Source organism: Lutjanus erythropterus, chromosome 9, assembly GCF_056507025.1.
Source record: "Lutjanus erythropterus isolate fLutEry1 chromosome 9, fLutEry1.hap2, whole genome shotgun sequence".
Taxonomy (NCBI): domain Eukaryota; kingdom Metazoa; phylum Chordata; class Actinopteri; order Lutjaniformes; family Lutjanidae; genus Lutjanus; species Lutjanus erythropterus.
Window position 1 is genome coordinate 38218471 of NC_139325.1, and position 125073 is coordinate 38343543.

General features: G+C 39.2%; 5 protein-coding genes across 5 annotated transcripts; 1 reads left to right on the forward strand and 4 right to left on the reverse strand.

Moving 5' to 3' along the window:
* Positions 1-208: 208 nt before the first annotated feature.
* On the reverse strand, positions 209-2285 carry LOC146322134 (uncharacterized). Its single transcript, XM_084727682.1, has 3 exons — positions 2097-2285; positions 851-1023; positions 209-748 (listed from the first exon to the last, which is right to left on the reverse strand). The coding sequence occupies exons 1-3, from the start codon at positions 2283-2285 to the stop codon at positions 244-246; spliced, it is 867 nt and encodes a 288-aa protein (XP_084583808.1). The 3' UTR covers positions 209-243.
* A 3764-nt stretch (positions 2286-6049) lies between these two features.
* LOC146322135 (uncharacterized) lies at positions 6050-7785 on the reverse strand. The gene is made up of 2 exons (XM_084727683.1): positions 7540-7785; positions 6050-6772 (listed from the first exon to the last, which is right to left on the reverse strand). Exons 1-2 carry the CDS (start codon positions 7783-7785, stop codon positions 6221-6223), a joined length of 798 nt encoding a protein of 265 aa, XP_084583809.1. The 3' UTR covers positions 6050-6220.
* Positions 7786-16710: 8925 nt separating this feature from the next.
* LOC146322136 (G-protein coupled receptor 4-like) lies at positions 16711-19772 on the reverse strand. The gene is made up of 3 exons (XM_084725778.1): positions 19584-19772; positions 17999-18186; positions 16711-17903 (listed from the first exon to the last, which is right to left on the reverse strand). The coding sequence occupies exons 1-3, from the start codon at positions 19770-19772 to the stop codon at positions 17399-17401; spliced, it is 882 nt and encodes a 293-aa protein (XP_084581904.1). The 3' UTR covers positions 16711-17398.
* Positions 19773-27108: 7336 nt separating this feature from the next.
* Positions 27109-37161, forward strand: herpud2 (HERPUD family member 2). Its single transcript, XM_084727537.1, has 8 exons — positions 27109-27410; positions 30012-30089; positions 31023-31130; positions 31838-31998; positions 32610-32735; positions 33094-33429; positions 34450-34561; positions 36280-37161. The coding sequence occupies exons 1-8, from the start codon at positions 27264-27266 to the stop codon at positions 36457-36459; spliced, it is 1248 nt and encodes a 415-aa protein (XP_084583663.1). The 5' UTR covers positions 27109-27263; the 3' UTR covers positions 36460-37161.
* Positions 37162-44827: 7666 nt separating this feature from the next.
* On the reverse strand, positions 44828-63704 carry tbx20 (T-box transcription factor 20). Its single transcript, XM_084727538.1, has 8 exons — positions 63299-63704; positions 62012-62249; positions 60839-61003; positions 58985-59093; positions 55336-55494; positions 53328-53404; positions 49800-49912; positions 44828-49003 (listed from the first exon to the last, which is right to left on the reverse strand). Exons 1-8 carry the CDS (start codon positions 63426-63428, stop codon positions 48675-48677), a joined length of 1320 nt encoding a protein of 439 aa, XP_084583664.1. The 5' UTR covers positions 63429-63704; the 3' UTR covers positions 44828-48674.
* Positions 63705-125073: the final 61369 nt, after the last annotated feature.

The following is a 125073-nucleotide window of genomic DNA, read 5'->3' on the forward strand; positions in this document are numbered from 1 at the left end:
AACATTCCCACTTTTGTCCACAGGAGTCTCCAAAATCAACAAAATATGAAAGTTCCTTGTAATATCTTTAAAAATAAAAAATAATCTGGTTTGTTTTTAATTGATTAAGCTAACTTACAGCTGAAAATATATCATTGATGGCAGGTTATCTTCTCTCTGTCCTCCCTGTTTATCTACATCTCTTCTTCTTTTTTACCTCTTTCCTCTCCTACATGATGCTGACTGTGTAAATGTTGCCATCATTCATACTGGTGAACTGCTGATATCACTGCTGTCCATTCTGCAACGACACACAGAGGACAAAAACTTGTCTATGGTCCCTTTCTTCATGAAAACATACAGAGTCAAGTCTGCAAGAGGACTCAGCCTAAGAAACATAACAGACAGGATCCAGAGGGTGATGTTATTTATGGTTCTTGCTGTCAGGAGACAAATGGTGATGGGCAGGAACAGCAGCATGTAAATAAACAACAACAGAACCAAAATTCCCACAATTCGTTGTTTTTCATCAGAGGGGACACGGCTGGCAGACAGGGCTTTGAGGGTCCCACCCAGGAAGAATATGAACAGTGGGAAGGGAAGGAGGAGGAAGACGCTAAAGATGGTTCTGTGGTAGTAAATATCAACCTGGAAATATAAAATCAGGAGAAAGAGAAGAGCCAGGATCCAGACAACGACACAAACCACCACAGAGTTCTTGATGTTTCGTCTGGAACTGTTCAACAGTGGGCAGGCGATGATCAAATACCTGTAATACAAGATATAATCTATGAGGAGCTTTATTATTATTATATAGTAATGTAATGGTCAGACATGGAAAGAGCTACTGGACAGAAAAACATGTAGATACCTTTCCAGGGCGACGCACACCATGAAGCAAACACTGGCCACCAGACTCCAGTTGTAAAAAAAATGCACAATTACAGAAACAAACCAAATCAGAACAATGGGGCAGCAGAGCCAGATGAGGTTGGAAATGAGAAGGTTGATGACGAAGATCGGACCAACATGATCATTTCTTACCTGCAAAGAAACGTTGGTAAAAGTAAACAAGTCATATATATATATATATATATATGTATATATACAGGGGTGGAAGTAATTAATTGCAAATACTCAAATTACTGTAATTTAGTAGTTTTTGGGGGTAATTGTACTTTTATGAGCAGATTTTCAAGTCTGTACTTTTACTTGTACTTAAGTATTCATTATGCCATGTAATCTACTTGGTTACTTTTAAAATCATAGTTGAGTACTGAATACAATTTGAATTAATATCCAGACATTTTATCTGTATTTTTGTCGCCAATAAATTGATTTGATAGCAAAAAAGCCAATGAAAACCAGGACATATGGACAAAAAACAAAACAAAACAAAAAAAAAAGTATGTTAATGACTGATCTTTAATTGATTTTTAATTAAGAATTTAACCAAAAAAATGTATTCATGGATATTTAATCAATAGTCGTGACAGTAACTGTACCTCATCTAGCTTTGTTTTGTCTGCTGGAGACATTTGCTGAATAAGGAAATAAAAACTTGAAATGAGAGAAAAAAATACAAAAAAAAAAACAGCCAATCAAAATGACTGAAAAAAACACTTGTTTTATATCAAATCAATTATTTAATATTATTTGATTGTCAGTATTTTAACTATTGGTAAAACAAAACAGAAAATTTAGAGCCCTGGTCTGGAGAGATGATAGTAACATCATCATTTAAAAATAACTAATACTCTGAGTAGTTTTTTTGGCAAATACTTTGTAAGTATTTTTCTAACACTAGTACTTTTACTTGTAATTGAGTAATATTTTAGCAATGTAATAGTACTTATATATATACATATACATATAAGTGTGTGTATGTTATGTTCAGAGTTTTGGATTAAATCAGCTTTAAAATCCAGCCTGCCTGTCACTTAGCATTTTATTATTATTAACACAATTAATAATAAACTATATTCTTAACATTAACACTTCGTCAAGACAATCCAGATCAAGATCCTTGACTGACAGACAGACAGACAGACAGACAGACAGACAGACAGACAGACTGACAGACAGTAAATTATAAATCTTAGACTTAATGTACATACCAGGCGATAAAGACTGCAGATGGCCAAGAGCGTCAAAGGAAGACTGACACAAATGATTATACATGTTGCCACAAACTGGATGAATCGAGAGTTACTGACGCTGTAGTACGTGCTGTCATGATAGTCAATATAGTCGTCATAGTTGCTGCAATTATACAGTGTGAAGTTGTCGATGCTGAAATCTTCCATTCTTCAGAGTGAAACCTGTTGTTTGAGAGATCTGTTTACAGAAAGGGAGCAAATTTTATAAAATCTACCAAACATTGTTCACTGATGTCATTAAAGTGTCATTGAGTACAAGTTCACACAAACACAGTATACTTACAGTATAGTATACCAACAATTATATCAAACCAAAAACTTTTGTCTTTTCAGTTACTGTCACTGTAAACATGGAAAATTTGAGAAAACTCAAACTTTCAAGGAAACTTACTGCAGTAGATTTAGTTTAGAGCTCAACTCAAACTCTAAGTTTTGAAAAACTTTCAACAACTACTAATCTTCTTTGAATCTTTTACATTTAGAAACCTCCCAAAAAATCATATTTCAAACAAAACTGAATAATGGTTACTATTCTATTTTTTTTTTTTTTATTTAAAACCATTTAATTTTCAGGCACCTCAAAAATAACAAACATGATTCACTGTGACCAATTTTTTGATTTTTTTTCTTTTAGTTTCTCTGTCAACTAAAAATCACTGGCTGGAAAAAGTTGATTTATTTTATTTTAAAACTGTCACGGCCCAGGCCGTGTCACAGGTTTGTTTTTTCCTTGTCCTGTTTTCCCCCCTCCCCCCGTCTGTGTCTGTGCTGCGGGCGTGGCAACTCCCTCACCCTCCTGGTTCCCTGATGGCATTCATTTGTCTCACCTGTGCCCTGCTGCTCACCTGTCTTCCACCCAGCAATCAACCCTGCAATACTTAACACCAGCTCTCCTCTCTAGTCCTCGCCAGATCGTTGTGTCTCTGTAACGGTAGTCACACTCCAGGCCTATCTCCTGAATTGAGATTCACCTTATGTTTGCTAATAGTTTTCGTGTATACTTACCCTGTTTCTCTGCTGCTTCAGGATCACTCACTGCCTGCCTGCCAGCCAGCCAGCCAGCCAAGTTTTCTGCTGGACTAACCCTTCCAACTCTGTCAGCCCCCTTGCCATCCGCCAGCCCCCCTCAGCCTCCTACCCCCGGATCCCCCCCCCCCTTGCTGCCTCACGCACCTTTAATAAATCCCTTTTTCACTCAGTTTTTGAGTCTGTGGTTGCATTTGGGTTCCTCGTGTGGATTGTAACAAAAACTTGTTTGAGTTGAAGCTCAAAATTCAAATCTATTGCAGTAAGTTGAAACCTTAAGTTGTTTCAGCTGTTACCTTGTATAAATATGTATGCATATTCATTTCTATGACTGCAGTTCTCTTAATCTCTGCAAAAAAAGAAATGTCACAAGATTTACCTTTAAAAGCTGCAGGCAGAATGAGTTCCTTAAACCAGTGTCTGATGTTTTTTCCTCTTCATCTAAAGAGTTTTCAGTGAATGAAGTAATAACAGTCAGGAAGTGCCTGATAATCTGCACATCCTCTTCTATAGAAGTGAGAAAAACATGGTCAGATCTGAACATGCCTTCCAAGAAAGTGAAACCAAACCAGATTGTTGTTCAGTGACGACAGAAACCCTTATATGAATGTTCACATCAAACTTGTTGTTTTGATGAATTTTTCTACAGAGTTTGTTCTGAAAATCAACAGGTGTGTTGAAGACTGACATTATCAGTGGTGGAATGTAACTATATTTACTCAAGTTCTGTACTTGAAGACAAATTCAAGGCACTTGAACTTTACTTGAGTGTTTCCATTTCATGCAGATTTATACTAGACAAATATTATACTTTTATTTCCACTACATTTGTCTGACAGCTTTAGTTACTGTACAGATTACAGTTTTGCATCCCCTTCCTGTCCAGTGAAAGCCGCGTCCAAATGTGTCTATCTTGAATGTTTGTGATAAACTGAAGCATGAAGTAGATGCAGTAGTGTAGCGTGTGGTTTCAGTCAGGGCCTTAAGTAACTAACTGAACACCCCACCCCCCAACCACACACACACAGACACACACAGACATCCACCCACCCACCCACCCACCCACACACACACACACACACACACACACACGCATAAAGTGGTCATATGTGCGCTGATAGAGCCAAATCAGTCACTACTGCATAAACACCATCAAGACAGTCGATCTTTAAAAGCCACAGCACAGACACACACCACAGTGTTTTATAGCAGCCATTGCAGCATCACCATCAGATCTTCATTCATGTCACTCAGCAACCAGATTGCACACACACACAACAAATGGCACAAAAACATTCGTCCACATTAATATAACAGTGTTCACCAGTTACCGGCACAAGTGTGATGACCAAACATTTGGAAAGAAAAAACTAAACTGAAAGATGGTTCACTGGTGTTTATGTTCATATGGACAACAGGACTTTCTCAACCAGCAGAGATTTGATTGAACCTTTGTTTGTCAGGTTTTGATTGAGAGAGTTAGTCAAAGACAGACATTCACATTTTTGTTAAGAAACAGGTTTTTAATTGAATTTCCAGACAACAATCTCATATACATTTATAAATGTCCAAATAAAACTTATGTTAAAGCTACTACAGGGAGTTTTTAACTGGTTATGAAACAGTCTCAACTTATTACTGATGCCTTCATATGACCTATAAATGCAAACAAGACCATCTATGAGAAGATTATATTTTCCTAAACTCTGCCACTGGAACCAATCAGATAAACTGAGTCTGTTCATATTTTCCCAGGCAAAAGTTACAGTGAATAATATGCTGTAAGGAAATCCAGCATGTCGATCACTGGAACACCAGTAAAATAAAACTTGTGTTAAAGCTACTACAGGAAGTTCTTAACTGGTTATGAAACAGTTTCAGTTTTTTACTGATGTCTCTATATGACCTATATAAGCAAACAAGGCCGTCTGCGAGGTTGTACTTTCCTATGTGGTTATTTTTTTCAGTCTGCCACCAGGACTGATTCTCCTTCAATCAGATAAACTGAGTCTGTGTTCACATTTCCCCAGGCACAACTTACAGTGAGAAGTATGTTGTAAGTTGGCCAGTTAGTTAAAAAAGAAGGAGGAGGAGATTTTTATTCAGTTCAATTAATTTTTGACATTATATTTTGTGGTTATGACAGTGGAAATACTACTGCTTTTGTCCACAGGGGCCTCTGAAATCAACAACATAGAAAAGTTCTTGGAGTAGCCTTAAGTAAAATTAAAAAGTTTCTTATTCGTACAAAAATAATGAAAAAGTAAAACAACCAAAGTTTTTGGATAGATATACAATAGTTAATATGGGAAAAAAATAAACAATTAATTAAAATGTTTATGAGAGATAAAAGATAAGAAGACTAAAGACTTTGCTTTTCTGTGTTAAACATGAATTTAAAGCTACTACAAGGAGTTTCAACGAATTATGAAACAGTCTCATTTTAACACTGATGCCTCTATATGATTGACGTCTGTTAACGAGACCACCTGCAAGAAAATCATCTGTTTCTATATAATTATTCTTAATGTCTGTCATTGGAACCTCTGTGAATCAGATGAAATAAGCCTATGTTTACATTTTCCAAAACAAAGTTGCAGTGAGTATAAGTTAGATGATTTTTATTTAGATAATGTTATTTCAGATGTTATTTTATGGTTATGACAGTGAAAACATTCCCACTTTTGTCCACAGGGGTCTCCAAAATCAACAAAACATGAAGGTTCCTTGTAATACCTTTAAATATAAAAAATAATCTGGTTTCTTTTGTGATTAAACAATAATGATAACAGGCTTACAGCTAACTTACAGCTTAAAAAAAAAACTACATGTTTTATTTTTATTATTTTATTTATATTTGTTGAAGCCATCACACTGAACCAGGTTACCAAATTATTTCCCAGCAACCACTGCTCCCTCAGTGCTGTTTCATTAGACATCATGTCAGTAGATGGCAGGTTATCTTCTCTCTGTCCTCCCTGTTTATCTACATCTCTTCTTCTTTTTTATCTCCTTCCTCTCCTACATGATGCTGACTGTGTAAATGTTGCCATCGTTCATACTGGTGAACTGCTGATATCACTGCTGTCCATTCTGCAACAACACACAGAGGACAAAAACTTGTCTATGGTCCCTTTCTTCATGAAAACATACAGAGTCAAGTCTGCAAGAGGACTCAGCCTAAGAAACATGACAGACAGGATCCAGAGGGTATCGTTATTTATGGTTCTTGCTGTCAGGTGATAAATGGTGATGGGCAGGAACAGCAGCATGTAAATAAACAACAACAGAACCAGAATTCCCACAATTCGTTGTTTTTCATCAGAGGGGACACGGCTGGCAGACAGGGCTTTGAGGGTCCCACCCAGGAAGAACATGAACAGTGGGAAGGGAAGGAGGAGGAAGACGCTAAAGATGGTTCTGTGGTAGTAAATATCAACCTGGAAATATAAAATCAGGAGAAAGAGAAGAGCCAGGATCCAGACAACGACACAAACCACCACAGAGTTCTTGATGTTTCGTCTGGAGCTGTTCAACAGTGGGTAGGCGATGATCAAATACCTGTAATACAAGATATAATCTATGAGGAGCTTTGTTATTATTATATAGTAATGTAATGGTTAGACATGGAAAGAGCTACTGGACAGAAAAACATGTAGAAACCTTTCCAGGGCGACGCACACCATGAAGCAAACGTTGGTCATCAGACTCCAGTGGTAAATAAAAAGTACAATTAGAGAAACAGACCAAATCACAGATCGTGCCATCAGAACTATCAGGCAGCAGAGCCGGATGAGGTTGGAAATGAGAAGGTTGATGACATAGATCGGACCAACATGATCATTTCTTACCTGCAGAAAAACATTCGTAAAAGTAAACAAGCAGCTGTAAACATGTCCTGAACAAATATCACATTTTGTTCTGAACTGCAGTCAGAGTCATCTGTGTGTATATATAAAATATCAGATCTGACACACTGGCCAATCACTGCAGTAATAAGACTAGGGACAACATTTACTGCAGATTTTGCAGCAGTTTTTCAGACACAGATATGAAACATTGTGGCCCAAACACATGTGCTCTATTGAACAGATACACAAGAGAGTACAATGAAGTGAAGTTTCAGTTTAAATCAGCTTTAAAATGTGTTGCTCTTTCACTAATTCTGTTCCTGATGCACTTACACATTGTAGTGTGATATATACCTGCATTACAGCCTGCCTGTCAGTTAGAATTTTATTAACATTATTGATAACAAACTATAGTCATAACATTGACGCTTTGTCAAGCCCAGACAGACAGACAGACAGACAGACAGACAGGCAGACAGACAGACAGATAGTGAATGAATAAATCTTAGACTTAATGTACATACCAGACGACAAAGATTGCAGATGGCCAAGAGCGTGAAAGGAAGGGCGATACACATGATTACACATGTCGCCACAAACGGGATGAATCGAATGATGATGTTGTTGTAGTACATGCTGTCATGATAGTCGTCATAGTTGCTGCCATTATAGTTGATAGAGTCGACATACATTCTGCCATGATAGTTGATAGAGTCGACATACTTCCTGTAATCATACAATGTGAAGCTGTCGATGCTGAAATCTTCCATTCTTCAGAATGAAACCTGTTGTTTGAGAGATCTGTTTACAGAAAGGGAGCAAGTTTTATAAAATCACTGATGTCATTAAAGCTCAAAGTACAACTTACAGTACAGTATACCAACAATTATATCAAATCACAAAATGACGTCTTTTCAATTACATGTCACTGTAAAAATGGAAAAGTTGAGAAAACTCAAACTTTCAAGGAAACTTACTGCAATAGATTTAGTTTAGAGTTCAGAGTTTTGAGCCCAAGAAAAAAGTTTTAACAACCACTAATCTTCTGTTGTGATATTTTACTTCTCTTCTTCAGGTAAACTTGAATCTTTTTGTTTGAGAAACATCCCAAAAAATTATATTTCAAAACAATTGGAGCCCTATTGACATGAAACTGATTAATGGTTAATATTCCAATATTTTCAATTTAAATCTATTTAATTTTCAAGCACCCAAATAATGACAAATATGATTCACTGTGACCAATCTTCTAAATATTTTTGTTTTAGTTTCTATGTGAACTAAAGATTATAGGTTGGTAAAAGTTTATTTAGTTTATTTTAAAACTTGTTAGAGTTGAGGTTCAAAACTCAAAAATCTATTGTAGTGAGTTGAAATCTTGAGTTTTCTCAACTGTTTTTTATCTTGTATAAATATGTATGCATATTCATTTCTATGACTGCAGTTCTCTTCATTTCTACACAGAAAAAAAGAAATGTCACAAAATTTACCTTTAAAAGCCACAAGATGACTGAGTTCCTTAAACCAGTGTCTGATGGTTTGACCTCTTCATCTAAAGAGTCTTCAGGAAATGAAGTTATAATATTCAGAAGGTGACTGATAATCTGCACATCTTCCTCTACGGAAGTGAGAAAAAAGTAGTGCCAGCGTGTTGTTTAATAACCATAGAAACTCTTATATGAATGTTCACATCAAACTTGTTCATGTTTTGATGACTTTTTCTACAGAGTTTGTTCTGAAAATCAACAGGTGTGTTGAAGACTGACATTATCAGTGGTGGAATGTAACTATATTTACTCAAGTTCTGTACTTGAAGACAAATTCAAGGCACTTGTACTTTACTTGAGTATTTCCATTTCATGCAGATTTATACTTCTGTTCCATCTCAGAGGCAAATATTGTACTTTTATTTCCACTACATTTGTCTGACAGCTTTAGTTACCAGTTACTGTACAGATTACAGTTTTGCATCCCCTTCCTGTCCAGTGAAAGCCGCGTCCAAATGTGTCTATCTTGAATATTTGTGATAAACTGAAGCATGAAGTAGATGCAGTAGTGTAGCGTGTGGTTTCAGTCAGGGCCTTCAGTAACTAACTGAACACCCACACCCCCCAACCACACACACACACACACACACACACACACACACACACACACACACACACACACGCATAAAGTGGTCATATGTGTGCTGATAGAGCCAAATCAGCCACTACTGCATAAACACCATCAAGACCGTTGATCTTTAAAAGCCACAGCACAGACACACACCACAGTGTTTTATAGCAGCCATTGCAGCATCACCATCAGATCTTCATTCATGTCACTCAGCAACCAGATTGCACACACACACAACAAATGGCACAAAAACATTCGTCCACATTAATATAACAGTGTTCACCAGTTACCGGCACAAGTGTGATGACCAAACATTTGGAAAGAAAAAACTAAACTGAAAGATGGTTCACTGGTGTTTATGTTCATATGGACAACAGGACTTTCTCAACCAGCAGAGATTTGATTGAACCTTTGTTTGTCAGGTTTTAATTGAGAGAGTTAGTCAAAGACAGACATTCACATTTTTGTTGAGAAACAGATTTTTAATTTAATTTCCAGAAAACAATCTCATATACATTTATAAATGTCCAAATAAAACTTATGTTAAAGCTACTACAGGAAGTTTTTAACTGGTTATGAAACAGTCTCCACTTATTACTGATGCCTTCATATGACCTATAAAAGCAAACAAGACCATCTATGAGAAGATTATATTTTCCTAAACTCTGCCACTGAACTCTGCCACTAAACTCTGCCACTGGAGCCAACTTAAATCAGATAAACTGAGTCTGTGTTCACGTTTTTCCACAGGGGCAACAAAATAGAAAAGTTTCTTGGAGTAGCTTTAAGAAAAGTTAAGAAGCTTCTTACTTGCACAAAAATAATGAAAAAGCAAAACAAGTGCAATTTTTCAATAGACCCACAATAGCTAATACAGAAAAAAGTAAACAACTAAGTTGAAATGTTTATGAGAGATAACAGATAAGATGTCCTGAAGACTTTGCGTTTCCTGTGTTAAACATAAATTTAAAGCTACTGCAAGGAGTATATAATACATTACATTTTTCAAGGCGAAGTTGCAGTAAGTAGAAGTTAGATTATCTTTATTTAGATAATGTTATTTTAGATGTTATTTTATGGTTATGACAATGAAATCATTCATACTTTTGTCCACAGGAGTCTCCAAAATCAGCAAAAGATGAAAGTTTGTATCTTTAAAAATAAAAAAAATAATCTGGTTTGTTTTGTGATTAAACAATAATGATATTAGGCTTACAGCTAACTTACAGCTAAAAAACCCAATATATTTTATTTTTAATATTTTATTTATATTTGTTGAAGCCATCACACTGAACCTGAACCAGGTTACCAAATTATTTCCCAGCAACCACTGCTCCCTCAGTGCTGTTTCATTAGACATCATGTCAGTAGATGGCAGGTTATCTTCTCCCTGTCCTTCCTGTTTATCTAAATCTCTTCTTCTTTTTTATCTCCTTCCTCTCCTACATGATGCTGACTGTGTAAATGTTGCCATCGTTCATACTGGTGAACTGCTGATATCACTGCTGTCCATTCTGCAACAACACACAGAGGACAAAAGCTTGTCTGTGGTCCCTTTCTTCATGAAAACATACAGAGTCAAGTCTGCAAGAGGACTCAGCCTAAGAAACATTTCAAACAGGATCCCGAGGGTGTTGTTATTTATGGATTCTGCTGTCAGGTGATAAATGGTGATGGGCAGGAACAGCAGCATGTAAATAAACAGCAACAGAACCAGAATTCCCACAATTCGTTGTCTTTCATCAGAGGGGACATGACTGGCAGACAGGGCTTTGAGGGTCCCACCCAAGAAGAATATGAACAGTGGGAAGGGAAGGAGGAAGAAGACACCAAAGATGGTTAAATGGTGCTGAATATCAACCCGGAAATATAAAATTAGAACAAAGACAAGAGCCAGGATCCAGACAACGACATAGACCCCTACAGAGATCTTGATGTTCTGTCTTGAACTGTTCAACAGTGGGTAGGCGATGATCAAATACCTGTAATACAAGATATAATCTATGAGGAGCTTTATTATTATTATATAGTAATGTAATGGTCAGGCATAGAGAGAACTACTGGATAGACAAACATGTAGATACCTTTCCAGGGCGACGCACACCATGAAGCAAACGTTGGCCACCAGACTCCAGTTGTAAATGAGATGCACAATTACAGGAACAAACCAAATCACAGATTGTGGCATCAGAAGTATCACGCAGCAGAGCCAGATGAGGTTGGAAATGAGAAGGTTGATGACGAAGATCGGACCAACATGATCATTTCTTACCTGCAGGAAAACATTGGTAAAAGTAAACAAGCAGCTGTAAACACTTTACACTTTCAGACACAGATACAACACATCGTGGCCCAAAGACATGTGCTCTGTTAAACATATACACATGATACAGATACAGATACAACGAAGTGAAGTTAATGGGTTAGTGAGATATGATGACCTCTGAATATATAGAATGAAAGACTGAATATATGGAATGAAACTTGAATATATGGAATGAAATAAACAAACTAAACAAACTAATATCTGCTGACTTTAACTCAGTCTATTACTCTGGCTTCAACACTCCACACTGATCAGCTACAGCAACCTCAAAAGGTCAAAACTGGCTTTAAATACAAGGTGGAGACATTTGAGAGGCAGCATATATGCACAGCACATATGTTTTTATTTTTCTGTTTTATTTAGGATTTTCTTATGGCATGAACCTGAGCAGGAACAGCTAAATGTAGCACTTTACTTCAAGAGGTATACTTTTTGTTCATTCTATTGTACTCTTTATTTGCCACTGAAAGTCCGCTAGAAGATGTGAATGCAGCACTATGAACTATCCCTGGGACTGTGGAAAACAACTCTGGAGGCCAATTCAAAGCCAGTTGCTCAAGTTACCATCAAGTGTGGCATATACCAAGGTGACACACTGCCCCCCCTGCTGATCTGCATAGGCTTGAATCATCATCAGATCATCTGAAAGAGTGGCTATGGATACCGGTTCCAAAGCAGGGCAACCATCAGCTGCCTCCTCTACATGAGCAACATCAAACTGTATGCCAGGAATGAACCAGACATCGACTCACTGATCCACATCACCAGGATCTACAGCAGTGACATCGGAATGTCATTCGGGTTAGAAAAGTGTGATCGTCTGAGCCACTATCCAGGATGAAACGACCAAGATCCACTAATATATCAGGAAGATGGCCCCCAAACATGATATACTAAGTGAACACTTCAGGCAGCAGAAACCCATTAATGCAGAGGAGGAGGATGAACCATCATGGAGGGACAAGCCCCTACACGGCATGTACCACCGTCAGATAGAAGAAGTGGCTGATGTCAAGAAATCCTACTAGTGGCTGGATTGAAAGACAGCACAGAAGCACTAATCATGGCAGCACAAGAGCAGGCACTTAGTACAAGATCAATAGAGGCAGGGGTTTACCACACCAGACAGGACCCTAGGTGCAGGCTGTGCAAAGACACTCCTGAGACGGTCCAGCACATAATAGCAGGGTGCAGAGGTGGAAAAAGTACTGAAAAATTGTAATTGAGTAAAAGTATCTTTACTTTGCTTAAATCCTACTCAAAGTAAAAGTACCCATCTAAAAATTTACTCAAGTAAAAGTACAAAAGTACTTCATTTAAAATGTAATTTGAGTAAAAGTTACTTAGTTACTTTCAGTTATTTAATGCAAAAAAAAAGGATGAGTCATGAATCAAATCCAGCACAAGTTGTTTTAATCAACTTCGAGGCATATTAAAGTACAAATCCACACTTGTAAAAGCTCAGCTGAGCTCAGTAACATGAACCTCCTGCTTTCTCTGTGAATACACACAATATAAGAGGGTACAGAGTAGTTATGTATTTGTAGGCACACTCATATTTAGAAAATACTATTTAAGAACTAGAACATTTATTAAGCTAGAACAATCTCATCCTTATGAAAAAAATGTGTTGTACTGTCACTGTTATATTAAAAAAATGCAGAATTTAATAGGCCTACTGTAGGATTGCTGCAGTTAGCTAGGCATTAAATTCATTAAATTATTAAATCCTTAAATTAAATAGAGATTTTCTACTAAGAATCCCCCGCCCACTGTCCCCCAACGTCCGTGATCCGTACTACAACCCCCCCCCGCCAAATCTCATGCTAACGTTTCTTCAAATGTAGCGAAGTAAAATACTTGGGTCAAAATGTACTCGAGTAAAAGTAAAAATTACATATTTCAAAAACTACTTAGAAAATTACAAATTACTCATAAAAAGTACTCAATTACAGTAACATGAGTAAATGTAATTTGTTACTTTCCACCCCTGGCAGGGTGTAAGACGCAGGCAGAAACAGTGTACATGTGGCACCATAACCAAGTGGCTGCCGTAGTGTAACGTAGTGTACCCGTCAGTTCTGCCAAGAATCGACACGGCTCACCGAAGGAGAAGTAGTATATTCGGTTCTGACGGTACCAGAAAAAAGCAAGTATCGAATTATTTTTTTTGTGTTGGTATCGAATTGGTATCGGAAGTATCGGTTCTTGTGACAACCCTAACAACAGTCCATCATTACTTTAAGACATGAAGGTCAGTCAATCCAGAAGATTTCAAGAACTTTGAATGTATTCTCAAGTGCAGTTGCAAAAACCATCAAACGCTATGATGAAACTGGCTGTCATGAGGGCTGCCCCAAGAAAGGAAGACCAAGAGTTCATCAGAGTTACCAGCCTCAGAAACTGCAAATTAACAGCACCTCAGATTAGAGCTGACATAAATGCTTCACAGAGTTCAAGTAGAAGACACACCTCAACAGCAACTGTACTGTTTCCATGTGTTCCTTCATAGTTTTGATGTCTTCAGTATGAATCTATAATGTAGAAAGTAATAAAAAATAAACAAAACCGTTGAATGAGAAGGTGTGTCCAAACTTTTGACTGGTACTGTTCATATATATATATATATATATATATATATATATATGTACGTGTGTGCGTGTGTGTGTGTGTGTGTGTGTGTGCATATGTGTGGTGGGCTTTTATGCTGAACACATGACAGAAGAGGTGGAGAAAGTGGGGCACATGCAACAAAGGGCTGCAAGTGGCAGCAAACTCTCAGCCAACTGAGCCACCAGGTCACCGAAACCATGAAGGTGGTTCTTTTTTTAACCTGGATAGATTACCACAACACATCTAACCTGCTCTGGAGGAAGTTATGTTCAGAGTTTAGGATTAAATCAGCTTTAAAATGCGTTGTCCTTTCACTAATTCTGCTCTTGATGCACTTACACATTGGAGTATGACATATACCCACTTTACAGCCTGCCTGTCACTTAGCATTTTATTATTATTAACACGATTAATAATAAACTATATTCTTAACATTAACACTTCGTCAAGACAATCCAGATCAAGATCCTTGACTGACAGACAGACAGACAGACAGACAGACAGACAGACAGACAGTGAATGAATAAATTTTAGACTTAATGTACATACCAGACTACAAAGAGCGTAGATCGCCACGAGCGTCAAAGGAAAGGTGATACACGTGATTATACATGTTGCCACAAACTGGATTAAGAGAGAGTAGCTGACGCTGTTGTACATGCTGTCATGATAGTCGATGCTGTAATCTTCCATTCTTCAGAGTGAAACCTGTTGTTTGAGAGATCTGTTTACAGAAAGGGAGCAAGTTTTATAAACTCTACCAAACACTGTTCACTGATGTCATTAAAGTGTCATTAAGTACAAGTTCACACAAATACAGTATAGTTACAGTATAGTATACCAACAATTATATCAAACCAAAAGTCATACGTCACTGTAAACATGGAAAATTTGAGAAAACTCAAACTTTCAAGGAAACTTACTGCAATAGATTTAGTTTAGAGTTCAGAGTTTTGAGCTCAACTCAGACTCTAAGTTTTGGAAAAAGTTTTACCAACTACTAATCTTCTGTTCTAATTTACTTCTCTCCTTTACATAAATTTGAATCTTTTAGTTTGAGAAACCTCCCAAAAAAATCATATTTCAGAGAATTTTGTCTTATTAAAGTGAAAGTGATTAATGGTTAATATTCTAATATTTTCAACTTAAAACTGTTTCAATTTTCAGACACTCAAATAATGACAAATATGATTCAGTTTTGAAGTATTTTTTTTTAGATTTGGGATTATCTAAAGAAGAAAATTATGTCAACTAAAGATTATATGTTGAAATCTTGAGTTGTCTCAACTGTTTTTTTTAAATCTTGTATAAATATGCGTGCAAATTAATTTCTATGACTGCAGTTCTCTTCATCGCTACACATAAGAAAAAAATAAATGTAACAAGATTTACCTTTAGATTCCACAATATGAATGAGTTCCCTACACCAGTGTCTGATGGTTTGACCTCTTCATCTAAAGAGTCTTCAGTAATTTAAGTTATAATAGGTGTCAGTCTACAGGTCCTCCTCTACGGAAGTGAGAAAAACGTGGTCAGACCTCAACATGCATTGCAAGAATGTGAAACCAAGTCAGATTGTTGTTCAGTGACCACAGAGACCCTCATGCGAATGTTCACATCAAACTTGTTTTGATGAATTTTTCTACAGAGTTTGTTCTGAAAATCAACAGGTGTGTTGAAGACTGACATTATCAGTGGTGGAATGTAACTATATTTACTCAAGTTCTGTACTTGAAGACAAATTCAAGGCACTTGTACTTTACTTGAGTATTTCCATTTCATGCAGATTTATACTTCTGTTCCATCTCAGAGGCAAATATTGTACCTTTATTTCCACTACATTTGTCTGACAGCTTTAGTTACTAGTTACTGTACAGATTACAGTTTATCCTTCCTGTCCAGTGAAAGCCGTGTCCAAATGTGTCTGTGATAAACTGAAGCATGAAGTAGATGCAGTAGTGTAGCGTGTGGTTTCAGTCAGGGCCTTCAGTAACTAACTGAACACCCACACCCCCCAACCACACACACACACACACACACACACACACAAACACACACACACACACACACACACACACACACACACACACACACACACACACACACACACACATGCACAAAGTGGTCATATGTGTGCTGATAGAACCAAATCAGCCACTACTGCATAAACACCATCAAGACAGTTGTTGCCACTGGAACCAATCAGATAAACTGAGTCTGTTCATATTTTCCCAGGCAAAAGTTACAGTAAATAATATGCTGTAAGCAAATCCAGCATGTCGATCACTGAAACACCAACAAAATAAAACTTGTGTTAAAGCTACTACAGGACGTTTTTAACTGGTTATGAAACAGTTTCAGTTTTTTACTGATGTCTCTATATGACCTTTATAAGCAAACAAGGCTGTCTGTGAGGTTGTACTTTCCTATGTGGTTATTTTTTTCAGTCTGCCACCAGGACTGATTCTCCTTCAATCAGATAAACTGAGTCTGTGTTCACATTTCCCCAGGCACAACTTACAGTGAGAGGTATGTTGTGACTTGGCCAGTTAGTTAAAAAAGGAGGAGGAGATTTTTATTCAGTTCAATTTATTTTTGACATTATATTTTGTGGTTATGACAGTGGAAATACTACTGCTTTTGTCCACAGGGGCCTCTGAAATCAACAACATAGAAAAGTTCTTGGAGTAGCCTTAAGTAAAATTAAAAAGTTTCTTATTCGTACAAAAATAATGAAAAAGTAAAACAACCAAAGTTTTTGGATAAACACTGTTTGAGACACCATGACAGAAAAGAAGTCCTAAAAACTTTGCTTTCCCTGTGTTAAAAACAAATTTAAAGCTTTTTTTTTTTTTTTTTACACATTTTCAAAACATTACAAGAAGTTGCAGTGAGTAGAAGTTAAAAGTTTTATTTTGGATGTTATTTTTTGGTTACAACAGTGAAAACACTCCCGCTTTTGTCCACAGGGGTCACCAAAATCAACAAAATATGAAAGTTCCCTGTAGTATCTTTAAAAATGAAAGACAGACTTTTGTGATTAAACAATAATGATAATAGGCTTACAGCTAACTTACAACTAAAAACATAACATTATATTTTATTTTTATTATTTTATTTATATTTGTTGAAGCCATCACACTGAACCTGAACCTTACCAAATTATTTCCCAGCAACCACTGCTCCCTCAGTGCTGTTTCATTAGACATCATGTCAGTAGATGGCAGGTTATCTTCTCCCTGTCCTTCCTGTTTATCTACATCTCTTCTTCTTTTTTATCTCCTTCCTCTCCTACATGATGCTGACTGTGTAAATGTTGCCATCATTCATACTGGTGAACTGCTGATATCACTGCTGTCCATTCTGCAACAACACACAGAGGACAAAAGCTTGTCTATGGTCCCTTTCTTCATGAAAACATACAGAGTCAAGTCTGCAAGAGGACTCAGCCTAAGAAACATTTCAAACAGGATCCAGAGGGTATCGTTATTTATGGATTCTTCTGCCAAGAAAGAAATGGTGAAGGGCAGGAACAGCAGCATGTAAATAAACAGCAACAGAACCAAAGTTCCCACAATTCGTTGTTTTTCATCAGAGGGGACACGGCTGGCAGACAGGGCTTTGAGGGTCCCACCCAAGAAGAATATGAACAGTGGGAAGGGAAGGAGGAAAAAGACACCAAAGATGTTTTCTTGGTAGTGAACATCAACCTGGAAATATAAAATGAGAACAAAGACAAGAGCCAGGATCCAGACAACGACATAGACCACCACAGAGTTCTTGATGTTGCGTCTGGAGCTGTTCAACAGTGGGTAGGCGATGATCAAATACCTGTAATACAAGATATAATGAGGAGCTTTGTTATGATATAGTAATGTAATGCTCAGATATGGATAGAGCTACTGGACAGACAAATATGCAGATACCTTTCCAGGGCGACGCAAACCATGAAGCAAACACTGGCCACCAGACTCCAGTGGTAAATGAGATGCACAATTACAGAAACAAACCAAATATCAGGTTGTGCCACCAGAAGTATCAAGCAGCAGAGCCAGATGAGGTTGGAAATGAGAAGGTTGATGACGAAGATCGGACCAACATGATCATTTCTTACCTGCAGGAAAACATTGGTAAAAGTAAACAAACAGCTGTAAACATGTCCTGAACAAATATCACTTTCAGACCAAGAAACAACACATCGTGGCCCAAACACATGTGCTCTGTTAAACATATACACATGATACAGATACAGATACAATGAAGTGAAATTAATGGGTTAGTGAGATATGACGACCTTAAAGCCAGAGTTTTCTTACATATATGTATGTGTGTGTGTCCAAACACACTTCCAGGCTATGTAAGGGTTATTTGACCAAGAAGGAGAGTGACGGAGTGCTGTGTCAGATGATCTGGCCTCCACAATCACCTAACCGAAACCCAAATGGTTTGGGATGAGTTGGACTGCAGCGTGAAGGCAAAACAGCCAACAAGTGCTCAGCACCTCTGGGAACTCCTTGAAGACTGTTGGAAAACCGTTCCAGGTGACTACCTCATGAAGCTGATTGAGAGACTGCCAAGAGTGTGCAAAGATGACATCAAAGCAAAAGGTGGCTGAAGAATCTAAAACATAAAACACAGTCTGGTTTGTTTAACACTTTTTTATTTACTACATAATTCCATGTGTTTCTTCATAGTTTTGATGTGTTCAGTATGAATCTATAATGTAGAAAGTAATAAAAAATAAAGAAAACCATTGAATGAGAAAGTGTGTCCAAACTTTTGACTGGTACTGTTCATATATATATATACATATATATATATATATATATATATATATATATATATATATATATATATATATATATATATATATATATATATATATATATATATATACTATATATATATATATATATATATATATATATATATATATATATATATATGTATATATATATATATATATATGTGTATATATATATATATATGTATATATATATATATATGTGTATATATATATATATGTGTGTGTGTGTGTGTGTGTGTGTGCATACATATGTGTGGTGGGCTTTTATGCTGAACACATGACAGAAGAGGTGGAGAAAGTGGGGCACATGCAACAAAGGGCTGCAAGTGGGAGCAAGCTCTCCACCAACTGAGCCACCAGGTCACCGAAACCATGAAGGTGGTTCTTTTTTTAACCTGGATAGATTACCACAACACATCTAACCTGCTCTGGAGGAAGTTATGTTCAGAGTTTAGGATTAAATCAGCTTTAAAATGCGTTGTCCTTTCACTAATTCTGCTCTTGATGCACTTACACATTGGAGTATGACATATACCCACTTTACAGCCTGCCTGTCACTTAGCATTTTATTATTATTAACACGATTAATAATAAACTATATTCTTAACATTAACACTTCGTCAAGAAAATCCAGATCTAGATCCTTGACAGACAGACAGACAGACAGACAGTGAATGAATAAATTTTAGACTTAATGTACATACCAGACTACAAAGAGCGTAGATGGCCACGAGGGTCAAAGGAAAGGTGATACACGTGATTACACATGTCGCCACAAACTGGATGAATAGAGAGTAGCTGACGCTGTCGTACATGCTGTCATGATAGTCGGTATAGTCGCCATAGTTGCTGTATTCATACAGTGTGAAGTTGTCGATGCTGAAATCTTCCATTCTTCAGAGTGAAACCTGTTGTTTGAGAGATCTGTTTATAGAAAGGGAGCAAGTTTTATAAAATCTACCAAACATTGTTCACTGATGTCATTCAAGTGTCATTGAGTACAAGTTCACACAAATACAGTATAGTTACAGTATAGTATACCAACAATTATATCAAACCAAAAGTCATACGTCACTGTAAACATGGAAAATTTGAGAAAACTCAAACTTTCAAGGAAACTTACTGCAATAGATTTAGTTTAGAGTTCAGAGTTTTGAGCTCAACTCAAACTCTAAGTTTTGGAAAAAGTTTTACCAACTACTAATCTTCTGTTGTTATAATTTACTTCTCTCCTTTAAATAAATTTACAACTTATTAAAGTGAAAGTGATTAATGGTTAATATTCTAATATTTTCAATTTATAACTTTTTAATTTTCAGACACTCAAATAATGAAAAGTATGATTCGGTTTTGAAGTCCTTTTTTTTAAGATTTGGGATTATCTAAAGAAGAAAATTATGTCAACTAAAGATTATATGTTGAAATCTTGAGTTGTCTCAACTGTTTTTTTTTAATCTTGTATAAATATGCATGCAAATTAATTTCTATGACTGCAGTTCTCTTCATCTCTACACATAAGAAAAAAATAAATGTAACAAGATTTACCTTTAGATTCCACAATATGAATGAGTTCCCTACACCAGTGTCTGATGGTTTGACCTCTTCATCTAAAGAGTCTTCAGTAATTTAAGTTAGAATAGGTGTCAGTCTACAGGTCCTCCTCTACGGAAGTGAGAAAAACGTGGTCAGACCTCAACATGCCTTGCAAGAATGTGAAACCAAACTAGATTGTTGTTCAGTGACGACAGAAACCCTCATGTGAATGTTCACATCAAACTTGTTTTGATGAATTTTTCTACAGAGTTTGTTCTGAAAATCAACAGGTGTGTTGAAGACTGACATTATCAGTGGTGGAATGTAACTATATTTACTCAAGTTCTGTACTTGAAGACAAATTCAAGGCACTTGTACTTTACTTGAATATTTCCATTTCATGCAAATTTATACTTCTGTTCCATCTCAGAGGCAAATATTATACTTTTATTTCCACTACAGTTTTAGTTACTAGTTACTGTACAGATTACAGTTTATCCTTCCTGTCCAGTGAAAGCCGCGTCCAAATGTGTCTATCTTGAATGTTTGTGATAAACTGAAGCATGAAGTAGATGCAACAGTGAAGCGTGTGGTTTCAGTCAGGGCCTTCAGTAACTAACTGAACACCCCCACCTCCACCCCCTGCACACACACACACACACACACACACACACACACACACCAGGGGTAACAAAGTAGAAAAGTTTCATGGAGAAGCTTTAAGTTATGAAGTTTCTTATTTGTACAAAAATAATGAAAAAGCAAAACAATTGCCATTGTTCAATAGACACACTAGTTAATACAGTAAACAACTAAACTTCTTTGTTTTTGTTCTAACAGTGGTGTCAGTTAAATAGTTCAAACTATTTAAATATTTACGAGATCAAACCAAGTATTTTGATTTCCACATTTCTTTTCTCATTGTTTTACAGATTTATATTTTTATGGCCTCCTAGAACTCCGTAAATGAACACACTGAGCCCGAAATCAGGAGAGAAGAACTTAAACTGTTTACATATATTTTTTTAACATCTCGATGTGGTGAGCCTGACAGAAAGAGTGACTTTTCGTGTTTTAGTGGTTCAGTTCAGTTTTTAGAGTAGATCACCACCCCAACAAAGTTAAGTTGAGATCTCTGGACAGGTTTTAGTTGTTTGGTACAGTTTTTCCCCACCCACACAGAGTGAAACCTAAAACATCTAAAATAAATTAATGTACCACTCAAAGCAAAATCTCAGACATTGGCACAGTCAACTCCAGGTGGCAGTTTGACTTGGGCAGTTGTTACCAACTGGCTCAAGGCCAGCAACAAAAAGGGAGGCCACACACAGATACAACTATGAAAGTTGATTTATTTAACTCAAATCAAATAAACAAAGTAAATAACTTATGGGATGTGTTTGTAGGAAAGTTATCAGTCATGTTAGTAGTGTATGGATGGGTGTAAGCATGGTGTAAAGTGTGTTGTAGGGTGCAACAAACCAAACAAAGAAACAGGCTGAAGAGGCTGCAGCAGGCCCAGCTGAGAGAGAGAGTGTGACCAAAAAGGGTGGTCCTTTATAACCTCTGCAGGCCCAACCCACAAGGGCAGGTGCCAGCAGGCACTCTCTCTCAGCCCCGCCCACCAGCCAACTCCCAGTAATTGCAAGAGAGAGCACAGTGAGACACAGGCAGGCAGACTGAACAGGGTCGTCACACAGTTTTGACTTGATCCCTGCAATTTTTCATAACAAACAATTTCATAATTCATAATCTCGATGTGGTGAGCCTGACAGAAAGAGTGAGAGAAGCTCACTCACACTTTGAGAAGATCCAACCCGCAGGAAGTTTCAAAGTGAGAGCGTCACTCTAACCATAGAAACTCCTCCTGCTCATGTCCAGAAGGGAATCTTTGATTTGCTGAACTTTTGATAGATCATTGTAAAAGGGATAGTTCACCCAAAAATGAAAATTCAGTCATTATCTATTCACCCACATGCCAAACTGAGGGTTTATTTTGTTAGTCCACAATGCTCTGCCTGCTTTCAACAATTTTGAGATGGCATTTTCAGAAGCATCTTCAACCAGCAGCTGCATTTCACACTTATCAATAAGAAGGGTGCCCTAAAACTGAAATAAGTGCACCATCTATTGGCCAGAATTGAAAATTGCTGTATTTTATCATGATTTAGGTGAAACTGTTCATGCCACAGGTACTGTCACTGCATATAAGGCCACTTCATCATTCAAGTTCTACAAGGGCCAGTATTTCTGAAAATATATTTCTTTATTTCTATTACTAACATATTTTGTCAGCTCTTCTTATTAAAAAACAATGGGGTCAATCATTTCCCAGACAGAGTGACCCCCATGTGCAGTGATGACCAGACGTTACTGCATTCCTCCTCCTAGAGGGCTGGTCAGACTGCATAAGCTCAACATCCTCAACACATCCTCAATTTAGGGGAGTGCTTCAGTCACAAGCTGTAGGCGAAGCTGCCAGAAAAGACCAACAACCGCAGTCTCTCCTGAACACAGTCAGAGTGATTCAGGAAATCAGGAAATACAAATTTGGGATGTTGACCCACGTATCACTGCTGCGTTTTCTGCACCCAGACCATTGGTTCACCTGAAGTACCCTTATTTTCACATCCCAATATACCCTCCACACAGGAAGTATCTTGCCATCGAAGGGATGAGCTACGTATATGTAGTCCTCCCTTCTGGTCTGTCTTTGAGCCCAGGGGTATTTGTGAAATACTCCAAGGTAGCAGTGGGACCACTATAGTGGTGTCCTCCCACCAGGTGGTGTCAGATCACACAAAGTTACTCACAGAGCACTTGGTGAACTTGAGTTTCACAATAAGCACAGAAAGTCTTTTTTATCCCCTCACAGGCCATCTCTTTTATTGGCCTGTTTATAGACTCAGCTCAGACCAGAGTGAGGCTGACTGGAGAAAGAGAGCAGGCACTAAGAGACCGTTTAGCTCTTTTTCACAAGGGGAAGACTGTGTCCCTCAGGCTTTGCCAAAGGTTGTTAGGGCTGATGGCCTGGTGGTGGTTCCACTGGGGCAGCTGCACATGAAGGGAATGCAGCATTGGGCAGCCTCTCGCGGGCTCGACCCATCTCATCATGGCTCACACAGGGTGAGGGTCTCTGTGGCCTGCAAACAAAATATTATATGACTGATAATCAGTCAGTTCCTCATCTAAAGAGCAAGGTGTCTTTCCCCTACTTGTGGCACAAATACACACACTCACACGGCCTGTGCCTCTGCCCCTTTTTGGCTCATATTTGAGCTTGAGCTTGATACTTGTTTTTGAGTTAATCTTGGCTAGTGTCAGAGTTTGTGAGGCAGCAGCAGTCATAGCATCAGCCACACGCTGCCACTCTGAATTAAGAAACATATTTGAATTTTCTCATAAATTACGCCCAAAGTTCACTGTAAGTATGCATGAAAAATATCACATAATGAAATTTGTGGGTAATTTCTGGGTAATTTCTTGGAAATTTCAGATGCTTTACTTGGTAACCGCCAGCTATATGATAGGGGTGCTAATATCACATAATTAACCATGAAATCTGGGGGTCCTTTGTAGGTAATTTGTGGATAATTTCTAAGAAATTTACCTGAAATTATGGGACCTTGAAACTGAAGCGTTACTGAAAGGAATAGTTACATTACTTTAATATTGTGATTGAACAGGTAATCAGTAACTTGACCAGAATATATTTTTAAAGTAACCCTTTATAAACATTTGTGTCGAGACACTTGTCCTCAGAACTACAAAATTAATGCGCCCACCATGACACTCGATAGTTGTGTCTCCTAGCAACCAAGTCCCTCAAAAGTTACAAGCTAGTTAGCTAACTAGCTACACCGTTTTGGGCAGTAGTAATTTTAGTGTTACTTCGTTTATTTCATGTTGTTATTCACACATTAACGCCGTTTAAATATCCTCGGACCTGTCTTTCTGGATGATCAGCATTTTTCCCCCTCTGATCAGCTGTTGTGGAGCGGATGATGACGTGTTTCCGCTCTCACACCCGACATTACAACAACAAGGCAGGAGGCGAGCAGAGCTGGGACGAAGAGGAGACGACGGTGCCACCGGAGTTAACAGGTACAGGGAGAAAGCACACTGAAGCGATGATATGACTCGTGTTGACGGAGTTCAGACGGTTTCGCGTGTTGTCACATCGGAAACGGTTCGTCATTGCAACAGAATTTATCGCAAAGCAGCAGCGGAGCTAACGTTAGCCAACAAGCTAACCGTGTTACCCTGGCTTCAAGACAAGGGTCAAAATATGAGCCGAGCTGCGAGGTGCGAGCTGCCTTATAAAGCTGGTGTAGTGAGTGTGTTTGTTGTTTGTGAACATTAAGCTTTCACTGGTAAACAGTAGAAGTAGCTACTTTAATCAGGAATCGCCGGGTTTAGCTTGACTCTGGGTGACTTACAGTAAGTTGTTTTGACAGTTTACTGTGAAGATGACGCAACATGGCAGGTGTTACTGTAAACTCAAACTCATGGCCCCACCTGAGCTGCGGTTACTTTCTGTTTTGATGCTTGAATGATTTCCCCCCATGAAATACAGACGTAGCTACGTGATTATTATCAGCTAGGCTAGATACAGCTTATGTACTGTGTGTATGCGCTCCAGTGCCTGGTGATATTCTATATTTGTCCTTAAAGTCAACAAGTCTCATGGGAAGACCGAAACCTAAAATGAATTAATCTCAAAGTGTGTAAAGCCAATGCCTGATAGCCGTGTGTAATAGAGCTCCATTGTTTTACAACAATAAATTATAACTTAGGACTGATTATATGTTTTTTATACAGAGCCAATACTGATTATTAGTAATCAAGGAGGCCGATAACTGATACTTGGAACCAATTTGCAATAAAAATGAAATTCTTAGTGTCAAAATGTAGAGGAACCATTTTCTGCTACTTTATACTTATCCTTTACTTAAATTTTGCAGAACATATTGTGCTTTTTACTTAATTGGGCTACATTTATTTGATAACTTAAATTAGTTACTTTTTATGTACAGTTTATCAATAACAATATACGGTAAATCCACTATTATGAACAGGTATGATGTATTATTAACCTGTAGATTAAGATAACCATCAGTATGACGTTACCTAATTAACAGTCAGAAAGTGCTGATGAAAACCAAGCTCCACGTCTCTGGCAGCATTCACTGCAAGGCATTAGATATGTCATATCATAGTCACTTCAATTCTTCTTAAGGTCTTCTGTAAGGGTCGCATGAACAGTTTGAGTCATCTTAGTAAACCCATACTTCAGTAACCCCAGGATATCTGTAGTTACCTGGTAATGAAATGAAAAGGCGCAAAGGAATCAGAATGTTTGTGGAACTGTAATGTTGTGTTGTTGAAGGCTCACAATATTTGGAAAACTTGGTGGCCACTTAAATGGAATACTTAGTGGCCAAAGAGTATCTTTTTGTGGCCACAGGTCGTGTTTAATGTCAGACCAGGTCACACAAGTTTTGATGCTATCAACATGCTAATATTTCCTATGAACCTATGAGTCCTCAGTAGTCAATACTACATTATTACATGAGTGCTCAGTACAGACACCCATCTTCAAACTCAGCCTCCTGTTTGATCTCCAGACAGCATCTTGCGCGGTTGTGACGCTGTTGCAGCGACAAAATCTGCCCACAGACAAACTGACAGACATATAAACACCTGGCGAAGTACTCAAAACCGATTGTGTGGTAGCTGCTGCTACAGCAGGTGTCTCCGCGACTACATTTTGGCATGATGACACACACACACACACACACACACACTCTGAAACTTCTGCCACCACATACTATAGTTTTAAGAGGCTAAACTCATATTGAGCAGGAGAAGAACACGAGAGCCAAATACTGATCATTTATAATGCAGACGTTAGTCTACTGGTCATATAATTTCACTTTACAAGTTTACACTCAGGTCCCTGCAGGGCACACAATTACTACCAGTCAAATAAGTTCTTGTAAAATATGCAAATAACTGGTAGATTTGCTTCTCTGACCAGCCAAAAAAAGTAGTCCACCAAAAAAGTAGTCTGCTGAAAGTAAAATTTGACCATTCACTAAACATTTGGCCTGTGAACAGACAAGTTCATTTAGCACCCTGATTCCTTGTTTAGTAGGAAAATCTAGCCAAAACCACAATCTCAAACAACCACCCTGCAATAACCTCTGCCTCCAAGAAGGCTATTGACAGCTTTAGAGAGATTCAGTTTTACGGTAATTTTGGAAGCTATGGTTTATGTTGCTGTTGTAGGGTAATATGTTATTCTGAGAGGTGTCTCTAATTTATAGTGCAGTACAATTCAACAGCACCACAAACTATAGCTTATAAAGTGACTGGCAGCTGACTGCACACTTATTTATCATCTAAATATGGCTGAAGTGAAAAATATTTTAACGTAATGGGTGGTCAAATAAAAGTAATAATAATAATAACGCTATACAGCCAGGTGTAATATGATTTAGTATGACACTGTCAATCCATAGTGTATGGAAAAACTTCCTTCCCAGTAAAGACACTCAAACTCCTCTCTCCTCTCTTTTCACCAGAAATCCCACCTGTCACCACAGAAGAACTCCCCATCGATATAACTGGAATCCACCAACCTTCCCAACAGATGAGGCCGATGGTATAGAGGGGGAACCACACCCCCCCCCCCCCCCCCAACTCAGCAGGGACAGTTTTAGGTGTGTTGCTGAGCCCAGAATGGAGAGGATTTGAGGGAAAGTTGTCCTCAGGTGAGTCCTGAGTTGTGACATTAAGTTTCCCTGAGCTCAGATTCTTCAGAGCCCAGCCTGCTGGTAGTATGAGCCATGGACTCTGGGGCACTTGATAGTCCTGTAACCCTGGTCATTAAGGCCCCCAACCAGAAGTATGAAGACCAGACCATCAACTGCTTCCTCAACTGGACCGTGGAGAGGCTGAAGAGTCACATCTCCAACGTGTACCCCAGCAAACCGGTAAGTAGCTCTCACGATTTTCTTTTTTGGCTCAAGTTCTGGCTTCATTTGTGTCAGAGGGGATTAAAATTCTCTTGAAAAAGACTTCATGGACCAGGAGGGATTTCTTAAAGGTTATGATGATGTTTAGGACACAGATTTAGATGCATTTTGGCCTTGACCTTAGCTAAATTGTATCAAAAGAAAGTACAATAAATCCGCAATTGACAATGAACAAATAAGCAGATGTCTGTTCAAAACCAACAGATATTCAGTTTAATATAATGCAAATCAAGTGGAGTTTCACTTTTGAGAAACCAGAACAAACAAATATTTGAATATTTATTTGAAAATCAGTGTATGGAAGTTCATTTGCAACTTCTTGGTCAACACATTTCCTTAAAAATTACTTACAGAATAAAACAATTATCAAAATAGTTGGCAATTTATTTTCTGTGCATCACTTAATTGATTTGTTTCAGCTCTGGGAAATATCTATTCATAGCTGACTTAATAGACAGAATGAGCAATATTGTATCAAATCAAAATTAATATATTATTGTATTATATTATATTATATTATAATTAAATTAATATAATTCACATATTAATTTAACATATTGAAATTAAAACTACAACAATTAATGTTTTCAGCCATTTTTCAAGCAAAAATGTCAAACATTTACTGCTTCCTGCTTCGTAAATGTTTTGTAAATTTTCTGCTTTTCTTTGTCATTTTGAGTCTGGGTTTTTGAGTGTTAGTTGGACAAAATAAGTAATTTGAAGGAGATAATGATGATAATTTTCATAATTATTTGAAATTTTATAGAATTAATTATGACTTGATTTATTGCAAACAAAAAAATCAGCAGATTTATCGACAATTACACATCACACTTGAAGCATTTAGCAGTGCAAAAAGATAAAGAAAAAAAATCAAACTGTTGCTCCATTAACAGTGTTTCTCATGAGCGCCACACACTTTCCCCCCAAAGGTTTAAAAGGTGGCTGTAAAATGTTTGTAGCTTTTTCAGAAGGGACACCTGCAACACAGTCCACATCTCTGCTCTCCGAACACTGTGTTTAGTATGCTCCAAACAGTCAAAAAACAAAAAAGACAAAAGTTCCTGTCTTTATCCTGAATAATGACTGTGTTCAGGTTGTTAAATAGGTACATTGTGTTGGTTTGTGCACAATAGAGCACCTGCCTCCTGCTCACACCTGTGGTGAAAAATAATCTCCTCATATAGATGATGTTCAATAAATGGACTGCCGCATTTTCATGGATGAGTTGCTCAGTTACATGGGGAACACTGTCGTTTTCATATATGTTTCTACACTTCAGATTTAAAACTTTTGAAATTAAGAAAAAATATTTCAGCAGTGCTCAGTTTATACTTAATAGATTGTGATTTAAGTTAAATTTTGAGAGTAAATTTAATGCACAAATCTGCTCAAAGCTGAGTTGTTCTTTGCTTGTTTGGCTATTTTGCAACAACGGAGGCATGTCAGTGAAAGTTTAGGGAGATGAGGCTCAAACATTTAAGAACACAAAGAAGTAGAAATGAAATGATCAGATAATGCTGCAAAAGGAGAAGGAACACAATTTTATAGAAGCGAAAACATACAGCAATTTGTATTACCAGTGAGAATGAGGTCAAAGGTTTTGTGTTTCTGTTATTTTTAGACCTCAGCTTTTAGTTTTCCATCACGGCCAAATGTTCTTCATAAAGGGCCTTAACTGAGGATGTGATCGTACACACTTTGTGTGCTTTTAGATTAGATTGCTGGGCTGGGTTAGATCCCAAATCTTACTAATCTTATATAATCCAATGACACCTAATCACTTAACTCGCATTAACACATATCTTATGTTATAACAACAACCAATTGAAGTCTTTCAGCCTTCAAGAGACCCCATAGTTAATGTTTGTTTGTGCAGGATTACAGTTTCCTGGTCATGACAGAGAAGCGGCTGAAAGTGTATCATAAAAAAATATTTGTTGATGAGGTTCAATGAACATTTGTGACCTTCGAAATAGTCCAAAATAGTTTCAACACAAGGTCAATTTTGTAGCTTTTCTGGCACTAATGGTTTTATCACACAGTCTTTATCAAGTCAACTCAGCTCAGCTTCATTTATATAGCATCTGTAATACACAAATGCTGCCCAAAGTGCTTCACATAGTAAAAAGATAGGTCTTTACTTGTCGTTCTGATGTCCAGAGACATTGATTTCCATAGTTAGGGGCATAAAAACAGAAGATACTCTCACCGCTGCGTTTATGGGACACATTGAGTTTTAGTTGTTGTTCTTGTTCATGGGTAATTTTAGCCCTGAGGCCCAGGTTTGCTCTGAGAGCCTTGTCAGTATCAGCTCAACCAGATGTTGCAGTTTATGTCTTAGGAAGAGTCACAGGATCCCGTGTCAAATTTGGAATTTTTAGCCTGTATGAATAGAAAGCATGTTTATGTATTTTCTAGAATCTAGAAACAGCCATGTCTGGTTACACTGTAGATAGATGGGTCGGTCAGTGACCTAAAAACACTCGCCTGTTGCTGTTTTAATGAATAAACACGTTTACACTGCTTCACACTGTCTGTATTGTGTTTGTGTTGCAGCTGTCCAAAGACCAGCGGCTGGTGTACTCAGGAAGGCTCCTTCAAGACCACCTACAGCTCAGAGATGTGCTTAGAAAGGTAAGAGCTGCTACAGTGCCTTTTTTTCTTCTGTGTATTCAAGCAAGGGCATATTTTGCATGGATGAATTTTAGCTTGGCACCCCACACAGTTTAGTCCATTTCCTAAAAATGCCCTTGAAATGTTTTTTTCCTTCATTTTATAGGAGTTGTTGTTTTTTTTTAATTTATTGCCATTTTGCTGTCAGTTCTCATTGGTGAATGCTGTGTCATCTCCAACCTGTAGAAAACGATACATGTGTGAATGATACATGTGTGAATGATACATGTGTTTGTAAAAGATATTTTATTAGTTATCTATAATTTGTCAAGATTTAGCTGCCTAACTACATGTTTCTTTTAGATTTATTTCAACTGCGCTTGTGTTTTTCATTAATTTAGCTTAAAAACATGAAAGGCTTAATTTGAAAACAGCCAAGCACTTTGAAATGTTAGTGATCTACAACATTTTAAATAATAAAGACATTAAATCAAAAGTAGCATGCCCTCATTGTGACAATTACAATTACAATGTAATGTTGGTCAAACCGCTCAATTCCTGCATACACAGTGAAACAAGAAGTGTGGCAAAGGTAGTTAGTTTTCCACTCTCTGACTTTTTTCAAGACTGTTTCAGTTGTTGTGTGTTTAGACACACACAGCGTGTGCGAGTGTGCTGTGAGGGAACTGAAACAGACTGCCTGCCGGGGAAACAAAAGCTGATCTGATGTGATTTACCAACAAAGGCTGAGCATTGTGTCTGAATTCTGGCTGTTTCCACACTAATCCTTCCTCCCTCTCTGTCTCTTTTCTCTCTTTTCTTGTTTTGTCTCTGTGATCCGTTGCTGCCTTCACTTCCTCCTCCTCCTCCTCCTCCTCCTCCTCCTCCTTGTCCTCTTCTTATTTCTCTTCCTCCCACGTCCTGGGCTCGTGCCCTGTCCTTATCGACCCGCAGCAGGATGAATACCACATGATGCATCTAGTGTGTACCTCTCATAGCCCCCCGGCCTCACCCATGCCTCGGAGCCCTTCCACGGCCAACTCCTCTGCCTCGGACTCAGGCGTGAGTAGACCGACACGCTGCTCTCATGACAGCTTTGTTGTTAGGATACACAAAAGCCTAAAACCACACACTGAAACAGCAAGTTTGTGTTCAGTCGAACATTATTGTGAGCACGATGACTTCCACTTGTTTGATTTAGTGCTTTATTTGTTGTGCTAGCTACTAATGTACACAGCTAAATCCTAAAGATGACACACTGAAGAGTCAAGATGTTGGGGTCTGTGCTGGATGTGTGATGTGCTCTGCAATACACACTTTTATTCCCCTTAGGACTACTTTTGTTAAAACTGTCATCAGAACACTGTGGGGCATTTTGTATGTTGAAAAGTAAATGCCCTGATGAGGGCAGCCCTAGTTAGATGTTTATTTTGTAGACTGTGTGTTGTGACTGTGTATGTGATGTGACTGCTCATATTTTTGACTGATCTCAAAACTTACCAGACACCCATACATTCCATGTCTGTCTCCATACATTCAGCAGAATCAAAAGGCTTTGGGATGAGCAAAGATTGTTTGATTGGTATAAACATGTCTCCCCCTCAGTCTGCACCACCAACAATACAACCACATTTGAAGCTTCCTCTTATGTCTTGTCTTTTGACTTTGGGTTTGGTCTAAACACACCTTTTGTACAACATTAAGTTGTTTTTCTATAGATTTTTTTTAAATGATCAACTTCTGATCCATGTTCCCATCTCATCATGCAGAGTTCAGACAGTGCCGGCTCCACCCTGTCTGCCAACACACCAAATCAGGACAGTCAGCCAGCCTCTTCCTCCTCTTCTGTCCCTGGAAGTTATGACGGCCTGAGGTATCGTGGAGGCTTCCCGCAGTACGGCCCTCAGGGCCCCCCTGGTGTCCCGCAGTGGTAAGGAACTCTGACACCAAATATAATTTTCCTCACAAGAGCTATGACCTACTGAAAGAAGGCTTTTTTTCCGAAGTAGGAACACAGAGTTAAGTCTGTGAGTTGGATCAGTGGTTTCCAAACTTTTTGTTTGGACCTGTATTCATATCCATGCAGCATAGCCTCTATAACTAACCTAACCAACAGATTGATTTTTTTTACAGCTGATTCTCAAAATATTCTTTAAAATACCACAGAGACTGTTTAATCTGATGTAGTCCAATACAAGAGTTCTGCAACAAATCAGACCTCTTAAGAAGCTTATAATAATCAGTGTTTGCTGAAAGTGTGAGAGAGCTGCTGATTCAACACGATTTTGTTGTGTCTGTGGTTTGTAGTTTTGGATTGAATACACTGAAAGCAGAACTGAAAAAAAAGTTTGAAGTCTGTGATGGTTACTGTACACGCAAGGAGTTTAAGCACAAGGATGAAAGTATTTTGAAATGTTAAAGAATTTTCTTGTGTGGAACTAAAAAGAGCTGATCAGCAGGTGTTGTTGTCATTAGACTGTATTTGTCTACACTGTTAACATTGTTAATACATTTAACAACAAACATGACATTCTTCCACAGGCCAGACGGAGCTCAGGTACCTTTACAAGGCGGCCTCCCTGCCAACATGCCCCCCCACCCTGTGTACATGCCCATGCAGATGCTGTGGTGGCAGCAGATGTACGCACGTCACTACTACATGCAATAGTAAGTTGAAGAAACGTGTCTGTAAATGGTCGTGGCTGCTTAAACTCTGGTTTGGTGGATTAAATCTTTTTCTAATTGCTACCATACTATTGCTACCAGTTATTAACAATAGTGAGTGGGAATATGCTGTGTTTGACTACCAAGAATTTACTGGTTTACTGCTACTTTTAAGGATTAAATTTCAGATTTTTGACAATCATTTTGTTGTTGAAATAACACTAATGCAGAAGAATTTTTATTTTTTCCTTTTATCAGTAATTTCCTCCTCTCTGGTTGAAGTGTTGTTGTATTTTCTTCTAAAAATATGAATCCTCTCTCCCGTCCGCTCTCCTTCCTTCTTTTCACCTCCTCCTCTCAGTCAAGCAGCAGTAGCCGCCTCTCAGCCTCCCAGCACCTCCCCTCCTTCGTCCCCCTCCCCCTCACCCCTTCAACCCGCCCAGGCCAACGAGGCCGTCCAGCCCCCGCTGGGGCCCAACCCGGACCGCAACCCTTTACCAGAGAACCAGCCAGCCAACCCCAACATCCAGATGAACGCGCAGGGCGGAGCGGTGTTGAACGATGACGAGCTGAACCGTGATTGGTTAGACTGGTTGTACACAGTGTCTCGTGCCGGCGTCCTGCTCAGCATCGTCTACTTCTACTCCTCCTTTAGCCGGTTTGTCATGGTGGTTGGCGCCATGCTGCTCGTTTACCTGTAAGTCAGCACTGCACAACACTGAAAACAACTTTTTACAGATGCATGTCTCACATTTGCTTTAACTTGTATTCAGCACAGTTTGCTGAAAGTGTGTAAATGGCAAAGGCCAGTTTTCACCAGTGTACCACTTCATTCTTGAGAATTGGGACAAAACTGTATTTTGAAGGAGTTTTGATTTTTTCTTCTCACTTATGCTGTGAAAATATATTTTAAAAGATCAAACTCTTAGCTAAACCTTGTAACAGACCAACCTCCTAGTGATTAAATATTTTACTAAATGTAGACATCAGCAGTTGACAAAATGTTACGTTTTTTCAGTTGTAGTGAGTAGCTGTTCTGTTTTTTAAAGTTGCTCTTTAATTTTAATCATAAGACACATTTTGAAACTATAACTTATTTTGCTTTGCATTAGAAGATCTACAGAGTTGTCATGTTATGGTCTGATAACAATATTATGTAATGAATTTGTCAAAAAGTAGAAAGTTTACCTGTGCCTGAGCAGTATTTCTGCCTTTTTTAACCCAGGAAGTGAGACAGTGAGACTTTTTATGCCTGATTTAATCATGTTTATGGAAAAATCTGATGGAGTTGATGGAAATCTCAGACACGATTTCAAAGGGCCAACATTTGCATTAAAAAATCTTAAAACAAAAATGATTAAAATTGCACATTTTTACATGTATCTTATCAGTAGGTGTTGTTAGTTTTAGATTTTTCGAGCTCCTAACACATTCTTAAATTGAAGTTGTAAATTCCTGTCCAGGACAAGGCTGTTAAGAAATGTTTTTAAAAAATCAAGGCATAAATTACATATATTCCATATATATATAAATCCCTAAAAAATATTTTCACCAAAACATTTGAATTATAGTGTTTGTCTGAATAATTTTTAATGTTTTCTTTGGTAGGACATGGTTCTCAAGCATGGATGCTGTGTCTGCAGAGACTTTAAAGATAAACACTTTAAACACAAGTCTAAGATTATGATTATGTTTGTGTTTTATTTTTTCCCTCCAGACATCAGGCTGGTTGGTTTCCCTTCAGACCAGAGCAGCAGAACGTTCGAGGAGGAGACAGGCCCAGGGCTCCTCAGGAGGAAGCAGAGAGACACCAGGACATACAGGAAATGGTGAGCGGGACAGTGTCTCTCAGCCTCCTTGCTTTTCTGTCTTTAGCTCTCAACATGGTCCACACACCAACCCCTGTACCATCCTTTGTGCATGTGTGTGTGCAGTGTCTGCTACAGCTTCTATGTTCAAACTCGTGTGAGCCCTGCAGAAGTTACTCCATTACTCTCTGACATTGTACTGGTCACTGTGGTCCAGTCCACACCGGCAGCACACAAGAAGATGGTTTGTTACACCGAACCATCTGTGAAGTCATCCTTGGAAACTGTTTTGGAAAAGGGCAGGCACTTGCAAAAAATACTTGGCAGGTGATTAGTACAATCATCTGCCTATCACATAGACTGTATAAAACATGGATATTGTCTTCCTCACTTCATCCATAGTCTTGCTGGAATGAATGATGCAGCTACTTAGCAACTAGCCACCTCTGATGCCACAGCGGGCACGGCCTTACTAACATAGAACTTTAATCCTTAATGTAATTTAAACAGGTGAGTTATTTAAAAATTCACCTGTACAGTTGTCAAGAACAGAGAAATGAGCTCTAGAGACCAAAATGATTTTTTGTACCAGGCTGTAAAGGTGTTTATTTCTGTTTTAAAATCAGATATTTTAATATGGGGGTCTATGAGGATGAACTTGATTTTGGAGCCAGCTTCAAATGACTGTTGTCTGAACTGTCACATCAGCACTGGCTTCATTTTTCAGCCCTGGAGGTCGCCGCTTGATCTGTCACCATCTATCACAGGCTAACTCCAACCAATCAGATCAGTGACCATATGACATGGCCAGTGGAGCTAAACGGTGAATCAGACTCTTCCAGAATCAAGTTGAGAGGAGAGTGAAAACATCTTTTACATCGAGAACAGCCTTCAGGGCTCTTTTGCTCTTCTTTCAGTGAAAAAAAACATCTCCAGATGTTATAGAAGCAGGAGGAGCTGCAGTTGTTCTCAAATGAACAGTTGCATCTTGTTGCGTCACATCTAGTGTTAAACCACACCTGCTCAAGTGCATAGCTTGAAACTTGTTTCTCGTGTTAATTCATGATCTCGTGAATCGAGCTGCCTCGGACATTAGTAAAAACCATGCAACAGTCTTGACTTGTGCAGCTGATTTGTTGCTCTTGAAGTCAGACTGCAGTTAAATCTGATTTTTGTTTTTTCCAGGCAAGACTTTTAATGTTGACAAATGACCAGTCTGCATAGAGACTTTATACGGTGTCATGTCAAATACATGCTGAGTAAAACTTAAACAATAAAAGCTGAGATCTGAACAACCTTTATTTCCCTGCACCAATCTCTATGCTCTGTCCGTTGTCTTCTTCTACGAATCTGCCATCTACTTTGCATCTGTGCTGAGTATAGAGCTTGAGCTACAATTTAGAAAAGAAAGAAATACTAGAAAATCAAGACACCGTTCAGAGAAAGGCTGTCATGCTTCAAAGGTTGTTTCTGAATTTGAAAATTTGCTAAAAATTCCAACTAAGCAGCGTTAAGAAGCTGTGGGGGAAAAAATTGGATGTGCACATGGATGCTGATCTGCACCAAAAATGAATTGCTTGTTCTTTTAGGCATGGCCCAACTTTTCCACCAGATTTTCTTAAAATCGTATTTTGAAGATTTCCTGCTAAAAAACAAACCAAAGTCTAAAGGATATGATCAGTTTTCTCTCTGACTATTTTGTGTCTAACCATGATTGTCTCCTCCCATTTGTGACAAAGGAACGTCTGATGGATGAGGGTATAGAGGACGACGACAGCGGTGAGGAAGGAGGCGGAGGCCCTGACGACCAGGCTGCTGCAGCTCTCCCTGAGCCGAGCTTCCTTACCACCGCGTGGTCCTTCATCAGCACTTTCTTCACCTCGCTCATCCCCGAGGGACGGCCCCAACCAGGCAACTAGACTTACCCCACCCCCTCTGCCCTAACTCTCAAATACCCCTCATCTTCCTACCAACAGGTACAGAAGTATCTCAATTCCCACCTTCATCTTAACTGTCTTAAATACCCCCAAACCATCTTCAGATACCCCCACAAACCCCAGGCCGCTCGATTGAACCCCAGCCAGTCGGCGGCAGGCCTCCTACGTGCTGCCAACAAACGGACCGATGGTTAAAAGAAGCTCCTCTGAAGTTTAAGAGCAGATGCAGTTTGAGTTCTGCAGGCTGAGAAGAGAAGAATAAACAGACTTTTAGAAAGTGAATAGAGATTTTTGTCTTATTTCATCTTACATGAATTCATTGAGACGTGGTGGTGGCAAGAGATCCTGGAGGGAGCTGTCTTCCATTTTAAGCAGTGATGAGGTCATGCTTTTAAAAACTTTCAATGAGGGATGTGACCCAGACCACAAAAACAAAAAAAAAAAGAAAGAAAATGAGGAATCTCCCTGAAATGACAGGGAGACACGTGTCCTTAACAATGAAATGAAAATCACATCCCTATAGACATTCTCATGTATGCGCACAATGTGCATAATGACATTGCAGCTACTGAAGCACATTGTTTTCCCACTTTGTGTATTTGAACATTATCTATTTACACATGTAAGTATATGCATCTTTAATTCCTGAATATATGCTTTTTTTGAATAAAAATCTTGCTGCGGTTCGATTTGTCTGTTGTGGTTTACTTCCTGTTATGTATTCTGTAGTTCCTCTGACGTCCTGCAGGTGGCGGTGTTCACACACAGATGTGAACTGTGTGTGGCTTTAGGTTTGACTGAACCTCCCTGAACAGAACTTAAATATCAATTGTTTTCATTCAACAATTGTTTACACATACAATTTGAATCAATACCAAATAAAAAATAAAACAAAATGCTGCAGCAGCACATATTTAGAGTAAGGATGTCGATGATTGATCATTAATTGATAACTGCTGTTAAAAATTTAACCAATTAAAAATGTATTCATTGATATTTAATCAATAGTCATGGTACTAATTGCACCTCATATGACATTGTTATTTTTCTGGTGCAGTTAAGGAAATTTAAACTTAAGACTTAAAATGAGAAAAAAACAAGCAATGTACAAAATTTGCAAGTCTACTTAGGAGAGGTGACGGTGACACCAATGGCTAAAAGTAACTAATACTCTGAGTAGTTTTACTTAAGTATATTTGTAACACCAGTTCTTCTACTTGTAATTGAGTAATATTTTAGCAAGGTAACAGTACTTGTACTTGAGTACCGATTTTCAGTACTCTTTATTTATGTAGCAGAGCTTTGTTGAAACCTAGGGTGCAAAATAAATGTTTTTGTTCACCAGCAAAATACCTAGTTCATCTTCAAATTTATTTTACCAGCCACTCAACAGATAACCAGTGTTATTTATTGTTATTTTCTTTGGCAAGTGAGCCAAATCTACCAGCCACTTGCAAGTTTTACAACATGTTGCTGATGGATGGGGCAGATTTTAGTCCCTGTTTACATCCCTAAAGCTTTTTGTAATGTGAGTTTGTCTGAAAACCTTCAGAAGCTGCGAATACCTTCAAAATGTCTGCACAATGCAATGTATAAATAACCGTGTAGTCATAAAAACATGGCCTCCAATGAGCCAAAATTTTATTATTTCAGGTTATTTCATTGCATCAGCTTCACACTATTCCAACTCCTCGTGCCTCTAAAGATGGTTGTGTCAGTCTGTCCCAGTGTTGCCAGATGTACAATAATCAGCGTATTTGTACTGGAATTGTACAATATACAAGTACGATAACTTTGCTATTCAATAAACCAACAGCAAACCTTGTTTTTCATTTGAGAGCAGCCAATCACAGCCAGTAAGACAGTGACACAGTGTGTGGATGTGGGGCTTTTGTTTTGATGAGTAAGAACGGAGGCAGTGATTGTGCGACGGGCTGCGATTGACTCTGTGTGAGGCGATGCACAGTTACCGTCTCATTCAGACAACAGAGCCTCAGGGTAATGTAGTGCACATGGCAGATTTTTGCCTCATTCTAAACACTTAGCGCTCCAAAATTAACCCCTCAGTTCAGGGAAATATTTTGTTTAAGGGACAAACAGTTCACCTCCAAAATAAAAATACATATTTTCCCCTGGCTTCTACTACTATTTATCCATTTATCCATTTTTTTTTTTGGTGAGAAAAAAAGTCATGACCAGTTCACTCAAAATAATCCACAGACTTTGTTGTGAGCAGTTTCATGTAGGAACTATTTTCTTTCTGGTAGAAAAGACAGTAGTTCTACTGCAGAAATTAAGTAGTTCCTACATGGAACAAAGTGTGTGGATTATCTTGAGTTATAGGGTCATGATTTTTGGAAAGAGGCACAGGTTTTGAATTTTTCAGATGTGTTCTTTTGTGCTTAGAGTACCTTTTAGTCCCATTATAATGGAGAGACGGTAAACATCATCTTGGCTGAGAGGCAGCTCAGTGGTGGATAGAGAGGGAGGGAGGGTGTTTCATTGACTTCACCTGCTGAGAACCGTTGGTGTTTGTAGCTGTAGTTTGCACTGACCTTCAGCAAAACAACACATTCTGGGAGTACAACTCTGATGCACAGACTTTATGAAGCAGCTCTAACACCGGACTGCCCTTGAGCTTTAAAAGACCCTTCATGAAAGTTTGGATTTCGTCCCTGTTGGATGTTGGATGTTAAACATGCACAGTGTGACACTCTCCTCACAGATAGAGAGGTGAGCAGGGAAGCAGCTCAGACAGCGATGCACTTCAGAGAGTCCTCCAAAACCCCCTAATCAAATGACCATGGATTTTTGTGTAGTTGGTCGTAGAAGGCCCAATTAATTATGCATGACAGCGGCTTGACGGCCATTTGATTTCGTTACGCGCGCCCCCTCCGAGCCGCCGATCCAATCAGGTTAGGATCCCCCCACCACACACACACACCCTCATCTCTCTCCCCCACAGCTCTGAGGTTAGACTCCCCTTATCGGAGGGAGAGATTTCTTTAAGAGGGTGTTTGGGGTCTTGTAGGACATTTCATCATCATAATAAGTCCTTGTTATGCAGCCGGCTCCCTCCTGTTTCCCTGCTATCAGGACTTGTTGTCTTTGGAGAGGCAGCAGTTGGGCTGGACACATGCCACAGAGATAGACTGAGTTTATTAGGTACGCAGAGAGAAGATGGGGATGACAGATAAAGTGTGTGACACCTGTAAGGACGGGATGGTGATGCACTGTCGCACCTGCTTTCAGTAAAAGCACCCTGACTGAGCATGTGCAGTAAAAGGCTCTGTTTAGACTAAAGTGAGGCAATAAAAAGACAAAATAATTGAGGAGATTTTTAAAAAAATTATTTGAATGATGTTTTATTATCAAGTTCAGTTTCAGAAGGTGGATTTTACACAAGTCAGAGGATCTTTAGTCCAAAACGAATTGGGCTGGGTTTGGGGTTTAACCCAAAACTGAACAATGATTTAAAGCCCAGAAACCTACAGAAGAAGTAGAAATACTTTTTCAGCCCTAGGTACTGTCTGTAAGACTCTAATATAGACTCAGGCATGTGTCAGAGGCAATATTATATAACACGTAAAGTGGATTTCCTTGGCTGTGTCTGACACTGAAAGGACGACTTGCATCTTTTGGCTGGCTGGTCAAAAACACATACAAGACATGTCATGATTAACGTGATTACCTTGTGATTCAATTGATTCTCAAGCTTAGTGTTCAAATGCAACATTTTAGTAAGAGTTGTAGTGCATGGAGCTTTGAGTATAATCTGTTCAGAATCATCAAACCCTTTTACTTAAATAAATCAAGCAATAGAACTCTAAAAGTCTCCATTACAACAAAATGTAATTTATTAAAATTTCTATTTAAAGATGCTCTAATCAAAGTTTTTAACAATGGATCAACTGATCATGTGTAACGTAAATGGTGAAAGGTGGGTTCTGTTCTTCTAGGTAGTTCTTACAATGCTGATGTTTGATCAAGTGTTTTAATTATTTATTTGATGTTATTTCATGCCATGATTGATAGCAGAGTTCTGCTCAGGACTGATCGTGAAAACATGGCTCTAGTATCCGGGATATTTTGGCTCCAGTTTCGTGCAGTGGGCAGAAGTGGACAAGTGTCATCCATCTTTTATTTATATCAGTGACGCAGACCAAAAACTAAAAGCTAAAAGGTGCATGAATGAACAGGTGGACACAAACACACCTTCTTTTTTTTTCTATGGTAGAATCTCCTGGAACTACTTTCTATCTATTAGAAAGAAAGTAGTTCCCATGTGAAACTGCTCACAACAAGGTCTGTGGTTCATCTTGATGAAACATGTCATGCTTTCTGGAACGAGACATTGTTGTTGAGTTTTTCAAATGTATCTTTTTGGTGCTTTGAGCACCACAAACTGTGTGCCATCTAGTTCCATTATACTGGAGGGAAGGCAGACATCTATACGACCAATATCTCCAAAACTCAGCAACTCACGCAATCATCCAGCACATCAACATGAAGAACCGTCTGTTTAGTTGCTGCCTTATATCCCCCGCCCCTTTCAGGTGCCATCGTAACGAGATGATCAGTGTTATTTACTGCACCTGTTGGTGGTTTTAATGTTGTGGCAGATCATTTATATCGGAGGTCATCCTGAAACCACTGCAGCTGCTTTAATGCCAGACTGCATTTAGTCTCATAGAAACATTTTGTACTTTGTTGGCAGAGAGTGAAATCAGTTTGATGTCTGTCAGGAAGTCCTGTCGTCTCCGTTTGTCCTCAGACAACTTTGCTCTCAAGGTGTATTTCCTCTGAAACGATTTTCTATTGTTTGGCAACAGGTTTCACATTTCACCACAAACTCTTGTGTGTGTTTGTGTCCTTTGTCCTCCCCGCAGCACTCTGTGGCCTGTTTGTTAAAAGAGCTTTATCGCTAAATTTGACTTGGCACGTCTTGTCAGGAGAGATTGCGGCTGATGAGACTCTCGACCTGCAGATAAAACATCCATTAAGTTGGGTTGTCTGGGGCGATCCTGTGCTCTTACCCTATTAGCATATTGTTAGCCATTTGCGAGATGGTGCAGCAATGGATGCACGCTGTCATTCTGCAGCCAGTCACCACGCCATAAAGAACCACCTCTCACTCTGCTGCCGTGCTAAATGTCGTCTCCGACATTGTAATGCTCGGTGGCTGTCCTCCGCCAGACGATTCAAATGACCGCTAAAAGCCAGAGGGAAGGAAAAAAGGGCCAAAATGCAAAATTGATGGAAATGACATTAGATTCCGCTCATGCTCCTCACTGTGTAAATTATGCCCCAAAATGGACTCTCTGGCCCGACTGTTAGCTCCAATTTGTTAGGCCATACCTCACGGTGGCTCGTCTTGCCCTTCCCCTCTCCCTTTAATCCAATCAGAGCCACACTGGATGTTATTTATTTGTTTATTTATTTATTTTCGAAGGATGTAACCGATTCTTATCAGGGCAGAAGTGGGGCCTTCTTCCTGGTGAAACGGTGACTAACGTCCAGCCATCGATCCGTCAGTTCGTCTGCGGTGGCGGGTGATGCTTCTGGTGATAGACTGCGTGTGTGTGTGTGTGTTTATATATATATGCGTGTGTGCACTTTGTCTGCTGGACTCAATAGTGCAGATATGGGTGTGTTTTTTCAGTTTCATTACACTAACCAGGCTTATATGAACATTATTTTGAGCTGATTTCATTTCTGACATTGTTTTATTTTATCTTTAGTGATGAATGAACATTTTTTTTGACCCATTCAAATGTCACCATCAGCTGCTTCTGCTTGCCAGTAACGTTTTCGCTCATATTCTTCTGTTACACTCATAAAAGCCTCGGCAAGATGCCTAAAATGTAAATCTACGACATTTCAGTGTTCCCATTTGAAGATACTTTTTATGCATTTCAGCCTCAGGTCTATTAGGCTTACAGAGCGTTATGATACATGACCTCAGAGTTGGTTTTAATAATTTAACAGTTGCTGAGTGCATGTTTTTGGTCCAATACTTCTAATTTAATCCATCATTCATTTTCTTATTTTTGACATCACAGACTCTTAACCTTTTCATACTTTTTTGCAGAAGACATCTTCAGTCAAATAAGAATAAATCAGGTGTTATTCTATATTTTCTTATATATTTATAAGTGTAATTATCTTGTCATCTTGGAAAACAACTGGTAATTTTCTCAAGATAATGTGTTGAATATTTCGCAAGAAAACTAAAGCAATAACAAAATAATTCACTCATGATCTTGCGATAACAGAATAATACAAAATTATTACAAACACATGGTTTTTCTCTGCTTCCGTAACCAACGACACGTTCATTCATCTCCCAGAACTCTCCAATGTCCCTCTCCGCTCTCAGACACTGTCAAACTTTGTCATGGTGCACAGCCTTAAAATATTACTTTTTCCAACTTAAATTAAATTATGTTTATATTATGTTAAGATAAGTTTGTGAGGCTGGGATGTGCTGCAGACCAGGAGGATTTTTTTTAGTGCTGATGGAAGTACTTCTCTTTTTAATACTGTTTTGTCCGTGTGATTGACGGTGATTGCTGACGGCAGCGCTGTCATTTAAGAATGAATGTCTTCTGTGATCACGCTCACATGAACACCTCCTCTTTAGAGGGAAATTGAGGCCTGTTGTCCTGCAGATTAAACTCAGATGAAAAAGCTCAAAACTTGGTGATCACTTATTATATTATGAAGATTTGTATGAAGTACAACGTGCTGCTCTGAACAAAGAATCTCACAGTTTCTTAAAGAGTTTCTTAAAGGGAGAGTTCACCCCAAAATCAAAAATACAGCTTTTTCCTCTCGCCTGTAGTGCTATTTATCCATCTATACTATTTTGTTCAGAGTTACAGAGTTTTGGAGATATTGGCCATAGAGATGTCTGTCAAATGTAAATGGGACTGAATGCCACAAGTCCTGCGTTGCTCCAAGCACCAAAAAGTACATTTGAAAAATTTAAAACTAGCGTCTCTTTCCAAAAATCACGATCCAGTTGCTCAAAATAATCCACACACCTTGTATTGAGCAGTTTCATGTAGGGACTACTTTCTTTCTGCAGCAGAATCTACCGGAACTACTTTCTTTTTAATAGAAAGAAAGTAGTTTTTACACAAAACTGCTCACAACCAGATCTGTGAATTATCTTGAGTAACTGGGTCATGATTTTTTAGAAAGGGAATTTTTCTTTTTGAATTTTTCAGATGTATTTTATGGGTGCTTGAAGCAACACACGACTTGTGGTGTTGATTTCCTTTATATTTGAGAGAAGGCAGACATCTCTACAGCCGATATCTCCAAAACTCTGCAGCTCACACCAAATAAATCTGAATTTCGGGGTGAAGTGTTGAGTTTTAAGAAATGGTTCCAAATCTGACTGATCAACCTCAACACTGTGTTTTTATACTTTTAAAAGTCTGTCACAGATTTTTGCCTTTTCACTTCAATATTTAAGGGCAAAAAATGTTATTTCACAATTAAATAACAATTAATATTGACTTAAAAGACACCACTTTTTCATAACAATTCACAACCTCATCTGATATGGATTATGGCAGAACAATTTATTAATTTTTTTTTTTTTTTTTTTTTTTTTTGACTAGAGAGACGTACACTCAATTGAAAACCCATGACTCTATACTGTCTTCAGGATTCTCTGCAGGTCCGAGAAATTAATGAATCTGTTAATTCTAATGTTTTGCAGCTGTAAAAGTGTGTTTACTCAGTTATTACTCAGACTTATGGTGCATCTGACGACCCCAAAACATCTGGATGTTTAACTTTAAATTCAAATGATGGTGCTAATTCAGTGCAATTTAAGGCATCTTGACCACCAGGTGGTGCTGTAGGATTTATTTCTGACACAATCACGATGAAGCTTTGAGAAACAGAAGAAAGGATACTGTCTGTGTTTTTGTCGTCTTTCTATGCAACACTGAATGTCCGGGCATCTTACTTCTGTTGTGGCCTTTTAAAATGTAATATTTTACCAAATAAAATTAAAAAGAAAATGAAAAGAAAATGCAGAGCTCTTTGAATGACCTCATAAATTCTTACATGGGGAAATAATGAATAAATATTATAGATAAGGGGAGCCCTGTAGCTCACTTGGTTGAACATGTGCCTCTTGTACTGTTTCTCTTTACCCCCTTCCCTGTCTACCTCCAGCTGTCTCGATGTTATAAAGGCGGGAAAAGCCCCCAAAATATTAAAAGAAATAATAAAGATGTAAGTGGAAAATATCAATCAATATCTGCTACCACTGAACGGGCTCACTGAATATTTCCAGGGCTACAAAAATCTGAATAAATGTCTATTTCAGTTTGGTTTTTAAAATGATTTCATGATTTAATTTATTTTCTGACAATCTGTGATTCATTGAGAGAGAAAAGTGTACATGTCAGTCAGTGAAAAAAAAAAGAAAGAGTTTGGGTGGTGATATATATTTTTCAAGGTTTACAAATAACTATTTTTTTTAAATGCGGCATAGTACATTACACATTATTTCCAGAGAGCAAAATAAATATATTGCACTTAAAAATCATCAAAACACAATCTCGTTCGGTGTCATATTCATATTATGGCATACAAAAGAAAAAACATTTTTTAAAAAGAGATTATTTTCAGTGGTAAGTTGGGACTGTGCGTATGGTTCAAAAGAAAAAAAATAGTGTTTTACATTTACACAGATGGAAATCAACATTCAGTTCATTTGTACACACCTTTCACACAAGGTAAAGGACAAAGATTTGATTTCCACAGCAAAGAAAAAAGAGAGTACAAGATTTTTTGACTTTTCTCAATAAACAGATGAGATAAAATGAACTGCTTGCATGTTAATGATATGCAAGGGGTCAGAACAGGACAGACTGATGTCCGTGTTTCACTGCAACAAGCTTCAAACTGAGACATCTACAGTGTTTGCGTGACCAACTCATGAATTGCTTTTATACGTTAAGTGTCTTCCTCATCCTTTACGCACACCTGAATCAACACAACGTGTCCAAATGCTGCTTTCATGGTGCAAGATGTCAAAATACTCGACTGTGTTTCTTTGGATTTTGTGCATAAAACGTGGCAGCCTCACTGCAAAAAGTCATTTTTGTCAATTATTGTGTCCTTAAAAGTCCTATTTTCTGCTGTGGTAGGATTATTTTAAGTTACTTCCAGAAGAATCCAACTTGTATCAGTAAATTTCCACTAATTATTATTATAAAACAAGATCTGCACTATAAAATGAGATTTAACTGAAAATCAATAAGCTTCTCTCTGTAGGGCAAACTGTGCACTGTTTATGAAAGATCTGAAATATATTTTTGCATTTCTGTTGTTACTTATTGGCCGGCTTATGGCAATAAACTCATCTTGTCCGATAGATCAGTCTTGTTCTTGTTTTTAGGACTCAGTTACAGGCAGTGATTTGATAAGATGGAGAGTTTTTCCTCTGAGGAACTGAGAATGAATCTTCATGATTAAATGCATTTCAAAACAACAGTATTTTCCGTCACTCCAGGCAGCACAATCTTACCTGTGCACCTTTTATTTCTTCATATTTGTTTTTTAAATAAATCACTGATTACTCAACCAGTGAGCTGCCAGTTTTTATGCACCTGCACCGTTACAGGCTCGACTCCAGCAGCTTCCTCCTCCCTGCGTGTTTTAAACGAGACAGCAGAGAGTCATTATTTCCAGGTGTGGATGTCCCGTCGACGTGCTCTGATGCAGCCATGAATCGGCTCAGTTACACCTGCTAACACCTGCTGCTAACAGGCTGCAGTCAACAGACGGCAACTGAAAAGCCTGTGGAGACAAACCTGTTGTTTCTGCAGACGCTGCTGTGTTTTTCCATTGAAAATGAAATCACACAGCCGCTCCAAATGTTTCTGTATGTCGTGACATAAAAGTTTGTTTCTCTCAGACCAGTGGGAACAGATCCGTGACGCCTACACTTCGGTCCAGTTTCACAAAGTGAAGTGAAATATGACTAAAACTGATGATTTGGACTCATTTTGTGGTTGAATCCCTCTCAGTTAAGGCCCGGTCACACCAGAAAAGTGACACAGTGAAATTCAGCTGCAGGTCTTAGAGGCTTGGTGACCAATAAGGACTCACAGGGCTAGTAAATGAAATACTGTAGCAGGTGAACTGATGGCGCTAGTTAATCACAATAACCCTCAAAGACTGTATGAGAGAAAAGGACATATAGAGAAATGACCCTACTTTTCACTTTATTTATTAGCTCTGTAAACTGTTTATGGTCTCAATCATTACTTTCAAGTGTTCTTAAACAGAGCATTATGTTAATTTTGTAACTAATGGTCCCATTTAGAGTAAAATAGACAATAAAGCATGATATGTGTGGCTACTTTGTGATTGATTAGTTGCTACCATGGTCCAAATATTATCCAAACATGATCATTTCTGCCTCCCAAAGACCAGGATGGCCAGCGTTATGTTTTGTTTTCCCTAAAACTGTTCTGCCACAGTCCACGCTACTGTGCTGTGATTGGCTACTACTACTGTGGTCTGATTGGCTGTGAGCGCAAGTACAAACTGGCACTTGGGAGAAGTTAAGCAAGGCGGTTGTGGGAAATGAATGGATAAAAAACAGGGCTTTCACCCAGGAGACTGGTCTTTGTGTCTCGTGTGAAGCTTTTTAGACTTATTATTTTCAGTTTTCAGTCATAGTTTGGTCAGGGTTAGGCTCAAAAAATACTTGTCTAGGCAAGAAAACTACTTGGGTAGGGTTAGGAATAAAAGTACTTAGGTTTACTAAAAAAAAAAGGTTTATGGTTAAAATAGATCTTTTCACAACATTAGAAAGGCTCTTTGGCAATCACACAGACAAATCGTACAGGCAACAAGAACTAGCCAATCACAGCTCAGTAGTAGCAGCCAATCACAGGACAACAGGGTGGGATTAGGTGACAAGTGTAGATGGCCATAATGCCAAAGTCAAGGCCTCAAAACGGCTGACGTCACGTCCACTTGTCCTTTACAGTCTCTGCTCTGTACTGGACAGATTTACTCCCCACTGACACTTTCACTGTGAACTGTGAAACTGTGATATTTCTGGGACAGCTTCAGCTGGGGACAGACCAACAAAAGGTGTGTGGAGCAACACAGGTAACAAGTACGGTAGCTTCCTCTAGTAAAGACAAGCAGAGTCCAGCTGTTGGTCAAAGGCAGGAATTTGAATGTAACAGTTTGCCAAGAGTTTAACCTCAGGCAAACAATTTATGTGAATTTACTGTCCACAGATTCTTTTGAAATGAACCGATTTTACAGTAAAAGTGCTGGTGTGACCGGACCGCTAAAGTATGCAGAAAGACTCCAACTGCCATCTTCAGTCAGCTTATTCGTCCCATATTATTCCACATAAAGTTTACCCAGCGTGTTTGTCTACTGCGGTCAGCATGCGTCCTATGATTTTTTTTTTTTTTTTTGCACCCTACAGTGAGAATTTTCCTACGAGTAAATGTTGCATTTTCATCTTTGTACAATGCATTTTAACATCTGTTTTTGACATTATTTTCAATAGAGCGTGGAGTTTGAACTGTACATATGGCTGGCTTTCTAGAAAACAGAGGAAAGAGAGGCCGCTCCGCCGCCGTGGTGAAATGTTCACAGCCTCAGCAGTCTGACATACTGTCACATCAGACGAGTCTCTCCAAATGATATAATTTTAGGCTGCATTATTGAAGGGTCACACAACAACCGGCCGAGACCCTGTAGCCGTTAAACCTTCAGAGGGAGACAGGATCTTCTAAATGTCGTTAAAATGAGTTTTACGTTGAGGATTTGAGGATCCACTTTCTGTTCTTCAAGGGCCAAGACCAAACATGCTCCTTTTCTCGTCTTGCATCAGGTTTTATAGTTCGTATTGAGGTTGCAAGTGTTTGTACATAGTCACTAAAGTGTTCATAGAGACCACAGCACCCGATGATGTGTCCGCAGGTCCTGTTGAGGCACCACAGTCCTTCTTTTCTGGATTTTCTGGATCAGTACGCCACATCCTCTTCTCCTCACTCTGCAGGTGAACTATTTACAAAGACCAGGGGGGAGAGATAGAAACGGGATGAGGAGTGATGAGTGGAGGAATAACTGGTTGCACTGGATTGGGGATGAGCATCAGAGCGAGGACGGGACGTCTCCTCCTCAGGACGGAGTCATACGAAGGGCGTCATGACCGTGGAGGAGTGGCGCAGTCCCTGGATGGCGGCGTAGGGCCCCTGCTGGAAGTAATGGTGGTAGCGAGGCATGTGGAAGGAAGGGAAGGACGGTCCGCTGCCCTGCATGGTTCCAGCCAGAGCGGTGGGCGTCAGCGGCATGCCCAGCCGGCTGTAGGGGGGCAGGGAGCCCTGGATGGGGTGGGGCAAGGAGGCGGTGCCGGTGCCCATGGCCGACAGGGACTGTGGGTGCTGGAAGCCCGAGAAGCCCGAAGTGGTGGTGACCCAGGAGCTCAGGGAGAGGTTGTCTGAGGCGGTGAACGCCGAGCCTGCAGGACACATGACATGGACATGAATGGACCATTTCACTAAACTGATGAAAACTGCTGTCCCATAAGCACAAAAATTTTAAAAAGCATTCAAGTGCGCAAATCTTAGATGATCTTTTTATTATCTACTGAAATCCAAAATATTTTAAATAAGTCTAATATATATAATAGTACTTTAAATTGGAAGGTGTCTGTCCTGAACCTGATTAATTTATGAAAATGACACTAAAATGATTTTTGCACATTTTTCCATTGTTGTTTTTAAAAAGAAAGAAAGAAAAATACATTTATTTTGTGTTTTCCTTTTAAATTATGAATCTTTATGTCAAAAATGTTGACCTGTATTTCATATCACTACTGAAACATTTTAAGAGTGAGAGGGAAAACCATCTGAAAATATAGTATCAGAATAACTCTACAATTACTAGAATTGTGCAAAGGACATAACAATCTATTAAATATTGCAATATCGCAATAAAAAAAATGTCTCAATACCCTACCAGACTGTGATGATACCTGCTGTGATATTATAAGTTTAATTATTTTATTCTTTATTCTATTTTATAAAATGAATGCTATTGACTGCTGCATTATTTTTGTTCTGCATATCAACATACATAATTCAAACGTTCACGATGCACTTAAAGTTAAAAGGAGAACAAATTCTACACAGATCTAATGTCCTTATTCAATAATGAATCTGATCTGTAAATCATTTTTGCCTAAGTTTGTATTTTGTTCTTTTTTTCCTCTATCTGAACTGACATGATGAGTTGTGGGTGTGACAGCCGCTCACCTCTGGCGTGTGCGGAGTGTCCGTCCTCGCTCAGGTTCTCCTCGTCGCCGGCGTAGGTTCGGATCGGCGACCGGGCGTACGAGTGCTTGTGGATCAGATTCTCAACACTTTCCCTGCAGCAAAAGCCGAAGAGAGAGCCCCAAAATAAATCTCTTTTTGTTCCATTTGACATATTTATTTATTGTAACCTCACGCCAATATAAAACAGAATGAGTCTTAGTTTGTCTTTTTTCATAACAGTTCAATTGTGGAATAAGCAAAATAATTCCACATGGATATAAATCTTCATCATCTTCAACCAAAATAAACACTAAACATTAAAAGTAAAAAAGCTTTTACTTGCAGTGTTACACTGAAATCTGTGTCTTGTCAAATTCTGTGACTTCTATCATATATTTTACTTTTTATTTAATAGTACAAATAACAAATAAAATAGAATTTTTACAAATATAGTCACATATTTTTAGTAGCTGCTGACAAAACATGTGACTCCCTTTTTGTGTTGAAAAATCTTATATCCATAAATTTAAGCACAATTTCATAATTTATATTCTCCAAAATATAATTAAAATGAAGAAAAAAGACGTGTTGTATTGGGTCATATTAGTAGTGATGATAAGTGACGTGGCCAGAATACGAGAAATCTATGTTACTGATTGTGACTCCAGTAAAATCTGAGGCACTTTGATTATGAATATAAAACCTTTATTCGTGGATTAACCAACATGTTTTAACTCATGGAGTCTCTATGGGGGTAAATCAACATAAAATATTTAAATTTTGCTTTAAACACATTACATTGGCTTGAATTTTTAAAGGGTCCAGTAGTGCGACAGAGATGAAATCTCATGCATTAATAACTGGTCCACATTTTAATCTTTTTTTCAGTCAAAACATAAAAAAAAATCTAATGGCTCACAGTAGAGCTGCAGCAATTAATCGATTAATTGACTGTTAATTTATGATTCATCGCCAACTATTTCGATAATCAATTAATCGATTTGGACAATTGCTTGTTTTTGAGAAAAAACAAGCAATTGAATTTTCGAATTCCAGTTTCTTAAATGTGAATATTTTCAGTTTTCTTTGCTCCTCTTTGACAGTAAACTGAATATTTTTGGGTTGTGGGCAAAACAAGATATTTGAGGATGTCATCTTGGACATTGAGAAACACTGCTCAACATCTAGAAAATAATCAATGAATCAACCGACTGAAAATAATCGTTAGCTGCAGCTCTCGGTCACAGATTTCAGTGTAACACCAGTATTTCATTCCATTTACTAACTATGTCACTGTTCACATATTTATTTACATTCATATAGTATTTTTGTTTACATGTCTGAAAATGTGAGTGTCCACTGTGTGTGTAGTTGTCCTGTCTGTTTGTGTAAACTGTGCATGTGGATTCTGGGGTGTGTGTGTTTGTTTGTGTGTGTGTGTATGTTCACTATCCCACAAAGTGCATTAGCTCATTTGAGTCTTGTCAGATCGCACTTCTCAAACACAGTGACACAAATTGTTGGGGGAGGTAGTGAGCGTGTGTGTGTGTGTGTGTGTGTGTGTGTGTGTGTGTGTGTGTGTGTGTGTGTGTGTGTGTGGGTGGACAGGCAAGTGGTCTGCATCATGAGAGCCATGCGTCCACATTAGCAGACCCCCCCTCCGCAGCCCCCGTCCCTCCAATTAGGTTAGGAAAGTGCAATATCTGTCAGCAGAGGAGTACAAATGTGTGTGTTTTTATCAGCGCCGGGCCCCTCCGGCACAGAGGCCACTGCGAACTCCCACAATGCACGGGCAGGACAGGGAGAGAGGCGAGGGGAGGGGCGGGGCATGCTGGTTTCAATCAGTCACTGCAGCCAATTGAATTACAGTGTGTTTTAGTGCAGTGGCCGACTCCAGACTAATGTGATTTCTGCAGCTCCCCGAAGATCAATTGATCAGGTCTAATTCACAGCCCTCAAAAAGAAAGAGACAGAGAAGAAGAAGAAGAAGAGGAGGAGGACGAGGAGGAGGAGGATGGGGGTGTCTGGCTGTGTTTCTCTGGTTCAGGATGTTTGATTGAGGGAAATGGGCAGATGGTTTGATTTTGTCAGCTGATTTTGGCCGTAGTGCCGGAATCAGGAATTACGAGAAGTGTGTGTTTTGGCAGCATCCATAAAAATCCTTTGGATGGTCAGGATTACTGTAAATGTGTATGCATGTGTGTGTGTGTGTGTGTGTGTGTGTGTGTGTGTGTGTGTGTGTGTGTGTGTGTGTGTGAGACAGAGAGAGAGAGTGTATGTTGCATCTGTCTCATGCACATAATGGAACATTACATGAAACAACAAGCATAAAATGTTGGCCTAATGATTATTAAACTACAGTGTAAAGGAAAATAAATAAACAAAAAAGAAGAAAAAAGGAAGAAAGAAGGAAAGCAAATTAGCAAAGAAGAGAAAATGAGAAGTTGTTAAGACTAAAGAAAAGACTAAGGAAAGGAAAAAAAGGGAAGAGAATAAAAGAGAAAACAAAGAAAGATAAGAGGGAAAGAGTAAAAACAGAAAGGAATATGCACTGAAAGACAAGGACAATTAAATCAAAGAAAAAACATAAAACAAGGTGAGGTAGGACAAAAAATACAAGAAAAGAAAAAAATAGACAAGGAAGACAAGAAGGAAAGGATAAAAAAGGACAAGGAGGTAAGTATAGAATGAAAGAAAGAAAAAAGAACGATAGAAAGACAATTACGACAGAATGACAAAGAAGAAATGCTGAGAAAACAGAAAGACAAAAAGAAGGACAAGAGATGAAATAAATAAAGAAAAGAACACGAGATGTGAAAGAACAGAAAGATTAAGATAAAGAAAGATATTAAAAAACAGGAAAGATAGCAAGGCAGAAAGGGAACAACAGAAGAAACGATAAGGAAAAAAGAAAGGAAGGGAAGGTGGGGAAAGAAAAAAAATGGCAGAGAACAAAACAGCAAGAATAGCCAAGTCAAAAACAAAAAAGAAGAAAGGAACAACACAAAGTACACAAAGGAAGAACAGAAATATAAAAAGGAAAGAGGGGATGATAAGAAACAAAAACCCAGAAAAATGAAAAGATTAAAAATAAAAAAAAAACAGATTGAAGAAAGGAGAGACAAAGAGCAAGATTATAAGGAAAGACAAGCTGGAAGAGCAGAACAAGAAAGACAAGGAAAGATGGAAAGACGACAGTGACAAGAAGAGAATAAAAGAGGGAAATACTGAAGAGAAAATGATGAAAGAAGAAAAGCATAAGATACAAACACTGAAATACAACAAGACGCCAGAATGACAGATGATAAAGCTTCTTAAATTATCTGTTACATTCTGACACAAACAGGGAGAAATAAACACTGTCTGTATTTACTAATGAGAGGATAGCAGGATATCCACACACACACACACACACACACACACACACACACACACACACACACACACACACACACACACACACACACTCCCTTCTTGTGTAACTTATCGACGGTAAACAAACAGTGCAGGACCCAGAATCCCCTGTACCTCTCCATGTCTGTCAGCCGCGACGAGTCCCGGAAACCTTTGGCAAACGGGTTGCTGTCGATCTTCAGTTTGGTGATCTGAGACACAACAGCGGGAGAGAGAAGAAGAGTGTAAATGTTCCTCCATTTTTTTATTTTGTCCTCTCTCCCTCCTACAGTCAGTCAGTCAGTCTGTCTCGACATGCTGCTTCCTGCAGCTCGGCTCTCGTCTCTGTCATGTTACTGCAACACTACAAACACAGCAGAGCTCAGGTTTTAAAGCTACTTATATTTATTAGTAGGGATGTCCCGATCAAGTCTGCAGGCTCTGGTCTCATCTAAGCTCTTTGGCAATTAAATCCAACACCTAAATGTTTTTTAAATATGTATCTGACACACTGAAATAACAGCTGTAGATAAAATCAGACACAGCTTATTTCTCACGAGATACTGTTTCAAAGGTATTAAGTTTAAAAGCTTCAGAAAACAACCATATCCCAGACAAAATTCACAACTTTAGACATTTCAAAAATTTGCCAAAAGCATTAAAAATCTAAAACTAACCATACTAACTGATATCAAAGGTATACAAAGGTGCTATTATAATCATCTTTGCTTTAAAATTGCATTTTATGAAAATCTTGGGCCTTTAAAATTGTGTCCCACGTCTCTGTCAACTCTGTCAGATTTTTGCAAAAACATGGTTTAATAATAATCAGGCATAAAAAGGGTTAGCTAAACCATGGTCTCACTTCCTGGTTTAAAAAAGGCTGGAAAACTAGTCAAGCACTGGTAGACTTTGTATTTCTTGACAAATTTGCTTAATAATATTACTATCAGATGTGTCTAAACCATAACATATCAGCTCCATAGCCCTTCTAAATCAAAGCTAAATAAGAATTATGGTTTTATAATGTGTATTTTGACGAGCATTAAGAGAAGTCTGAGCAACTTTAAAAAATAAAATGGCTACTCACTACGACAGTGCTGTGAAATGAAAAAAATGAACATTTTGTCAACTCTGTTTGATTTTTCATCTGATGGAGGTCATGTCTACATTTAATAAAAAAACTGGCCCATTACAAGGTCAGTTTGATCTTTTAAAATATATTTTCCCAGCATGCTAGTAGAGTAAAAACATGCATAATTAAAGTATTCATTGCCAAAGACAATTCATGCCATTTTTTTGCACATTCTTAAGTCAGAGCTGGATACTTTAATTTAACTTAATTTAATTAAATTAATCCACTTTAACTTGAAAGGAAAAACTAATTTTGTATGAACAAATGAGACTACACACATCAGATTTACTATTTAATTAAGGACTTTCTTTCAAGTCATCATTTTTTTGCATTCATTTTACCGTTATGATAAATATCATATGGACTTTTAATCGTGGTATGATTGTACCTTGAGTTTTTGGTGTTGTGACATGTCTAGTCTATAAGGAACTCTAAGTTGCCCTTTTCTAAGTCTTCATTTGAACAGTCATCTTTCATTGTTCAGATGATCAATACGTGGAACTCCTCTCCCTCAGAACTCAATCATTTTAAACTCAAGTCCAAACAGTCTTAGAGGGGGATCAGTCATGAATGATCTGGTTCTCGTCATTGAGTTTTATGGTGATTTTATTTTATCATTGTGTTTTGTGCTGTGCTGTTGCTGTGCTGTTCAGTAACAAATGTAATTTCATGTCATTCTGGAGCTTTCGCAAACATATCACCCGATCTTCCTCAGGTCAACAATCAACTTTCACTCTCAACTTTTGAGCTGACATGGACAAGAAGTCCTTAAAGTGTTCTGGAAAAAAAACAAAAGGACATCCGAACGTCTACACATCCATGTCAACTGGGCAAACTCCATCTGCTGATACAATCAAAAGCACCAGAGCAGCTACTAAATGGAGCTCATATCCATTTTATTGTTTTAAAGCCTCATGGAAACCAACAGCAGAGTTTGGCAGATAATCCAAACAGGAAGACAAACGGCCTATAATACTTATTGGCCTGCATCAGCCACCAATCACTCACCAGCTGGTTCTGATAGGCCGTGACGGCGGTGAAGACGGTCTCAACGAAGACGAAGGTGCGAAACTCCTCAGACTTGAGGTTGAGCAGCGAGGCGGTGTGGTCCTTCTTCTTGATGATGTGGACCCGCGGCTGGTACTTGTGCATGGAGTTGAGGATGATCTGCAGAAGACAAGATGACAATCAGTCAGATCAGAAAACAGTCCAACTGTCAAGGACAGTAGAGCTGCAATGATTACTCAATTAATTTGTTAATCAACTGAAAGAAAATCAGCTGCAGCAATCAATGACTATTAATGCCTATTAGGGCTGCAGAATTAATCGCAATTGCAATAAAATCACAATATGGCCAATTGCAATATCCAAATCACAGAGCGAGAACAAAATCATAATTTTTTGAAAAAGGAAAAATGTGTGAGAAAACAGTATTATAATCAGGTATTGTAGTGCTGCATATCATGACCTGGCTTAAAAATCTTTATCTCCAGCAGAAAAAAAACAAACATGTTTGTTTGGTACAGACCTCAATAAATATCACATCATCGTAATTTTTTTTTTTTTTTTTATTTAGTGAACATGAAAATTGTAATTGCAAAACTGATCATTTCCACTAATCATATCACAATCGCAACTTCAGTCAAAATAATTGCACTATGACTTGTTTTTTGTCATATTGTGCGGCCCTAATCCCCAAATTCTTTGATTGCATCTTCTTAAATCTGAATATTTTCTTTTTTTTTCTGCACTCCTGTATGACAGTTAACTGAATATTGTTGAGTTGTGGGCAAGACAAGACATTTAAGAACGTAAGCTTCAGCTTTGGGAAACGGCATTTTCACCATTTTCTGACATTTTATAGACCAAACAACTACTCTATTAAGAAGACTATCAAGACAATAATAGCCAGATAAAGTGACAATGAAAATAATTATTAGTTGCAGCCCTATTGCCATCTAATGTCAAACATTTGCTGGATTTAAGTGTAAAGATTTTCTGCTTGTCTTTGTCATTTGATAATAAATGAAGAGGGTGTCACCTTGGGCTTTGGGACAATGTGATGAGATTTTGTCTTTTTTTTTTTTTTTTTTTTATTCTTGACTAAACCATTAATAGAGAAAATAATAAGCAAATTAATCGATAGAGTTAGTTGCAGCCCATCACCACCACACTGAAATGACACACAGTCTAAGCAGAGTAAATATATCAGGATCAGGGTCAGTTCTGGTCTGCTGGACTAATTTTCACAGCTGCAAAATCAAATTTTACTCCAAAGTGTTTTCCACATAATTTATGAAATAATTCATGTTAACTGCTGGACATATTTTTGCTGTTATTGTATAGATTTAAAACTTCAGCCTTTTAAGCCAAAATGGGTGAGAGGTCCTTAAAATGCTGTGATACACTGTTAACTTTAACACCAACAGTTCAGTGACAACTGCTGCAACAGTGATGAAGCTCATGTGATATGACTGAAAGCTCCAGAACAGCTAATAAATGGACCTTTTGTTGAGACTGTCCTCAATTTGCTTAGACACTTTTACAAGGTCCAGGATTGAATCATTCTATTCCTGATATTTTGTATTTGTATTTGCAGCAAATAAAAAAAAATCTGAAAATTTAATTGAATTAAAAATTACAAAAATAATCTACAATGTAACATAGACACATTTGTGAAACAGGTCAATTAGAAACTGAGCATGTCGTAATGCCTCAATGTCTGTTCATTGTTCCTGACTTTGTGCAGCTTTGCATATATTTTGAAATGGAAAATATCCAAACAAATATCCAGCATATCCAACTGACATACTGTCCTGATGGAAAGGGACGGTATGGATAACATAGAGGGAGGGGGGTAAAAAGGAGAGGTGAAAAAAAGAACAACAGAGGTGCAGTGCAGAGAGACGAAGAGTAAAGAGACGGAGAGATGAACGGGGTGAATGGGGGAGACAGACGTGTGAACAGATAAAGTTGTTAACACTGCAGCAGCTCCAGGTGAGAGTTTCCCTCCACAATCGCTCCTGTCTGGCTGCAGCCCAGGAAACACTTTATATCTATCTTTCTTCACTGCTGACTCACAATGCTAAATATCAAGTCAAATACAGATGTAATGTGTGTGGGCAGAAGTTTGTGTTTTAACTTGGTATGATGACAGTGTGAGCCGTAAAGGTGTATAAATTATATTCAACAACATATTTGACACAGAAGGATGCATGACATTACTTTCATTTCTGTGAATGGGTTAAAATGAAAAATATTCAATTTTTATTATACAAATAGTAATCTTAATATTAAGGACAGCATCTCTCCTTTAATAAAGATTTTTTTCTGAATGATATTGCACATTTAGGACATTGTATGTGTATTTATTTTATTTTGGATACAGTAAAAATGTAGGCTATTTTGTATTACTCTCAGGTTACCTATATTTTAAAATGTGCAGGTACATATTTGGGTCATAATTACTCATTCATTTATATAGTACATCTCGGCAAAACCATTATTTTAAAGATTTAATTTTTGACTAACAGGAGCTGTATGATGAAGATAATAGTAAATATCATCAATTGAATCCAAATTTCAAGGCTTCAGCAGCACTGATTATTACACAAACATAAAAAAACACAAACAAAAGCAAAACAAACAACAACAACAAAAAAAAACAATGATTATCTGCTCATCATATAATTGGGAATACTATAATAATTATAATGAAAATTCCAGTATTCATTTAATGAGGAAAGAAAAGCTAAATCCCTGATTAAAATACAGATGGACGGTCGTGACCTGACCATGATCTCTATTTTGTATAAATACAGCTGTGATTTCCTTTTTTTCTAAAAGAAGCAGCCATTGTAGCCTATCTGTTTTACAAACTCCGGTACATTTACTTGGAATTATTATCAATTAAAACAAAAATAAAATACAATAAAACAAAACATAATAAAATTATGATAATTTTTTTTAAAAAATGAAAGAGAAAATGAAAAAATAAAAAAGTAAAAGGACATAGAGCATTGTTGCTTTTATTTAATCTGCTCATAGGCTACTGTATGTTTTGGTTACTTCCATATAAATAATGCCAGGATGCTATTTTTGGACTTCTAAAAAAAGGTGTAACACACACACACACACACACCCTTTACGATAATAATTACCTTGTTTCCCAGGCTGTGTCTTGGCAAATTAATGGATAAACGTTAAATGTTTTTTTTTCGGTTGTGATATGTTTTTGTGTTGCCTGCTTGTGCCTGCATGAAGCCTTCAGTGAAAGGAGGATTAAAAGAGCAATTTGCTCTTGTCAGGTGTGTAATTATAGTGTCACACCGTCCTTTAAACCTGACCTGAAGATTTCTCATAGAAATTCTGCATTACTTTTTTTTTTTTTACGTGCGTTTTGGTCGATGCCCAGTCTTAAAGCTTAAAATTTAAACTTTAATTTAATTTGACAAGCAGACAAAGTCCTACACACAATTTTAAAATTTGGCTAGTTATTTTACACAGTTTTATAAGCTGTTTGTCTGACGGTTATCGATGCTTGCTTAAAGTGTTGTCATCGTGTTTTGTGTGGTAGTAAGAGGCCTTAATATAATACGCGTCGTGTTTTTTTTGTATTTACTCGACATAAAAGAAGAGTAAAGTAACAAGTGCTCACATGTCCGTGTTGGTCCAGTTCGTTGTTCGTCAGTTTGACTTTCTCGAAGGAAACCATTTGCTTCGTGAGCTGCTCCCCGGTGAACGGTGAGTCCGGGTGGACGTACAACCTGCAGGAGAAGAAGAACAGCGGATCACATCCTCGACTGTGATTGGCTGAGCGGCGTTCGAAGCGAACTTTCGATACCCAATCAACGTACAGCTGCGAACAGCGCTAGCAACCTGCCTCTAAAATAACAGTTGGTTTAAATAAAGGTACAGGATTTTTAAAGGTGTTTGAGAGGGCGCCTGAATATTAGAGCAAGAAAAAAAAACAAGATAAATTTATTTAAAAGTCAACAATTTTCTGACTAAGCATTTTAACTAAAACATGTCATTGCCCAACTTTAATTTGATAGATTTCTGATTTAATTTTTTTTTTTCAGGCGCCCTGGTGGCTCGGTGGGTGCGGCGTGGGTTCGATTACAGCCTGCGGCCCTTTGCTGCATGAGTCCCATTTCCTGTCAATCTACACCTGTCCTATCAACAAAATGCTTATAAAAGCCCCAAAGTTTTTTTTTCGATTTGATTCCGTATCTGTAAATTTCTGTTTGTCCTGGGACTTGATAAAAGTGCATAAAGGGCCTTAACCAGAATTATCGAAATTCTGAGGTCATGTCCTTTAATATGACCCAACCCAGACAGAAAAAGGGAGTATATTTCCCAACAGAAACCCATGATGGAGATCTAGAGATTTATAAGTTTAGGCCTACTTATTATTCTTGGGCTAAATAAATTTGGGTGTACCGTTTTGAGTCTGAAATAGGCCACTGGGATCAGCAGGCTGCATAAAACCTTTTAAACTGTAGATTTAAACAGAAAACGCAAATTCTCGGAAGCAAGAGACGTGACTCCATGTCACTGCCTGGATGCATGACATTTAGTGACTAACAACATTTAAAAAAAAATGCTTCAGCTGGTCTGTTGTTTGAATTGACATCTTCATAACGTCAATCAGCATGGCATGAATGTTCCCAGATGCTTCCTGGGAAAGATTAAATTATTTCATCGGTCTTCACTAAGGAGGCGGCCTCGCGCGGCTAGTCTAGTTTTTCTTCAGGAGATGTTGATGAATTTTATTTTTTAAAAAAGAAAAGAAGGAGAAGAAAGAAACAAAAGAATAAAGACTTAGCCTATCACATTTTCACAGCGGTTACTGAGGTGAAGGTGTTTGTCATCACTACACATTAATAACACCAACACCCGGGGAAAGAGAGATAATCTAGCCGATGAATAGAGTGTCTGTCAGGTAACATAAACAAAATACAGGCGCCGCAGAATCACTGAGGTCCTTTCACAATCAGCCTCGACCCTTACATAAAAATAATCCGTGTAGCCTATTTCAGCTCAGAAAATGTATATTCACATGAAGCTTTTCACCCATGAAGTCAGACTTCTTGACTAAATTAATCTTAAACAAAAAATAAGATAGAATGTTAGCCTCGTTTATATCACACGATTTCTGTTACAAATATGTCTTTATGCCACCTGTAAGACCGCGATGTTTAAACGAGCCTTCTTAAGCTTTTTTTTTAAAACAAACATTCAGGGGAAATTATCAGACGTAAATTACAAACTTCATACAAAAATAATAAAAGACACAAACGTTTAAAGTTTAAATGTCTTTTTTGTTCAGTTTCCTTATAATTTAGCTCCGTGAATGAAGAGTTTTTCCAGTGTTTGTTTATTATGAAAAAATATTGGTCGTTAAAAATGGCTTTCTTAAACTTTTTTTTCCCCCTTGTCTCTTATTGATGATTTACTGAGTGCGTTGCGTTCAGGTGCTCTAAGCACTGAACAGAGTGAGTGTGTGTACCTGGCGGGCAGAGGAGGGTCGGCCTTGCCGGCCACCAGCCAGGAGGAGCGGTGGTAGGCGTACCGGTACCGCTTATTATCCACTGGGACGATGTCCATCAACACGATGTACTTGGAGTCCTGGTCCACTCCGGAGAAAGAGACCCGGATGGTGGGGAACATCCTCCTGATAGAGAAGTGCAGGTTATGTTTATTGTTCTATTGTTCTGAGGTCATCTTGTTTGGGACTGTACAACACAAAAATGTAAATAAAATAAAATAAATTTAAACTGTGTACCTTCAAGATGATCATGTTGTTTTATAGCAAAATCAAATCAGTAGTGTTGTATGTATATTAATAATTTTAAGGCATGCGCCTGCTGCAAAAATATACTTGTGAATCTTAACTATAATATATGCCTACATTACGTCTGTCAAAATTGTTTCTTAAATTTTTCCACATTTTTTTCATCCTGTTACTGAATCCGCTGTATTTTAATTCTTAAGTGTCATTTCAGAGCCTCGCAGGTGAAAAATTCTGGTGGGGAAATAGAGATTTTTATCTGGTTGGTTTAGAATTATTCAGATTAAGGTCTAAATATATGAGCCAATTAAAATAATATCAGACGTAATACTCTAAAAATATTTTTAATAGTTTGCAAAAAAAAAAACAAAAAAAAACCCCTCCATGTTTCTCAAACTGCGTGTCCTTGTTCTCCTGAGTGCAGCTACTGTCCGGGTTTTCTATTTTGCCTTTACACGTAAAGGCCACGTTGAACAGAAGTACAGCGTCTATAAATTTACGAAAAATAATCTCATCATATTACTGTGGAATACGTAGAAACTGGTTTCATTTTAATCTGGTTTTGGCTGTATTATTTCACTATTGAACTACTGATTTTAATTTAAATTATTTATTTATTTAAGTGCACATCAATAGTATCATAATAGGCTTATGATATCCTTACATTATAATCCAATAATTCCAATAATCGTATTTATCTAATTTACCACGTTATTTATTATTATTATTATTATTATTATTATTATTATTATTATTATTATCATTGTTGTTCTTATTATTATTGTTATTATCACTGGTTTTGTTGTTATCTAATCTTGTAGCCCATGTGACTGTATGCCAAAAAATAAAAAATAAAGATAAACAAAATAAAATAGACAGTGGTCCATTTACCTTCCAGATTTGGTGATGATCATCTCGGTGCCGAGCTCGTGAAATTTGTCCCACAGCTCTTTGGTCTCCAAGCTGCACGAGATCTTCGCCATCTCCTCGCTAGGGATGCCGGGATTGGTGGGGATGAGCGGCTCCGTGCACACCGCGGGCGCGCTCCCGCTGAAGTCCCCGTGCCCGTCCAGGGAGGACAGGTCAGCCAGAGACTGCTGGTTGCAGGAGGACTTCTCCACGAATTGTTCTTCGATGCGCGGAAACAGAGAAATTAAGAGAAGCGTGAGGATGATTTTCATGTTGTTTTACAGTTATTGTGACAGTGACACCAGCTGCTCTGTGACATCAAGGAATATAAAGTGAAATACAGTTTACTTTACAGTCTCACTTGTTTCTTTTAATTCATATATTTTAATTGTTGTCATTATTATTATTCGATTATGTAGGATAAAAAACTCTCCATGGTGAAGAAAAACAAAAGGGGATTGCATTTTAGCCCTGTAAATTTACATTAAAATCTATAAAACATATTTTTTCTTAAAGGTGAATAAACTCGTCTTACGATTTCACTCAAAATATCAAAATAAAAACAGAATAAATACATTAATAACTGACCGTTCTGCCAGTGCTTCATTCTGTTTTTTAAATATAGAAACTCAGTTACCCATGCTGCATGGATTGATGTTGCTTATAATGACACATTATTTCTTTATATGACATAGAATAAAATAAAATAAAATAAAATAAAATAACACCTGCTCCTAAAACCAGTGAAATCACGTGTTATCATTTATTTTATGTAGAAATTAGATGGTCCACTTTGTAAAAGCATAAATTTTGAAATACTAGACAATTCTATTTCATGTTTAAATAATAAAAAATTGCTTAATGCTTAAAATACTAATAGTTCATTTTTTGCACTGGTAACTGTAAGGTGCTATTTTAAATGTATTTGTGGGATATTTTGGGTGTTACGTTTTTTTCAACTTGTTTATTTACTTGTAAACATGACAAATCCTTGTCCGTTCATTTTTTTTTACCTCCATGTCATTAAACAGTTCATTCTAATTCACTGTTTTGCCTTTTTGTTTGTTTGTTTGTTTGTTTTCTCCACTTGTATCTCTTCTTTTCTCCTCTGCCGCCTCAGTGGCCCTGCTGTCTCCTCACTTAAATCCTTCATTAACTCTCAGGACTTCTGCGTAAAGCAACATCAACAACTCTAATCTTACATGCACTAATTCGCCTGATTTAAACTCAAATTAAAGTTCAGTATTTTATTTCTCAGTCCGACCTTACCGAGAGGCTTGATGGTGTTCTCCTCCGTCTCTTTGTCCTTATTGGGCTTCCCGCTGGACATGAGGGCGGCTATGGAGAAAGCGTTCGCCCGCGAAGAGAGCTGTGGTTTCGGGGATGACGTGTACTCCATGTCGGTGGACCAAAATATTCCCCTTTAAATAAATAATAATAAAAAATCCTCCAGACACGCTCAGGTCCGCTTGTTATTTGGCTCCCAGTGGAGGACAGAAAAATACGCAGGAAAAATATGCAGTCCTCGTTTTCGCTCTTTGCGCACAAACGGATAAACACTCGCCACTTTGGAGACACTTGTCACTGCCGAGTCGTGAGTCTTGTTGGACGCATGTTGAAGGACTGACTGACCGACTCCACTGACTTGCGCACGTCCTGCGGTGCCACATCTGAGGCCGGCTGCTGTTTGGGAAGCTTCAGTCCGATTCACCCTCCCCTTATAATTCCAGTCTGCCCTCCAATCACTGCCTCTGCCTCCACGTCACACTCCCACTGTCCCACAGCAGCCCTGATACCGAGCAGCCAATTAAAAAACCTGAAGCTGTCAGGGGGCTTTTTCGTGCCAAAGACCCAGGAGAGAGTGTGTGGTTAAAGAGGGGCAATATGTGAGATTTTTATGACTTATTCTGGGGCGATGACAGCAGGAAATGACTAACATATGGTTGGAAAAATGTAATTGCACAATATATTAAGGACTGAAATAAAAACTGAAATTCTCCTCGTGTTTGTAGCCCTCTCATGGACCCCTGGAGGGCCCCCAGACCACATGTTGGGAGTCACAAACCCAGAATGTCAACAGCAGAGACGTTTGCCCAAGATGGTGCTATTTGATAATTAATGGCTGCAGTAAAGTGATGATAACAGACTCACACATTTATATATTTTGATTTTGCAAAGTCCGACATAAGATTCAATATCACAGATACACAAATTCACTCCTGTTTGTGTCATTAAATAGAAATTCAGACAGTTTGGAGGCTGCTGATTTCTGATCAAAACACATTTTCTACTGTAAAACATGTCCTTAACCCAAATTATGTGCCCTGTACATTTTATTTTCTATTATAAATACCACATTTATGTTCTTTTCTTTAATTTTAACAATGTGCAAAAAAGATGCAACTTTGTCATTTCTGATGCAGCGTCTTCTGGTGTTACTGCTTTGCACTGCAGAGGCAGGGGACACCAGAGATGGTTGTAACACTCTTTGTTTGAGCTTCAGTAACTCAGTGGTTGTTTGTGCTAAATCTCTCAAACTTTAATCCGCAGTATCCATATTTGTCTGCAACAAATAAAACTCACTTGACCATTTATGCTACACAATCATAGATAATGAGTTAATGTCAGTTACAAAGATTTCTGCAGTTACAACCTTCCATTTATCAGTTTATAATCTTATCTTAACTCTTTTCTGATTGGTCAACTGACAGTGTTACAACTAACCTGAGGTGAAAAAGAGGCTGAGTGATCGGTGTGCAAGATTAGAAACTCTTGACAGGGAATCAAATAAAGACTCCAGCACACTGTACATCACATGCATCATTTTATTAACATTTCCACAACTAGAGGACGCCAGCAGCGCTCTCTAGTATGCATACAAATTTAAAAAATCCACAACATCTTGAATTCAGGATGTCACATTATCAGATTTTCACAAATAATTCACAATCTATTTTATCATAAAATAATCCAAACTATCATTTCACAGTTATGACAGTAAATATAAACCAACACTCATCCCTCTTTAATATTGTTTATTGTGTGTTATGTCTCTTTTTTTTAGTAATTTAATTAAACCCAAATTTGAGTGTAGCAGCGAGGTGGAGATCTGTAATAACAACTGTTCAAAAGCATAAAAGAGTACAATTACACTAGATCCACAAGCTCTAATATTATGTATTATTTACATGATATCAATATTTCATTTTTAGAATCTTACTATTATTATCATTACCAATATACTGTGACACCTCTATGCTGAATACACATAGTAAAAGTAACATTATTATTATTATGGAAAGTGGGTTCACATCACAAACACTGTCGTTCCTCAGTTGCTCAAACAGTTAAATCAGAGTTAGGGTTCTCAGTCAGCCTCCGTGTTCCTGTGTGGACTAAATTCTGAGCAAGGCACAAACTTTTGCACCAGCCGTCGGCCAAATGCTGGTAAAATATGCAACTGGCTGAAAGATCTACTTCCCTCGCCAGCTAAAAGAATGAATGTTAATGTATCGAGTGGCTGGTAAAATGTGCACATTCACTGACCATCTGACCCATGGACAAAAACTGGCATTTGACTGTCGCTGATCACACTGCGGCTGCTTGTTCATAATGTCTGATGTAAGGCATGTTTGTAGCCTGTTTTGTTTGGTTGGTTAAATGTTGTATTTGGAGCAGTGCACACCGTGGGATGCAAGACCAACAGGCCCCTCCACAGCCTCCTCTGATTGGCTGTGTAATGCATATAGTATGCATGGTGCTGTTTGTACACATGTATCTTATTTTGTGTGTCATTCACTTGCTAAAAAACCCCCACACAATATACAAAGTTAAACTGAATTTGACTGAATGCATTATTTCTTTTTTAAAATTTTCTATACATATCGCAATATTACCATTATTGTGAACAGTTTTCTCCAGGGTTCGCACATACATGACAGTGCGGGACAGTGTGGCCATTTGCATGATTACTGTAGAAAAAGTAATTTTTTTAATACCACAGAAAGAACTTTATAGTTTTTCATAGAGGCTATAACAACAACATAAGGCCGCTGTTTCAAAATCAAAAAATAATCAGAGCAAATGAAATAAAACAAAATCTATTTTTTTAAATGACAGGCAAAGAACACAGGCAGTGTTTTTCTTCTTCTCATATTTACTCCTGTGAGAATCACTTATCACATGATAAAAACAATAAAGCTGATCATTTATTAAACATTGTTCTGCAAACTTGTGGGTTTTTCTTTAACTGCAGAGATATTTCTTGCCTTGGTCAAAGTTTTTTTAAGGCTTTTACAGAGCCTGGTATGAACATCATCATCTGACCTTTATGAATGTAAACTAATGCCATGACTTTGTGATTCAAAATTAATCCACTGAGATGTTTGTTTTTACTTAGGAGGGATGCTAGCATTATTTATCCCTGCAACTTTAACGTGCAGAAAATAAAATATATCCCCTTAGCTTCCCCCTAATTCGTACCATGCTTTTGTCCATATAGATAATAATAATCGTGTGGTGAAAATCTCATGCTGCAATGCTCTGGTTGGTTTATTCATGTCTGTTCCATTTTTCCCTGTTAAAGGGCTTTTTTAGTTTTTTTTTTTTTTTTTAATCTGAATTGATGATCTAAGGACAGAGGGTGCCATATGCTGTACAAATTGTAAAGTCCCTTGAGGCAACTTTGTAATTTGTTTTCATTTCATTTATGTCGTGGGACTCTATGTTCACATTGAATGGTTGTTGTATTGCAGTTGTGATATTGCGGCTATAAAAATAAAATTGACCTGACTGATAAAGTGAGAACACAGTGTGCAGGATTCTTGATTTTGCCTACCAGAAAACCTCTCCAGTAAAATGCATCATCGACAGAATCATATTAACACATCTATACATCAAAACCAAAAAATAATTGAAGTAAGGTATATTAAAGTTCTGTTTTTAGCCTTGTTTTCTTGCTGTTTTGAGATTTTGTGTTGGCCTTAATATATGCAGGGAGCAGAAACGTATGATTGTCAGTTTGTGTCAGTTTCAATCTTTATTCTGCCTGCATTAAATTAATATTTAAAGTGAAAAAATCTGCCTGTTTGATAAAGAAGAATACAACAAGATGACCAGACAGGCTGATGTTTACGTCAGGATTCACCTTCTCTGCAGGACTGAACAGACTGAGACTCAACACTGTGTGTGACCCTGCACTGATTCTGCTTTTTGCCCTCATTATGTGATGTGAGGTGTGTGAGACCCTCAACAACTGTGAGAAATGCCTTTATACACACACACACACACACACACACACACACACACACACACACACACACACACACACACAGGAACCTTATTGAGTGCAGGAGCGGCAGTCTTGGGTTAATCCGTTCTGTGACACACACCAGTGAGCGCCTAATCTTTCACACACACACAGACACACACACACACGGCTCTCATGTGACAACAGGAAATGCACAATATTTTTTATGAGGTCTTCTAGTAACAGTTGGTTTTACAGTAATGGTGACAACAGAGCAGCCTGCAGTCTCCTGCTGTTTCCTCCTGTTACCGTCTGATTACTGTCTTTAGTCACTCAGTCAATTTTATATCAAAGGAGAAAGCTCTCTGGACTGATTAAAGAAATCTTTTTTTAAAATTTCCTTTTGCTTTTAACTTGATATGGACCGAATCCGGTCTAGACATCACCTAAGGCAGAGTCTTATCCAGAAGAAATGTTGTTTCTTCCTCAAAATGACTAGGTAGTAATGACCATTGACTGTAAATAAAGAGGGACATAGTGTCTCCACCTCCTCCCACTGTGCAAAACTCAAAGCCAAAATATCCCAGATACGAGCGCTGCCATCTTGAGCTGGTGACGTCATTGGGAGCCGGAGACCGTGTGGTAGTGATTGGGCCTGGAGCTACAGTTTTGAGTTCCCACCGTACGCCCGACCGACTCAATCACAAGCAAAGGTCAGCTGACAGTCACGATGTGAAACACCCTTTTTATAGCATCAAATCACAGATTCAAAGTAAACATATCAGGAAAAGAAACACTTAAAACACACATAAATAAAATAATAGAAAGCATCTTTGGGAAAAATTTACTGGACGTGCTTCAATGTTTTAGTTTGGTCCTCGTCCATCTGCTGTGTCAGAGGTCATGACAGTCCCAGTGCACATGAAGCACACACACACACACACACACACACACACACACACACACACACACACACACACACACACGTCTCTAAGCCTGCCTGAAGACCTGAGGGCTGCAGAGAGTGTTGATATTTTCTAAAAGCAAACTCAAGACCTACTTTTTTCGCCTGGCTTTTAATTGAATTTTATCTATTTATTTATTGTGCACTTATTAATGCATCTTAATCTGTTGTCCTAGCTGGCATTTCCTCTTGTTTTATTGTTTTTATTGTGTGAAACACCATATAAGTAAAGTCTGATTGACTGATTGATTGATTGATATGCCATCAGACATATATTACTGATAATGTGTTTGATTTAAGAGGCAGTCAGCAGGTGTATTGTATCATCTTGTCACGTGATAAAATAGAGACTTGACAGTGGGACATCATTAAGGCATATATGTGTGACAAAAATACCAAAGAAAAGAAGAAATTATTCATTTGAATGAATAGTTAATCAGTATTTTTTGATTGTTTATAACATGAGTACAGATTTAAAAAAAAAAATAGATTTAAGATATTTTAAAAAAAAAGGGATAAAAAGAAAACCATGATGAGATGGATTTTCCTTTCTGAGGATGTAAATAGCAACTGGCACCAATTCTAATCTAATGTTATGAGTTATTCTTTGCGCACAGGAATCTTTCCAAGGTGGCTGAATCACTCGCAAAGGCCTCTTTTGTGCCCAAAGATGAAAAGTCTTCTCCCTGTTAATCTCTTCTATTTTAATTCTCTTTTAGGATATTCTCTTTAAAGGCAACGTTTAGTTCCATCGTCCTCAGGCGAACGGCAAAGAGAAAACAGCTTTTTCTCTTACAACAAGGAACAGTACAGGTCGTTCCCTCCTGTGATGTTGTTCATCATGCACACTTTGGTCTTCTTCTGAACCTGTTTGTAACCACACTTCCTGCAGCCTCCATCTTTACACACCTGAGAGAGACTTTCACTACAGACCACATTTTAAATTTCTATTTTTAAAGGCATGCTACGCAGGATTTTCTTAAAATGTATATGCATATACACAATGTATAGTATAGTATATGTAATCCCTCTCACTTATGACCTGCTAGAAGTGCGTGGTGGTGTCGGTATCTGAAGAGACTCTCCTGTCTGCCTGTAGTTTCTTATTTTCTCTGTTTTTGGGATGCTTTACCAAACCAGGTCGTCTGGAAATGAGATGCAAAAATCTTTCTGTTGTGTTTACACACAGCAACTGATAAATCCTACACTTTCCACCTTTAAATTAAAATGTGTGATGCTGAGAAAGAAGTAGAAGTGAATGAGTAGCACCTGAAGGCATCATGTTTGCAAAACGCTGACTTCAGATTTTTTTTTCCAAAGGCGTCAGTGTGTGTGTGTGTGTGTGTGTGTGTGTGCGCGCGTGTGTGTGTAGAGCAGGATCACCTCTCATCCTCAATGTCACACTCTCTCTCTCTCTCTCTCCTCTCTGGGAGATGGAGGCTCACATAAACACGGAGCCAGAGAGCTAAACCCATTAGGAGACTCCTGAATGCAAATCCGCTGCTGCAGATATTTAATAAGAGACCTGCGCTGGCAAATTAGATTACCTTGCAATTGCCAGTGGATAATGTGCTAAAAGCTTTCCCACTTAAGCGTTACTCCTTACTGAATATTATTCACACTTTGAGGGGCCGGTGCAGCCTTAAAGAAACAGCCGGCCTGAAAGTGAACTGGGTGCAGAGACAGATGGTGTTTGGTGTTGGTGGCTTTCACAGCTGAAACCAGGATGAGTCACAGTTAAAACCGGGAAACTGAGGAGTAATAGTTGAGTAATCATGGATGGTTCACAGCCATTTTAGTGAAAAACAAGTGAGATCTGAAGAAACCCTGGTTGAATAACTGCTGGATGAGTTGACTCATATACACTTTTACTTTATGCATTTTTAATATTAGTCTCCAAACCTACTAATATGATTGTTTCAGTCTTCTGGAATGAATCAACTGCAGTTTTAATTACATTTAAGCATCTGGAGAATTATTTTTGCAAACTTTCTGTGCATTCATTTTTGTTTTTTACTGTAAAAGTATCCTGGAAGGTCAGTTAAAGGTGTAAAAAAATACTGTTTCACACAGATAAACAACAACAAATTAAGAAATTAAACTATAATATAGGCGATTGACATGTAAAGTGATTTTCAACTTATTTTTTGAGTCTTTTACAAACAAATGAAAGAGTCTGCCTGGAAATTACTGACAATAGTTCACATTAAAGAAAATTAAAGAGATTTTATGGCCAACAGACATAAATCATTGGCACTTTAAACATAAATAAAGTTATGTTACCGCCACCTCACCTTTAAGAATTTTTCTTTTTTGCATGAATGTCAAAACTTTTGTTGGACATACATCTTTCAGTTTTTGAGTGAAATTTACACCTTGAGAGCGAGGCGTCCTGATGGCCCTTTGTTTTTTCTCTGATTTTAGAGGCAGATAGAGAAGAAGAAGAAGAAGAAGAAGAAGAAGAAGAAGAAGAAGAAGAAGAAGAAGAAGAAAGACGATTAATAGCACAAAATCAAAGCAATATCAGGGTACTTTTGAAAGGAGAGAAAATACTGATTGAGCATTATATATTTTACTGCTTAGTTTCTCTTTAACTTATGGTCTTAAGAGTTTTAATCTCCTCATTCTGAAATTTAATAACAAAAAATAACAAAAAATTATAATAACAGTTTGCCAATTAGTTAAGATAACTGCACTTGTTCTTAGTTTAAAAGCTTGCTTGCTTTTCAAACTTTATCTGACTATCAGTTATAAATTCTCTTTTATATGAAGAAAAACTATTAACTATTAATTGTAAAACTTTGAATAGTTTAATGAATGATAATGCATTATATTTTAAAAGTCCTCGTCTGACATAGATGTTTCAGACTGGGGCAAATAATGCATTAATATCAGGAAAAAGACATTGACTTGATGTAAATTCCTGAAATGCATACATTCAAATTAGGTGAAATTATTTGTTTTCAGATCATTACAGGTTTTTAAAGACTGATTTGATCACAGAGATCTGGCTGAAATCACTTTAATCCACGTAAAATGGATTTAAGGTAATTCAAGTCTGGAAATGTTGAAAATGTTGAAATTGTTTACGCCGAAGACAAATGAAACAGTCTCTCCTTTTTCAGGAAAAAGAAACCATGTTGGATCTGAGTGGATTAAATGACTTGTTACAATAGAGCTGTATTTTGCAGAGTGTGCGTCGCTCTTCCCGCCACACATCGGTGTTTCTCAGCAGTGGGAGATAACAGGATATGTGACGGCTCACCACACTGAGAGCCTACAAGCTGCAGCACTCAGGGATATGACGACGAAACCATCTGAACAATTATTCCTTGGGATAAATGGCCGCAGCGTGAAAAGGTCAGCAACAAACGACAGCCAATTCCCCGCAGAGTGGAATCTGAGGAAAAATAATCGCCCCGTGATTGAATTGAATCCTGGGACATTTGAGCCACAGTAATGAAATGGCTGTTGTTGTGACCCGAACCTTTCACCTCCCTGGCGATTTTTTACCAGATTACAGAGCAGGCAGCAGGGGCGACTATTTGCCTACAGGAATACATTTAATATATGTGCATAGCTTTGTTTTGCCAATGTAAATCCCCATTATCACACATACTTCTGCATATTACATGACAGCGCTCAACCTACAGGGCTGACGGGGCCACAGAGGGGCGTTATCTCAAGAGAGGGAGTCATGACTACGGATATAATCGCAGTTTCATGATGCTCTTTAATACCAGACTTTAGCCACATCAGCAGCTAATGTCTGCAGTGCAAATATCTGTCTGTCTTTGGTCGTCCCGCCAATTCAGTCCATGAAATTTTGCACAAACATTCTTAGTTCACTGAGAGAGAATTTGGAAGACTTTGGTGATCTTCTGACTTTTTATCCAGCGCCACCTGCAAGTAAATATTTTCTGATTCAGTAAATATCTCAAAATCTACTGTTCAGATTGGCAAAAAAAAGTTTGTAGACATTCATGGTTTCTGCAAACTGTGGTTCATTTGTGGGAGGAGCGTCTACCTTAATAGCAACAAGCCTCATGCAAGAACATTTTCGTATTCTTGTCTTAAAATTGTTGTCATGTTACCTGAGGGTCGGACTCGCCACAGTAAGGGGCAATCGATGACTGCAGCGAGAGGAGAGGGTTAACGGGAAGTTTTCATCATGGAGACCGAGGACAGAATAAGTGAGGATGTTCACCTGAACAGAGACTTCATAAACCTGTATGTGCAGATATACAGCCAGTACACCTGACAGCAGGTATTAACAGATCACTGAATGAATGATGAGAGGCTTTATGTGTAAATTTACAATTATATTATAATTTGAAATGCAGTCAAACAGGATAATGTCAACATAATTATGAAGTATAATTTATTTTTCAAACTCAAAATGTCTTCAAACTAATGAAATATGCACTCAATAGTGATTTCTGGACCACTTAGAGATTGTGAAAGAAAATTCAAAATATGATAAAACTGGTGAAAGTTCTTCTAAAGCACTCGTACGCACCACTGAAGAACAAATCTGTTCATACCAGTGGTTCTTGCATGAGGCCCAATGAGTAGAAACTCTTTAAGAGTCATTCACAGTTGGACTTCAAGAGAAACATTTTTATTTTTTAAATGACAGATATATTGATTTTTGGCTGTTTTCAAAAAGCTCCTAATGAAAAGAAAAATATAGATTCTTCTAATATTGCCTTGTTAGCGTGGACATGCACTAAAGCAGAAGTAAAGTATTCAAATATGGAGCGTTTCACATCTTTTTATCTGTTTATACATAGTTAACTTTAAAAAAACTTAATGACACTGAAAAATATTGGTGCAGAGAAACAGTGGAGGTGTTTTCCTTTTATTTCAGAAACAGATCATATCAGGTCTCACATTAGCTGACATAACAGAGCTTTGATCTGAAGCATGTCTTCACCGACGTGGACTCTTATTCACCTGCTGTTGACTGCAGTGAATCAGCCCTCAACACACACACACACACGCACACACACACACTCACACTCACACACCCTCCCACCCCTGCAGAACTTGAGGCATGCAGTGGCCGGTCTGTTGCCTCCGTTCATATGACTAATTAGACCAGCTTCACACTGCGCCGTTCCTTTTGATGCTGATCCCTGGTGCTAATTGCTGCGTCAGTCCCGGGCCACAGCCAGGTTAAGTTCAAATGCAGGACCGACGTCTCCACTCACCCCGACGCTACCCCTACACCTCCCCCCACTCTCACTCATCTGCCCCAAGAAGAACTTTAAGAAGCAGGTTTGTCACAAAATGCTTCACAGATCAGCCAAAGACAGAAATACTGATGAAAACACAAATGCTAAAAATGTTTTCTATCCTCCAGGTTTACTTCCTGGATATGCAATTCATTGACAGTCGTGGATCCACACCTTGCCTGCGAGTTCCCGCTCAGCCCACAGGCTTTACATTGTGTTAATGTCACAGATTTATAATAGCGGCTTATGGGAAAAATGTTTTTTGGGCTGCAGCGGAATTTTTTCTGCAATACTACAAGTGACCTCTAGGAAAATAGGAGGCAAGGCTGAGCTGCAATGCCCTGTCTAGGTTTATGATATTTATGATGCATATCCGTGCAGGCCTGGATTGGATCTCCTCCTGAGTTTGATTACAAGGATCGTTTCTTTATTTCTTCCCCATGTTTTTGACATTTAATTGACACACCTAAACAGATATGTGAGTAAACTGAACCTTCAGCAACATGTCTGAAAGCAGAGATGATATTTCCTTCCAATGACACATCGTTTGTAAAAGTTTAGTCAAAGAACAAAACTGTTGGTGCAGTATTTCAACTGTTAACCTTACAATCATGACAATATAAGATAAAATTAATGCTGCTGTGATAACTTTCCAGAATTGTTTTCTGCAGTGAGTAACATCTGACAAACCTTCAGATTCAGTCATCTGTTGTTTGAATGCAGGGCTGTTCGTTTACATTGCAAGACAGCTGGATTTGTGAGATCCCAAGATATCATGCAAGAATCCACATTGTCTGGCTTTGCTCGAGGCTGAACTACAGGGGTTCGGAGCAATCAGTGTCCTGTAAAGAACTGCTGGCTACTATATTGGTGTGTTTAGGCATGACAAGAGCGAGAAGCGACTGTTTGCTCAAAAAACAACATTGGCAGAGGCAGAGGTTAGCGGAGGTGCTGCTATCGTATAAATACTCTCCAGTTCTCATATAATCTTCACTGGAAGAAGAGCAAAGAACAGCACAGGCCAGCTTCAGCAAGGGTTCGACTATCACATGGTTCATTGATCTAATTGGTTGAAGTTAGTCCCTGATAGCCGGCGGTGGACAGATGATTCATTCGATCACCTGCCAAGTAATCTTAAAAAGTGTTGCTCCTTCCCAAACAGATGGTTCTATGAAACAAACCATCTGGTGAGTCAGGATGAAGATCAAAGTGTTAGTGAGACTGGATGTTATGTTCATTAATGAATACAGAAATGTTGGCATCTATGGATTTGCAAAATATATTTTTAGCCCTGTTTGCCGTCAAAGATAGTCAAACACTCTGCAGGATCGAGTCTTTGACTTACGGATTAGAGAGCAGGTTTCCTATTAACCTCCCTCCTCCTCCCTCACCCCCCTCTTCCCCCTTAAACTCTGTTTTGCCCAAACTCAATGGGATTACACTGGGCCTTGGTGAAGGATAGGTCAAATGAAAAGAAAGAGGGGGGGGTGGGGGAGAGATGAGGATGTGATGGATCAGGGGACTGATGAGCCACAAACACTGTGATACTGTGAGATGGAGGTTTGGGAGAGTGTAAAGAGAGGGGATGTCTTTGAACTATGAAACCACTTTGTTTTTGAAGGACTACGCCACGCTGACAACTATTTTCCAAATGCATGAAATTTCAGACTAGTTTTAGACTTTCCAGGCAGCCACAGATCTCAGTGCATCAACTCGCAATCAACACCGAATGAAATCCAGGCTTTTGCAGAGTTTACTATCAATGTTCTTGTGTAGAAAAAATGTTTTTTTTTGTGCTGTGAGGACACTGGAGTGACAAAGTAAAAATGGATATATGATCATGTAAATTTGATTGTATTTTATGTGTTTTGTTTAAATGCAGAGTGTCAAAGGGAAAAAAAATAATTGTCAGCTCATATAAGTGACTGAAAACAATACCAAACATTTACCATAGTAAACATAATTTAATGTGGTTAATAAAAGCAAAATCAAAAGTATTTAAAACGCACAGTTTGTCTCTGGGCCTAAAAGGGTTTGCCCCTCACCCAGCCATCTGCCCCGTCTGTCTCAACACGACTATCGGACATTCAGCTGGTCAAACAAGTGTTAGATCTTTAAATGGGAATGTTTGACTCCTCACTGCTGCTGAATAATTGAGGAGCTCGGTGGTTAAAAAAAAGGCAGATTAATGCACATCTACAGGCTCTCTGCCGTGCATCCTGAGAGAGGCTGACAGACTCAGACAGCGAGAGGCTAATAACACGCTCGCTGCAACACCCAAACCCTTTTTGCAGCATAGCACGGACAACCATAAGATTTTAGCAGCAGGGGGGTGGTGCTAAAAGCTAACAGTGGGATGTTTTTTTAGAAGTACAGCCCTCCACCCTGCACCTCAGCGTCCTCGTACATCTCTTTAAGAAGGAGTGCTGTAATTGTGTTGTGACTCCACAGACCGGATCGACCCTCTCGACCCCCCGGGGGAGGCTGTTTCTGAGATGTGCCAAGAGTCACATCTCTAAATATGGCCAGAGCACGGGGGAGTCATCCCGGCATGTTAGACCGTGGACTTCACCTCCGTGTCCTTCTATTAGTTTGACCTCAACTTCAGAACTCCACACTTCAGCTCCACAGATTTTCACTTTGACAAGGAGAGAGAAGGAGCTCTGCCCACACGAGCCCTCACACTCAGGCTGGAAAGTCAAGGTCATTGTGCAACTTATGAAGGAATATTTCTTTTAACTCTCTCTTTACTTTCTTTGCACCTTCATGGTTCAACATTTGTTCCTCTCAGTGTTTCAAAATTACTGCATCTTTGCTTTTTTGAAAATCCTTTTGCTGTGCTTTATTCTTTAAAGGAGAAAACACACACAAAAAAATCAATAATAAATGAAATAATTTGCAACACTTTTTGGATCAGATTATGACTTCCACCTTTAAAGGTACAGATTGTATTAATGCATATGCTTTTCAAGAAATTATGTTGAAAATGTTATACTTAAAAATAAATAATTAAATAACCAAAGTAACTGTGGTGCTGGCTGAACGAGTGAAGAATGTCTTAAAGTGATAGTTCACCCAGAAATGAAAATTCAGTCAGTATTGGCTCACCTTCACACCAGCTGAAGGTCAAGGAGTCCACAAAACACTGCTGGAGTTTCACAGGGAACCAGAATCGCAGAATCTCGCAAACAATTCGATGTAAACATAAAATGCCTCCATGCTTCTCGCCTGGTGTAATCCAAGCCTACTAAAGTCCCAACATGCCGGTCACTTATGTGTGCACGTCATCACAACACACACCCAGTTCAGATGCACGAAAATGTGACTCCAAGCAAAAGATCTACAGTAAAGATTTAGGCTACAAAAATAGTGTAAATGATGAACTTTGGCATGTTTTATTGACAGAATCACAAATCACAATTTGCCTCAGGGGCATTATGATCTGTACAGTATTCACACGCTGTCCTTAGACCCTTAATACAAATAAGGACACTCCCTGGCTCATAAACATAAAAAAAAAGACTCTAGACTCTCTGAATGTCTCTAATCTGTCACAACAGATTATCTGTCATGTTCATCCACAGTGACTCAGTATTTTTTTTTTTACAAGGGGTGTTTGGTTTTCTGTTTTCTTTCATCCTTCCAGCTGAATAATAAAGTTTTGTACTTCAAGGAGAAGCTCTGCGTGGATTTTGGGAGCAAATTCAGGAGATACTGCAACTATTAAGAGAGGGAGTCAGATCAAATCTCTCACAACAAAATCTATAAACTAATAGCTGGATTAAGCTGGATGAAAGGCACATTTCAGTTTTCTATAAACTCAATACATCATGTGGGAAAAGCTGCTATGAATTTTCAAATCATATCATCAGGTCTTTAAATCTGAGTGGTGCTGGTTTATTTACTGCAGCACGTCTGAATCATCATGATGCTCAGGTGAATTTAGACGTGGGGGGGGCACGGTTTTATCTCTATGATCTCAAATAAAGTTCTGGTTACATTTGTGAAAAGCTTTTACTGGACTGATATCACAGGATTTCAAGGAATTGATGTATAAAGTTTGCAAATATTTGAATTTTCCTTGTGCAGATTTAACTGATAACAGCAGCTCACTCCAGTGTGTGTGTGTGTGTGTGTGTGTGTGTGTGTGTGTGTGTGTGTGTGTGTGTATGTGTGTGTGTGTGTGTGTGTGTGTGTTGGTGGGAGTAGTTGGGGGCTGCAGGACCTGAAGAGCAGAGGGATGCAGGGTGCTAACAGCTGGCACAGGGAGGGGAAGCAAAGACTATGCAATGTGCAAAGAGCCCTGTTAGTAGAACTGACTTTAACCTTTATTCACTTAAGGACCCCGACAACCCTGAACACACCGTCCCTCACCCATCACCCCGCTACTCCTCACCTCCGCCCTGTCCAGGCTCTCTTCATGCTACGCAGAGCCTTTCAGGACTCTTTATTTTTCTGCTCACACATAACTTCAGAGCTAAAGATTTAATCCTGAATGCCGGCATTTGTGGGAAAATATAAGATCTTGTTGCCCAGATTGTTGTACTGACTTTTCTCCAATTTTCTGTGATCTGATTAAATCTTGAGCTCAGTCACTTAATTTGTTTGTTAAACTGTGAAGCCTGAGGTCCAGCTTAGTTTGCAGTTTTTTTTCATTCTTATTATTATCATGTACAGTATTAAGTTTGATATCATGTGCAAGAGTACATTCATTATCAGGTGCAAATGTTTATTTTAGCTTATTATTCTTATTATCCTATTAGGCACTGTTGATTTATACATATTTTACTTTTTGACTTTTAATTTTAATTTTCTGTTGTTTTCTATATTTTTTTCTATGTTGTTTGTTGTTTATTCTATGCTACTGTAATTTTGTAGCATTCTCTGGAACAAGAATTTCCTTCAGGAAGACTTAAGTTCTGTCTTATCTTACCTTAACCTATTCTATCTGGTTTAATTTCTGCTGGGATTAAAGTAAGGGGTGTGAGATAACAAACTACATACAGGGTTGCCAGGTCCACAGATTTCCAGTGAAACTGGGCTATTTTAACTTATGTGTTGCCGTGGGCTGAATTTTTGCCCACTGGTTGTCTAGACATATTTTGCATGCAAATTTGTCTGTGAATAAAAATCCATATTGTAAATAATCTGTTGATTTACACCCAAATCCTAACCACTCTCTTTTTGGACCTCTCAGTCAGACCTGTCAGCAGAGTTCACTATTGGTCAATGGCACAAATTTACACATCAAAAGATGTGCGCTGCTTACTTTGTCCGTGCTGTGACTGAAATGAACTGATTTTGCAGCTGAATTTTCCTTTTTGTAAATGCAACCAGGCCCTCATAGAGGAGTAAATTGCCTTGCCTTCGGGTGAGCGCGGAGAGATGTTCTGACAGTCCTGGGAACAGATCTGATCAGCCAAAGAAATAAATGAAAACACCTGTGTGGGTGCCCCACGGGTGTGTGGTGTCTATAATGCCAAGTTCACACTGCAGAATTTTAGCCCTGATTTTTCACTCATCAACAAAAGCCCCAGATCAGAGGCAAATCCGCGTTCGCTCCCATGAGCAATGAAGAGTTGGAAGAGCACCAGAGCAGCAGCAAGAAAAGCCCAAATATAGAAAATGAGTAAAAAGCAGTTATAAAGTTTTCAAGTTAGCCAACAGTAACATGCTGCACACTGATACTTCAGTATTAATACTCTCATGTCACTTATTCGATTTCAAGAATCCAGATCACAAGGCAAAAAGTTGTGTGAACATACAATGATCTAATTTCTTTGAATGTCGTGTAGTGCGACTAAGACTTAAAAGTATAATCTGCAACATTTTCCGAGAGAAAGCAATGTATAAAATCATCCTTTATGACTCACTAGTGGTTGTGTCTGCAGAGACCCTTCCCTCTGCCTGCATTTCTTTACTTTGTCTCATTGTTTTGTTGTGTTGTTGTTTTACAAACCCACATCATTAAAATTTGATGTCCTGATACATTTAGGAACAGCTTGGACAAATCCTACTGACTTTACCTTTAAGAAGGACTGAAAAAAATAAACCAGTGATCAATAAAATTACCAATTTTAGATGACCAAAAAAATATCAAATGAAACTCCTGTAGTGGTGAAGACCAAGAGTTAAAGATGTTAAGTGAAAGATTTTTTTGAGCTTTTCTTGCATGAACTACTGTACAAATGTAAATCCACAAACTCCCACTTTCTGTTAGACTCATTCACACATTCATATGGACTTCATGTGGGACAGAAAAAACGATCTATAAGCTGTAAGCTTGCGGTCTCATGGCTGCTGAATGGACTCAACGCTGCTAGAAGTGGGATTAGCATCGGTGCTAAAATAACAGAGAGGAAACTGGAGGGGAGCCAAACAGCCCCAAGAAAAGGTCCATTGTTGTCCAAGTGTTGTTATTGCCTGGAATTATCTGCGCTTAGTTACACCATAATGCACACACACACACACACACATGCACTAACACACGTAGACACTCGTGCACATACAGACCCGACATTGTGAGCCACAGAGTGCTATTTTGGCAGTTTTCACACATGCATGCATTTGTTAATAATCCATACACACATGCAGATGTTGCCTCCGTTGTGGTTTTCATACAGAACATGAGCCGATGACAAGTGATCACCTCTCCCGCTGATCAATATTATCGACCCTCCTGTGTTTAATCCTCATGTTTATCTGCCCCAGGTACATAATTGCTGAATTCCCGAAGTGTGAAAGAGCCTCTCAGAGCGTCCTCTTACCTCCGGCAGCCGATACGTCAGAGTTTGCGACGCTGGTCGGGATGTGATGTGATCCGCTTTCAGTGTTTGACCCCATTAAAATGGCTGTCGCGGGTCAGAGTGCAAGAGGAGGATTATGGCTTCTTGCCAATGACCCGTTTGAACCCTAAAGGGTGCCACAACGGTGATTAGGGAATATTATCAAGATGACGTGGCTCAGACACAACAGGCAGAGACAGAGAGGCTGCATGAGCTGCTGTATGTAGACGTGGAGCGTAATGTCAGTCGGTCCACTACTTCAGTTCAGACTGAATGAAAAATTATTGCCTGGATTGTCATGAAATTTTGTACAGACAATTTTTCTATCATCGTCTTCTTCCATGGAGGTCGCCATGTTGCACTGTGTGGTTTCTACAGTAGCCCAGAGCAGACAAATGTTGGCGCGAGTTTTGCGGCCAACGTTGGATCTAACGACAAACTTGGAAGGGGCAGGTGAGGCGAGATGCTGTAATGTGTAGATGTCACTAAGTCCAACACACTGGTCCTTTAAATAAGGTGAATGTTAGCACCATCATACTGAGCATGTTGCCATGCTAGTGTTAGCATTAAGCTCAAAGTACAGAACTGCTAGCCTGACTGTTGACTGTAAATTGAGTGTCTTTTATCATTTGTGACAAAAAAACTTTATTTCCTTATATAATTAATGTCAAATATTATTATTTATCAGCTTTATCTTCCTTTTCTGTTTTGTCCTGACAGCACTGATTTGAAAACAGAAGCTGTTGGCCTGTTTAGCAGGTGATCTGGATTTACACGAGTTTCATCGACAAATGGAGTTTGCCCAGTTGTCATGGAAATGCGGATGCTCCGATTTCCATTTGTTCAGAGAACTTCTCGTCCATGCTGGCTCAGAAGATGCTGATGAAGACTCCGGTGTGATTGTGTTCTCAAATGCTACGTCCAAAATGAAGAATGAACTCTGAACCTCAGCTTTCCCACCAACATTCCATAACAAAACCGGTTTGTTTCTGCAGCGTTTGTATCAGAATAAAAGTAAGAACACAGAAGATGCATTGCTGCTACAAAATACCGAAATACAGTAACTGAAATGTATTTGTTAATAATAAAACTGTTATTGTCATGTCTGTCACTGTTTTCATGATGATGATTAAGATCTCTGTGGAAGTTTAAGGCCTGTCCACGTGAGTCAGGGGAGCAGAGATGGAGAGGCTGTGAGTGTTGAGGGAGAGATGAGGGGAAGTTGATGGTCGGCTTGGAGGGCGGTGGGGGTCTGGGCGGGGCGGGGGAGCCTCTTCCTCGTGCCTCCAGTCGAGCAGAAAATCTCAGCAAATTAGTTACCGCGACGACGGCTGGTCGGGGAGCTTTCATCCAGCGCAGCGGGGGAGCCGCCATGGGATCGGGATAAGAAGCGCCCTCCCCCTCATAACAACATCTTCCCTCACCCTTCTTCATCACCGCTCTCCTCCTCTCCTCTCTTCCCCTTGAGTCACTGTCCAACCATCCATTACTGTCTCCTGGCAGCGGGGACGGCTCACCGACCTGTTTGGCTGTTAAACGGCTCTCCAGCATTAGCACCCCTGAAAAGGTGTCACATAAACACCAAGCAGCTGCTAAGAACTGCTGCAGTCCCAAGACAGAGGACCTGAATCTGTGTGTGTGTGTGTGTGTGTGTGTGTGTGTGTGTGTGTGTGTGTGTGTGTGTGTGTGTGTGTGTGTGTGTGTGTGTCTGTCTACACAAAGAACCGATGGAAACAAGGAAATAATAAGAAATAATAAACGGTTTAAATAAATATTTAACTCCAACAAGTTTGATCCCACTCACCGGCTGAGGCTTATAAACTAAACTCTTTATTTATCTGATGATGTTTCTGTTTGACATGATCCACCACAGGTCAACAAGTTCACTCCTTCTTGTAGGATACAGGACAAACGTCATCTGACTGATGCACACAATAGCAGCTACAAACATTACAGAGGTACAGCTGTATTCAGACCAATGTGAATGAGTGGTTGTGCAGCAGTGTGGGCGTGTTTATTTGTCCTCATCCACTCAGAAACAATCAATAAATGATGTTTGATATCTCTGGTTCACTTTCTTCTTCACTACCTTTGCCACCTCTCTTTATTAAATCAAAGGAAGCTTCTTAGTGTCGCTGTTTTGCAGCAAGCCTACATTGAAAATAGGTTGAAAATAAGACCATGTTTGGGTTTCCAATAATTATATTATGTACATACATCAACCTGCAAATCATGTGACACAAATAACATCAGGTAAACCTTGAAACCTTTAAGAATAGTTTGGTTTCACGGGGGACATGAACCCCAGTTTCCTAGGTGAAAGTCCTGTTGTTTGTTTGAGTCATCCGTCCACCACACCTCTTCCATATGTGGACGATCTCGCTCTTTATGTCTAAAAGCCCAGGGCGTCTTATACAACCGCAGACGGTTTTACATTGAAGTCACTTGAAAGCCTGGTGCGTTGCTTTCAGCTAATCATCTGTGATTCGCTGAGGAAGTGTGACAATATGTTGATGTCCAATGCATTGAGAATGAGACCCAGGCTGCACTGTCCCCATTCAAATGAATGTGAGGACTGGTGTTTGGTTATAAATACAGCCTAATTAAGACAGGAGAAGTTCATACTGTAGTACATTTCAAGAGTAAATGTGGGACTGGCTTTTAGTCGTTGGCAAGAGCTTTGTGGAATAAAAGGCTGGTGGACAGACACCGAGCTGGTTTGTTATCTCTTGTGTTGTCTCTCTCAATCTGTTTGGATCCAAATGGCAAAAGATACCAAAATCTTGCATAATGTTGCTTTAAATCTTCACAGTCCACTGGGACGTGCACATGCACTCTCTGCGCAGTACACACTGTACTGTACATGCATGTACACACACTTTGTCTCCAACCCTCCAGAGAAACACACTAACTGCTAAGGACTGAGTGATGCCCAGTGGACACACTGCTGCTAAAATCTATGGAAGACTGAACATACACAGTCTCACCTCTGAATGGTCACCATCTGCACACACACACACACACACACACACACACACACACACACACACACACACACACACACACACTCTGTAGACTGACTGTCTGATGACACTTACACACGGTCACACATCCCTGCAGCCCAACTCCCGACACAAATAAAAATTGTGTCCATTTTGTCAGCCGATAGATTCAACGTCTCTCTGAGCTGAGGAATGAAAATCAATCATGAACATAAGAATCGTGTTTTATCAGGTTTTAAAACATGCACGATTGATTTCCACAGCTTCACCTCAGATACAGAGCCTGATAAGTATAAGCGGGGAAGTTTTTCATACTCAAATCCTTCCGTTTGTCATGTCGTGTCTTTAAATTACTTAATGCACTTCCTGAAATGAGCACGCTATCTATTTTAATCTGCTTTTCTGCATGGCGAGAACCTGCAACACTGTACAGATCAGTTAACCAGACATGACATGGAGCTCACACTGAACATGAGGACAGAAGCCCTGGTTTGTTTGGTCCTTGGACATTTCAAATAAAACTTACTCACACAAGTAATAATAATGGAGACGATATGCCGTTCTGCAGTGAAAGAAATCACAGCACAGTCACAGTCAAGACTGCAGTTTTTCACTCCAGGAGTATCTAAACAAGCTCACAACAGTTTGTATTGAATCTTTTTCGGCCATGTAAGAAGTCGGACCAGCTGCCAGAAATCAGAACCAGACTCGTCAATCATTTGGACCATTAATCAGGCGTCATGACCTGAAATCAAACATCAATTGATGTGGAAAATATTCATCCATATTCTAAAAGTAGTCGTAGCAACCAATCCTGGGTAAAAATCGCAGTGAGAGCAGAGAGATCTAAGGTTTTGTAGTAGGTGTTTGTGTCTACTCGGGTCATTTAAGAGGGAAGGAACTTATTCACCCCAAAATATCACACTTAGTTCCCATTTCTGCCTCGATTTCTTGATTTTCTTTCTGTGTTTTGCTGCAGTGATGTGGTAATCTGTATTGTTTTTTAAAATTCAAGTTAAACTGAACTTGCAATTTGCGGTTTGTGTCGGTCGGATAAGTGTTTGGCAGCAGAGGAGCAGCTGTGTTTCAGTGTTGAAAGATAAGTCTGGTGATACTTTACATTTTCCACACTTTCAGTAAATCCCATGAAGCAAACAAACGCCATGATGAACAGATCGACTGGGAGATCAACTAATAAATACGCATCCAAGTTAAATTTGTGACTGCATTGGCAAACTCTTGCTTGATAATTTTCTTCATATATAAATCATATTTATACAACTCGGTTTCACGCCATGTTTTCCTCTGGTCTTCCACGTCCCATCTGCAATGCCTCGCCCCACATTTTGAGAACCACTGGTGTATCTAAGGCCTGATATATCTTTCCTTTTCTTTTCGTTTCCTTTTCTGATCCACTGACAGAAACAGAGAAGTCAGAAAAGTGATGAATGAGAACTGCACAACTTTTTTGAGCGTCCACTTTGGGTAAAATAAGATGTAAACAAACCAACTGGAGTCATTTTTTGCAGAAATGAAGTGTCGATAACTCTGTCATTACTTTGTTGTGAATCCATCCACTCTGCTCTGAAAAATAAGGTGTAGGATGATGGAGTGATGAGAGATGGATGCGGTCAGGGACTTCTGTTTCTCTGCAACCTTTGACCTCAGCCCTGCTTCCCCGTCTGCAGCCGTTCTGGCAACCAGCATGACGATGAATGATGGACACCGTCATGCGCGCGCACAGTAAAATATGTGTCTTACATGGCTCAGATGTGACAAACACAGACACTGACGAGGATATAAACACATATGTTGCTTCCTGGTCCGGTCTGTGAGGTTTGTTGGTGGTGGAGAGGTCAGTGTCTAACAGTGTGTGTGTGTGTGTGTGTGTGTGTGTGTGTGTGTGTGTGTGTGTGTGTGTGTGTGTGCGTGTGTGTGTGTGTATGCTTGAGGATTAGACCACAGACAGACAGGCAGCCTGTCCCTGAACCTTCAGGCCTCCCACTGTGACCTGCTGACCCCTCCTCGGTCTGCACAGCAGCCTGATAAACCCTCACAGCTCCACACTGCTGGATCACCAGAGAGGCTGATTTACAGACTGAATGGTCATTTCAGGACCACCCCGTTATTCAGCCTGACGTCGCTTAAAGAGAGATAACACACAATGAGGTGTTATCAATATGCCTTTATTCTGAAAGAGACCATTTCCCTACAACACTGTTTAAATGATCAATGAAAATATTCATTTAATATTCCTGCTTGTATGCAGCTGTGCATACTCTGATTATGGACGCTTCTTTCCTTCAAAATAGTATTTTTTCAAAGTTTCAAAGATTTGTTTGATCGTGCAAACACATCCTCCCTCTTTCATTCATTAAACCACCTTACTGAGAAAAAGAATCTGACAGAGTTGGATACTATTTTTTTCATTCTCTTTGTTTTTCTCAAATGAAAATGTAACTTGACAAAAAAAACTAATCTGACAGAATTTATGGAAATCTGGAAAACAAAAAAATGGTCAACATTTTAATTCAAAAATTAATTGCACACCTACATTATCAGTTCTCACGTGTTTAACTGTTATCAGGTATTGTTCTTTGAAGTTTTTGAAGGCTTTTAACACATTTTTAAATTGTCTGAAGTTGTGAATTCTTGTCTGGGGAAACAGAGTGTTTCTGACACAAAGCAACTTTAGAAATAAGAAAAAAATTAAGCAAACCATGACATTTTATAAATGTACATGTATATATATGTTATAATTTTATAATGGATATATCTTTGAAGATCACCTAAAAAATTTAATTACAGTGTTGGTATTAATTATCTGTTAAGTAGTTTTTGGTAGGACATGATTTGTCCAAATTCAAGAATGTGTGTTTTATATTTATTCTTGTTTATTCTGAATGTTGCTCTTCTTTGTTCAGAAGAGTAGATTTCAGTGACTGTTTTAACTGCGTCCATCGAACCTTGAAACAGAACAAGGGGAGAAAATCAGTTAATGTATTAATAATGCTCATTACATTTAAATTTTCAAGATTTTGTTTCACGTCATTTTAATGTTTTTGTGAATGTGTGTATTAAGAGTCAAAGGCAACACGTATGCAGGAGGTTGTGTGTCGGTGTGGTTCTCAGGTTAGTTCAGTTCATAGATAAACTCTCACAGATCCTAACAGCAGCTCTGCAGCCCATTAGTGAGCCACAGTTAGAGAACGTCTTAAATTAGTGAGCAAGTGAACGCAACACATCCCTTATCAGTATCAGACTCTGGTCATCACCGTCCAACACTCACTCCATGTCCCCTCAGTAAAACCAGTCAGTTTGCCGCAGACTGTAGGTTACAGGAGAATAATAATCTGCCAAATTTCAAAATAAAATTGTTTATGTGTCTTTTTTTCACAAGTAGTGAAAAAGTATATTTTGTGCAGAAATTGTGAGACTTGAAGAGGGGAAAATTATAACTGGGTTCATTTTTAGAGAGCTGCTTTCTGAACTGCAGGGTTGATTGGTGGATGGGTCTCAGGTGTGCAGCAGGGTGCAGGTGAGCTGAGTGAAACACAATCAGGGAACCAGGAGAGTGAGGGAGGAGCCCTGCCCACAACACAGACAGACGGGCGGAGGACCAGAAACACACGGAGGAAAAGGAAAAAGACAACAAACAGGGACAAACAAGGGCAATATCCAATGGTACAGTCATGGCCATGACAGTTTTTACTTGTTGCTTAAAATGCTTGTTGCAGAATTTGGCTCAGTGGATCAAAATGCTACACACAAACCACATAAGACACAACACTATGAAAGAAATGTCAAAACCCAACAATCCTTTTTGTTAAATTTCATATATTCATGAAATGAGAACAGTTAAAAGAGTTTCTGTAACATTTTGTGTGGAGTCATGCCATACAGTACCTGCACTTAAACATGATACAGTAGAGTAATAAACAAGCAGCATGGGTGGGGTTGTACGTATAAACTGGAGGAACTAGCAGTGTGGCTAGCAGGCTAACAACAGCAGTCTATAAGGTTGTAAATAATACAGCTTCTCATCAAAGACTTTACTCATCATTTGCTCTCTTCTTCCCTTTCTCTGTGTCGCCTCATGTCTCTTATCTCGGCCACTAATAAAATCAGGACTGACAGCGCGCCATGACAATCTGCAGCTCTGTCGTTTCATTGGCTCATGAACAGGAAATCATTTATGCATCAGGTTTTTATAGAAAAACCTGTGTTTAAGTTCAGAACTCTGATTTCGGGGGTTCATGTTTTCGTAGAGACACAGCTGAGGGGGGAAAGTCATACAGAAAACACACCACCTTCATGTGAACACACACACACACACACGCATAGGCGTGGTGTGTTGAAAACACACACACCATCCAGACATCCCTCCTTATCTCCCAGCTCCTTGGCTACATCTTGACAAACTAACCATGTACAAATATGGAGAGAGCAAAGCTCTGTCAACACCATCCCAGTCGTCCCAGTATGGACCACAGCAAGAAACCAATCTGGAGACTGCACACACACACACACACACACACACACACACACACACACTACAAAGACATATACACTAAGACAGACAGACGTTTTAGATTGACTTGTACAGACAGATTTCTCTTTCCCACTTAAATGCTCAGATAATTTCACACTCAACATCATAAATACACACACACACACACACACACACACACACACACACACACACACACACACACACACACACACACACACACACACCACACACAGATACACACACAGAGTGATCCCCTCCTCCCTGGGAAAGGGTGAGAGGACAGCACGCTGTCACTGTTAGCGTTACATACCACTCTGAGCGCGTTCAGATAAGACGAGCAGAGGAGACGAGTCCTTCAGAACCAGATCCTGACGGAGCTGCTGACAGAACATCTATAATATTAAACTTCCATCTTTATTAACACAAGGCACCACCTGACTGATATGTTAATTAGCTTAATTGATTATTCAATTGATATTTTCTTGTAAATCAGCTCCTGGTCCCGACATTTATTCCTTCTTATCTGTTCCATAATACTCAACATCCCCTCTCGGCTTCTGAAGCCTTTTCTACTCTCAGTGATGGAATGTAACTAAGTTCATTTACTCAAGTACTGTACTTAAATACTGTCCAATAAGTAAGATTTACTGGGTTTTATTTGTAGAATATGGCAGGGATGGAATATAATATTCATACAGTTCTTGTCCTTTGCTTACATGCTAAGAGTAAATGCTGAGACAAAAGCATAAAACCCTTAAACCAATGCACCAAAAGTACAAACACATTTTCTGCTTGTGCAAAACACAACTGAAATTAGGAAGACATACACATGAAAACCCCCATACTCTAATGCACCAACCAGTTTGTGTCTTACAGAGGAAAGAGAGTGAGAAGTAGGGGAGTGAGAGGAGGACCAGAACAAAGAAAAGGACCAGACAATAGATACAGACATATTCTGACAACATTAGGGCCATTTTTGAGTGACGTGTCACAAGTTATGGCCTAAAGAGGAGGAAGGCGGGGCAGTCCAGCACAACCTGCAAATCGCAGGATGCGCAATATTTGTTAAAGGTGAAATGTGTGTCAAAATACCATTTTAAATAAAATATTGCGTTGCTGCAGAGATGTTTTTCAGTGAAAATGAGAATAATGATGTAAAAATGATCCTTTCCTCTAATATCGCAGATCACGTCGCAATAATTGCAATTAGACATTTCTTCAGAATTGTTAAGCCCTACTCAGAGTGCTGTTAAGTGCAGGTAACACAGGTTTGATGTTACTGTGTCTAGTTTATAAAGAGAACCAAACCAATGACATCATGTTGTCATGTCATTTTCTACAGAACCACAAGACGACCTCCTGATGCTGGAAAGAAACATCTACCCATGAACACCTTTCTGTCTACCATGTCACTGTAATTTTACTGAACTTATTTTTCTTTAGTCTTATCTTGACTAATGTACGATAATTCTACTTTTCTTTGTATGTTTTTGTTGTTTTTTCCTGAAGCCTTTCTATTTTTGAGTTCATCAAAATGTGAGTAGATTTACTGCACTAAAAACAATCTTTCTCAGATGAGAAAATTAAAAGTGCATCCAAAAAGCAGATCAATGTGTTGTTGCTGCTTTAAGGGCGTAATTCAAATGGTGAATGGGTGAATCATCTTGTTGCAAAAATACAGAAAATTTTGAAAAAGGATTTGTGGCCTGGTGGCTCAGTTGGTGGAGCGTTTGCCGCATGTCCTGAGGCTGTGAGTCCTCTGCAGTGGCCCTGCGGCCCTTTCCACGCTCTCTCTCCCCTTTCCTGTCATATCTTCAGCTGTCCTAAAAAATTAAAGGCATAAAAGCCCCAGTAAAGTTAGTAAGTTTGCCCAAAGGTTACTAATCTAAACCGGTTGAGAAATGTATTGCTTTTTATACAGAAAAATCTGAGCTCTCCTGTTTACTCGTAACCTCTCAAATGTTCAGTGCTGATGGAAAAACATACAGTATATTTTTCTGTTTTGTGTCCTCTGGTTTATTTGGTTCTATCAGTGCATGATGACCTCATGTATTTGTCATCAGAGCTCCAGGTCAAGTAACTAGAACCACCTGTGTAGGTGTGCAGAGCCTTTAAAACAGCTCAGGGATGATCACACAGAGACATGATGCTACAAAGAAAACACTGGCAGAATCACTGCCGTTTTAAAAACAGAAAAAAACTTTCAACAATTTAAACTGGACCTCACAAAGACGCACAAACACTCACCCACACAGTTTTCGGTTAGTAATCAGGGAATACGGGAACTGGTCGTAAATGGCGGAGATGGATCTTGGTTAACTTATTTACCCATCAGGCTCTGCTTCCTAAAGCTTCAACTCTTTTTTTCTGTTTTAAAAGCTTTCCAGAGTGATAAGCCTCCAGTTCTCCCTCCCATGGGATGGATGATGCTGTTGTCACGGCAACCCCGAGACAACCCGCCACCTCCAGACACACTTCCCTCTTTTGGTCCAGTGATGTCATTGGAGGCATGGAGACAGACAGGGGCCGCAGCAGGACACACAGTAAACACACACACGCGCACACACATGCACCCTTATCAGGAGACATGGAGGACATCAGTGTTTTTTGGGGATGGGGGTTGTGGCTGGTGGTGGAGCCGTGGTGGGACAGGGGGTGGAGGAGGACGGGGGACTGATAAGGGGGTCCAGAGACCTTGACTAGGGGGAGCAGAGGGAGACGTCCGCCCCCTCACTGAGAGCTGACAGGACAGACAGACAGACAGACAGACAGACAGGATACAGTAGATAGAACAAGACTATCAGTTGTGTTTTTTTCTGAAGTGTTTTTAGGGCTTCAAATGTTATTTTCTCTGATTATTCTTTCTTTTGTCTCATTTTTGTTACTCTAATAGTGTAAAATTATATAGTTAGTTAGTATATAGAACACAAACAACTAAAGCAAAATTGAAAGTATCCTAAAAACTAAACTTAAGGTTTGGTCACATCAGATGGAGTTTGTGCATCGCAGCACATGATGACATGATTTGGAGTTCCTCAAAAAGCAAATTAAACATTTTATGGTATATCGGGGAAGGCAGTGCACATATTTTCATGCACTTTGTAGCCAAACGCAGCACTTTTTTTGTGGGCCGTAAACCTTTAATTTCTTCTCTGCATGTGATTTTGTTTTAAACATGCTGTCATCCTTCTCTTTTCCTCTCTAATAAGATATTGTCTTTTCCTCTCTGATGTTGTCTGTTATGTCTTCAATCAATGTCATGTCTCTTAGATTGTATCACATCATTTGATGTCGCTTTACATCATGTGTTATCAAGTCGATGTCACATCTGCTCATATCACACCATCATATAGATCAAAGTTGACACAATCATGTTAGCAGGTGTTAGATTCCATTTTGAAAGGGTTTTGATTTTTATTCAATTATGCTTAGAAAATGAATTTTAAAAGAAAGTCGAAGTCTTGGCTTTTAAACCTTATAACAGGCAAGCCTCCTATTTTTTTAATTAAAATTATTAATTTAAAATTATTATTTAATTTTTTTAAATGAAATGTAGATGAGTTGACTCCAAAAAAAAGGAAAAAGAAAATGTTGTTGCCAAGAGTTCTAATCAAAATACACATTTTAAAATCATAAATCTAATTTAGCTTTGATTTTCATTTGATTTAGAAGGGCTACAGAGTTGATATGTTGTGGTTGAGACACATTTGATAGCAAAATTATTTAATTTGTGGAAAAATAGAAAGTTTACCAGTGCTTGAGAAGTATTCCCACCCTGAGACAGTGGTCTTGTGGGTATATCTTAACCTTTTTATGCCTGATTAAATCATGTTTTTGAACAAATCTATTTCACAAAAAATTATTATAATGGCACATTTTTACACCTATCAGTAGGTATTATGTAGTAGTTTTATATTTTGAAGGCTTTTAACACCTTTTTAAATTTTTTGAAGTTGTGAATTCTTGTCTGGGAAAAGGTTGTTTTCCGGCACAGAGCAAGTTTAGAAATTTAAAAAAAATAAGGCAGACAAAAACATTTCATAACTTACATATATTTCACATATATAAATCCTTAAAAATCACCAAAATTGGAATTAGAGTGTCGCTATTTTTGTTTGTTGACGGTGGACTGCACCAGCTGCTCAGGTTTGTTTGGTGAGACCTGCTCGTTGTCCTCACAGATCCGTCCAGATCTTCCGGCACGGATTCATAAAACAATCAGAAATAACATATTTTGTGGTTATTGTGCAATATTAAAACAGAGCAAGCATCAGACATCTACTGTTGTAGCTCTTAAAAAGCTAATTATTGTTAACACTCAGTCGGGGTCGGCGGAGGTCAGTTATCAGTTTTCCTCCGGCTGATAAAACTGTGTAACGCCTGTGAACTGCAGTTCCTGTAACAGACCTGCTGAAAGAGATCTGCTGTTTATCTCACTGATAGGACAGACTCCAGGAAAAAACGTGTTGAGAACAACAGCGTCTTATTCTGTCATTTCACACACACACACACACACACACACACACACACACACACACACACACACACACACACACACACACACACACACACACAGCACATCAGAGTGTCGGTGGAGGAGGAAAGTGAACAAATGTTATTAGTACACATTTAAAGCACTTAACACCAGGCTCAAAAACAGTCTTGCTGTCCTTTCTGGTTGAAAGTTTAACCTCTGACCACTGGAGGTCGGCACAGATTTTTTACATCAAAATATGAATATGTGCAGCAGTTTTTCTCCTGCTGGCTCTGCCTTTACATTGTGATGAATTTGCATTTTTTTTAAATAGTTTTTTCTTCAGCTCTAACAAAGTCTACAGAGGTGGAAAGAGCATGGAAAATCTGTGCAAGAGTACAAGTAGTGTTACATGACTAAAATATTACTCAATTACAAGTAAAAGTACTGGTGTTAGAAAAATACTGAAGTAAAAGTACAAAGTATTATTTTCAAAAACTACTCAGAGTATTAGTTACTTTTTACTTGTTGATTTTTAATGCTTTACACCTCATGGATGCACGGCTCTCACAAACACATGACTTTCACCAGGACATCAGAGTTTGTCTTCCACGTGAAACTAAAATATTGTTAGAAGTTACATAACGTTATATGAGTCATGTGACTTTTGTGTCATGAGTCACTTAACGTGCATCTCATGATTTTTCAAGTCATGAGTTGCTTCTGTGACGTAACATAGTTACAGACCCCCAAGTTTGGTTTTATCCTAAACCTAGACAAGTTTTTGTGCCTAAACTGAACCAAACTGTGACGGTGTCACAGAGATGATCACATGTTAAAAAGGCTGTCTGGTCGTGTCAGATGCAGTCGCTAAAGGATACCTTCTGCTTCAATATCAGAAGCCGTTTGAAGGCCGGTGACAAATTGTCATTATGACCCTGTTTTTCTTTTTTTTTTATTTTAAAGTGTTTTTGAAGGCATTGTCCTGTGCACATGTTGTCACGTGGAGGAAGCAGACATGTCTTGTATCTAAAAGAATATATCTGCATCAACAAACACGTAGCACGAAGTGTAAAATGGGTCATGAGGTCAAAACAATGGCAGGCCGGTGAAGAAGGAAGTAGGAGGGACGAAGGAGAGGAAGTAAGGAGAGGACGGGAGAGCAGAGACAGTAGGAACTCTGTCTGTCTCTGTCCTGAAGGTGGAAACAGGGTTGTGTGTTTTTCCCACACTGGTGATAGAGCTATCTGTGTCGGTCCCAGTCATCCTGGCAGTGCCCTCCTCCAGCTCCAGCTCCACCTCCACCGCCCATGCATGGCTCACAGGCTGTCCTCAGGAGGAGCCAGCCAATAAAGATAAGCTTGACGGAGGAGCCAGCCAATAAAAGATAAGCCTGCGAGGAGCCAGCCAATAAAAGATAAGCCCTGCGGCATGTCTGTGACTTCCTCACTGATCTTCCTTCAGTAGATACAAGGCTCCGCGCTGATACGGCTGGCGTCTCGCTGGCATCCACAGAGAAACCCAACATGTACCGCCGCTCACATAGAGACATTCACACAAGTAACACGACTTCTTCTGAAGCTGTGTTGAAATCTCTTCATTGGTACAATTAGGGTTTTACTTTTGTTGTTTAGGCTGTCAGTCCTATCAGTTAGGACAACAGCTCTGTGATGGAGTCCATTAGGGCTTCAGTCATCAGATAAGCTCTGGAGCAAATCTACTGTTTAATCATGTAAAACATGTCTTTTAAACTGCCCATCCTGAACACCGTCTGTATTTGGCAGAGCTGCTTCCTGGCTACACAGCCTGCAGAGTCTTATTTGCAGAGTTTTACAGTGCAAAAAGATGTTTTCACTTTCAGTTTCACTTCCTTTCCTTTCATTCTGATCATACAATAGAACCCTTCCTATTTTACTCAACAGGTTGAAGTGACATCACAAGCCCTTATGCATCTCTAACTTTTACAGGTTAGATAAACTAAACTTGTGGTGTGGAACACCCAAAATAACAGACAGCGTTTCTGCTGCAGCGCTGCTACTGCCAGACTTTTCTTTCTGCATTGATTTTGCAGACGAGTTTTGCAGAGAGGTGGAACATTGTAGCCAGAAAGCAGTGTGAGATTTTTGAGAGAGAGAGAGAGAGTGCACTAAAAAAATGTTGCCCTTTACTTGAATTTTTTTCGCGTGTGTGTGTGGCATATTCTGCAGATGGGCACTGAAACTGTAGAGAAAGGTGTCAAGTTGCTGGCATGTCGTGTGTGTATGTACATGATATATATGACTATCAACAGATCATTTTCACTGTGTAAAAGCTGCACATGTATCATGGAAAAAGCAGGCAAGATGCCAAATCTCTGGATGAAGTGTTGCTGCAGCTGCTCTTGAGCATCGCGCTCCCTGTATTGCAGAATGAGTACTTTTCTTACTTTTGTTGAATAAGGCCATCAGAGTGTGGTGGAAGCCTGTCTCTCCATCATTTCATCCCCTCAGCCAATCACTATCCAGATTTCTTACATCTCTGCTCTTATTCTCTTAAATGTCCATGACGCTGAGCTGTGAAGATCACCAGGACATCCAAGATCAACCAGACTGGTAACAGAGAGCGTACACTGTTTTTTTTTTTTTTTTTTTGCATGTTTAACTTTTATTTATTCCCACTTGGACGTCGTTTAAAAGGGAGGCCTACCACAGGAATCTGCAGCACGTTTGATAATCTGACAAATGTTTAATAAAGGCATTTTTCAGTGTGCTTCATTTTTTTCTAATGGCCACTAATGGGAAGTCTACACGGGACATTGGCACATGAAGACAGAGGAGACGTCTTTGAGCCAACAGAGATAAAGTGTAAGTAGTCCTGCTCTGTCTCTCTCTCACACACACACACACACACACACACACACACACACACACACACACACACACACACACACACACACACACCTCCCTCCACCCTAACAGCACCCTCGGCGAGCCCCCCTGTTCTCTAGTCGCTAATGACGGACAGCTGAAGGCACACTCCTGGGGCGCCAATCAAATTTGCAGGCCTGTAATTGGATTACGGCGGGCAGGGGGGAGGGCTTTTATCTCTCCCTCTCTCCCTCTCTCTTGTTTGTGCTCTTGTCTGCGGGTGAATGATGGACAAAAGAGCGGCCTGTCAGCGTCAACTCCAGCCTGACAGAGGATGTGTGTGTGTGTGTGTGTGTGTGTGTGTGTGTTTGTGTGCTGATTGTTTAGAGGTTTGGAGCCAGCAGCTTCAACGGCTGCTGAGTGCAGTGACTTGACTCTGCATGGCTGTGTTTTGGTTTTAATACGTGTGTGTAGATCTGTTTGTAGGCATGTGTGAGTCTGTGTATGAGAGTGTGTGTGTGTGTGTGTGTGTGTGTGCGTGTGTGTGTGTGTCTGTGTTTGGGTTTGAAGCAGGCAAAGAGCTAAATATCACTTAGCTCATTGCCTCGTCTCTGTTGCCTTTTCAGCAGAGCTCAACACCAGAGAGACACAAAGGCAGCTGTCCCCCGGCCAAGTGTCCTGAAGGAAAAGAGAAGATGACAAACCACAGACACAATAACACTAACAGCCGCTGTAGACGCTCCGCTGAGTGAAGATGCTGCTGAAGAAGCAGGTGGGCCGCTCTCCACAAATTTTATTTCCTTCTTGGATGGTGGAGAGCAAAGAGAAATAGTGAAAGATGAGAGGAAGGCCTGCAGAGAATACTTAGTCTAATAAAGTGCACCTCAAATCATTGTTTGCCTGCTGGTTCATCATCGACTGACAAACGCTGCGAAGAAAAAAAAAGGATGAAAAAATGAATGGAAAATGTAATTAAAAAATATCTGCAAAACATTATTGCATATATTCCTGTGTTGTTATTTCATATCTACATATGAAATGTTCAAGGGTTAGCGTCACTGGGGGGAAACACAATGAAGTTTATGAATCTTCAACCATACAAAACAAAAGTGTCCATGCACAAAATACAACACAAAGTGCTTTATATAGAGGCAAATATTCATGAAAATGTACAGTGAAATTCCAGGATGTTTGAAAAGTTCCAGGATCCCTTACAAAAAAACAGATGTATGAATATCTACAAAATAATGCATAGTAAATTCATCACACTTTAAATGTGTTTCATGTGTGCTGTTTTGCAAAGCATGTTTCCCACAGAATAGAAAACATGAAATGTTTGAGACTTGGTTGCCCCGAACGACCAAACTCTTAACTGTCAGTGATGAACAGTTTGGTCCAAAACATGACTATAGCTGAGTTAAAACTGCTAGAAATACCTGGATGTGACATTTCTTTGTCTAAATTTAAAGTAACACTGTGTAGGATTTTAAAACATGAAGAAGAAAAATGTCGAAGATTTAGGGAACATTTTTCCTTCAATATTAGAAATTAAGATGCATTTTTGCCTCATACCTGTCACACAGGAAGAAGACAGTCACCTTGTACAAACACACACATGCTCTCCAAATAATGTTAATTTTTTTTTTCACATGAATGCAAACCATCACCTGGTTTTCCAGCAGAGACACAGAGGAGCTAATCACAGTAATGGCTCGATTAACTCACCACCACTGACACACAGACGCAGCCTGAGGCTCCTCAGACACCGCTCCTCTCAGCACTACGTGTGTGTGCTGCTGTCAGCATGACAGCAACAGTGACGTCTGAACACACACACACACACTGGTACACATGAATAGAAACACACAGATGCACGCATACAAAGACACACAGTCACCTGCTGCTGCCTGGGTTGTGTCTCTCTGTCGCCTGATTCATGTGTTTGTGTGTTTTCTGTGTGTGTGTGTGTATGTTGAAATATGAGAGAGCGGTTACAACTGTAAGTTTCAGTTTCTCTCAATTGAGTTTTTCAATCTTTCCTCCATGAAATTATCTGGATGATCAAGAATGATTATGATAAAGATTTTGTCATTTACATGGAACAAACAACATTAAAACATTTCAGTGCCACAGTTAATTAAAACCCAGAACATAAAATCCACTCAGACAATTAAAAACATTGTATATTAAAAATGGCAAACTTTCCTAACATTGAACAAAATAATTAAAAAGGTGATTTAAAAGTTACTGATTCTGCTCATAAAGTCAGTGATCTACAACTCTGACGTTGCATGAACTAAGATCTAATAACAGCTTTGCACAGTGTTTTAGCTGTTTTTTAAACTTATTTTTTGGTTTTATGGACCATGACCTTACTGTGTTGGTTCACTCTCACTAAAAGACCCTGATAAACCTTGATGCACACTACCTGCTCAGCACCAAGCAGCAGACACACAAAGACTGCCTTCACACCTGTTCTGTTCTGCTCATTTGGTCTGAACCAAAACTGATATGTTGTTGCGTTTATGTTCTGATCCACTTCCTGTTTACACTGAACAGACCAAGAGGAGTAAACATGTACACTGACAGGTAATTGGACAATTTTAGGTTTCACACCAGCCCAAACAAACCTCACTAACCAAGGTTTGTTTACACCAAACAGCTAAAAAAGGTGAACACAAACAATCCCAAATGAATGATATCGTTAACAACTGTATACAAGGCGATAATATTGTAAAAGTTGTGTTTACAGCTTGTTATGTTGCCTCAAGTGACAAAAAAATAAATGATTGCTGCTTCAAACTAAATCGAGTGCAGCGAAACATTACAGGCTCAGCTTAAATACCTAAAATATAAACTTAATGTGTGAGGCAGCAAATAATGATGGTCTTTATTACTGAATGATGTCTCAGTATTGGTTTCAATTAATCATTTAAAGTATAAAATTGCAAAAAATAAAGTTTTATCATGAGTTATTGTACAAAGCCACAATTGATTTCTTATTTTGTGAGTGAAGAAATCTTAAATTGATTATTATATTGAAAATCTTTATATTTTAAAGCTCTGATTATCACTTTCCTGTCAAAACATCTCCATGTTAACTTGTGTTGAGATGAGAGAAACAGTCCTGTGTTTCTCTTTTCAAGTAATGCAATAATGCAATGGGATTTTTTTAACTTGTTTATTTAATTAAATCAAGTAAAAGGAGCATTTGGTTTTCCAAAATTATGGAAATGGTATTTTTAATAGATACAAAAATATTAAAATATCAAAAGTGACATCAGGTTGTCTAGTCCAGTTCTTTGACTTATCAATTAAGTGACAAATGATTTCAGCACTTGGAACGTGAATGTAGTTGCTGAAATGTCGGGCACTGGATGACTGACAGCAGGCACGCTTGTCAGCCATCATGCTGTCAGTGTCGGCGGCTCTGGAGACGCTCCGCGTGGGAACGTTCTGGAAAAAGCGAGCTGCTATCAGCACTTTCACACCGGTTCCTGTCACCTTCCTCAGCTGACACCAGAGAAGCAGCCAGAGCCGAGAGCGTCATGGTGTGAAACAGGCCTGCTAACTCATGTCGCTGCTTGATTAAAGGCCGCGGGAGTCTCTGGTCCTCTGGAACATCCAGGAGGGTCCACAGACACAGGAATCACCGTGGAGAAAACTATCCAATGGAAATAAATGTCTTTGACTCTACTGGAGAGCATAGATGCTAAAATCATAATTATGTCCCCTATGATCTTTTGTCCTCTTGAGCAAACATGAGTGATGAGCAGGTGATTATCACTGTTCTGTTCTGTTCTGTTGACAGACTGTTACTGTACTGTGTTGTGTTGCTGCTCACATATTCTTATTGTTTATGCTTGCAGGTGGGTGTTAATAAAGAGACAGTAAAGACAGGTTTAGACTTGACACAAGGGGTTAATGACGGTCACACCAGAGATGAGAATAGGTGCAGCTGGCAGAAGCGAAACTGATCAGCGCTAGACACTTATAATCAACAATCTGAGCCTGTCAGTGACAAGCACAAGCAGTTTTAATGGATGTACTTGGATGGTACACAGTTGCCCGGAAGGATTACGTTCTAGCTTTGCTTCTGACAGCTGCAGTGCGCCCCTTTAATACTGGACCTGTTTAAAAAATCGCTGTCCCCATTACTCAAATCGACACAAAAACATGGAAAAATAGGGTCCAGGTTCAAATTTACCAAAGTTACCTTTTAGCATTCATCCATAAATCCAGAAGCAAGGCCACTGTGGCCCTCGAGCCTCAAATACGTCACATGATATAAGTACATATAACAGTACAAACTGTATGATCTGTGATTGGTCCTCACTGTGCAGTAAAAACGTCACAACTCTGGAAGGCTGACATCCCTCCACAGTGTGAGTGTGTGACTGAGTAAAGCTGTAAATCTCTATAAAGCATCCTCTCGCTGTGTGATCTGTTGTTTCTCCTGGGGTACCTGGGGTCACAGGTTGGGAACCACTGGCTCAGGAAACATGTATGCAAAAGCGTGTGTGTGCTCACTTACCAATATTCAGTAAATCCACTGTGGGGACCATGACCTAAACATATAGTCACATTATGAAAGTGAGCATGTGCAGAAGTTGCCCCTCTCTTTTGCAAAAATCTGTCTTGATCTCAAAGAGTTTACCTTCATTAAACGAGTCTAACATTTGGTCTGTCTGGGAACAGAGGTCTCTCCTCTGTTGCTCTTTTTTCCTGCATTTGACTTTCTTTTCGGAGATTTTCCCTCTCTGAATTGAGTGTCTAAATATAGAGGGTTTGTTTGCTGTACAGACTTTGAAATCCTCTGAGCCAAATGTGTGATTTTTCAAGTTCACTTAAAAAAAGTTGGCTCAAACTTCATTTCAGAGATTAAAATGAATTATTTCACATTCAAAGTTCATAATTTAGAATTTTTAAATATGTTCACAGTCCTAAAAATGAACTAAATCATGTTCATTTCTTTTGTTTTGGTTTTTTTAATAAGAAATATTTTAAATAGAACCTCCTTCTACCAGGGACACTGGAGTCTGTATAATGACATCTGACTAAATGGTGCACAATATGAATGTTTTAGTATCAAAACATGAATACTGAATGGCCAGGATTACTTAGGATCTTTAGTTAACAACAACTTACGACCACTGGAAAACTTTTTACACTTCAACTGGCAAGTCTGACTTTGCAGTTCAAGTTGAACGCACCATAATACATGAGAAATGCAATGAGATGAAGAGGGAGGCGAGGCAGAGGAGAGAACCGATTACGATGCAGATCCATTTGTTCTTTTTTCGCTGTAACACAAACTCCAGTCTGCAGTCTAGTTCACACACTTTGTGCTACATGATTAACCAAAGTTTTTATATCACCTCCACATTTCTGTTCATATCTGCACACTGTCTCTCTCTTTCTGCTGTGGTCAAGGTTATGTTTTTATCAGCTGATAATGTGAGCGCCCTTATCTCTCAGCTGGCTCAAGTTCACGTTTATTGATTGCAAACTGATCCATTCAGTTCACCCTTCGACATGAGCACGTTCAACACTCTTTCAGTGTGTTCATACACAACACTGGGCACATGAGTGTGAACTGGTAGCTGGGCACCGCTAAGGTGTCTTTATACAAGTCACTGAAACCATAAATAACTTTATGGTTAAGAGGTGGCAACTAAAGCTGTAAAAAGTAGTGGAGTGAAAAGTAATCCCTCAGAGAGGGAAGTAGAAATAGAGACTAGCATAAAATGGTAATGCTCGAGTAAAGTACCACCAGTGTATCTCAAACACTGACCAAAGTCAGAATGCAGTACAGAAAAAACATGATGGCTGACAGGCTGTAAATATAGACACCCAGAAAAAGTTTGCAGGTCAAAAACTGGGTCAGAAATAGAGGGAGACGAAGAGTGTCTGCATTTAGGTGTTGGTGTGCTTTTGTGTTCATGAATGTTATTTTTCTGTTTATGTATGAGTGTGTGTGTGTGTGTGTGTGTGTGTGTGTGTGTGTGTGTGTGTGTGTGTGTGTGACCACAGACAGGGCGTCTGGATGTTGGTGAGAACTTCCAGAGCCCCACAGCAGAGTGCCTGTCCCTCAACCACGCCGGCACTGAAACACACTCGAGACAAGTTAATCCTCCAGAGCTCGGCTTTATCTGCACCCACCCTGCAGCACCCCCCCGACTCCTTCACTCCCTCCATCACTGCCTCTCGCTCACACGTTCCCTCCGTCCTCGTCCCTCCCCTCCCGCTCGCCCTGTGATCGATCGCGTACTTTGCTAGCACTCGTTCAGCCCTCCATTTGTTTCCTCGCAGATTATAAACGCCTTCATTTCTCAAACTGTCCACATCCACTTCTTGCAGCAAACATCTTTATGTGGTTACAAGACTGTTGTTCACTGGATCCTTGTTCAGCTGCACATGTGACATGTGGAAGTAGAGGAAGCTAACTGTACTTTTACATTTTGGGATTTAGCGAGTACTGATTTTGTTGCAAGGGTGTGAAATGTGCCTGTGCCATGTCTGACAAGCATTGATGGCAACTGCAACATTGAAGTGATTTCAGACCACCTTTTGTTTTTCTTTTCCAGCCTTGACTTTATTGAAGTTAATTATATGTTTAATTCAATGCATTCCTGCTTTTTTCATGGAATCATGTAGAAATTTTTTGATTTTTTTTTCAGTTTTTATGAGGGTCCTGGTTGTCTTCATGCACACAAGGCATTGACACATATAAAGATTGTCAGTTTCCTCAAAGTGGACGCTCTCAATCACCCCCAGTGGCTGGCTGCAGTATAAGTCAAAAACCCCGCCCCCTCCATGTTAGCAGATGGGAACACAAACACGGGAACACAAAGATGGTCACCAGCCCAACATGGCAGCACTTCTATCTGCGGGATTTTCGCTTCAATATTCTACAGTGGGAGGAAGTAGACTCAAGTCTTCCATCTTTATGTACAGGTCACACATAAACATTTTCCTGCAATGTTTTTTAGTGATCAACAGATGTCAGTGTAACGCTCAAAGAAAAATAACAATGCATCAGCAAAAGACAGAAACCTGATTACCACTAATTGACCACAATTAGTTGTTGAATATAAAACCTTTTTGTCAGTTGATTAACACTTGCAGCCATCATACATGAGCTCTTCAGTCTCCTATTTAAGAGTAATTTTACGCTCAATAGCAGTAACTTCCATTTTAAATGATCACATTTGCACTAAGCCACCAACAGTGTCTATATAGCTCTAAAAAGACCTGAACAGACACACAAAGTTTGTGGGTTAAACCCTGAACCATGTTGCTCAATGTGAGGATCAGCAGCTTGACCCTTGCGACCTCTGCTGCCCCTCAAGGTGGAAGAAGAAGCATCAGTTGCTTGTGTGTAGCCTCAAAGATATTTCCAGGACATTTTCCAGGACAAACAAGGACTAAAACAAGGATTTAGGGTGATCTGTTGACAGAATATGGTAGAAAGTATGTTTCATTAGTGTGTAATCACCTGAAAATAAGGTTTGTGTTTTTGTTACCTTCAAATGAGCTGTTTATATTTACAGAAGGTGTGAGTCCTCATCCATGGAGGCTGCCATATTGAATCGCCATGTTTCTACAGTACCCCACAACAGACAACCCAAACACTTGCCCTAGAGAGGACCTTGAGCATTTTTTGCAAATTTCACAGCCACAAGAGTTTCTCCTACCACTTGGAAGGGAAGGGTGACAAAAGTGGCATTCAGCAGGTTGCAATCTACAGCCTCACCACTATATGCCAATAAATCCTACACACTGGTCCTTCAAAAGAATAAGAGATTAATCTGTTCCAAAAATGAGTCCAGGGTTTTAGGACATCCAACAAAGAAAAATATGGTGGCTTGTGAACCCTGTGACATTTCACAGCAGCACTGATAGTGTTTCTATGGAGAGAAAATAGATAAAATTTCACATTTCTGAGACTTTTTCATGACCACAAAGCTACATTAAAATTCCAGGTTTTCCAGAATGAGTGGGAGCAATGTGCATGTATGTGGGGAAACATTTTGACCAAAACATTTTGATTAAAATCCTCCAGTGCTGGAAACGCACACTTTCTGCAGACAGGTACTTTCCCTTGTCTGACGACAGTGTATTGAAGAAGGATGGGTGGATTAGTGGTGTGGCCCTCGTGTCTGCTTACGGATCGTCCAAAGAGAGGTCGCAAGACCTGGTGACCTATCCTTCTGCAGAGAGCGTCGTCTGTCAGCGGCAGAGCTGCTGGGATGCAGAGCTCAGCATCAGACTCTCTCACACCATCCCAGAGCTGGATGCCTGAGGATTAAAGTGTGTGCTGAGAGCTAGATCTGTTTTGTTTCTCTAATGCGCTAAGTACTTGTGAGGAGCAAAGGTGCACGTTCAGAGAAAAATGTGCAAAACGTGGTTTTCATGATATTCATTAATGTGCATGCGTGCGTGGGTGTGATTGCGTGTGAGCCTATTTGTCAGGATGTGTGTATGTGTGTTTGTGTGTTTTTGAGATGGTAGTTTGACTCTATAAGCACCTGAGCATTCTGTCGGTAATAAATACAGTGAGGCTTAAGTGTGTGTAAACACGTCGGCAGTACCAGACTGTGAAACGTTCTCCTGTGGACGGAGGGAGCTGGGAAAACTGAGCCAGTTTAGTGCCACATATATCTGCCTGTCTGATGTTTTTTATGTATGAGAAAACCAATAATAAAAACTAATACTCAGCTCCACTTAACCATGACGATATCCTGTTTGAGTTCTCTGGTTTCTGGCTTTACACTCGTCCTGTTCAGAAGTGCTGAGGACGTCCTGAGGGGATAAATAACCTACCAAAAGTGATGCTCCTCTGTGATCAGTTGTACCACTCTGAAAGTAAAAGAGGTGAAAATTATTTTCTTCTAATTTTCTGCAAATGCACACAAGATCATAGGGCAACAAAATGTCATTAAATAAGCAATCAAACTATATTTTAAATGTGTCCAGCTAACATTTTGTGAATTTTAGGCCTATTAAATGAAAAAAATAAGGACACACAAATGCAAGATGGATTATTATTATTATTATTATTGTGTGTGCGTGATCTTCTGTGATTCAGACATTTTTAAATTATTTTTAAACCTGTATGTTTTTATGGCCACGGGCATTATGTTTTCAGGTTATCCCATTCTTGTGAACACGATATCTCAGGAAAACCTTGAGGGAATTTCTTCAAACTTGACACAAACGTTCACTTGGACTCAAAGATATACTGATTAGGTTTTGGTGGTCACACATTTTAGGCCATAACTCAAGATTTCATATGCCAATTATGACAACATTACACACAAATATCTAACAGGATAAAAGTTGCAAAGAAAATACACTTAACACCTTTTATTAAATTTATTAAATCCTTTCAAAATATCCGGTCAATATAGTGGTAAGTTCCATATTAAAATCTTTGCTACATACATTATATGAGTCTGGATGGATGTGAACTGAAATTTGACTGTTTGGTGGAGACATACCTGCGAGTCAGTAATTCTATTTTGCAAACTTTGCAAATCTCTGCTGGCTGAATTGTGCCGTTTTGGTGGCAGTGCAGTAGGTGCTTCACCATCTGATGCCTGGCAGGGATCTGCACTCTACTGGGTGACCTCTTCTAGTTACATACCACAGCACTACACTGACAATCAAAAAATACCTCATACAACCCCACTTCAAATAATCCTAACTATCCCTTTAAGACATGTAACAAAGTAGATGGCTTTAAATTTAAGTTCACGTTGTTCCAGAGAGCATCTTGTTTTATTTGACTCATCTTGTGCTCATTTACTCAGAAATAAAAATAACTCAGGATCCACTTGGCTAATAATCTGATAATCTGCTGAAATAATGTGCACATTTGCTTGCTGAAGCTGTATCATCCTGTTCCTGTCTGCACAGCTGTGCGCGCTCCGCGGCTCCAGTGTCATCTCCGTTCCTTCGCCGCGGGGCTGATACCAAAGGCCGTCGACCCATTCAAGGCATTTACTGTGTCAGGGTGCAAAGTGGGCTCCCATTCTCACCCAAATCCTCCCAAAGCTCCTCTCTCTGTCCCGGCCAGGTCTGTGGAGAGGCAGGCCAGTCTCCACAGGTGCAGCCTGGAGAGGATGACAGCCTCTCTTCAGAAGGGCTTAGCTCCTCTTGTGTGGCTTTGAGGCTCTCAAACGGTGGATTCCCCGGGGGCCGTAGTTGCAGTTACACCCTCAACAACACAGGTACTGTTGTGCTGTAGGCCACGCCGTTTAGATCCGCAGAGATGAATACCAAAATGGGACATACGGCAATTTGTGCTGCAGATGCAAGAGACATGTTTATGCTCTTTGAAGTAAGCGGATCATCGGATGCCAGCGGCCCTCTTCAAGCATCTGTTAACACCCCGCCAATGTACATTTGTTCACCGAGGAGGTGCGAACGCTGAGGTAAACCTGAGAGATCAAAGATAAAATGGCTGTCAAGTGGTTTGAGTCGTGGCTTGTCGGTGACCTCAATGAACAGGGGCATTATTTCACACTTAGCCACGTCCTGGAACGTTAACACACTCAAAGAAATCTTTTAGGCGCAATGCACTTGAGCACTTGTTATTTTTTTTGGAAGGAAATCGCTACCTGAAGTTAATTATTTTGATCCAGTCTGCAACAAAGGAAGGGATTAAAAAGCTCTCCTGTCCTTTTAACACTTAAAATAATTCATGTAATCCAAGTTTAGCACTAGAGTTATTTATTTATTTAAAGTCCATGTAAAGGAAAAAGAGTGTGTTCCTCAAGACACATTACACATATTAGAACAGTTGCTGAAAATGTGTGAAAAGACTGAGAAGTGTGGACTACTGAATTCTTGAGTTCAGGAGTTTTTGGACGGACCTGATACTTGGCTAAGTGGCGTGCTGGAGCCATGGTCCCCCGACACTATAGATGCCCCACAAGCTGATAGCGCCTCTCTCAGTCCAGATCAACCCAGCAGTTCACTGCAGCTCACTTCAGTTCCAACAGCCTGACACAGAAGGAAAAAAAAAAAACATCCTATCACCGTCCTCTGGCTCTGGTGGCTCAAACATGCCTGGATATGTCCGATAAAGCCTGGGGTCGTTTTCAGGTCGTAGTGGTGTTTGACACAGAGACAGAGAAAAATGCTCACTTTTTTTATTGAAAAAAAGCGGACTGACACCTTGATTCCACTGGGCATGTTCCACAGTTCTTTGTTTTCATTTTCTTCAAATGATGTTGCTTCTCATATCGTCCTCTAGAGATTTCTGCCAGAAAGACTTTTTAAAATGTGATTAATCTGAAACTGTCCAAGTTTGGGAAGGTTTAGGCACCAAAAGTACTTGGCTAGGTTTATGAAAAAGTCATAGTTTGGGTTAAACATGAGCATCATACATTATTTACATGACATACGTAAAATTATGTAACATAAAACTTCAAATAATGTTGACTATTGGTTTCACACGGGACATGAATCCCAGCCTCTTGGTTGAAAGTCCTGTTTGTTAGGTTTAGGCATTAGGTTGTTCTGATAGCGATAACCACTATCTGCCTGCCTAAAATGTGGTATCAGGCATTACTATGTACACAAAATACTTAAGCAGGTCTTGTAGACCTATCCTATTTTTCTTCCCCTTGATGGTGAAGTCATATTCCATGGCATTAATTCTGTAAATGTATTTGTTCATGTTTTACAAAGAGTTTAACCCGCAGCTGTAAAATATTATACTCAGTTTAGTCCAATATTCAGAGATCAGATATCAAAATCAATATTGGGAAGGAAAAAATGGTATCAGAACATCTATATTTAGGCAACAAAGCTACTTGTTTGGTTTCTGAAGAGATCATGGTTTTCGTTATGTGATACACATAACACTACGTAACTTAAAACATAAAACATCAAGTTTTGGTTCCATACAGTACATGAGCCCCAGCCTACAGGATTAGAGCCTTAGGTGTGTATGAACTATTTACCTCACCTCCTCCACATGTGGACCGAAGTTGCTCTTTCTGCTTCATTACCTGGGTTTACAGCTAAGTTACTTTACAGACTGTAAATGATATCGTCTTTCTGTATAACACACTGAAGGGCGTGACAAAACATCCGTATTTTGACGCCCTATGAACGAGAATGGGTGGTCACTTTTCATGATTTCATTGGAAGGTCAACTTGTCTAGTTTGAAAAGTTACTAAAGTTGCAAAGTAATTGTTTGCCCCAGAGAAAGGCCTTTTTTTTTGGTAACCGTAATGAACTCTCTGGAGGCAGGGTGGTCTGAGCCACTAGGAACAGGAAATTAACATCTCCTTATTCACTCGTTAAAGCTGACACAAGCAAAACAACTGCTCGTAACGAACGACATCCTACTTCCCATGCCACGAATGAGTGAAAGTGTGAAAGGGCGTACATGTTGTTGCTTGGCAGTTTTTAACAGCGACCGGTTGTTGTGTTTGATGTCCGGTGTTTAGTTTAGGAAGAGAAAGTTTCTCAGCGTCAATACAGTGTTGGTGCTGATGGCAGTTCCCACTCGGGAGCTTTTGTCCAGAACTTGACAGCCTCTCATCCATCTAGAGCAAAAAGTCACGACAGTTTTAAATCCACACGCCTGAGTCACCACTGGTTCTAACAGGAAACACTGACGATCTACATCCTGTTAAATGAGCCAAAGTTAGGAACCATTCTGTCTAAACACAGCAAGTAAATGTAATGTGCACATTCCCTGATTGCCAGACTGTGTTTTTTTGTTGTTTCTTTCTTTTATTTCCAATACTGTTACTAGTTACCTGTTTAAAAAGGTGGTCAGTAACTTAATCCAAGTATCGCAATAAAAACAAAGTAATGTAACATGAGTACATTCTATTACTTTTGGATTAATTCAATACCAAATATGGTGAAAAAGTTAAATCTAACATAATGTCTTATGTTCGTTGTGTGGTTTATTAATTATTTGTCCAGATACTTATTCCTCTGTTATGTGCAAATGGATGTTTAGATTTATAGCAGCAATTATGCACATTTAAATGTATTTTGTTAAGTATCATTGCACTATTTCACACTAAAAGTTCAGTTTAACTGATATAAACTTACTCACACACACCATCCCAGTCAGCAGCATCACCACCTGCAGTCCAAAAATACATTTATTTATCAGTTAGTAATTAGACAGCAATAGTAGTAGTATTGACAGGTTAGCTAGGTAACTAGACCTCTACATAGGTTGGTCTGTGTAGCTAATGTTAGCATTTGGTCTATGTTGCTTACATTAGCTTTTGGTCAGTGTAGCCTAAGTTACATGTTTGTCTGCATTGTTAACATTAATGGTTGGTCTGTGTGGCTAACGTTAGCCTTTGGTCTGTGTTGCTAACATTAGCGTTTGGTTTGTGTAGCTAAAGTTAGAGTTTGGTTTGTGTTGCTAACATTAATGATTGGTTTGTGTAGCTAACGTTAGCAATTGGTGCATGTTGCTAATGTTAGCATTTGGCCTTTGTTGCTAAGATTAAAGTCTATTTTAACGTATTAATCCTACTGATTACCACATTGTTTTACAAAATTGTAATCTAATTGTGCATTATTTATTGTAACTGTAATGGAATACTTTTACCTTTTTTGTACACAGTCCCATTACATGTAATCCATTACTCCCCAAGCCTGTTTATATCCCACATTTCCATCATTCCATTATGATTATATATCTGTTTTTCATGTCCGCTCCGGTATCTGTTTGATATTTTTCAGTAACATTGTGCGCATATTTGTGATACCATTGTATGTCTTTGAGCTGTGCACCACATCACCTCTGCAAGAACCTGTTTTTCCACCAGCAACCAACCAAGGAATTTTTCAGATTTTAAAATGAGTTTCTCACATGTGTCAGCAACCCAAGGTAACATTCACACACACGTTAAATTTAAATTCATGTTGGAAAACAAAAGCACTGAAACGTGTTTGTGGTTTTTTTTTGTGAGACAGCAGAGGAATGCCTCTGTGTGTGGTAGGGGGGTAACGAACAACGTGAGGAATGCTAACAGACTGCTGCTCTTTATTTGGTCTGTCTCACTCTTATCTGCTTCTGCCTCTCACAACCTAACCTTGGTCTCGCTTTCAACCAATCACAGCCTGGTTTAAACACGGGGAGCCAATCCAAATGGGGAGACAGCAAAAACAGCAGTAATCTTCTTGCTTTCCTGTGAATGGGAAATCAAACATAGACAATAATAATATGTTTAAAAGAATGTAGTTTGTGATAAGATGAGAAAGTGACAAATACACACCATGACTGTGCCTCAAGACAATCAGCATCTTGACATATTACAGGACACATCAGTAAACAGATGTTAGTAGCAATATGAGATGTTTGGTGTTAAATCTTATAACCTAAGGTTCTACCATGATGTGTGATCTGTTCTGTTCATCAAAAATGATCACTGTATTTCTTCAAACATAGAAACTTTATGTGAATTACTTTTGTTTGTTTGTTTTTTTTGTTTGTTTGTTTTTTTAGTAACGATTACTTTATTTATGTATCTTCCCAGTGGGATATTTAAAACTCAAACATCCTATCTTGAAACTTTGTCACACCAGCAGTGAAAAAGGGTTGGTGGATTTGCTCGTGGCGGTGAAGTAATCCATGCAAATTCATGTCCAGGTCAGATTTAGCAACCACGAATTCCTGACGTTGACTAATAGAGAGGTAAAGTCCCAGGCCCTCCGGTTTGCCCCATAATTACAGGTGGTCCATTATGATATTAAAAGGATAGGTCACCCAAAAATGAAAATTCAGTGGTTATCTACTCACCCTCATGCTGATTGAAGGTCAGGTTTAGTTTTTTAGTCTACAAACCACTGCTGTAGTTTCACAGGAAATAAACGTTGCAGAATCTCACAAATAATGGAAGTAAATGGTGAATGGTTTTGAAATGTATATATATAAAAAAAGAAACATAAAATGCCTCCATATTACTCATGTGGCATAATCAACGTCTCCTAAAGCCCCGACATGCCAAGTCAACTTGAAAGACGTCATTTACACTATTTTTTTTTTAGCCTTAATCTTCACTGTAGATCCTCAGCTTGGTTGTGTGTGTGTGTGTGTGTGGTGGGACGTACGCAAGCAGCATGTTGGGGTTTTAAGAGACGTGGATTCTACCAGATGAGCAGTATAAAGGCATTTTGTGGTGTTTTTGGGTTATTTTTTCCTTTTGAAAACTGGACACCATTTACCATTCTGCAACACTGTTTTCCTGTGAAACTCCAGCAGTGTTTTGCAAAATAAACCAGATGAAGACTGCATTTTCATTTTTGGGTGAACTATCCCTTTAACTTTTGGGTGGAGGAAGAGGGAGAAAGGCTAAAATTCTGACAAAAATCTCACAGCACGTACCTCATTGCATTACACCATTTTTACTGACTAAATGTTTCACAGAAATGAAATGATAAAAACTAGATAAAGATTTTCTGTGTTCAGTAGATTGTGTGACCACACACTGTGGCTGTCTGCCTCTCCGATGTGTCGGAGAGCAGGAATATATTAAACCAGCATCCATTCTTTTCTCCAGCGTTGGTGGTGATCCCGCAGCACAATGCCTGGATGCTGGACTGTTTTCTTGGTAAACAAGGCCGTGATTCAACAGTGAGAAGAGAGACAGCTCAGCTTGATGAGAGCCGCACAGTCTTCCTAAAGCTATAAAGCTATTTTTATCCAGGTTGCATTGATGAGGGCGTGATAGTTTGGTCGTGTGAAGAAGTGAAGAATGAAGCAGTATTTCCCAAACTTTTTTCTTTTTTTTACTGGGGACCCATTTTTTAAAATGACAAACTATCGCGACCCAAGTTTGCTGGTCTGAAACAGAAATTATGACGATAAAAGGCCTTGTTAATTAAACATAATACATTAAAATCAGACTCAATCTACCTGTTATTTCTCAGGCAGCACTTTGAGATATCTCTGTTTCTCAATTGAACATGTTGAAAGTTGTGTGAGTGGCCATACAACACTGGCACCACAACCACAAGGACAGCAAAATGAAACCATATGGTTGTCATGATGGGTCAAGGCAAAAACAAGAAATCCAGCTCTGTCACACAGTTCATCAGTATCAATTTTGTGTTAAATGGGCCTTCATACCAGTCCTAGAAATCAATCACATCATGTACACGACCACAGGTGTGCTGCGGTTCACCTAAAGAGGAAGAAAGAAAATGAAAATTGCATAAAACAGCTTGTGGTAAGCGAAAGGTCTTCAGAGTCTGTGTGGGGAGGTGGACTGTGCATCTGTTTTAGTGGAACTAAAGCCAACGCTGCAAACCAAACACACGTATCATGACAAGGTTCACACCACGCTGAAGCGTCACCGTCTTTTAGCATTAACGTTATGTCCTGTACGCAGCTGTCAGGTAAGTTTACATATACAGTTTCACAGTGTGCTTGTTTTAAAACGTGTCAGATGGGAACATTAAAACGTCAGCTGGAGACGGATTATTTGGCCAAGTCAAGGAGTTAGTAGTAGCTTACATCAGCCAGCTACACTTAAAAAATCTGCTCGTGAGTCATTATTTTAGCTGGCAAAATCCACTGACGTCAGCTAGAAACGAGAAGCTGCTTTTGTTTACGTCTCTAAGGATTCAAAGACCTTGTGTTTCAACAATTACTCCCTATTTTGATGTTATATCTGCCACTGTCATGACTGTAAACTGCATCCATGCAGTGTGAGGATGGAAAGTTTGGCAGGCTTAGCAACAGTAACTAAGGAGGCTGGTGCTTAGCGAAGGGTCTGCAACATTCCCAAAAATATCCTGGATATGTAGAATACTAATAAATACTAAAAAGGATTATTATTATTGAGAATTTAGATTTTGTGACTTGATGTAGAGTCTTGATTCTGATGTAACTCTAGTACAAACTTTCTTCCATATACTGAACAAGTTGCTCCATTTTGTAATTTAGCTACAACTATGATTTATTTTTACATAAACCTATCTTTTCCTCTCAAGCTTTAAGCAACTCTTACTCAGCGCGTAAGCGCTAAACGCCTCTGTATTTCCTCACAGTGTTGCTGCTCTTCGTGTAAGCATGTATGTGTGGAGCCGGGCCAGTGAACGGGGCTGGAGACACTGTGTGATATACGACTCTTTGATAAGTGCAGAGGTGTGGAGATCTCAGGACGCACAGGCCTGTTGTAGGTTGCCGGAGCGACCCGCGGCGCTCCTACAAGAGAGGATTAGGTTAAGCTAACTCTCAGTCATTTACAGTTTATCACGGAGAGCGGCTGTTCCTGCCAACTACTTTAGAGCACTTTCAGCAGAGGGGTCGGGTCTGGGAAATTTCACACAGATCGAGGCTTTATTGTTGCCTTTCTTGTCAACACACACTCACACACACAGGCATGTGCCCAAATATGATGCATGCACACAGATGCATTTATTAAAAAGCCAGTGTCAACTCCAGAGAGTAAATCAAGGTATCAAGGTCATTTATTATCACTATACAACACAGGGCTGCACTATACAATTAGAGCTATAGTCCTCAATGCTACACACACAACATACAGAATATAGATGATTAAATTCAGATTACGATAGGATAAAATATAAAACACGTCCCATACATCTTGAATGACAGCAGGAAAGCCTCATTTGCTGCATGATGGTCTTTTTTTTTACAATCATCACGTTTCCTCAGAAATGCTTCCTCAGCCGATTTGACTTCAACCTCCATACAACCCTATGCCATAAACTAGGCGTAGCTTCTTTACTGGATCTGTATACGCCGGCAAGAATCAGGTTATGCCCGTAGATCTGAAGGTTTCATGTTAATGAATGCAGCTGGGGTCTGACTCCTCCCCCAGCCAATTCCCCAATCAGGGCCAGGCTAAAAAATGCACCTGTTGGCCTTTGTTCTTCCCTTGGCCTCCTGCTCTGTCCCTGCCATGGCTGGTGATGGTTGGTGTCTCAGGTATGTAATAAAAGAAACCCTTTTTCATGCACAATTCAACCTCTACTGCAGATTATGGTTGGCTACCCTTTGTGAGTAGGGCTACAACTATAACAAAATATATTTTAGTATGTGAACTGAACTGATCTTAGTTCAAGTCCAAACCTGAAATTTTGTATGATTTTTTGAAATTCATTTAATGAAAACATAACATCTCTGTTACTGGCAGACACAAATCATTTCCTCTTCTTTACTCATTTATGTTTGCACACACACTCACATCCAAACATGTACTCAGACACCCCCTCCACCCTTCTATACAATGAGGAACATACCCACCTTGTGTCTCCTCCAGTTTACCTCCCCACCAATAGGCCGCCAGGGCAACAAGCACAGTAAGTAGCTAGCTAATTAGCTAATAACCTGCTAATCAAATTTGAAGCCACCAGCCCTTTACGGCTCGGGACGGGCCATTAGCATCAGCGACTGTCGTCAGAGCTCCGATCCGTCCGGTATTCAGCCAAAGAGCCCAACATTTCTCATCCAAAGTTGCACCTTTACCCATTCACAGGCTCTGCTGATAACAGCCCTCCTGTTTGAAATGAAACGTCCCTTTAAATGTCTGCCTTTACAGTAAATGACCCAACACACACACTCTCACACACACACACACACACACACACACACACACACACTCACATACACACACACGCTGCCTTTAAGAGCGCAGAGCTCTCCTCGCCTCCCCAATTAGGCCTCTAATTTGGCTAATGGAGCATTAATGGAGAAAGAGGCTGCTGAAGACCCGAGCTCAGCACAATGTCCTCCAAACCAACATCAAACACACATACACACACAGAGACACACACACACACACACTCCTGGTACCCCAACTCCTCCACCCCCAACCCAATACGACACACACAGATTAGATTTCACTAACAATAGTATCAGAATGCCCCTCTCTGGAGACAACACACACACTTACAGATAAGCCTGGCATCTTTTGATTCAAACACACACACACACACACACACACACACACACACACACACACACACACACACACACAGTCGTGCATGCACACTCAGAATTTAAAAATATGTGGGACTACAGGGGATCAAGATGTTTAACCATTATAACTTTTTATATATAGCTGTATTATTTTATGTCCCAGTGCAGTTTAAAATGAGCTTGACCAAAGATAATAAATGTTTGAAAAGTAAGAAGGAAGTGGTCTCATTTCTACTCTGATGGGATTGTCCCTTTTTGGAAAGAGGTCCTGGCTCAAACAGCCTCTACTGGAATCCCCACTGATGTGTCTGTTAGGGAATAACAGGTTTTATTGTAGCAGTCAGCAGCTTTTTTTTCCTGTAAGTGCAAGAAGAGACCTACATAGACCTACTGTAAATGTACAAAGTGGCTTAAACTCAGGACAAAGACTGCTTCTTACAAAGATTTGGGATAATTTTCTGTCAACAGTTAGCATCAGTCTGGACAGACATCAAAGGTAAAACAACGTGTGATAACCTTTTAGCTACTGTTAGACTTTTTACTAGTGTGTCACTGGTTTCCAGACTTTGTCGTTTCATTTTATGTTGCAGTGTTAAAGTGATGCATTTCTTCGGCTGTCACAGTACTGTATCATTTATGCAGTTTGATCAGAAAACCATAGAGCTTTTTCTTTCAAATCAAATCAAATCAAATGAAATTGAAAAGGCAGAATCTGCGATTCGACCCCCTGCCTACTTACGGCGTCTAGTGTGTGTCCGTCATGTCCCACTGGATAGCGCATAGAGTCTGTATATCTATGTTATAGACTATTTTGTTGAAGAAATATTTAAAAATGTTAATTACATTTGTCAGGGCATAAAACCAATTATCTGTTAATCTTTACAAATCAGGACTCAAGTACAGGCCTATCTAGTCTGTTACAGGCCACATTTTGGCCTTTGTCATGGCTCCAAAAACTGACATCCATAGAAAAATTTAAACTCATTTTAATCTGGAGCATCTGCAGATAATTCTGGACCTAATATGTTTTGATTCATTAAAGTTAAGCACAATATGAGATATATAATAAAATCCCATTCTTGTTATTTTCACCGTCATCTTTACTGTAAGAGAGCTGAAGCAAAAGATACACCATCACCATATTGAAGAGGTTAAGATGTGCTAGTAAACAAGATAGTTTGTACTGTGCAGTGTGTACTTGCTGTTTTTATTATGTAAGGCATCTGCATTTACTGTAGTCTGCACTGAACTTAAATGTTACTTATTGTCTCTACTCTTTATATGCAAGACAACAGATGGAAGTTAACATCTCGCTAAATCTGGTGCAACCATGTTTTCATTTCTTGTGTACTGAGAGAGGCAGACTTTAGGACAAATAGATTGTAAATCCTTTAATTCTGAAACAGTTTTCATAAAATTTTGTTATGAATGTGAGAAACTGAACATGATATTGTTAACTTGTTGAAATTAAATTCAGTGATTGGGTGCAATAATCAGCCATGCCAAAATTCAAATATGTATTTTTGCATTATGTCCAAATGTTAAAATGAATAAAAACATAAATCCTCTGTACAACACATTACACAGCGAACACACACACGCTCTGATTAAAGGATGTGGACAGCATGGGAACTACTGCAGCGCTGTTGAGAGGAGGATCAACATGGCGCCATCACCCTGCTCCTTATCAAACACACACACACAAACACTGGTGGTCATGTACTGTATATGTACATAACCCCTTGTGATACTCCAAACATGTCTACTGAGGCTCTGCTTTGACCTTCATATCTCTGTCATGTGAGGTTCTCTCAAACTCTCAAACTTGGCGATTTTTAAACCAAACTATATAAATTTAAAACTCAAGGAAGCAAAGTTAAAACCCAAAATGTTTCTGTGTTATGAAAAGCTGACACATTTTGCTAATATGAGGTCATCACCCCTGTGCACATGTTTCAGCAGCATTGGTGAATATTGGCTGTGTGTTGCGATAAGGCTGCAGTGAACTCCTCCTGTGATGCCTTGTTGGGTTGCGTTGGAGTTTCCAAGGCATGACGGCGCTGGCGACAGCCATATCTGACGCTCTGACCCTTTTCAAGTCAGCCGCTAGCACTTCAATGTCTCTGTTGCTCACACACACATGCACAGACACACACACACACACACACATCCTCCCCACATCTGTAGATAGTGTCACTGCACCAGTCTCCAGGCCTACGATAAGGGGACCCCCTGAAAAAAGAGGAGGGGTGCAGTGAGTGTTCATGGTGAGCAGTCTGAGAGTGGAAACCCAGAGAGAGACAGAGCAAGTGTGTGTGTGTGTGTGTGTGTATGTTGTGTGTGTGTGTGTGCAGTCATGCTAATCTCCAGCCCGGCTCCATAAACACTGCTGTGGCCCCGCAGAGCCAGATCCCAAGCAGCCAAGCAGCTCTGCGGCTCCAAGTCTGATGCAACGCGTCACACCACGCTGCCGCCGCTGCTGCTGCTGTCTGACAACAAGACCAGATTAGCTCAGGCCCTATCTGATGATGTCATCAATTGCCGTTTCTGGTGATTCTGGGGGGGGGGGGGTTCAGGTTTGGCTTCATTAGGTGGTGACTCTCAGGAACATTAAAGACGTCAAAAACAAGAAGGAAACAGTCCGAATAGATAAAACAATATTAGAAAACATATTATTTATATGATTAGGGCGGGCGCAAGATGATGCACTCATGTTAAATTTAATAAAAATTAGTGTTCAGATATTTTGCCCGAGTTATACATTTTCATCTATAACTTCAGTGTGCTGGAAGAGCAAACGTCAGCAGATCAGCAAAATCAGGCAGATTTATCTTTTGGGGATCATGAACAGAATCCAACAGCCGTTTAGACATTTCAGTCTGAACCAAAGTGATGGACTGACTGACATCCAAACCAACAGATGGAACAACATTACCATCCTTCAAGGCACACACATAAAATCTGAATAAATGAGTGGACAAACGTGGCAAAAGATGCTTCTGGATGCAAACTAGTTTTGGTCTGTGTGTCTCACTATGAGCATGATTAGTTTTACAAGATGATTAAAGCGCTGCAGAATCAAGATCTACTTTCTGAAGTCACAAGCTCATTGTGAAAATACAGACAATAGATTAAATGATATGGCCGACTGCTGGATTATTACATTTTCTACTCTTTGTACCCAAGTATTCCACCGTTTGATGGAGATAAACGGAGGACAACAGAGTATTTAGTATCAAAGATATGATTTTTTTTCTTTAATTTCCACTATAGTTGATAGGATTTCCCCTTCAGTACATCACTTCCACACTTAATCAGTGATGCCCTAGAGGCTCATGGGCGATTATCCACAGGCACATCTCCACCTTCACTTCTCAGACCATTAAGACGTGTCTGAGGATGATTAATCAATAATTTTAATGGCTGTTGTAAGTCTTTATTGAAGAGCTCTCCAGGGAGAATGGAGGCATGTGATCATCGATTATAATATGATACTGATGTGACAACAAGCACATAAAAAGTCCTGGTCATATTTACCTTTTTTAAAACTTTATTTACCTCATTAGCTTTGAATTTGGAGCATTTTGTTGATGTATTCTGCTCTTGCTCATGACCCAAATTACAGTAAAAAGTATAATTTTTTTTCATGTCAGCTGCTACAGTTTGGAAAATCCCTGACTATTAAAAGCCCTCTGGTGTCCCAACTCTTTTCCTTTATAAAGACAACCTGCTCAGCTGTGGTTTGCCCTTGGCCTGAGCCGCCGTCCGCTGGAAACCCTGTCGATTTCCAGAAGAACCGAAGCCTCAGTGGGTAACTGGGTTACCGAGCCTGTAATTTGTAAGTAATAGAAGTTGTCCTGAATGAGGGCACATAGATATGGTCCAGGAAATGTTTTTAAATGTGGGAGGCAGCGGGGGGATCCAGAGAGCCCTCTCCACTTCAATCCTAGTAAACGGGGACAAACAGGATTAAGCTGGAGGTAGCGGGTTGGGGAGAGGGCGAGCTTGCCTCGGGACTTTCAACAGCTCCGAGTGGATGCTGCCAAAGCGCCGAGGAAGAATGGTCAAACACAACTCATTCTTTTAGCCGGCCTGGTCCACCGCACACCAGCAGTTAATTCTCATTGGTGGAAAGGTACTAGGAGATATTGTACTTTTGCCTGCAGTTGAGGGTTTCAGGAACGATTGTGGTTGCTGTTCAGTCATTTATTTCTATTAGTTTTATACATGCCTGATTGTGGCAGTTCAATTAAATCTTGTGCCGTTAAAAAGCCCCTTGATATGCAAATTAAAACCAAATTTGACTCGTGCAAGATGGTGACCTCCTCTGCAGGGCGGCAACTCATTTGTTGAGGCCATGTGCGCAGCAGGTATGTTCATGGTGGAAAATGTGACAAAACATTCCCAACTCAAGGTCAACTTACTTTATCTCTTTATTTTAAATGTATCACAAGATTTTCATCAGCGGAGTTTGATCTGATGTCATGGAGAAGGATCTGTTGACATGTAATGTTAGTAGCTATTACTATTTTTGCTGCAATGCCCCAGATTTTGTTGAGTTCAGTTCATTTGGACTCTGAACTCTTTTTGAAATCAATGAAACTATGTGTTGGCAAACTGAAGCCAAAATATCTTGGCTACCAGCACAGCCATCTTGTCCTGGTGATGTTATTTGGAGCCAGAGTCTGCTATTAATCAGGGTTGGAGACACGCTCTCAAGTTCCCACCTCCTCTCCTCCTTTAGCGGTCACCTGCGGCGATGCATCCAGCTGATCTGGCTGCGTGTTTGAAAGATGCCGACTGCATTTGTTGATCATCTCAGGGTCTTTAATCTCTTTAAACCGAACCCCACATTTTCATTTTCCAGTGGATTTGCATGTATTTCTGTCATGTGTAAAAAGTAACAGATGAAAAGAGAAATTTACCAAAATTTGAAGGAGCTAAATAGAATAACAACATGAATCTTTACCTGGTGTGAGCCTGGAGGGTATCATGCATCTTTTAAAGGCCATAACAGACTCTGACATGGCAGATGGTTTGTAACACAGAACCATCTAGGAAGTTGTTCTCAGAAACGTCTAACTTAAAACCACGCACATAGCTGCCAGTAGTCCCTCCTAGGGTGCTTATTGGCTGCACCACTTTTGGTGCAAACACAAACTGATAACTTGAAGCCAGGCAAGATGGACTCTTGCATGATCTTGCGAATGCAGCTGCCTCAAAAAGAGACTTTACTATATATAAAAAAACTTTGCTCAAAACTTTGCAGCTCTCTGGGGCGCCCCTATAGCTCAGTTGGTAGAGTGTGCGCCCCGTGTACTGAGGCTCCTAGTCCTCTGCAGTGTCCGCTGTTTTGTCCATTTGCTGCGTGTCATCTGCTCTCTCTCTACCCTTTTTCCTATATTATCTTCAGCTGTCACTATCAACATAAAGGCAAAAAAACCCTCCCAAAAAATATTTTAAAATAATCTCTGATGGTTGCATCTGGCAGTTGTGCTGCACACTGAAACATGCCCTAAAGATTTCTGCAGGAAAGTGAAACAGCAAAACTTTCTCCTCCATCATTACAACCACTGAGGTGCCCTTGAGCAGAGGTGCTTCTGACCTCTGAGCTGTTTTGTGGCCAATAGATCAAACTGCTGATGTATTTGGCAGCTCCCAGGTCAGCTTGTCCAGCTTGATCCTGGACAATGATACAGGCTGGTTTTTAGTGTCTCGAGCAGAATTTTTACACACATAAACACATAATTCTTCTCATGTGGACAGAAACTTCACCCTCGGATTTCATCTTCCTAAAGATTGTAAAGAATGGCTCCTCTCCGGCCGCATCCGGCCGTGGTACAGTTATAGCAACATTTCACTCCAGGGGCTTGTAATTGAATAACTCTATCCCTATAAAAGCAATTGTACGGTTATTATCTTCTTAGGGCCCCATTTGTGTGGAGTGGCACTTAGGAGCAGGATAGTCAGAGGGACTAATCTCATATTTGGATTTTCTTAGTCATCAGATTCGCCAATGTCATTGCTGCGCTGCTGCCGCTGCCCATTCCAGCCGGTGTGATGATGATGGGTTCGCCGTGACCTCCTGACTGATAGTCTGTGTGTGTGTGTGTGTGTGTGTGTGTGTGTGTGTGTGTGTGTGTGAGAGAGAGAGAGAGAGAGAGAGAGAGAGAGAGAGAGAGAGAGTATCCCTGTGTTTCGGTATTGGCAGGACTTGGCTCATCAATGAGGTCACTATCGGGTGTGCGCGCGGTGACGCTGTCAGTGTGCGAGGTCATTTAGCACATTCTCAGGGTTTGCAGGGGGAACCGTGGAGATGTTTGAGGGGGAAAGTGAATATGGATGAGATTGATGGACTGCCAGGAGGAATTATTTTCCTGAGCTGATCAATGTCGCCCAGTTAAAACCTTGTGATTTGATTAGTTAGACCACTTAGCTAATCTCCCTCGGTGATTCCACGTTAAGCAGATGCAAAAAAAAGAACACTTTCCTGAAGTTATGCTAACATAATAATGGTGTGAATGGACCGAATAGGTAGTTTAAGGATAATTCTGGTTTATTACAACTTTGGCTTTCTTTTTCTTTTTCTTCTTTTGTTATTAGACTGTTGATCAGTAAAAAAAAAAAATCAATGTGAAGACATGATTTTGGGCTGTGGGAAATTAGAATCACTGTTTTCTGATAGTTTATAACTCACCTGTCTGATCATCTGTCTGTGCTTGTTTCATACCCTGTTACGTCGGTTTTATTTGATTTGAACAACAATACAGCTAAAATTGTGTGTTGGGGAACAAGGGGAACAATTTGGTCTTTGACCCCAGAGACAGGATTTTATGTCTTATCTCAGACAAATAATCAGAGTTGGCTTATTTACCATGCTCATGGCTTTGGTCCGAATGTCTCAGCAACTGTTCGAAAAATTATGTACAAACATTGGTGGTCCTCAGAGGACAAATTCTTTCTACTGACTTTGGTCAAACCAGACTTTTCCTCTACTGTCACCATGAGGTTGATATTTTTTACTTTATCCAGTGAAACATCTTGACAACTACTGATGAGAGTCCTGAAGTTTGGTAGATATATCTATGTTAGTCACAGGATAAATTGTAATATCTTTGTGATCTCGACGCTTGGTTGGCTGCCATCATCAGGACAAAATTTCCCCTCATCCAGTACTTTGGTTTCTGACCAAGTACCCCCAGAACTAATAACATACTAATATAGAGACCCAATACTTATTAAGAGCAAGCAGTAAGGCGACAGAGGCGAGGAAAACTTGCTGTCAAGATGCAGAAACCATGAGCAGGACGAGGCTCTACGGTGAGAGAGCTGAGAGAGAAAGAAATGAAAGAAAGAAATGTTAGCATCCTAACACACAACACTAAGAAAGTGAACATCGAAAACATTACACCTGTTAATATCAGCGTGCATGCTAGCATGGTTGTAGAAACTGTGTCATTTAAGTCAGTGTATTTGACCATAATCATGCACTTTTAGTTTCCTTAATCTTAATCTTACTTTATCTGATAAATGCAGATATTGTAGGAATAATTAATTTAAAATCACGTGCCAACAGTCCATTCAGTTCAGCAGGAAATGTTAATCATGTCTGGATGAGTCACAACACCCCATGAATACACACTGCCACAAATCTGCACCCAGAGACAAATGATTTTCCATAAAGTTTTAACAATTTAAATAAAAAATGAAGAAATTAATTTGATGATCATCACATTGGGACGATAATTCCAATCTGCATCACCTCTTACATGAGCACATACTTAAGTAATAAATGTTACAGTGCTGTGTGTACACAGCTGCTAATACCACCTGTTGTGCAGGTGTTGCCTTTACAACAGCGTTTCCACCTTAAACCTGATCTGCTGTTACTATTCTCCTCAGTGTGTGAGATCATTTTTGAATGATGCAACTTGCAGTTTGGACTCGGAAGCCTGTTTCTCACGTTTCTTTGTAATGTGGAGGAAGTTGGCGCCGTAACAGTGTATCTCATATACCCGGTTGGTTTCTGATCGTTGAAGCCAGAGCTGCACCCACCACGTGTTGGCTGCCAACTCAGTCTGCTCCTTCTGCTCCTCCCGGGGGTGAGAGCTGTCAGAGGGCACGCTAGACGACGGGTGTCAGACTAAATAAACGCCGGACAGCCGGGCTTATTTGTGCAGTGTTAACAGTCTGACTGCAGAGCCCCCACCACGCCCCTCCAGCTCGCCAAAAAAGAGCCCCGATGAACCGATGCCAGCGGCGAGCAGAGGAACCAAAACTGAAGGGTTTACAGGTAAAATATACAATCTGGATTAAAAACACACAGTTGTATATAATGTGGCATATTCAGGCTGACACACAACAACACACACAATGAAAGAAGCTCACGTGGGTTCCAGCCAGTATTGATCTTTTAACATAGGATTATACAGTCTGGCTCTATAGGCTTAGCGGCCTTTAATTCCCTCACAGAATAGATAGACTGACTTTGGCTCTATACATATCTGGATCAATGCAAATCTACTTTCGCCCCAGCAGTTCAATTTTAAGCGAATTCCATTAGCCATAAGTAAAAGTTTTCTTGGGTAATGTGATTAGGGAGGGGCGGGGGTGCTCCTCACCGATGTAGTCTCCCTGAAAGCGGTGAAACGTTTCTTTTTTTCCTCCTTCCTCTCTTTTTCTTCCTCTTCTTCTTCGTCTTCCATCTGCGCGCTCCCTCTTTGTCTTTTTCACCGGCGTGACCTGCGGTGGTGGATGAGGAAGTGACGATAACGCTGAGAGACTAACTGGTTAGGATGCAAGGACACACACACACACACACACACACACACACACACACACACACACACACACAGACTGGACTGGACTGGACTGAATATATTTTTTGAGGACTGTGTGCTTTCTGTATTACTGATGTTTTCCTGCAAAGTCATAAAAAATAAATAATTTAAAGATATCACCTTGAGTTCTAGGAAACTTTTCAGTTTTCAGTATTTATTTAAGTTACATTGAATCATTGGTTAATGCAAAATAGAATTAACAACTAAAGGAAATAAGTGTCAGCTGTGGTCATAATTTTGACCAACATGGTCCCCAGAATTTTCAAAAATTTAAAATTCTTTGAGCTTGTTAGCAGCTCTCAGACAGACACAATCCAATCAATCGAAGAATCATCAGTGGTTTTATAACATAATTTTCCCAACAAGAAAAAAAGACTAGGCATTCATAATGATAACTAAATCAATAAGATCCTATGTGAAAATAAAATTTGTAGTTCTCACCATAATTTGATCGATATCTGATATTAAATATAACAGAGCTGCGGTGATTAGTTGATTAATCAATTAGTTGATTGAAAGAAAATTAGTTACCATCTATTTTGATAATCGATTAACTGTTTTAATCATTTTTCTAGCAGAAATTTCAAACATTTGCAGATGATGACTTGCTAAATTGTGAACAATTAAAGGGATAGTTCACCCAAAAATGACTCATTATGTACTCACCCTCATGCCGATTGAAGGTTTAGGGTTTAGTTTTTTAGTCCACGAAACACTGCTGGAGTTTCACAGGAAGAAAAACAGGACTTTTATTTTCATAGATTAATTTTTGACATTATATTTTGCCGTTATGGTGTGGAAACATTGCCTCATTTGTCCAGAGGGGCCTACAAAATTGACAAAATATGAAAGTTCCTTGTAGCAGCTTTAAGGTAAAAGGAAAAACTAATTTCATTCAAACAAAATTGCGATTTCGATGGATATAATGTTGTGAACCTTTCATTGTGGTAAAGTCAACTGAAAAAGTATTTGACAACCTGGGAATGAGACTCAACAATCAACTACGTTTCAGCAGAATCACTTCACCCACCTTTACTCATGAAAATAATTAAATAAAATAAAATATAAGCTCAGTATCGTCCTGTTCCACACACAAACACACACGGCTGTAGACGTGACAGTAACAAGACGACTGACGTCCTCTGATTGGACCTAATGCATCAGGGGAAATAGACACACAACAAAAAAACACACACACAAATTCTTCTTAACATTGTCCCGAGTGCAAAATTTAATCACAATGACACGACTGCCTGTGTGTTAGGAGCGATCACAGAACTCCCAGCAGCCCCAGCTTTTTACCTACAACAAAGGCATCACTAATATTAGAACAACAGGCCCTTAGTATTATTATTGTTATTCCTCTTCTCTTCCACTCTCGTCCCTAACGTGATTTTCTTTTCTTTACAGTAATTTGTTTGGTTTCAGAGGGTTGGAGGGCGGCCTCACGCCGTGCAGAGGCAGCTGTCTGTAAATGGACAGCGGATGTCTTTGTTGTGTTGACGGGCAGGAAGGAGAGGTCAGCGTCCGTCAGTCAGCGGCTTTGTTCGGCTGCTTCGATACGTCAGTTAAAGTGCAGAGAGGGACGAGCCCGGCCTGCTGCTGATTGTTGAGTTTTGGTCCCGGTGTTAAAATTCTGTCAATTACAGGAGAAGTGACTTCATGTCTCCATATGGTCCATATTGACGTCTGCAGCGGGGACACAAATTAACATTGAACAGCCTTATGTTTTTGTCTGATCGGAGGTGTTTCATCCTGACAAGCTGGTTTAAACACATGGACACCTGGCTGCACTAACACATATCAAAGCACGGTTTTAATATTTAAACAAAATGAGAACAGTTACTTGGCAACCAGCATTACAAACATCACACAACTCTGGTCTTGTAGTATGGAATATTTTTATATTGATGTATTGGTATTTTCATTTAAGTAAAGTATTTGAGTGTCCTTCAATCACTGATGTGAAACTGTGAATGAAACTGACTCATATCCATCAATATCAGCAGATTTACCTGGTTATATTTTCTGCAAACCAGTTTACTCTCCGTATTTCAAAGACCGTCTCTCTCAAACTTGGTATGAAATATGGGTTACTATGGAAACGACATACAGTAGAATTATAGATACTCTATTTGATATCTGTCATGACGTCTAACCTTCTTGTTAACACCTTTATTTCCTCTTAACC

What these genes read in the sequence shown, in the direction of transcription:
- LOC146322134 (XM_084727682.1), bottom strand. Translation starts at nt 2,285, where the DNA reads ATGGAAGATTTCAGCATCGACAACTTCACACTGTATAATTGCAGCAAC. An exon ending in TCTGCAGTCTTTATCGCCTG is followed by an intron (nt 1,024 to 2,096) that starts GTATGTACATTA and finishes GTTTCTTTGCAG; the next exon opens with GTAAGAAATGATCATGTTGG. An exon ending in GTGTGCGTCGCCCTGGAAAG is followed by an intron (nt 749 to 850) that starts GTATCTACATGT and finishes CTTGTATTACAG; the next exon opens with GTATTTGATCATCGCCTGCC.
- LOC146322135 (XM_084727683.1), bottom strand. Translation starts at nt 7,785, where the DNA reads ATGGAAGATTTCAGCATCGACAGCTTCACATTGTATGATTACAGGAAG. An exon ending in TCTGCAATCTTTGTCGTCTG is followed by an intron (nt 6,773 to 7,539) that starts GTATGTACATTA and finishes CCATTACATTAC; the next exon opens with TATATAATAATAACAAAGCT.
- LOC146322136 (XM_084725778.1), bottom strand. Translation starts at nt 19,772, where the DNA reads ATGGAAGATTTCAGCATCGACAACTTCACACTGTATGAATACAGCAAC. An exon ending in TCTACGCTCTTTGTAGTCTG is followed by an intron (nt 18,187 to 19,583) that starts GTATGTACATTA and finishes GTTTTCCTGCAG; the next exon opens with GTAAGAAATGATCATGTTGG. An exon ending in GTTTGCGTCGCCCTGGAAAG is followed by an intron (nt 17,904 to 17,998) that starts GTATCTGCATAT and finishes CTTGTATTACAG; the next exon opens with GTATTTGATCATCGCCTACC.
- herpud2 (XM_084727537.1), top strand. Translation starts at nt 27,264, where the DNA reads ATGGACTCTGGGGCACTTGATAGTCCTGTAACCCTGGTCATTAAGGCC. An exon ending in ACGTGTACCCCAGCAAACCG is followed by an intron (nt 27,411 to 30,011) that starts GTAAGTAGCTCT and finishes TTTGTGTTGCAG; the next exon opens with CTGTCCAAAGACCAGCGGCT. An exon ending in CCTCTGCCTCGGACTCAGGC is followed by an intron (nt 31,131 to 31,837) that starts GTGAGTAGACCG and finishes CTCATCATGCAG; the next exon opens with AGTTCAGACAGTGCCGGCTC.
- tbx20 (XM_084727538.1), bottom strand. Translation starts at nt 63,428, where the DNA reads ATGGAGTACACGTCATCCCCGAAACCACAGCTCTCTTCGCGGGCGAAC. An exon ending in GAACACCATCAAGCCTCTCG is followed by an intron (nt 62,250 to 63,298) that starts GTAAGGTCGGAC and finishes CGCGCATCGAAG; the next exon opens with AACAATTCGTGGAGAAGTCC. An exon ending in ATCATCACCAAATCTGGAAG is followed by an intron (nt 61,004 to 62,011) that starts GTAAATGGACCA and finishes CTTCTCTATCAG; the next exon opens with GAGGATGTTCCCCACCATCC.